This window comes from Tubulanus polymorphus, chromosome 3 (assembly GCF_964204645.1).
Source record: "Tubulanus polymorphus chromosome 3, tnTubPoly1.2, whole genome shotgun sequence".
Lineage (NCBI taxonomy): Eukaryota > Metazoa > Nemertea > Palaeonemertea > Tubulaniformes > Tubulanidae > Tubulanus > Tubulanus polymorphus.
Genome location: NC_134027.1, coordinates 18,154,650 through 18,298,828, shown reverse-complemented (window position 1 = coordinate 18,298,828; position 144,179 = coordinate 18,154,650). Strand labels below are relative to the sequence as shown.

At 34.3% G+C, this 144,179-nt stretch overlaps 4 protein-coding genes across 5 annotated transcripts; 1 reads left to right on the top strand and 3 right to left on the bottom strand.

Moving 5' to 3' along the window:
- The first annotated feature begins 44,821 nt into the window (after window positions 1–44,821).
- LOC141902143 (uncharacterized) lies at window positions 44,822–45,711 on the top strand. The gene is made up of 2 exons (XM_074789782.1): window positions 44,822–45,438; window positions 45,473–45,711. Exons 1-2 carry the CDS (start codon window positions 44,949–44,951, stop codon window positions 45,709–45,711), a joined length of 729 nt encoding a protein of 242 aa, XP_074645883.1. The 5' UTR covers window positions 44,822–44,948.
- A 1,096-nt stretch (window positions 45,712–46,807) lies between these two features.
- On the bottom strand, window positions 46,808–47,984 carry LOC141902141 (uncharacterized). The gene is made up of 4 exons (XM_074789781.1): window positions 47,979–47,984; window positions 47,536–47,631; window positions 47,354–47,449; window positions 46,808–47,270 (listed from the first exon to the last, which is right to left on the bottom strand). The coding sequence occupies exons 1-4, from the start codon at window positions 47,982–47,984 to the stop codon at window positions 46,824–46,826; spliced, it is 645 nt and encodes a 214-aa protein (XP_074645882.1). The 3' UTR covers window positions 46,808–46,823.
- A 15,038-nt stretch (window positions 47,985–63,022) lies between these two features.
- LOC141902140 (uncharacterized) lies at window positions 63,023–64,003 on the bottom strand. The gene is made up of 3 exons (XM_074789779.1): window positions 63,865–64,003; window positions 63,713–63,773; window positions 63,023–63,566 (listed from the first exon to the last, which is right to left on the bottom strand). Exons 1-3 carry the CDS (start codon window positions 64,001–64,003, stop codon window positions 63,074–63,076), a joined length of 693 nt encoding a protein of 230 aa, XP_074645880.1. The 3' UTR covers window positions 63,023–63,073.
- Window positions 64,004–66,109: 2,106 nt separating this feature from the next.
- Window positions 66,110–139,176, bottom strand: LOC141902007 (uncharacterized). 2 transcript variants are annotated; one of them, XM_074789632.1, is made up of 7 exons: window positions 139,099–139,176; window positions 132,293–132,959; window positions 114,861–115,090; window positions 108,543–109,765; window positions 108,303–108,447; window positions 99,299–99,527; window positions 66,110–66,758 (listed from the first exon to the last, which is right to left on the bottom strand). In XM_074789632.1, exons 2-7 carry the CDS (start codon window positions 132,935–132,937, stop codon window positions 66,345–66,347), a joined length of 2,886 nt encoding a protein of 961 aa, XP_074645733.1. In that variant the 5' UTR covers window positions 132,938–132,959; window positions 139,099–139,176; the 3' UTR covers window positions 66,110–66,344. The 2 variants fall into 2 exon arrangements, with proteins under 2 accessions (XP_074645733.1, XP_074645734.1); XM_074789633.1 differs by lacking the exon at window positions 139,099–139,176 and adding an exon at window positions 138,865–138,953.
- Window positions 139,177–144,179: the final 5,003 nt, after the last annotated feature.

Genomic DNA, 144,179 nt, shown 5'->3' with positions numbered 1-144,179 from the left:
AATTCATTATTACGGTTTTATCGCCCGCGACAATTCATTATTTTGGTTTTGTCGCCCCGACAATTCTTTTTTTGGTTTTGTCGCCCGCGACAATTCATTATTTTGGTTTTATCGCCTGCGACAATTCAATATTTTGGTTTTATCGCCCGCGATAATTCATTATTTTGGTTTTATCGCCCGCGACAATTCATTATTTTGGTTTTGTCGCCCCGACAATTCTTTTTTTGGTTTTGTCGCCCGCGACAATTCATTATTTTGGTTTTATCGCCCGCGACAATTCAATATTTTGGTTTTATCGCCCGCGATAATTCATTATTTTGGTTTTATCGCCCGCGACAATTCATTATTTTGGTTTTGTCGCCCGAGACAATTCATTATTTTAGTTTTATCGCCCGCGACAATTCATTATTTTGGTTTTATCGCCCGCGACAATTCATTATTTTGGTTTTGTCGCCCGCGACAATTCACCATTTTGGTTTTGTCGCTCCGACAATTCTTTTTTGGTTTTGTCGCCCGCGACAATTCATTAGTTTGGTTTTGTCGCCCGCGACAATTCAATATTTTGGTTTTATCGCCCGCGACAATTCATTACTTTGGTTTTATCTCCAGCGACAATTCATTATTTTGGTTTTGTCGCTGCGACAATTCTTGTTTTTGGTTTTGACGCCTGCGACAATTCATTATTTTGGTTTTATACTTTGTTTTTGTCGCCCGCGACAATTTTTTTTTGGTTTTGTCGCCCGCGACAATTCAATATTTTGGTTTTCTTGCCCGCGACAATTCATTATTTTGGTTTTATCGCCCGCAACAATTCAATATCTTGGTTTTATCGCCCGAGATAATTCATTATTTTGGTTTTATCGCCCGCGACAATTCAATATTTTGGTTTTATCGCCCGAGACAATTCATTATTTTGGTTTTATCGCCCGCGACAATTCAATATTTTTGTTTTATCGCCCCCGACAATTCATTAGTTTGGTTTTATCGCCCGCGACAATTCATTAGTTTGGTTTTGTCGCCCGCGACAATTCAATATTTTGGTTTTATCACCCGCGACAATTCATTAGTTTGGTTTTATCGCCCGCGACGATTCATTAGTTTGGTTTTGTCGCCCGTGACAATTCAATATTTTGGTTTTATCACCCGCGACAATTCATTAGTTTGGTTTTGTCGCCCGCGACAATTTTTTTTCAGTCCACTTGGGACTTAAGTCCCAGCGGGCTATTGTGTTCACTTTTCGTCCGTTCGTCCGTCCATAGACGGAATCCAGTTATTTTGGGAAGTTTTGAAGACGCTTAAAGGTAATGTCTTGATATTTGGTTTATACATGTATCTACCCTAGACACATCGTCAGCCCAAAAACTGGCCCTGTCAGATTCAAGATGGCCGACTGGCAGCCATTGTTGTTTGCCAAAATCAGCACTTTTTAAACATTTTCGAAGTTTTCATGGGGAAATTTTGAAGATGCTTTGATCAATTACCTTGATCTTTCGTTTACATTTGAATCTACCAAAGGCCCATCAGCATAAGAAAATTGGGTCGATCTGACTCAAGATGGCTGTCCTATGACCTTTTTAGTGCCAAAAATGTCAATTTTGGCCAGAATTCTAGGTCCTGTAGCTTCCTACTGGTTTGCCATTTCTCATTGCAACTGCTGATGGGTATTCTTTAGAGAGGGATGTTTAATACCTGGGACTGGTATTTTTGATCAGCCAATTATGACGCAATGGACGGCCATTTTGGTGTCATCAGTACTCATTCGTAGGTGGGAAAAAGTTTTTCCACATTAAATTGATACCTAAGCATATTGTGTTACTACATTCAATTGGAAAGTTGTAGCCCATAACGTGTTCTATGATTTTGGTGAGTTTCTAGGTCATTGGTTTTAGTATGTGGCCATCAGGGGGCGTTGAATAATACAATAACTTAGTATTGCTATATTATATTTGTACCAAGGCATATTTTGTTACCATGATCAATTGCAAAGTTGTAGTTCATGACATCGTCTATGATTTTGGCGAGTTTTTAAGGACATTAGTTATTCCATATAGTCACCAGGGGGCGTTGAATAGTAGAAAAGCTTAGTTTTTCCTTATTAGATTGGTACCTATGCGTATTTTGTTACTATGATCAATTGCAAAGTTGTATTTCATGACATATACTACGATTGTGGTGAGTTTTAAGGTCATTGGGTTTTGCATATGGTCACCAGGGGCGTTGAATAGTAGAATAACTTAGTATTTCCATATTAAATTGGTAACGAGGCATATTTTGTTATCACAATCAATTACAAAATCATAGCTGCTCACATGTTCTATGATTGTGGTGGGTTGTAAGGTCATTGGTTTTTGTATATGGTCACTAGAGGGCGTTATGTATTGAAATTGTTAGATTGTTGAGCTTTTGAAACCACTTCCCAAGTGAGCATGGTGTCCCTGGACCCCTAGTTTGGTTTTGTCGCCCGCGACAATTCATTATTCTGGTTTTGTCGCACGCAACAATTCAATATTTTGTTTTTGTCGTCCGCGACAATTCATTATTTTGGTTTTATCGCCGCGACAATTCAATATTTTGGTTTTAACGCCGGCGACAATTCATTATTGTGGTTTTATCGCCCGCGACAATTCATTATTTTGGTTTTGTCGCCCGTGACAATTCAATATTTTGGTTTTGTCACCCGCGACAATTCATAATTTGGTTTTGTCCCCGTGGTTTTGTCGGAACATTAAGTTTTTTGGTCGAACAGTGTGTTAAGGTCGTTTTGGAAATTTACTCAGTCTGGTATATTTCGGATTACTGTGTATGTCATTTGTCAGGACATTAAACAGAAGACGACTTAGGATACTACCTTGCGTGACTCCACTAGTTAGACCGTCTCATTCCAAGATGAGGCGTCTCAAGTTTCCGTTCAGAGATAACTGCTAAGCCATTTGGGCGACCTATCATTGATACTGTTTCCTAATAGCCTCTTTAGAAATGGCTGATGTTGAGCCTTATCAAATGCTTTGTTGAAATCCACCATTGAACAGGATTCTAAGACTGTGCAGAAAACCCGTTATCGCTGCTTTGCAGCTATATTTTAATTTGATATTCTTAGTTTTAGTTTCCGTTGATTGAATTTGTTTTTTAATTTTTTCACCTTCCGTTAATTTTGGAGCAGTGATAATCTTTTTATTTATATCATTCAATCCAAACTTATTATTTACTGTTGCAGTCTTAATTAAATTATTATAACCAATTATATTTCCCATCTTTAATATTAAATCATTAGAAATAATTAATAGATTAGGGCCTATACAACAATTTAATCTAATATTGGATTTATCTAAATAATTTTGATATCTTACAATATTTTCTGGAATCGATCTATTTTTATCATTATGAATGGAATCTTCAAATAATACTTTGAATTGTTTCTGCGCATCAAATGAAGTATTATCATTTCCAATTATTTGGGATTGGGGTTTCAACTTGCGCACCTAAAATACATATCAAATAAGTTCTAATAGATTGATTTATTCTTTGTATACCCGATTTTGTAAAACCTTCACTATTTTCTAAAATGAAATTAATCCAACCATTATTATTATCAATTTTATAATTATGATAAGCCCCAATTCTATGCATATAATCAATTCTTTTTATTTCATGCTGTTCACCAATACCTTGCAATTTACCATGCGCTCTAAAATCGGAATTAATATTTATATTAAATTCATTACATATTTTACAAAACTTAGATAGATTAATATTATTATCCAATTCTTTAGAATATTTAGATCCGGGCAAAGGACATTCTAATTCATTTAATATTATTCTGATTTGAAAATACGTGTGAAATCTAAATATTGTGTGAATTGATTTTAAATCAGAATAATTCAAATTTTTATCTAAGTTATTTAAATGATTATTCCAACTTATACCACAACCAGTTGTTGCACTATAAACAGCAAAATTTAATTGATTCTACCAATATTTCATATTAGATTTTACTTTATATATATGATATTCATCTCGAGTAAAAGTAACTTCATATGTATTAAATATATTTTCCATTTTAGAGATAAAAAACTGTGTTCCAGTAACATAAATTTCTAAATTAGTTAATGAATTTAAAACTAAATTTCTATATGTAATATTTGTATTAAAATCTTTTGCAGGAATATTATATTTAATTGATTTATTATATTGGAAAGCTTTTGGAAACCCCATTTATATAATTAAAAAATTGATAATTTATTAATTCTTTTTATAATTTATCCTGTTCTTCAACTCTTATATGACCATTTAAATTTATTATATAATCTAATGTATTTTTTAATTTATTAATTTCTTTTATATTAGATTTAATTTTTTCTTTATTACTTTTTATGTTTAATTTTGAACTTATACCAGTTAAAACACTTGAACTCAACCCTTGCACACCAATTGATATAGCTAAAGGTGTTAATGGACTGAATATTGCTAAAAATGTTATTACAGAACTAATTGTAACTGAACCACTGAAAATAAAATAATACATAATTTTACTTTTTAAATATTTTTTCTTTTTATCTTTAAGTCACTTTCAAATTCTAATATTTGTTTTTCTAAATATGTTTTTAATTTACTTTTATTTATATCATGAGGAATAATATCAATATTATCAACTTTATCATCCATTTATTTAGCAAAAAAATTACTAATTAGTAAATTTATATGCTACAAATATAACAATAACAGTTCCCCGAAAATCCATATTATTTCATATTTCTGTTGTTCTTTACTTGGGGTATAATAATCTGATAATTTAGGTTTGTATAGGATGTAATTTTTCTTTATTTGTTACTGCGTTATATAAACTCATTGCATCATCAACTGATTGAAAATCTCGATGTGAAATCTTCTGATCATATAATTTTTTATTGATGTAATCCATATAGTTTTGTCTTTTTTCTCTATATTCTTCTGCTGCTTTATTATATTTTTCTAATGCTAAGTTATGTCTTTTTTGTTCTGATAATGATCCATTTTTATCAATATGCTTAAATAAATAACCACCACCAGTAAGTGCTAAAGCGTTAACAATTGCCGATCCTATAATAGTTATAATTGCAGATGCCATTTATTTAACAAAAAGATTACGCATTCATATAGGAGGAATATATTTTTGTTTTTCCAAATAATCAATTGTTAAATTAGATAAAGTTACTGCTAACGTTAATTTTAAAATATCATTTATATCAAATCTATCAACATTAACACTTCCCATTTTAAATACTTTTTTTAATACCATTGAATAACCAACAGTTCCCACTGATAGTAAGGCACCATTATATAATCCAGTTATTATCCACTTATTATCACTCATTTATTTATCAAAAAAATTACTTCAAAATATTTAGTTATCTAAGTTATAATTATTTCAACATTTATTTCATCATTAGTTTTATGATTATCATATATTTTAGATAATATGTTTTTAATATCATCGATAATTCCATCTTCATTCTTCGTCGTTCCAAGGACCAATGAACCATTCCCGTCAGCGGTTGAATCTTCCACACCAAACCTCATCTTACACCGGCAAGTCCCTCAGGGCGGCTGTACCATCCACGTGATACACCGGTCACAATCCTCTCCTTAATCGTTGAATATAAAAACGTAAAGATCGGTCCCTGGCGAGAGAACGTGTCCGTGCACAAACCCAAATAATCAAACTAAAATGCCGAAATTCTGATTGCATATAATAATAACAATATAGATTTTATTTACCTTGATGATAGTAATAACTCCAGATAGTACACAGTCCAATTCCTAACTCCAAATTCCTATTGTACACTACTGTTGGTAACCCGTCTTAATTCTGGTATTTCCACCCAAACCTCAAGTATCTTAACGAGCGTCCCTGGGTAAGTCTGCTTTCTCAAGACTGCGGGCCTCTTTTTATAGAAAAGATCGACATTCCTAGAATGCCGACTCTCCCGTTCGACTTTTGGCAAGGAGCAGCAACCTAGCTGTCATGACGGTTTTGGACATGTAGAATTAGCCTTAATGATTTGCTAATCTAAAATTATTTGAGAAACTGATTTGCCAAAGTAACTTTTCTTTCCAACCCTCCTGTCATAACGCGCTTTGATTTACTCACTCCCTACTCATCATCGTTGAGAGAGCAGCTATTCTCTACGAGTTACCAACAGACATGTACACCAACAGAAACCTTAGAGAGCTAGTATTGATATTTGCCACAATTAAACTTCCATAAAACTTAAGCGATTATAAAGGTCTTGTCCTTAATTAACATCCAGGATACTTAATTTAGATATATTTTCAAAACTTAGTTTTCACCTAGATTATGGAACAAACTCATCGTTTCTTTTTCCAATCAACAATAGTAAACTTTTGATTCAGAAATACAATGTAATTAATTATCAAATCTAAAATCATTCTATACTTATTATACCAATTTTCATTTATAATTTTACTAACTCTATAATAATACAGGATAAAGCAAAACAACCATGTCTTCCTATACTTCCGGTTCTTCCTTTTATAGAAAGTAGTCGGGAGTATCAAGAAGTAACAGCGAGATCCCTGCACAACCCACACTATCAAAGCACCTCATCGTTCCGACCCAACCAATTACAGTTCCGTCTATCCTTAAGTTTAAAAATAATTCTGAATGTTTGCCAGATATCGCAGCACAAGAACCGAGGAAGAATTATTTTTACCCCTGGCTGATTTATTGTCAGCGCTGATAGATCAAAGCATCAAACAACAACTTGCACACATCGTTTGCTGTCTGATACCCATAAAGAAACCACCAACGTAAACAAAAACCATCATTACAAACATTTTTTAGTTACTACGGAATCTTGCTGCGGATCACACGCCAGTAGCCATCGTCTTCCATCTAGTACCATCGGCTGAAGGCAAACCGATACTGCGAGGACATCTACCGAACACCAGCCACCGTCGCCGAAATCCACCCACCCGGGACAGTAATTCCACTTAGTTTGAAATTACAAGGTCGTCATTAGGAGCAACCCTTGATAAGTTATTCTAATAATGATAGATTAGGATAAGGAATTTGGATAAAAGAACATGGCGGTAACCGCAAAAACCAGGCAATCAAGGTCGCGGCAAGGCAATAATAATAATATATTAACTATCTTAACTGTAGTAACAAGTGATCATATCCCCTAAGACGGGGGGGGGGGGGTGTCCCTGTCGGGACGTAAGAGGTAGCGTTGAATCCTGAACTAGAGTTCTGCGCGCCTTATATAGGGCTCCCAGTCCCCGACGTTTTGAATGGATGGAAGTTTTTGTCCCCGATGCCCTCCATTGGTCAGAGTTCTTTGTCCCCGACGCGCCTCGTTGGTTAGAGGTCACGAGGGACACGTGACGTCACGATCACGCGTGATTAAGTTTGTCAACAACGACGCTCGATCTAACTTTTCCATCATAAATTAGTTAATAAGAATTCCGGCCTGAACCGAGCATTAAAACTTAAAAAGAAGGGATATATTACCCCTGAAAGGATTTATCGTTCGAATAGTTGAAAAATAACCGCCAGAAGAGGAAGCACCCGAACGGACCGCACCGCGGAGTGCCGAATTGAACCGGCCAGAAAATATGGGCGACTCGGCCTTCAGATCGGAATTCTATTTCACAATATAATTTGACGACTAAAATGGTCTAGTATAAGAAGATTCAAGAAATAAGGATTCTATTCCTCACGCGGTTTAACAACTGCGGAAACGTGATTCCCCGGATAGTTTAAAACTCGGTAAGAACACAGGCACTCGCCGATGGGCTTGGGATACAGTTGCTGGGGTTTTTGATAGTGTATTTGTGTTTTCATTCGTTATTCTGCAATAAATCCGAGAAAAAACGTCTTGGTACTGATACGTTTAGAAAGATAATGGCCGCTGGCTCCACAACACGGCGACCTCACAAAATACTGAACAAACTTCGTTTTTCAATCTAAAATCAAAACTTTCATTTTATATGACACTTACTAGTGATATGACAGTTATATATCCTATTATCCCATCCAATTGTGAGACATTGTCAATTGTGAAACGATTATTTTTTGACGCTATCTATGGCGATTAAAGGAAATTGATTTTGAATTTGGCGCTCTCGGCGCAATCACAAGGGAATTTCCGCTACACCTGTGAAGTGAGGAAGCCAAGAAAGCCTACCGCAGTACCGGTATTTATTTGTCTATAGGCCTATTATATTGTAGCCAATACCATTTAAGTACGTAGTTGTTTGCCCTACGTGACTGTATGGTGATCTCGACAGGTTAACCGTACGTGAGTTCCCTACTAATGCCGTACGTGAGTTCCTAGTAGCCAATACCATTTTTTAAGTCCGAAGTTGTTACCCGTACGTGACTGTACGGTGATATCCACAGGTTAACCGTACGTGAGTTCCCTAAAAACGCCGTAAGTTAGTTCCTATAATCTGCAAACGCGCATGCGTGAAAGAATAGAGTTTGGGTTAGGTGAGGCTAGGCTATTTGTAAATCAAATTTCATCCAGACTGCAGTTACGTTCTGTGGCACAGTGGGTAAATCACTGAACTACAACTCGATTTTTTTTCGTTTGGTTTCAGTAATAGGGATAATGGGCTTTCAGGCCAAATGTCGAAGGGTCGAGCTCGTAAAAAAATGAAAATAACAATAATTTCCAGTTGAATTAGTCGCGCACACTCCTAATTCAACTGGAAATTATTGTTATTTTCATTTTTTACTCACTCGCCCCTTCGACCTTTAACCTGAAAGCCCATTACCCCTATTACTCTTAAAATATTCATGAATAATGAGTGAAATAATATAAAAAGTGACGAGTAATTAACGAGTGAAATAATTCATATTTTAAAACATTGAATATTTATATTTGAATGAGTTTTAATAAAAATTTTGTTATAAAAATGAAGAAAGAAGAAGAAGAACCCAACTTTAAAATCGAAATCAATGAAACCAATAAATCATTTTCACAGTTTAACATTAAAAATTATATTTCAGCAACAAATTTAGTGTCCGCAAGACATTATAAAATTGAAAATATTACTGTAATTAATCAAATATTATCAAATGAAACATATTTAATTACTAAACTAATTGATACTTTTGATAATGGAATCAAAAATCCCTAATGATCAATGCATTTCAATTTTAAGAGCTAAAACGCATTGAATGACTTTTAAAATTTAATAAATATGTATATATCTAGCAAGTGGCCGATTCGAGGTGCTCACTGATGTTCTACTTACGCCACACAAAGAAATACCCCAGTTTCTCAAAAAAGTCAAATGCGCCTGCGTCATGAACAAAGACCCTAATAAAAATCAAAAATACAAATGCGCTCGCCCGCATTGGCAAAGCATCAATCGTCTTTTTTCATAAAAAATTAAAACCCGCTCACCCACAAAGCTTTATAGTGTACGACAGTGGTTTTTTTCATTTGATGGAACAAAATTTAAAAAAATTGATATTTTATAATATTAGATTGTATCACTGTAATATAGGACTCATTGGCGGTAATGCAAGCATACGAGTACACGAAGAATAAGAAGAATCGAGTATTTTATGGTTACTGCTAAAAAGGAGAGAGAATATTGCCGGCTTTACGCAGACTTACCGGACCAATTTTCGAAATACAAAAAGAATTTGAATATGAAAGTGAAATTATTTCGACTCAAAAACGACAAATTATCATTGATAACTTTTCAATGCAAGTTACACGGAGTACTGAAGTGGAATGGTTGCCAGGTGAGTTTATGGAATTGTAATGATAAGTGATATGACTTATAATTAGAGAATGGCAATGTACATAGTTTCTGTGACGTGTATATAAAATAACATTCAATGTAGGTTATTGGAGTTAACGAAGAAATAAAAGTGCTGCATCAACAATTAGATGTATACAAACAAGGAAGTAGCACTGTGAACAGAACTCAATTTATGAACCTAAACGGAGGTTCCGCCTGGGCAAGGAACTATGAAATTTCTGGCTATCAGTTTATTACAAAGACGGCTTTTAACCATACAGGTTGTATGCAACCGAATTCATTGGTTGCTGTTCTCAACAGTGATTATTATGATTTTACGATAGGTAAATGAGGAAAATTAGAATGATTAATAAGTAAAGATTTAAGTGTATAATAATTGTTTGTAACAGGTACCTTGTATCCAGCCCGGGAGAAGTTATCTTCAAATCCTCTGACTATAAGATAGATTTCTATTCAAGGATTCTTGAAAAGATACTACAAAGCGCTATTAGAAATGCACACCAAACAAGTAAAATATAAATTTGGGGAAGATGCTTTAGCGATGTTTGGTGAATTCCACGATGACTATTATGTCAACGAAAAAATAAATTGCCCATGGGCAAAGTGTGGTTTACCTTGAAAGCTAGGGAGGTTGTTTGGGGAAAGGGCATTGCTTGAAAATCTTTTTAATTCGTGACTTCAAAGTTCTTTAAGTTTTATATTGTATTTTATCTTTCTTGAAGAATTATTTTGTAGTCAAATAAGACCAAAGATAAACATTTGTTTATGGTCTACGTCCAAAAATTCGTAGGGGACGGGTAGGCGCGTCAGGGAAACTATTTTGTATTTTCAAAAAAATATTTTTCACAATATGAAAAAAACGTTCAAATATAATTCGTATGATGTCACACATCAGAGGGTGGCTGAATATTGAGTCTTGGGAACGAAACCTCTTCCGATGGGGTGAGTTCAAAACATGGCCTGGCCCGGTTCAAAACATGGACTGGCCTGGCCCTTTGTTTTGGCCTGGCCCTCCCTGGCTGGCAATTTATAAAAGAGATGGCGCCACGTCCCGGTTGTAACACACGTGGTGCTCTGTCGCCAAAAATCTGTGAACCAGTTCGTTTCATGTGTTTCATCGTTTTTTTCAACTTTATAGGTAAGAAGATAGAATTCAATTTAGTTTTAACAATTCAACAAAAATGCCACAATCCACTGTGAACAGTTGAAAACCCCAACAGTTATTTTACCCTATAGAAATTGTAGAATCATGCAATTTTATCAAATTCATGTTCAATTCAATTTCAACTCAATTTTATTGTTCAGAAAGTGGCCAGTTTTTGATGGTGAAGGCATTATTTCCTGTTAAAAAAATAGCTCGAAGTGCGTGTCATTCGATGGCTTGAGCTCGACAATGCCTAGGCAGGCCTACTGTATTTGAGTGTTCGAGACCAAAAAAAATTTGGGTTAATTTGAAAATCAATCCGTTCCTTGCGGCCTTATCTTTTGACGACACACAACGTCTCTATTAGTCACTCTCTGCACAGATGCGGTCGTAAGGGATAAAGAGAGCAGACGGTATATAGCAAGAATGGCGAGTCAATGATTGTAGCCTAATTACAGCCCAAATAACGCCCTTTTACAGCTCAAACTGCTCAAATTACCGCTAAAAATCGCCGACGGCGATAGTCAGTGAGCCGTTCCGGAAGAGCGACATTCTGGCGACTACCTATAAATGGCGACTTTTTAGCGATAATATGGCGACATTTGAACATTTAATTAATGAGGCAAATTAACGTAGCGACATTTGAAAATTTCAGCGATTTTACTTTTAGTTAACCAATGTCACTGACTTATCGTCGCTGAAAGTAGAAGAATTATCGCCATTTTATGATCCCAAAAGTTCCCCCAAAAAATCGCTAATAATCTGCAGTGGCTGTTCGTGAAAGCCTGAAAATTCTAAACTAAAGCCAAAGGTGGCTAATTTCCTATTAGTCCTTGCATTTTTTTTGAAAGGAAACATTCTTAAATTATTGTTTTTTTCCTGATAACCTCGCCTTCCTGAACTGAACATTATTCTAAGCCAACTCAACTCAGTATATATTGATGTAGATTATTATAGTAAATACATCTACCCAGTATAAATAAAGTACCAGGTAGGCCTACATAGACCCTTTCGACACTTCCCATAATACATCGGGTTTGGGAGGTTATAACGGCTGTTGCTGTGATATGTTTCTGTGAAAATCGTCGAAGTCCTGTATGTTTGACAGGCCCCTGTGGACAGTACGGTTGATCATTGATGTTGCTGTCAGTACCGGTACCAGTACATGTAATAAGTTAGGTCCAATAACCACAGTACACCACCACCTGTCCTTCAAACCTGAACCGTATGGCATAGGTGACAATTGTACGTCTGCCTGGCAAATAGACTAAAGAACATTGCAATTAATATGCTTTTTGAATGGTCACAAAGCATTTACCGCCATTCTCATTATACAGTGTAATCTCATTATGACAACGATCCACTATAACAGGATTTTTAGTGTAACACGTTCATGGTATGGCTCCCTAAACTCATGTTTTATAAGAAAATGAACAAAAACAATCCCTTTATAACATGGTTTCACTTGTAACACAATCTGAATAGAATATCTGGCTTCCAATTATAGTGTTATAAAGACTGTACCGCCAAAATTAATCTGGTCCCGATAGTGGCGTTATAACGAGGACTGTATGTATAATATATTCCTTCTTTCTTTCAGCTAGATTTCGATAAAATGAAGAAGACGTGCTTAAAGAGGTGCTTAAAGAGGACGTGCTGGAAGAGGTAGGTGTTTTAAATTATTGTTACTAATGAATATTGACCACTGAAGCTCCATATGCATAGAACAAGTAACCTGTCTATGGCCTATATAATCAAGGCGTATATAATCAGTGATATGAAATGGGTTTGCACTGCTTGCAATTTTAACCGTGGCCACTAATCAACTACAAATTTCCATTTCAAAATATGAAACCAGAAAATCATCTGTAAAAATATTTACACCATACCCCATACATAATTGGTATTTTTAAGCAAAGAATGGTCACGATTCATCATTTGATGAAAGAAACCTAGAGGCTGTCACAACTGCAATGCACCTGTATATTATGACTGGGATCCGAGATCAGGAAAAGATGAAAGTTCAATGAAAATTTTCAGTAAAACCACACTAGTGTTCTGTAGGGGTTGTGATCTTCTGTATTAGGGAGCGTATCACTACTCTGGGGACCAAAATTCTGGGGTTCAATAGTCTCTACCTGAAACAAATTATTTCGCACCCGGGAATTCTTTAAAACAATTTTTATCAATTGGACCCCTGGACTATGGGGATGACAAGTCTGGGGTTCAGGCCAAAGGTCGAAGGGTCGAGCTCATAAAAAATGAAAAATAAATTCTCGCACGCTCGAATTTATTTTTTTATTTTTTACTCACTCACCCCTTCAACCTTTAACCTGAACCCCTATTCTCCCTATTACTCTTAAAATATTCATATATATGAATTGCATATAAATGAATAACTTCTAAAATCAATTTTAATAAAAAATTTGATATTAAAATGGAAGCAAATAAGAAGTACTACTGTCCAACATGTAAAATCAATATAGATAAATCCCAAAAAGCAAGACATAATAAAACTAGAACACATTTAGATAGACATAGTAGTGTGAGATAAGGATTGAGTCATATACATACTACCCATTGTTATCTAGAACACCTGTCGCCAACTTACGCGCGGAATTATTAACGATCCTTTACTGCAAACGGTGACAGATGGTGCTTGTTATTCAAATAACCGGCAGTTTTGTACGCGATAGTACATTCACAAGACGTATTAACATTGAACCAGAGACTGCTTTCTCAAACAGACGTAATACAGAACGCATAGGATATTATCTCTCGAAACACAATTAGGAGTTACAGTTCTAAATCTAAATGTAAGTACTGTTTTTTTTGTTATTGGGGCTACTAAATATGAAACCTTTAAATATATTTAAGTGTATTTAGTATATCTTTTAGATAGCTAGAGTTACCACTAATATCCTTTAGATTAATAAAATGTCATACGCATCAAGAAGCGATAGAGAAACCAAGATACTCTTTCTGAGGAATAGACAGCAATGGATATCGAACCAATAGAAATTGGCGTAGAAGCACAAGAAACACAAAAGATCGACGAAGAAACTATATAAGAATTTCAAAAACATTTAGACTACTCCAATTCAAATGATAAGTTTAACATTTGTTGATGTAGTTAAATATTTACCGGCAATTGAAAAAATGTTTGTAAATATAAATTTTATATATAGAAATCAAATGATGTATTGGATGAAACGACCGAACATACTTGTATATGTATTGTGTAAATCTGTAGGCGAAATGACTTATCAACAGTAGCGAGGAATGAAAAAGGATGATGTTAGTCGAAGATGAACAGACGGAAATTATCAAATAGATTTCAAATAGAATAAACAAATTCATATACTATAAATGGAAAGTAAACAGCCACAAATTATTAATATTACAAATAACGCTGGTGTTATAAATATTTATCAGAAGACATGTTGTAAATGTAAAAAAAGTAAGCCATTTACAGATTATTATAAACGTAAGATTGGCAATGATGGTTTACGTCATAACTACAAAAGCTGCCATAATCAAAATATTAAACAATATTATATAAATAATCTAGAAAAATGTAAAGAATTGAAAAAACAATGGCGAGCAAATAATCTAGAATACATGAGAGATTGGAAAAAAGATAACCGTGATTATATGACAGAATATATGAGAGAACGATACAAAACAGATCTTAATTTTAAATTGAAACAATGTTTAAGAACTAGATTATCACAATTATTCATTAAAGAAAACCATTCAGTTACACTATCTAATTTGTTGGGTTGTACAGATAAATCATGGATTATATATCAGTTCAATTTAAAAATGAATATAGATAATTATGGAGATTATTTTCATATTGATCACGTTTTACCAATATCTAAATTCAACATGAATGATGAACACAATCAGAAATTAATCTGGAGCTGGCAGAATTTAAGACCTTTAGAAAAGAAAGAAAATATAATTAAATCTAATAAACTAGATTTACGGTTATATTTGGATCAACTGGATAAAGCAAAGAAATTTATTGAATTATGGAACAATGATCCAAATAATGAACAATACGTTGAGTCTTTAATAAGTGGTTAATGAATAATAGAATTCAAATAAAATATAATAAAAAAAAACAATAACTATCAACTATCAACTTTAAACTATCCTTATTTCTATTATATTTTTAATATTTCCTTTTGCAATTCTTGTTAACACTAGATTAAATAGATTTTGAATGGGTTTGAATAAAAATTCTTTATTTTTAACTAACCTAGTCAATTAAGTATTAACCTAAAGAGTTATTAGTATCATTTTATAATACTTATAATATTTTTTTTCGCTTTTTTCTCTAATATAAATGTCAAAGAAATCGAGTAAGAATAATACCGATATTGAAAAAAAACATTAGATGATTTGTGCATTAGTGATAATAAGGATATTCCAACCAAAATTAAAAATAATATTGATTGTAATATTGATTATGAATACTACTTATATTGTAAGCACCATCTGGAATTACTAATTGCCGGCGGGAAATCTAAGGATTTCTTGGGGAACATAATAACTTTTCAAGAATTAGACTCTATGAAACCAGATAAAGTAATAAAATATTTTAAGATTTATGAAGAGTCAAGATTAGCTAGAATAAATGACTCTATAAGTGATGGTATTATAAAATGTTACTCTAAGTTATGTAAACGGATTATACCAATTGATGTTGAAAATAAATTATATAGTGATTTAAAAAATGACTACTTAGTTATGACTGAATTACAAAAATGGGTTTGATACGCTTCATTCCAATTAGGATCGGTTATGACATTAATTTCTACTGGTGTCATAACATTTTCGAATATCAAACCTATAGAATACAAATCAGGTAAGAACGAAACAGATGGTGCCGTACGACCCCCACACGGTGAAACAGAAAATGAATCGGAACAAAAATTAACTAAAATAAATGAGTGATGATATTAAGAAGAAGCCTAGATCTGAAATACAAATTAAATGGGCAAGGGAATTAGGTAAAAGATCTGCAGAATTTAAAAAAGCTAAGAAAAAGAAATTAACTGATATAAATGAATCACCTGATATTAATTCAAATAACAATCCATCTGATTCTTCTAATAGTGAAAGAAATAATTACTTATATATTACAATTGGGTTAATCACAATTATTATATTCTCCGGTGTAATATATAAATCAAAATTTAATAACAATAATGATTCTGATGATAAACCTATTATACCAGAAAATAAGTCAAATGAAAAAATCACTGAAACTAAATCTAAATTATTATTAATGGATTAAAATAAGATGAAAAAAGAACATATTTAAGAGATTTATATTATAACCCAGAAAGTGAAGTATCATATTCTGGTGTTTCGGAATTATGGGATAAAATTAAATCTGATAATGAAAATATAAAATATAGTGAATTAAAATTATGGTTACAAAATCAACCAACATATCAAATCCATAAGAAAATGGATAAAACTTATTTAACGAGAAAAGTTATGGTTTCATATATCGATCAACAATGGCAAGCTGATTTAATTGACATGAAGAACTTAGAAGAACACAACAAAGGATATTTCTGGATATTAAATGTTATAGACATATTCAGTAGATACGCATGGTCAATTCCAATCAAAAATAAGACTGGTATAGAAGTTACAAATGCTTTTAAATCAATATTATAATATAATAAAGAAGCTATTCCAGGTAAGATACAATTTGATGAAGGTAAGGAATTTTATAACAAACATTTTAAAAAACTATTATCTGATATCGGTGTAGAATATTTTTCAACACATTCAGATAAAAAAGCATCTATTATAGAAAGATTTAATAAAACATTAAAAACTAGAATGTGGAAATATTTTACTGCTAATGAAACATATGAATATATCGATGTGTTAGATGATTTAGTGAAAGGTTATAATAATTCTAAACATGTCTCCTTAGTCCTCAGAATATAGACGAGTTAGGCTGGTGTTTGATAACAGAACTTTATTTACTCTATGTACAGCATAATTTACTGCTCACAGCGTGCGTGCGTGCAGCTTGACAAGAGAGGTAAGACTGAATCACAAAACGTACAGTAAACGCCCACTGAAAAAGGCGCGAAAACCGATTACCCGTGAAGCGTGTCGGAATACCGACACAAAACATAGTTCTATAAATTTGAAACCTATACAAGCTAGAAAAGAAGATAATTCAGAAATAGTTTGGAATAATTTATATGGAGCATTTGTTACACATGATTTCGGAGAACCTAAATTTAAAATAGGACAACATGTTAGAATATCTAAATATCGAAAAACATTTTATAAAGGTTATACTCCAAATTTTACTGAAGAAATATTCAAGATTAAAGAGATAATATTAACTTAACCTTTTGTTTATAAATTAGAAGATCTAAAAGATGAAGAAATATTAGGTTATTTCTATGAACAAGAATTATCACTTGTACCAAATCCAGATGAAATAGAATACAAAATAGAAAAAGTATTGAAAACAAAAACTCTTAAAGGAAAAAAGTATTCTTTGGTGAAATATAAAGGGTATGATGAATAAATTTAATGAATGGATTTTATCTAGTAAAATCAAAAGAATAAAGATTTATTTATATTTGAACCGCATAATATGTTAGTTACTGGAGTAACCAATTGTGGTAAAACACATATCATATTAGATTTGTTAGAAACTATTTATAAGAATCATTTTGATAATATAATATTATTCTGCCCCATTTATGAAATGAATAAAACAGATAATAGAGATATAGTTAAGTTAAAAAAGTTTATTATATTAGATCCTAAAACAGTAAGAGAAAATTTAGATAATTGTATTAAAATAGCAATTGATATTTATAAAGGTTCAAATACATTATTCATTATAGATGATTGCGCAAATTTACATGATTCAAAAGTTAGAGAGAGTGAGTTATGTTATCTAGCTTTCTCTGGGAGACATTTTGGGATAACGACATGGGTTTTAAATCAAAAATATAATTCAATTGTTAAAGATTTTAGGGAGAATATAAGATTTTTAGTTTTATTTTATAACAAAGATAGAAAATCTATGCAACAATCATTGGAAGAATATCAAATTATACCTACTGAATTACATGATGAATATATGAATAAATTAAAGAATAATAAAGGTTCAAAATTACTTCTGAGGCTTCAATTTCCCTATGAATATAAATTTATAAAATGAAATTTGAAATATTTTAGAAACTATTTCAAATTAATACCTCCTTGTGTCTTTATTGTCTTTAGTACTTTTAGTACATAAAGAATATATATTTATTTCATCAGTACTGAATAAAATTGTTTTTAAAACTACTAAACTACTAAAGACAATAAAGACAACAAACACACATAGATTTATCATTGCTGAATCAAATATAAATAATAAATCTGTGAGGTAAATAAATCTATGATATTTATTTTTCAATCAAATATATATAATACATCTATGTGTGTTTGTTGTGTCTTTATTATCTTTAGTACTTTTAGTACATAAAGAATATATCTTCATTTTATTAGTACTTAGAAAAATACATATATAAATAATTTTTAATTCTTGTGATATTCTATTACCTTCAACTTCACCTAATAGTTTAGTATGATAACCATCAACAGCATTCATATTCTTAGCATACGTTTCATAAGTTAAATAAATAAATTGGTTTAATTTGTCTTCACTTATATTTTTATATTTATTTTTTGCATCATTTATTATTTCATTTATAACATCCTGTGAAAAATCTTCATAACTGTAATAATGAATTATTTTACCAAAGTTATCACTTTTATTATCATAATTATCATTAGCAGCAACTTTTTTCAATTCTGGTAAAAAAATCTGTATTTTTGAATTCTATGAAATAATGTATACCTGAATAATCACTTGGAAATGTTTTTATATGTGTCCAATTAGTTTCTATATCTGATAATACTTGTTTTGGATTATTTCTTACCTAATCGATAAAAATTGATCTATATAATTTCGTATGATTATTATTTTCGACATCAAAAAATACGCTTGGTGCTCTATAAAGACGTTTTGAATCAATAGCTTTTATTGTATGTTCAATAGAATTATCATGTTTGATTTTATCTTCAGATAATACAACAACATTACACTTTTCACATATATTTCTTTCTACATTATCCAAATGTATTTGAGTTAATTTATGCTTTGAAAAATTACTACGACTTATATCACATTCTTCACAATATTTATCTTCTTTAACATTATCATTATCAATTTCACTATCATTATTAAATTCATTCATAGTCTTATTTTTATTTTTCTTATGCTTGAGTGAATTAAGATGAGTTGCCCAATTCTTATAACTTTTATCCTTTTTACATACGTCACAATATTTTTCATTTGTCTTTTTGGTTTTGATATCAGGTTCAATCTTCTCATCATACGATGTAGAAGGTATAATATTATCTTCTATTTTAGATTCAATATTATCTTCTATTTTAGGTTCAATATTATCTTCTATTTTTGTTTCAATATTATTATCTATTTTACTCATTCTATATTTGAATTGATTAAAGTATTCTCCAAAATACTTACTGTATTCATCATAAGGTATTATATTATATATATCTGGTATCATTTCACTTGGATTTTGTATTATATTCCTCCTTCCATTTATTATAAAAAGTTTTATTAAAATTAAATATCTAATACATAACACTATTTAATTGAGAATTTACAATATTTTATTGCGCGTCAGATATGATGTAAATGTGCATTTTAAAATTTAAGCTTCCTTTTTTCTTTTTCATGAATAATTGTATTCCATCTTAAGTATTCTATAATAATCTGATAATTTAGGTTTGTATAGATGTAATTTTTCTTTATTTGTTACTGCGTTATATGAACTCATTGCTTCATCAACTGATTGAAAATCTCGATGTGAAATCTTCTTATCATATAATTCTTTATTGATGTAATCCATGTAATTTCGTCTCTTTTCTCTATATTCTTCTGCTGGTTTATTATATTTTTCTAATGCTAAGTTATGTCTTTTTTGTTCTGATAATGACCCATTTTTATCAATATGCTTAAATAAATTACCAGCAATAATTACCAGTAAATTAACTATTGCCGATCCTACAATAGTTATAATTGCAGAAGCCATTTATTTAACAAAAAAATTATGCATTTATATAGGAGGAATATATTTTTGTTTTTCCAAATTATCAATAGTTAAATTAGATAAAGTAACTGCTAATGTTAATTTTAAAATATCATTTATATCAAATCTATCAACATTAACACTTCCCATTTTAAATACTTTTTTTAAATACCATTGAATAACCAACGGTTCCAACCGATAATAATGCTCCATCTTCAAAATATTTAGTTATCTTAGTTATAATTATTTCAACATTTATTTCATTACTACTTTTATGATTATCATATATTTTAGATAATATATCTTTAATATCATCGATAATTCCATCTTGATTTAATTCATAATATTCTAAAGGTGTTTTAATTAAATCAATTACTTTTTCTATATTATAATTTTCTTTATTAATCATTGATGCATTGTTAAATGATTTACTTTTAATATCAGTAATTACATCATTTAGTTTAATTCTCATTTCTTTACCATGTTTAAAATCAAACCCAATACATATACTCGGTAAGCATTTCAGTAATAAACTCTAAATTAAATGGAATATCAACAATTACCTAGTCCTTCGAAGTATAAACCACGAATTTCTACATACGTTTTTTGACGCAATTCAGTTGACCTTGGACCTGGTAATAGTAGTTATTGTCCTTTCTTAACCTCAGCTGTCCTGATTCCATTTCAAGATACGGTACTGTAGCTGGTGTAAACTTTAATTTACGTGCTCTGAATGGATATTTAATTTCCAATATGGTGCTGCAATCAATAATTCGACCTGGAGATGCTGCAAGAAATGGTCTACTCTCCGAAATGAACAATCCTGCTGGTGAACATTTAATTCTAGTTGTAAGCTGAAACTTGTCAGCAGCCACACTTTCAAATTTTGTGCCATGCTCGGTAGCCAGAGAAGTAAAACTTTTATCACCAGATAAATCTTTTAATAATTTGTCTATATCACGTTTTTCTGTTAGCAAACTGTTCCGAAATTTGACGAAGTAAAACGCATCGACCTTTGTTTTACCCATAATCTACTGGAATTTTGTTGTCTAGTTTCGAGTTCAATTTTTTCGATATCGCTCTGGCAAATTGTATCTGGTTTTATGGTTTCCAGCTGTAAAAGACAGAACGAATGAATATAAGTAGGCTACAAAAGAGCTGCGGGATTACAAACGAGCTTCTGGAGTTCACCTGATTACACCTGATTACCTGCATTTTATCAAGAAAATCATCTTCCATCGATAGGGCCATATAATCATGGTCATTAGCGATACCGTATATATTGGCAGGTCCATAGAGTTGAAGAATTGGTCGTGCCTTGCTTTGGTTGAGTCCTTGATAATTTATGATAGAATTCCGAAGATTTTATTGAACTTCGATCAATGTTTGTCTTTTTAGTGGTCGTGGATCATAGATGATCGGTTTTTCTTTTCCTCTTATCGCTGATCGGCTGGAAGCTTTAACCGGTGAGCCTTTATGAGGCTTAGCGCAATGGAATGTCTGCAATACTGAAAAATAGATAGTATAAAACATAAATATGATGGAAGAGTCGAGTTGCTCAAATTCAAATCACTATCATTAGAATTTAGATCATACCTGAGTGCATGTGAGTGCTGTTAGAATTGTTCCGTCTTTACTAAAGCAGGTAAGCCCAAACAAAACACAGCCGACATGTTTACAATGGGCGGTGGGGCCCTGGCCAACCGCACAATCACACTGCATTTCTAGAATTACCTCTTCAGTTACGCGAGAATTTATTTTAATTTTTTACGAGCTCGACCTCTCGACCTTTGGCCAGAACCCCTATTTATACAATTACTCTAATATTTTTATATATACGAATAACATATAAATGAATAACATATATAGATGAAAATTTTATATATGAATGAATTCTAAAATCAATTTTAATAAAAAATTTGATATTAAAATGGAAGCAAATAAGAAGTACTACTGTCCGACATGTAAAATCGGATAAATAGATAATATAGATAAATCTCAAAAAGCAAGATACAATAAAACTAAATCTCACTTAGAAAAAGAATAAAATTAGAATATAAAGATGCTATATTAGAAACTAAATAAGAAGAATTAAAGAATGGAAAAGAAATATACAAATGTGATACACGTTATCAATCATTCAGTAACAAAAGATATTATAAAGAACATTTAAAATCTAAAAGTCATATTAGAAATATTAATAATGATATCTTAGGTGAAGATTATTTTGATAAAGATAATGATAGGAAACAGAAGACAATTAAGAGAATGATAAATAAATTAAACAATAAAAGACCATACATGGAAGATGTTAGATATTATATTAATTCATTAGATAATAAAAAAAGGAATAGAAATAAACGAAGCATTCAAAAGTGATATTGGACCAGCTGCTATTGAATTTAGATTTTATAAAGGCAAAACATTAGAAGAAAATAAAAAAACATTTAGAAAATATGAAAAATATTATGAAAATAATTAGACGTAGAATATCCCAAAATTAGCATATCTGCTAAAGTTAAATTTATAAAATCTGAAGATAAACCAACATATAATATAAATTCTCATTCACAACATATTATTTCAAAACAACATATAGATGATAAATTAAATAAATGCTATAATGAAATAAAAAGTAAAATAGAAGAGAAATACTTTGAAGGGTCTGGCTTAATATTCGATGAAATAATATTTATGACTTAACATGTTTATAATACAAAATATAATAAATTAACTAAAACAAAACCAATTGATGAAAGCAATTTATTATATTATAAAGATGATAATATAAATGCATCAAGTTATATCAAATTACCATTTAAAACTAATGCTGTTATAAATGTACAATATTCTGATGATAAATGTTTTCTATGGACAATTATAAGTTGTTTTCACCCAGTTGAAGATTATACTCAACATACTTATAGATTAACACATTATAAACCATTTGAAAATAATTACAGGATAGACAATTATCCAGTTAGATTTGAAGATATCTCAAAAATAGAAAGAGATAAAAATGTAAGGATAAATGTATTTGATTTAATCAAATTACCAAATACAAAAGGTCAATATAAAACATTTAACATTAGAACCTTTGTATTTATCAAAAGATTATGATTCAAATGGTGTTATAGATATATTATATTATGAGAATCATTAGGCCTATATTTGGATAAAACAAATCGATTTATTTTTTAGAACAGAAAATAATAACAATAAAATATATCTATGTAGAAAATGTGTAACTAAATTCAGTAATGAAAGTGCATTATCAAATCATAAACAATTATGTGATAATCATGATTATTGTAAAATGATTTTACCAAATGAAAAAGATAAGATATTAGAATTAAGAAAATATGATTACAAGAATAAAGTACCATTTGTAATATATGGAGATTTTGAAACACTAAATAAAGAATTAACTGATCAAGATAGAAAAGAAATATATTATAAAGAAAGAAATTGAATTCTAATGAAAATAATTTTTCAGAAAAACCACCAAAAACAAAAACTATTAAAAAGATTCATCAAAGTGCTGCAGCTTTCGGGTTAAATATTAAATCTGATTATCCAGAACTAATTGAAAGTGAATATTAAAATTATAGATCTGAGAATGTTATCAATCATTTTTGTGACTTATTAATATGAAATGAAATTTAACGAATTGTTAAATAAAAATATAGAAATAATTATGACAGAAGAAGATAAAGAAGAATTTGAGTTTGCAGATAAATGTTATTATTGTGAAAAACTACTTAATTTTAAAGATAAAATAGAGATCATGATCATTTGAATGGTCAATTTAGAGGCGCAGCGCATGAGATTTGTAACTTACAAGCTAAGAAAATTAACTCTGTTCCTTTAATATGTCATAATTTATCAGGGTATGATGCTCATTTATTTATCACACAGCTATGTCATAAAATAGAAGCAAACAATAATGAAATAGAAAGATTCAATTCTAATAGATCAAAAGATGTTGCTAAAATACCAACTCAAGAATTTAGAATGTTAGCTAAAACATCTGAGAATTATATATCTTTCCAATTTGGATGTCTAAGATTTATAGATTCATATAGAATTTTAAGTAGGTCATTAGATAATTTATCAAAATCATTAGTTAATGATGAATTAAAAATATAAAAGCAACACTATCCAAATAATGATGATTTTCAATTAATGAGATATAAAGGCGCGATTCCATATTCATTTTATAAATCGCATAATGATTTTAACATAACTGAATTATTAAAAGAACGTTTCTTTGATGAATTAAGATCCGAATATGTTCAAGACGTAGTTTATGATAGAACATTGAATATTTGGAATCATTTTGGAATGAAAAATCATGGTGAATTCGTACATTTATATTTAAAACCAGATGTATTATAATTAACTGATATATTTGAAAGGTTTAGAGATGTAAATCTAAAATATTTTAATATTGATCCATGTCATTGTTATTCATCACCAGGTTTAACTTGGGATTGTGGTTTAAAATTTACAGATATAAAAATGGATTTATTAACAAATATAGATCAATTATTATTATTTGAAAAATTTATAAGAGGAGGAGTTTCAGGTGAATTAGGTGATAGATATTTCAATGTAAACCCTGGATATAAGTTATTATATATAGATGCAAAGAATCTATATGGTTGGGCAATGATGGAACCTCAACCTTAGTATTTGAAATAACTGAAGTTTTACAGTATGAAAATAATGATACATTTGATTGGAAGCAAAGAATTCTAGATATTGCAGACGATTCAGATACTGGTTACTTCTTCGTTGTAGATTTAGAATATCCTGAACATATTAAATTTAAATCTAGAAAACTAGCATACTGTCCTTAAAATAAAACTGTAACACATGAAGAATTATCAAAAAAGGATTAAACCTGATAATCATATTCATACAGAAAAGTTAATGGTGACTCAGGAAGATAAATATAATTATGTAGCACATTATAGAATTTTAAAATTCTATTTGAATCAAGGAATGGTTCTAAAAAAGTACATAGATATATTTCATTTAGTCATCAATCTAAATGGCTACAAAAATATATAGATTTTAACACCAAACAGAGAACTAAAACTAAAACTGATTTTGAAAAAGATTTTTTCAAACTAATGAATAATGCATTCTATGGTAAGACTTGTGAAAATATTAGAAATAGAAAAAATATTGAGTTAGTTAGTAAAATATAAAAGATATATTTTAGACGATGGAATTCATACAGTCGCGTATGGTTGTAATTAAGATGAATACTTAAAGTTCAAAAGGGAAGATACAAAAGGAAATGAGATTATGAAAAGGATTCTAACGTGTTAATCGGCTTTAATTCAATTTAATAAAAATATGTATAATAAATGGAGAGTAAACAAGTACACAGTGAGAACAACAAATCATTCTTAAATAGAATTAAAGATACTACAAATGTAAAATCAGTAGTAATTAACAATTCATAAGAAATATTTGATTACTAACATTGAAACAGTTACTAATAAATATGAGGATAAATTAGTTACTCACTTAGAATATGAAGGATTAAATGGAAATAAATATAAATTCAGAACATATTTACCAGATAGATTTCATAGATTATCAAGTGAAGATCTTGAAGAATTATATTCAGGTGATTTCTATTTCATATATAAGGGTAAGAATGAAAAAGGGCACAATGATATAGATTTCGAATAAAAAAATATGTAAAGTAAATGGTAGAATTAAAAGAATATAGAATATTTGTTGATTCTAGAAGGCTTACAAATTATAAATCACATAATTTACTAGTACAATTAGATAGGGAATTTAAAAATTGTGTAGATTTAAAATTGATAAATGTAAGTTTATGTAACTCTTTTTATAATATATCGGATAAAAGGTTTGATCATAGATTGTTTAATGATGACGGTACGGCCTTTGAAGTGTTGCCCGCACATCGTTCGCAGCCAGCAGGACTCGAACCCACTTGCCACTCAGCATTGGTAGTGGATTCAACAGCATCACGCCTTATCTCACTGAGCTACCGAGGGCGCTCGATTCAATTCCAAAAAACTACAGCAGCGGCAAATAACCATCGCAATATTGCAATTTACGACAAACAACGCGTAAATACAATCACTGTTGTTTAACGCATGGAAAAGATAATAAAAGGTATTTTTTCCGGCGCGCATTACAAAGCGAGTCTCTGCCGAGTGCGTACGAGGGTGATACCGCCTTATGAGTTGAACTTGAACTTGAGTGTGCAGAAGGCGGGTAGGGCGTCATAAAGTGAAAATGTATATTAGAATATAGGCGAATCGAATTTTACAATGTCAGCCAACTGATTCACCCAGTCCTGGCAGTGTGGCTGTCTCCACAGAGTATCTACGTTGCTCTACGATCCTGTGTAACATCAGACACTAAGGTTCTTGGTGAATCAACTGATTGATGATACAACATGGTTGTTCTCGGCGTACTTAACAACGATATTTTCCTCCAATAAACAACTCTGGTAAAATTGAATAAAATGATCTATCTTTATTGGTGATATCGTATCATGGTGGTAGCCTAACGTTTACCGTTTGATGTTTCGTGTCATCATGAAATGGTTTTAACTTTAGTAAAGGCGTTCCCGCACGATCACATAGTTTAGACCTATTTCCTAGACGTGGGTCCGAGGTGTCATGGCGGCATTGACGTCGCCATACGAATACGTCATCAATGACGTATCTGTTGAAGCGGTGCGATCGGGTTCGAGTCCCTGTCAACCGAAAGAACGTGTTTCCGTTGAGCAAGCGTCAATTGAATGCAATTTGTCAATGTTTTGTTTTGTCAAGATGATTTTGTCAGAATGATTGTTTTGTCTAATGATCCGTTAACAACCTCTCAGCAAGCTCCTACCGCTCTTGGGCTACCACTTGGGGGAGGGGTATAGGGAGGGGGTAATTCCAACAAGAATTTCAGAGGTGGTTCCAGGGGCTTATTTTGAAGAACCCGAAACAAAAACAGTGGCACCAATCAATCAATTACTAATAAAAAATAATTTATCGTACATTTCATATTTAATTTATTTTAATAATCAAATCTCTATACATAACTCCAGAAACTAGCGCCGCGTAGCGGCAGGTGCGCGTGCATGGTGGAGAATCAAAAACCCGGAAGTAATTTTTAATTGTTAGACTACACGTTTTAGAGCCGAAAATTGTCCGTTATATCTCAACGACTATTACACGAATATCGATGAAAGGTAAGTTAAAACAAACAAAGTATATATCTGTTGAGTCTTACTAATATAAGCCTGGTTGAAAAGGAATATTTAGCCATTGAAACTGTCTTTGAAATTGTGCACAATTGACGTTAGTAGTTTGTGTGTGTGAATAATAGAGCGCGTAGAGCTGCTCATTCAGCTGCTATTTGTATATATAACTCCATTGTTTATCTGATGGAATTTAACTCTCTTCTTAAGCTATCCAATGTAATTTTTTTCAGTATCAATCGTTTTCGACTGATTCGTGATTCTGATTGGATGGCTTCATCGGCATTGAGTTCGGACAAGAGTCTTTCTCTTAGTCTTGCTACAAGCTACTGCGATCTGTGTAATGTGAGTATTTCTCCTTGTATATGGTCACCCATTATATTATCCCAATGTTATTACCATATTGCATTTACTATTATCCCTGGAGCTGTGTTAAATAAATCTCCATCTAAATGCAAAAAGACTGAGCTGCAATTCTGGATGAAATGTCGAAAGCTAAAATATAAAAGTACAGACACTAAAGCAGTTCTGGTCGACAGGTAGGCCTATTTTTGGTTTTCTACAATAAATTGGATTTGAGTGAAATGAGGCCAGTACTTTTCTCATTTCTTGTTTATGATTTGTTGTTCGTTTTTGACGGATTTATTGTTGAATATTCAGGTGACATAACCTTAGCTTAATAGTATATTTTTAATTGTTTTCAGATTTAGGCATTTAATGCCCCAGTCACATGAAATTGTCGATCCTGACCCATCGAAGTGCTATACACGTTCAAAAATGCAAAAATGTAAATGATGGTGATCACTCCGACTTCAAGTCATCTGAGTTCAGATTTACTGGCAATGGCACCAACTTCAGGATATGAAAAGGCTATTAAAGTTAACAAGAACTTTTCTTACATAAACTTATGTGATCATGTAAAAAAGTCAGGGCGTAATGTCAAAGGTGGAGAATATATAGAAAAATCGTTGCAGAAAGGATACAAATATTTTTACGAAAATTATGTTCATTCTGTGAATAATGTTTTAAAGGGTGATCTATGTTATGTGAAGTGTAAATGCTACAGGAGTCAAAAGAAAAATGAAACGCCACATTCAGTTATGATAATTTTCAGTGATGACAATGTAGAAGCTGCACAGTGCAGCTGTGCTGCAGGAGCCAGTGGCTACTGTAACCATGTTGTTGCCCTGCTCTATCTGATAGATCACTGTCTTAAGATCCAGTTAAAGCATTTTCCAGAAAAGGGCACGTGCACTGACAATCTACAGCAGTGGCATAGGCCTAGGACTGCAGGGATATCAGCCCAGCCAATTATGGATGCCAAGGTAGTCAGATCTGAATATGGCGCTAATATAAGTGGCATCAAATCTACTTTGTATGATGCTAGGGCAAAGCCACAATCCCAAGAATGTGCTGAAGCCCTATATAATGATCTACATGCTATTAACCCTTCCCTTGGTTTTTGTCAAGTATTACAATAATACGTGCAATTTAGGTCCAACAAAATTAAACTGTATGGTACCAGTTGGTAGCGTACTAAGCTATTACGTTAAGCTACACTGAAGGTGATTTCAGTAATAGGGATAATAGGCTTTCAGATCAAAGGTCGAACGGTCGAGCTCGTAAAAAAATGAAAATAACAATAATTTACAGTTGAATTAGTCGCGCACACTCCTAATTCAACTGTAAATTATTGTTATTTTCATTTTTTACTCACTCGCCCCTTCAACCTTTAACCTGAAAGCCTATTATCCCTATTACTCTTAAAATAATCATATACATGAATAACATTTAAATGTTATTCAATATAAAAGTGTAAGCTCTTATAGAATAGATATATAGATATATTTACAACATTATTTCAATATTCATATTTGTATGAGTTAGATTTTTCAACATTAAAAGTGTAAGTAAAGTGTGATTGAAATAATACATGATATAAATCATTGAACTTCTAAAATCAATTAAAAAAAAAAATTAGTATTAAAATGGAAGCAAATAAGTACTGCCCAACATGTAATATCAATATAGATAAATCCAAAAAAGCAAGACACAATAAAACTAAAACACATTTAGAGAATAAATTGAAACTAGAATATAAAGATGATATATTAGAAACTAAATTAGATGAATTAAAGAATGAAAAAGAAACATACAAATGTGATACATGTAATCAATCATTCAGTGATAAAAGATATTATAAAGAACATTTAAAATCTAAAAGTCATATTAGAAATAAGAATAATGATATTTTAGGTTAAGATTATTTTGATAAAGATAATGATAAGAAACAGAAGACAATTAAAAGCATAAAAAATAAATTAAACAATAAAAGACCATACATGGAATATGTAAGAAAATATATTAATTCATTTGATAATAAAAAAGATATAGAGATAACCGAAGCATTTAAAAGTGATATTGGCCCAGCAGCTATCGAGTTTAAATTTCATAAAGGAAAAACATTAGAAGAAAATAAAAAAACATTTAGAAAATATGAAAGAAATAATAAAAATAATAACTGATGTTGAATATCCTAAAATAAGTATTTCATCAAAAGTTAAATTCACAAAATCTGAAGATATACCAATATATAATATAAATTCTCATTCACAACATATTATATCTAAACAACATATAGATGATAAATTAGATAAATGTTATAATGAAGTAAAAACTAAAATAGAAGAGAAATATTTTGAAGGATCTGGTTAATATTTGATGAAATAATATTTATGACTTTACATGTTTATAACACAAAATATAATAAGTTAACTAAATCAAAACCAATTGATGAAAATAATGTATCATATTATAAAGAACCAGATATTGAATTATTGTTATATTAAACTACCATTTAAAACTAATGCTGTTATAAATGTACAAAATTCTGATGATAAATGTTTTCTATGGGCTATAATAAGTTGTTTACATCCTGCAACTTATAATATTTGTAGATTAACTCATTATAAACCATTTGAAAATAATTATAAGATAGATAAGTATCCTGTTATAATTAAAAACATCCCAAAAATAGAAAGAGATAATAATATAAAGATAAATGTATTTGATTTAATCAAATTACCAAATACAAAAGGTAACAACATAAAACATTATACATTAGAACCTTTATATCTATCAAAAGATTATGATTCAAATGATGTTATAGATATTATATTATGAGAATCATTATATGTGGATTAAACAAATAGATTTATTCTTTAGAACAGAAAGTGATCACCATAATAAAATATATCTATGTAGAAAATGTTTACATAAATTCAGTAATGAAAGTACATTATTAAATCATAAACAATTATGTGAAAATCATGATTATTGTAAATTAGTTTTACCAAATGAAAAGGATAAAATAATAGAATTAAAAAAATATGATTACAAAAATAAAGTACCATTTGTAATATATGGAGATTTTGAATCATTAAATAAAGAATTAACTGATCAAGATAGAAAAGAAATATATTATAAAGGAAAGAAATTAAATTCTAATGAAAATGATTTTTCAGATGAACCGCCAATAACAAATACAATTAAAAAGATTCATCAATCAGCCGCAGCTTTCGGGTTATATATAAAATCTGATTACCCAGAACTAATTGAAAGTGAATATTATGATTATAGAAATGAAAATGTTATCAATCATTTTTGTGACTTATTAATTGAATATGAAATAAGATTTAGTAAATTATTGAATACAAATATAGAAATTATAATGACAGAAGAAGATAAAGAAGCATTTGAGTTTGCAGATAAATGTTATTATTGTGAAAAGATATTTAATTATAACGATAAAAAAGTAAGAGACCATGATCATTTGAATGGAAAGTTTAGAGGCGCCGCGCATGAGAATTGTAACTTACAAGCTAAGAAAATTAATTTTGTTACAAGTTATATTTCATAATCTATCAGGATATGATGCACATTTATTCATCAAACAGTTATGTCATAAAATAGAAGAAATTAATAATGAAATAGAAAGATTAAATTCAAATAGATCAAAAGATAAAATACCAACTTATAAATTTAGAATGTTAGCTAAAACATCTGAGAATTATATTTCATTCCAATTTGGTTGCCTAAGATTTATAGATTCATATAGATTTTTAAATAGTTCATTAGATAACTTATCAAAATCATTAGTGGATGATGAATTAAAAATATTAAAACAACACTATCCAAATAATGATGATTTTCAATTAATGAGATATAAAGGAGCAATTCCATATTCTTTCTGTAAAAATCATAATGATTTTAACATAACTGAATTATTGAAAGAACAATTCTATGATGAATTAAAACATGAATATGTTAGAGATGAAGTATATAATAGAACATTGAATATTTGGAATCATTTCAAAATAGAAAATCATGGGCAATTAGTAGATTTATATTTAAAATCAGATGTATTATTATTATCGGATATATTCGAAAGGTTTAGAGATGTAAACCTAAAATATTTCAATATTGATCCTTGTCATTGTTATTCATCACCAGGTTTAACATGGGATTGTGGATTAAAATTTACAGATATAAAAATGGATTTGTTAACAAATATAGATCAATTATTATTATTTGAAAAATCTATAAGAGGAGGAGTTTCAGGTGTATTAGGTAGATATTTCAATGTAAACGATAACCCTGGATATAAGTTATTATATATAGATGCAAATAATTTGTATGGTTGGGCAATGATGGAACCACAACCTTATGGAGTATCTGAATTAACTGAAGTTTTACAGAATGAAAATAATGATAAATTTTATTGGAAGAAAAGAATTCTAGATATTGCAGATGATTCAGATACTGGTTAGTTCTTTGTTGTAGATTTAGAATATCCTGAACATATTAAATTTAAATCTAGAAATCTAGCATACTGTCCCGAACATAAAACTGTAACTCATGAAGAATTATCAAATTATCAAAAAAGAATTAAACCCGAAAATCATATTCATACAGAAAAGTTAATGGTAACTCAAGAAGATAAATATAATTATGTAGTACATTATAGAATGTTAAAGTTTTATTTGAATCAAGGAATGGTTCTAAAAAAAGTACATAGATATATTTCATTTAGTCAATCTAAGTGGTTAGAAAAATATATAGATTTTAACACCAAACAGAGAACTGAAGCTAAAACTGATTTCGAAAAAGATTTCTTCAAGTTAATGAATAATGCATTCTACGGTAAGACTTGTGAAAATATTAGAAATAGAAATGATATTGAGTTAGTTAGTAATGGTAAAAGAATTATACATTTACAAACATATCCTAAGTTCATTGGTAACAGAATATTTGAAGAAAATTTAGCTGCAGTTAAGATGAGAAGAACATCAATGAAATTTAATAAACCAATCTATGTTGGCGCTTTAGTTTTAGAATTATCAAAATTACTAATGTATGAATTCTATTATAATGTATTACAACCACTTTTTGGAGAAAAACATATAGAAATTCTATACTTTGATACAGATTCTTACATATTAAAGATAAAAACTGATAACATAACTGATGATTTAAAAACATTAAAACATCATTTTGATTTTAGTAATTATCCTAAAGATCATGAATTATTTAGCAATGATAATAAAAAAGTTCCCGGTAAATTCAAAGATGAATTAGGTGGTGAAGAAATGATTGAGTTCATCGGTATTAGATCTCAAATGTATTCATATAAAACTAAAGAACATGAAGCTAAAAAGTTAAAAGGAATAACCAAAAGTGTAGTAGAAAAGAATATCCATTTCAAAGATTACATTACAATTGTATATTCAATGAAGAAGTTAGAAAACATAAGATGAGATGTTTAAGATCTGAAGATCATGAAATGTTTATTGAATTAATTGAAAAGATAAGTCTAAACCCATTTGATGATAAAAGATATATTTTAGATGATGGAATTCATACAGTTGCTTTAGGTTGTAATTTAGATGAATACTTAAAATTTAAAAGAGAAGAAACAAAAGAGAACGAGATAATGAAAAGAATTCTAACGTGTTAATCAAATTTTAATAAAAATATGTATTATAAATGGAGAGTAAACAAGCGCACAGTGAGAACAACAAATCATTTCTAGATAGAATAAAAGATACTTCAAATGTCAAATCAGTAGATTATAAATTTAAGAAGTTAAAAGAATTAATAATCCATAAGAAATATCTAATTACACATATTGACACAGTTACTAACAAATATGGAGATAAATTAGTTATACACTTAGAATATGAAGGATTAAAAGGAAATAAATATAAATTCAGAACATATTTACCGGATAGATTTCATAGATTATCAAGTGAAGACTTAGAAGAATTATGTTCTGGTGATTTCTATTTTTGTATACAAAGGTAAGAATGAAAAAGGGCACCATGAAATAGATTTCGAATAAGAAAATATGTAAAATAAATGGTAGAATTAAAAGAATACAGAATATTTGTAGATTCTAGAAAACTTACAAATTATAAATCTCATAATTTACTAGTTCAATTAGATAGAGAATTAAAGAATTGTGTAGATTTCAAATTAGTTAATATAAGTTTATGTAATTCTTTTTACAATGTATCGGATAAAACTATTGAACATAGTCTTTTTAATTCATGATAGAAATAAAAGTAAATGGTTTCATCTTTATCTTAAACCAGGATTATATAATTTAGATACATTAGCGCAGGAAATTAATAGAAGAGCTCGGTTGAAAATGGGTGCATCTGCTGGATTTGGATTAAGACTGATTAAAAGTGATAGCTCCGATAAAATAAGAATAAAATTAGGTAATGAAGATCAACATCAATTTCTAGCTAAAATTTTAGGAATAACCCCAGATGTAAGGATACGCAATGCTGATGCTACACCAAATATAATGCCTTTTACACACTTTTATATTTATTGCAATTTAATCGATCCTACAAAAACATTCGAAGCAACTAAAGATATAACTTGTAATTCTGGTTTACTAAACATTTTACCATTGAAGAATGTTAAAGAATTTGGAACGCAAATAAATCATAATTTAACAGAATGTGATTTCAAACCATGCATTCCTCGTTTTAATAATTTTAGATTAGAAATTAGAAATCATAATGGATACTTAATTGATTTAAATAATTTCCCTGTAATTTATGAATTAGTTATAAGATGAAGAGAGTAATTTTTTCACTATATAAATGAATATAACTGTTGGGCCGAGTATATGTTTTGGGTTTGATTTTAAACATGGTAAAGAAATGAGAATTAAACGAAATGATGTAATTACTGATATAAAAATTAAATCATTTAACAATGCATCAATGATTAAAAAAGAAAATTATAATATAAAAAAAGTTATTGATTTAATTAAATCACCTTTAGAATATTATGAATTCAATGAAGATGGAATTATTGATGATATTAAAAACAAATTAATCAAAATATATGATAATCATAAAAGTAGTAATGAAATAAATGTTGAAATAATCATAAATAAGTTAACTAAATATTTTGAAGATAGTAATTTTTTTGATAAATAAATGAGTGATAATAAGTGGATAATAACTGGATTATATAATGGAGCATTACTATCAGTTGGAACTGTTGGTTATTCAATGGTATTAAAAAAAGTATTTAAAATGGGAAGTGTAATCTAATTTAACTATTGATTATTTAGAAAAACAAAAATATATTCCCCCCATATAAATGTGTAATTATTTTACTAAATAAATGGCTTCTGCAATTATAACTATTATAGGATCAGCAATTGTTAACGCTTTAGCATTTACTGGTGGTGGTTATTTATTTAAGCATATTGATAAAAATGGATCATTAACAGAACAAAAAAGACATAACTTAGCATTAGAGAAATACAATAAAGCAGCAGAAGAATACAGAGAAAAGAGGCAAAACTATATGGATTATATTAACAAGGAATTATATGATCAGAAGATTTCACATAGAGATTTTCAATCAGTTGATGATGCAATGAGTTTATATAACGCGGTAACCAATAAAGAAAAATTACATCTACATAAACCTACAATATCAGATTATTATACCCCAAGTAATAAACAGAAGAAATATGAAACAATTTGGATTTTAGGCGGAACTGTTATTGTTATATTTGTAGCGTATAAGTTTACTAATTAGTAATTTTTTGCTAAATAAATGGATGATAATATTGATATTATTCCTCATGATATAAATAAAACTAAATCAAAAACATATTTAGAAAAACTAATATTAGAATTTGAAAGTGACTTAAAGATAAAAAAGAAAAAATATTTAAAAAGTAAAATTATGTATATTTTATTTTCAGTGGTTCAGTTACAATTAGTTCTGTAATAACATTTTTAGCAATATTCAGTCCATTAACACCTTTAGCTATATCAATTGGTGTGCAAGGGTTGAGTTCAAGTGTTTTAACTGGTATAAGTTCAAAATTAAACTTTAAAAGTAATAAAGAAAAAATTAAATCTAATATAAAAGAAATTAATGAATTAAAAAATACATCAAATTATATAATAAATTTAAATGGTCATATAAGAGTTGAAGAACAGGATAAATTATAAAAAGAATTAATAAATTATCAATTTTTTAATTATATAAATGGGGTTTCTAAAAGCTTTCCAATATAATAAATCAATTAAATATAATATTCCTGCAATAGATTTTAAAAAAAATATTACATATAAAAATGTAGTTTTAAATTCATTAACTAATTTAGAAATTTATGTTACTGAATCACAGTTTTTTATTTCTAAAATGGAAAATATATTTAATACATATGAAGTTACTTTTACTCGAGATGAATACCATATATATAAAGTAAAATCTAATATGAAATATTGGCAGAATCAATTAAATTTTGCTGTTTATTGTGCAACAACAGGATGTGGAATAAGTTGGAATGATCATTTAAATAACTTAGATAAAAATTTGAAGTATTCTGATTTAAAATTAATTCACACAATATTTAGATTTCACACATATTTTCAAATCAGAATAATATTAAATGAATTAGAATGTCCTTTACCCGGGTCTAAATATTTTAAAGAATTGGATAATAATATTAATCTATCTAAGTTTTATAAAATATGTAATGAATTTAATATAAATATTAATTCCGATTTTAGAGCGCATGGTAAATTGCAAGGTGTTGGTGAAGAGTATGAAATAAAAAGAATTGATTATATGCATAGAATTGGAGCTAATCATAATTATAAAATTGATAATAATAATGGTTGGGTTAATTTCATTTTAGAAAATGGTGAAGGTTTTACAAAATCAGGTATACAAAGAATAAATCAATCTATTAGAACTTATTTGATATGTATTTTAGGTGCGCAAGTTGAAACAAGAGCCCCAATAGTTGGAAATGATAACACTTCATTCGATGCGCAGAAACAATTCAAAGCATTATTTGAAGATTCAATTCATAATGATAAAAATAGATCGATTCCGGAAAACATTGTAAGATATAAAAATTATTTAGATAAATCACATATTAGATTAAATCATTGTATAGGCCCTAATCTATTTATTATTTCTAATGATTTAGTATTAAAGATGGGAAATATAATTGGTTATAATAATCTAATTAAAACTGCAACAATAAATAATTCATTTGGATTGAATGATATAAATAAAAAGATTATTACTGCTCCAAAATTAATGGAAGGTGAAAAAAATAAAAAACATATTCAATCAACAGAAACTAAAACTATGAATATTAAATTAAATAATGATTCTAAACCGGATTATAATACATCAGAAAATATTAAAACTGATATTATTCAACATGAAATAATTAAACTAAATGATGATAATAAATCCCATGAAAATACTAAATTAGCTATAACTTGTATAGGAATTTGTAATAGGAGGAATATTATATTTTAAATTTTAATTTTTTTATTATGTAAATGGCAGAAGGTGGAGAAGATTATGAAATGGAAAACATGGGAAATAATAATGATGCCAATACTAACGATGATGATTATATGACTGCTGATACTAATATTGATAATGATACAACATATAATTCTAATTTAGCAGATAGTGGTTCTAAAGTCCCATCAACAGAGAAATATGATAGAAGAACTAGATCGAGAATACCTACTGAAAATTTAAATCCAGATTTAGAAAGAGAAAATATAGAAAATTATGAATTTATGTATGATTTTCAACGTGTATTTAAAGATTCTGGATATAATATAAATGATAGAGGCGCCAGACTTTTAGTAAAAGAATTAAAGTTTTTAGATGGTGAATATTATTATAAATTGAAAGATGATTATTATATTAACATCTCTTATAAAATTCAAGACAAAATATTAGCAAAATCAACTTCGCTTAGGTTAGACCTATCTAAAATTAATAGAATAAGAAATAGTAGTGAACCAGAAGATGTAACACAAGAATTAATTGGTAAAAATGAAAAAGTAATTAAACAAAGAATTAATAAATTATTTGAAACAATCAAAGATAATCCAGAAACAGAAACAACTTCTGAACAGAATAAAACTTCCAAAACTAGTAAACTTAAATCAAACACTGAAGTTCAAACTGAAAAACTTTTACCGAAGGGATTACTTGATTCAACAGATCAAGAAATAGAAGCTTTAAGTATGTTTTCTAAAAAAACAATTAGAGAAATAATAAGTATACGAGATGAAGCCGATAAAATTGCGCGCGAAAAACATATTAGATATAATAAAATTAAACCTTTAGAAAATAAATTATTTGACACCAGAAAAGAATTAGAACAATTAAAATTAGATAGAGAATTTAAAGTTATTGAAGAAATTGAATTTAAAAAAAGAAATGCATATTTAGAAAAAGAAATTGATGATTTAGAATATAACATAGAATTTCAGAAAGAAAAAATGAAATTATTGTTAAAATCATATGATTATTGTATTAATAGATTAAAAGTTGTTGTTAAAGAGTTAATACTAAAACCAAATTCTGACATATCACTAAAAGATAGAATAAAATTATTATTTAAGTTTGAAGGAATAACAATTCTTTCAATTCTAACAGCTGTAACTATGTTATTTACAACAATTGGTTTAGCAATATCAAATGCTTTGAAATCTACTCCTACTCCCAATAAACCGGATAAACCCCCGAATGATAATAATTCAATACAAGATAGAGTTAAGGATGGTTTAAAGAAATTAGCAAAATATTTATGGGAACTATCTAAAAAATCTGCTGCAGCATTAACAGGAATTATTGCATCAATTGTTGGTTTTATACTGAAATCTGCAGGAAACATTATTAACTTTGCTGCTGAACATATTATTTTATTTTTAATTACAGTTGTAAGTGCAATTATTTTAATTAATTTTTTTGTTAAATAAATGAGTGGGAGTTATATCAATCCTTCTAAGAATCATAGAATATCTAATGTTATTAAAGCAGAAAGATCACATCATATAATTACTCATAACCCTTCTAATATTAATCCCGATGAAACTTTATATGTTAGAATCCCTCGATTAACACAAAATACTTTTTATGTTCCAAATAGTATTTATTTATCAGCCGATATAAAAGTAATTGGTAATAATAATAATTATGTTGTTGATAATGTTGGAAGATATTTCATTAAAAAATTAACTATAAAGATTGGACCAGAAACAGTTTTCTCATTAGATGATTATAATTTATTCATGCATTATAAAGATTTATGGTTAACTAAAGAAAACAGAAATAATATGATATTTCAAGGAATCCAATCAGAAAACCAAAATAAATTAAGATCAGAAGCGCATAATGCAATATTAACTAATGCTATAGAAAAATTGATAAAAGGTATATATGGAAGCAAATATAAAATTCCATTAGACTTTGAATTGATAAATAATAATGCACCTTTATATAAATATGCAATTCAAGAAGACGTTATATTCGAAATTACATTTGCTCCTGTAAATGAAATTGTAATATCTAGCGTTAATAAAGATATGAGTTATAAATTATCGAATATATGTTTAGAATATGATACAGTAACTGATGAAAATATTTCAAGTATAATTCAAACTAAATACAATCAAGGATTTTCATTATTATATGATTATATTGATAAATTTAAAACTGTAACTATTAATGCAAATGATGAAATAATTAATGAGAATATTAACAACATATACTAATGGCGCAATAAATGTTGATAAGTATTATAATCCTGAAATAACAAAAGTAGAAATAATTATCGAAGGAATAGCAAATAAAATATTTTGTCAAGGAATGAGAATGATAGATCAGTGGCCAGAAATTAGAAAACATTTTATGAATGAAAAAGTAAAATCATCTGAAAATTGTAATATTAATCAAATTGATTATTATACCGGCAATAAATATGCATTATGGTTAGATTTTAGAACAACAGAGGATAATTCATTACATGGTTCTGGAAAAAAATTAAAAAACACTAAAGATGGAATACAATTATTCATGACAAAGAAAAAAGGAAGCCTAAATTTCAAAATGCATATTTATATTATATCTGACGCGCAATTAAATATTGTAAATTCTCAATTGAATAGTGTAACGTATTAACATTTTAACTTTAATTAAAATTTATATAATAAATGGGAGGTAAAGTATATAAACATATTCCATACATCGATACACATGAAAATAATGATGGTTTATATTATGTAATACCTTGTAATATAGCTTTGATATTTGATCCTATTTTCAAAATTTATAAAACTAAACTAATAGAAATCGATAATAATAAAAGTGGTGTTGTTGATAATTTAAGTAATGTAATTGATAATAATGTAATACCTTCTACATCTAATAATGTAATACCTTCTACATCTAATAATGTAATACCTACTACATCTAATAATGTAATACCTACTACATCTAATAATGTAATACCTTCTACATCTAATAATGTAATACCCTCTACATCTAATAATGTAATACCTTCTACATCTAATAATGTAATACCTTCTACATCAAATAATGAAATAATATTAAATGTTAGTGAAAATAGAAATTATTGTGGATATTGTAAAGGTGGATATTCAAACGTTCCATCAAATTGGAATAAACATATGAATACAAGGGTACATATAAATAATGTTATAGAACGTGTTGGTTTAAAAGAATTTATAGAACACCCATTTAGATATGTTACAAAGTTTGTTTCAAATCAAAAAGTAAATGGTAAAGAATTACATGAAGATTTATTATTAGCAACACCTAATAAAGATGAATTAGATTTAACCGATGCTATTAAATTAGTATCAAACATTGTAAATGAAATATTAGGAGCAAACACTAATAAAGATAATAATGAAAATGGCGCCGACATGGTGATATAGTTACAGATAAGCATATTGATAATAAAGATTCTATGCATCTTATACATCGATATATTTGTATGTTTCATTAGCAGTAAAATATTTCCACATTCTAGTTTTCAATGTTTTATTAAATCTTTCTATAATAGATGCTTTTTTTATCTGAGTGTGTTGAAAAATAGTCTACATCGTTATCAGATAATAGTTTTTTGAAATGTTTGTTATAAAATTCCTTACCTTCATCAAATTGTATCTTATCTGGAATAGCTTCTTTAAATATAGATTTAAAAGCATTTGTTACTTCTATTCCAGTTTTATTTTTGATTGGAATTGACCATGCGTATCTACTGAATATGTCTATAACATTTAATATACAGAAATATCCTTTGTTGTATTCCTCTAAGTTCTTCATGTCAATTAAATCTGCTTGCCATTGTTGATCGATATATGAAACCATAACTTTTCTTGTTAAATAAGTTTTATCCATTTTCTTGTGGATTTGATATGTTGGTTGATTTTGTAACCATGATTTCAATTCACTATATTTTATATCACCATTTTCATTATCAGATTTAATTTTATTCCATAATTCTGAAACGTTAGAATATGATACTTCACTTTCTGGGTTATAATATAACTCTCTTAAATATTGTTCTTTTTTCATCTCATTTTAATCGATTAATAATAATTTAGATTTAGTTTCAATGACTTTATGATTTGATTTATTTTCTGGTATGATAGGTTTATTGTCATTGGAATCATCTTTATCATCAGATTTGAATTTTGAATTATATATTACACCAGATAATATAATAACTGTTACTAATCCAATTGTAATATATAATTTATAATTACTTCCAGCATTAGAAGAATCAGATGGATTATTATTTGAATTAATATCAGATAAAGTCTGTGATTCATTTATATCAGTTAATTTCTTTTTCTTAGCATTTTTATATTCTGAAGATCTTTTACCTAATTCTCTTGCCCGTTTAATTTGTTTTTCAGATCTAACCTTTTTCTTAACGCTATCACTCATTTATTTTAGTTAATTGTTCTGATTCATTTTCTGTTTCGACGTTTGGTTGTAGTACATCTGTTTCGTTCTTACCTGATTTATATTCCATAGGCTTGATGTTCGAAAATGTTATTACGCCAGTAGAAATTAATTTCATAACCGATCCTAATTGAAATGAAGCATAACCAACCCATTTTTGTAATTCAGTCATAACTAAATAGTCATTTTTCAAATCACTATATAATTCATTTTCATCATTAATTGGTATTAACTGGTTACATAATTTTGAATAACATTTGACAATACCATCTGAAATAGAATCATTTATTCTAGCTAATCTAGCTTCTTCATAAATCTTAAAATATTTTTTTACGGGTTTCATAGCATCTAATTCTTGAAAAGTAATTATCTTAGTTAAAAACTCTTTAGATTTTCCACCAGCAATTAATAATTCAAGATGGTGTTTACAATATAAATAGTATTCATAATCTATATTACAATTAACTTGAGCACAATTAGTTACAACAGTATCTTTATTATCACTTATACCCAAATCATCTAATGTCTTTTCAATATCAATACTATTCTTACTCGATTTCTTTGACATTGATATTAGAGAAATTTAATAAGAAAAATATTATAAGTATTCTTCAAATGATACTAGATAGTTAAAGTTAAAGAATTTTAGTATTGACTACTGATACTAGCTATTTGAATTTAAAAAATTTCTATTTGAATCTATTCAAAATATAAAGTATTCTCTTTTTGAAAAGAAAATATTAAAAATATAATAGAATTCACTAGCAGTTGAAGTTATTGTTTTTTTATTATATTTTATTTAAATTAGGATTTAATATCTCACTACTATTGTCTATCTATTAGGAGCAGTAATTATAACTGTCCAGATAAGTCATTTCGGATCCTCGATAATAAATCCTCAAACTCAAAATAAATTCAAAGAAACGACTGGTGGAATTACTATTTCATAAACACATATATTTATTATACAAATTTTAGCGATCGATAATAAAACAATGGAGAACAATAGAAAAGCGGTTCAATCGGACCGGTTATTGCGCAATACTTAGTTAACAGTAAACAATCAATACAGAACAACCGCCGCCGTTAACAACGATCAATAATAGAACAATGGAGAACAATAGAAAAGCGGTCCAATCGGACCGGTTATTGCGCAATACACAGTTAACAGTAATCAATACAATATTAAAACAGATATATACAATCGAGATTACATTTTTGATATCTATATTACAAAGACCTTCAGTGTTATAATTTATAATTTTGTCAAGAATTCTTTAATTACTGGATTGTTTCCAATCATTTCTTCAATTTCTGGTAAATATCTGACTACTTCACTAAATGCTAATCCTAATATTTTGAATTTTTCATATTTTATTAATCTACCTACTCTTCTCAGTTTTCTTTCAAAACCGGCACTGATATCTCCACTCATTTTCTTAGTTTTCGATTCCCAACAGCAATTTAAGTCGCGTTGCTGGTAATTTTGGTAATTGTAGTTCGCGCGGTAATTGTTTATTATGTATTACATCACTCAGAATTTTCACCATTTCTTGATGATAATCCAAATGTTCTTGTAATTTTTGTGAAGTTTGTTCGTCAATTACGAGAGTTTCATCCTCCATTTCTATTGATTCCTGTATTTCACTATCCATCGTTTCTGGATCCTCTTCCGATGGTTGACTTGGAATTTCTGGTCGATCTCTGTATTCCATTTTAATCTAAAAGATGTCGTGAAAATGAATTACTGTACTTAAATATGTTTAAAGGTTTCCCTACTTCATAATAACTACAAAAAACGGTACTTACATTTAGATTTAGAACTGTAAACTGTGTTTTGAGAGAGAATATCCAATACGTACTATGTATGTGAAATTTGATTTCTAACTGCCGACGTGGCGCACGTTCGACCAAACTAATTATTTCTGCACATATTTGCCTGGATTGTAACAGATGTTCCTTTGTGATGAAGTTAATTAATTCTTTAGAATTGAAAACAAGATATATTTGGCAACATATGTTTCAGTAGTAAGCAACCTAATACAATTAAATATAGGCGGTTTGACATAGATCGAGAGTAACCGGTTTTCTAAGCGTTTAAGCTTCAACGTATTTTTCATTATGTGTTGAATTCCATAATTCAACAAATGTCTTTGCTTTATCCAATTGATCTAAATATAACTGTAAATCTAGTTTGTTAGATTCAATTATATTTTCCTTCTTTTCTAAAGGTCTTAAATTCTTCCAATTCCAAATAAGTTTTTTATTGTATTCATCATTCATGTTAAATTTAGAAATCGGCAACACGTGATCAATATGAAAGTATTCACCATAATTATCTATATTCATTTTATCGTCGAATTGATATATTATCCATGATATGAAAAATTCATCTGAACAACCCAATAAATTAGATAGTGTTTCTGAATGCGTTTCTTTGTTGAATAATTGTGTTAATCTAGATCTTAAACATTGTTTTAATCTAAAATTAAGATCTGTTTGATATCTTTCTCTCATATATTCTGTCATATAATCATTAAAAGCTTCTCTATTATCTTCTCGATATTGTTTGGTATATAGTTTAGTACAAGTTTTACAGCAATATTGAAAACCATCTTTGCTAATCTTACGCTTATTAAATTCTGTTATAGCTAATTTATCTATTTCACATTTAGAACACTTCTTGTAGTATATGTTTATGACACCAGTGTTATTTGTAATATTGATAGTTTGTAGTTGTTCTGATTCTATTTATTATACATATTTTTTTACTAAATTGATTTTAGAAGTTCAATGATTTAAATATGAATTATTTCAATCACACTTTACTAACACTTTTAATGTTTAAAAATCTAACTCATACAAATATGAATATTGAAATAATGTTTAAAATATATCTATATATCTATTCTATAAGAGCTTACACTTTTATATTGAATAATCTGTCAATTTAAATGTTATTCATGTATATGATTATTTTAATAGTAATAGGGATAATAGGCTTTCAGGTTAAAGGTTGAAGGGGCGAGTGAGTAAAAAATGAAAATAATAATAATTTACAGTTGAATTAGGAGAGTGCGCGACTAATTTAACTGTAAATTATTGTTATTTTCATTTTTTTACGAGCTCGACCCTTCGACCTTTGATCTGAAAGCCTATTATCCCTATTACTGATTTCGAAGTATATGTTAGTTTTTCTGAAACCAAAAAGTCGACACCTTTTAACCCGAGAATATTTCCTGATATGCCAATGAAAAGAAGTGATTATAAACCAAGTTGCAATATTTCTAATGACTTACAACCTTTAATCGACATGATTGACCCGTGTCCACAGTATGTTATTAAATTGGAACATGAGACCAGAATGCAGCGAGATAGTTCTCTTTGGTTCAACGAAAGACAGTACAGACTGACTGCGAGTAATTTTGGTTTAGTACTGAATCGAAAAGCAGCTCCAACAGAGAAATTTCTATCATCTCTTATAACGAAAAAAGACTTGAGTTCCATTGCTGCCATACAATATGGCATTGACAATGAACCTTTTGCTCTGTCAAAGTATAGAAACTATATGGCTAATTCTGGGAAACATGTAGATGTTTTACCATGTGGGTTAGCGATGAATCGATCTTTCAGTTGGCTGGGTGCAACTCCGGATGGGAAGATAATAGTTGCTGATACCCAGAGTTACGGTCTTCTCGAAATAAAATGTCCATATTCGTTCAAAGATGTTACCCGCAGGAGAAAAGGAATTTTATTGTAATCTTATAGATGGCAAAATACAATTGAAAACATCACACCATTATTATAGCCAGATTCAAGGACAAATGGGTGTATGCGGCTTGGACTTTCGTGATTTTGTCATATACACCAAGAAGGGTATGTCAATTCAAAGGATTCCATTTCATCAACAATTTTGGGATGAAATGTTGGATAAAATTTCAATCTTTTATTTAACTCATCTAGCTCCATATATTGTGAAAAATAGGTTTGATGCAAATGATGCTTGAATTTTTTGCTACCGCAATAACACAATACACATGTATGATGTATAAATACTAATTTTATTCTATCAATCATTCATCGAATTTATTTTGTAAACATGGAATATCATATAAATGACATATACAATTTGTACAGAAATACACAAAAGTTGAATACAGATTATAAGCCTTAGGTTTTCTTAACTTCTTGGGAAATTATTGGGTTCTGAAACAAAGTGAGAAGCGCACAACTCGACCATAGTTGATTGATCGAACCAGCAAGTGTGAGAGGGACAACACTGTCAAATATATGGAAATTTTTAATCTTATTAATCAGCCGCTCAACATATACGCTCGGCAGCAATTGCTTGTGTATTGTACACATCTTCGGCATTCATTTGACTATTCATACCTAGAAATGGTGGAATGGTTTATCGGATACCAAGTGGGTACCCCTGTCAAATGGCATTTTTAGGAGACCACTCCTGAAATTGACCCCGTGTAAAGTTGCGACACAAAATTCAGACAACCAGCTGGACTTATCCCAATTAAACCTTTCAAAGTATTGCTACTTTTGTAATTAGAATACGACTCGGACTTCAAAACCAGTGACGATTGCATCTCTAATTTAATTTCAGTTGCCTCAATTATTATTCTTGTTTGTGGGTATTTAATTTTAAAAGATTCGGGCATATGCTGATTGATAGACGATTGATAGATTGTTTCGTTGCCCATATATTTAATGAACCAAGCCTCATAAATGTGAAATTAGCCCAAGTGATGATTATATCACTAACTGTAGAAACAGATACATTAAAACGCTCAGAGAGATCTTGTTCAAATAACCCTAATCTGACCCGGCAGAGAAAAAGGAAAAATTCTCTGGAGTAAGTTTTCTGGGGCGACCAAATTTTGATGCAGATACGACGAGAGATTTGCTCATGTGTCCGCAGTATATGATATTTTGGCCTTTTTCACCAGGGTCTAAATACTTAAGTACAGCATAAAACACGTCTCGAGAAGGATATCCAATGAAAAAAGGAATTTCACTATATTTTACATTAGCTATACAAAATTCGACATTCTTAAGCTTTTTGGATAAGTCCTCATTTTCAGCCCTCAGTTCTATATTTTCTCTCTTAATTTTCTCCAGTTGTTATTTCGACAAGTGGATCAGTAACTGGTTCATGCACTGGTGATTGGGTTGCAATTTCTTCAGGCGGGGCGTCCATATTTCTAAAATCCAAGAGTCGTTGAGTTGGTTGCTTTCGGGACTTTTTCTGTGACTGTTGACCTATGTTTTGAAAGTCTTTCCAACATTCAAAAACACTGGGCACAGCACCGCGACGAAGATATCTCCTTTGATTGTAGACGTTAAATTCAATGTCCTCGGGTAGAAAATGTCGTGAACAAACAAATGTATGGTCTTTTATTTTGAAATTATCACCGGGATCCCTTTTTATTTTGATAATCCATTGTCTGCGTAAATTTTCATCCTTCGGGAATCGATGAAATGTTACTTTTTCACCTTTTTCAATCAAATATCCAGCCTTGTGACAAAGGGGAACACAGCAGTTTTTGTTTCCCTGAAATAAAACAAATATGTTTTGAACGATGTTATTAAAAAACAAGGGCTAGCCCTGGGCCTTTTATAGAAAATTTATCTCACCTTTGATTTTGTTTCAATATTAGAGGCTTCTGCTGTAGGCCTACTAGTTTTGCCATCAGTCCCAGTTGACAAATTTCCTCCAGTTTCATTTCGCTCCTGGAATGAAATATTGCTATTAAAAACTTTTATCAACAATTATTAAAAAACAAGGCCCTGGGCCTTTTATAGAAAATTTATCTCACCTTCGATTTCGTTTCAATATAAGAGGCTTCTGCTGTAGGCCTACTAGTTTTGCCATCAGTCCCAGTTGATGACTTTCCTCCAGTTTCATTTCGCTCCTGGAATGAAATATTGCTATTAAAAACTTTTATCAACAATTTTTCCCATATAGGCCTAGGCCGTACTCAATGGTTTATTGTATGGTCTTTAAAAGTATAATTCATTCTCCCATTGTCGTGTGCTAAAAGATCTGCTTTGAGTGTATCTTTAAACTGAGGTCGACTATGTGGTTGACAATCGAGATCAAACCAAAATTCTATTCATCATCATCCATCCATTCAAACATGTCATTGAGTGAAAATTGTATCCCCTATTGTCATCAGCAAACTACGTCATTTTAGGCCATATTGTGCACCACAATATATCATAAAATGTTTGGATAACCCTTGAAGAAGCAATAACTCACCATCATAATAAATTATCGACAGCTGACGTAAACATAAAGCGCATTTTAAACAGGCATTTATACTGATATTCTTCATGCGTTAGCGTAGCACATTTTCACTTTCGGGTTTGTTTATCCACCATGTACGCGCACCTGCCGCTACGCGGCGCTAGTTTCTGGAATCGCGTATAGGAAATCGTTCTGCATAGTAGATTAGTTCTCCCATGAACACTAAATAGTGCATCTCTATAGGTCACAAAGGATCAAGAATACTTGAGATCATTGCATAAAATAGTGAAATAAAATAAATGAACAAGTTAAGGGATCGGGGTCCAGTCCCACTGTTCCCAGCTAAGATTTGACTCTGAGTTAAGTCATCGAAAATGAACTAACTTTAACTCAAGAGTTAACTCTAACACACAACTGTGGAACTGGGTCCAGTTCTACAGTTGCGAATTAGATTTTACTCTAAAATGAGTTAATTTTCAATGAGTTAACTCTGACAACTGTAGGACTGGGTTCTGGAGATTGGTTCATCATTTAAGATCAAGAATACTTGACCACGGCATAAAATGGTGAAATAACAAATCATATATTTCGTGCTATTTGTTGAATACGCATTGCACAGGAGAATATGCATAACTTTAGACAAGAAATCCTTGAGCCGATTTTGGACCTAAAACACACCAGTAGGAAAAAATTTGATCATGTGCATGTAAATGCATATTCTTCTGTCAAAATACTATTATTATTAAAGTGAAGACAAAGTGTGATACCATGTACGTACCAAGCGCAAATATGCCGACCATGTATATTAACGATAAAAATATTTCAAGTTATTTTCTTAGATAGATTAAAATTACAGGTACAATGTGTAGTTTTATAAATAAAATTCATTTCACCAAAGTGCAAATATGCCGACCATGTATATTAACAATAAAAATATTTCAAGTTATTTTTTTAGATAGAATAAAATTACAGGTACAATGTGTAGTTTATAAATACAATTCATTTCACCAAAAAGATACAGTCACCCTCCCCGATATACCGCCCACATCGGTGCAGAACGATTTTGGCGGTACAGAGAGTAAGGCGGTGTTTTACTAGGTATTTGTGTAGAGATGCTCCACACGACCTTGAAAATCATTGATGATGTCATCAGACTCATGACGCCATGACATCTCGGACCCACGTCTAGGAAATAGGTCTAACCGATCACATACGGGTTTCAGTCACGACTAGGCTGTCGTTCCACTGCTCTAGAAATACGTATTCTGACGCTGAGAATTAATCCCAAATAATCCCATGGATACTGATAGTTGGAACAACAGTGATATCCAAACACTGTGATATTTATAAACCGGAGGTACATAATTTTATGTTTTTCTATTCAGAAGAGGCTGTTCCCCATTCTTTACTGCCAATGTCAATGCGGACATATCGCTACGCGATTGTTTAGCCCGCTCTCATCTTCCAGATAATGAACGCGAAAAATGCGATCGAATAATTTTTTGGACCATTAAATCAGAAATCTGGCGACGCTATGTTGTGGGGAATAATTGAAACATTTTTTTAGTCATTTTCAGCTGTTTCTAATGTTTTACGTGAACGGAGTTTTTGAAAGGGTAAAATTATTTTCACCGATAAATTATCATTCTACAATAAACCAAAATGTTCGAGAATGGGGACTAAATTATTTCACGTGGTTGCTAGGTAACCATAAGGCCGCCATTGACATCAAAATATGAACCATAAAAAACGGTAAAATAGCACATCTTCAGGTAGGAACGAGAGGGAGAGAGACGGGAGACATCAAAACAGGTACATACATTATAAACAGGTACATACGGAACTACAATGAACTCTGAAATGCGTTTTTTATTTTCTGGAGGTTTAGAATTGAAGAAAGTACGTTTGGCCTTAGAAATAGCGATTTTCAAAATGTGATCAGGGTAAGCCAATTTTCTAAGAGAGTTGGATATATGGTCAAATTCAGCCGAAAGGAAGGTTTCATCGCAGATCCGTAGTACACGGAGAGCGAGACCAATTTTGATCGATTTAGCAGTAAACAAAAAATAGTGAAGGTATCCCTCGGCGATGATAGGTTTACGGTAGACTGAGAAAATCAAATGAGAATATTTATTGTGAATTAGAACATCTAAAAACGGATTTTGGTCATTTTGTTCCCATTCAAAAATGAATTTCAAAGATGGATATTGGGAGTTGATGAAGTCGATAAAAGAGGTAAGATTAAAATCATCAGAAACTCAGCACAGAATGTCATCAACATATCTAATCCAAAAGTTAGGTTTAGCGTTAGGTTTAGCCAGCGTACTTTGGAAGAATTTCGTATTCAAAGTGTTCAAGGAAAAGATTAGCCAAAATGGGGGATAATGGGTTACCCATAGCGAAACCGAAAATTTGTCCATAGAATTTGTCTTGGAATTGGAAATATAGATTGGTTGTACAGAGTTCCAAAAGTTCAAGTAAGCAATCTACAGGAATTGGGAGATCAAGATTGGAGTCCGGAAGTTTTCTTCTTAAGAAATTGAGAATTGGTTCCAATGGTATATTTGTTAACAAGGAAACAGCGTCGAAAGATATAAATTTTTGGCCATTAGGTTTGAGATTTTTGAGTTTGTCTAAAAGACCCATATTGTGCCGAATGTGAGATTCAGAAAAAATACCCAAAGCCGGGGAGAGTACTTTAGCCAGATATTTGGAGAGCCGATATGAAGGAGAATTGATATTAGAAATAAATTATATTCCGATTTAAAAAATGATTATTTAGTTATGGCTGAATTAAATAAGTGGATTGGGCATTTATCATTTCAATTAGGCGGATTTATGACATTATTATCAACTGGAGTTATAACATTTTTAAATATTGAAAGTAAAAATGTTTCTAAAAATAATCAATGAGCGAAGTGGAAGAATTGAAGGAATTGACTGTGAAGAAAAAACCGAGAACACAGAAACAAATTGAATGGTCTCGGCAATAAGGATTTAAATCAAAAGAATTTAAAAAAGCTAAAAAAGAAAAAATAAATAATGAAAATGTTAATAATAATGGTGAAAATATTGTTATTTCTACTCCTTCTAATAATAGAATATTTGATAAATATTCATATTTTACAACTGGATTTGTAATCGCATTCATTTTGATTGGATGTAGTGGGTATAAAAAATCAAATAAAATTTATGATATTAATAATTTTGAAACTACTAGTATTAAAAATAAAAATACTTCTGAAATTCCAAAATTCAAAATAAAAAAATGGATTAATATTTTAGAAAAAAAGTAAAAAATAATTTTATTTTTAATTATTTGAATATCTCACTTTCTTGTCTATCTACGCGGAGCAATTAAATTGTCCAGATAAGTCATTTCGGATTCTAGATATTCATTATTTTTATAAATATACTTTTTTAGTTAGTCAACAATTTCTAAATCATGATGACCGTCTTCATTTTTTCCATGATAGATTATTTTAATTCCTTCTAAATCTTTTAATTCCTCGACTACCTTTTTTATTTCAAATTGTTTTTTTGCTGGTTTTATTCTGTTATTTATTGTCGCTAAGAATGCTTTTCTATCCCCCATTTATCAGGGGAAAAAATTACTTGTGGTGATGAGTGGTGTGTCGTCCTCTTGTCCTCTGGCCTGAAACCCACATTTTCCAATTACTACTGCGAAACTGATGTGTCTATATTGCTATACCGTGAAACTGTTGCCAGCCTCAAGCGATCCAGCGAACCCAAATTAAATACCAAAACTTGGCACGAATCATTGCGCGGTTAATGCCTTGGGCCTTCGGATATGAGCCAGGGGAGCGTTCATAAATTACGTACCTCCATTGGGGGGAGGGGGGTTACTGAATTTTGGTACAAAGTGGTACATGGGGGGACGGGGGATGGTTAGCAAAAAAGGTACGTACTTTGAGGGAGGGGGTATTAATCAATCTTGGTACGTACTTTATGTACAAAACTCAAATGAAAATAGCCGTTGGTGTTTTATCGGCTTTTAGTACCGGGTATATAAAATCAATAAATAGCAATACTTGCTTAATTCTTTGCATCAATATAATTGGGGGGGGGGTGGTCATGGGTGCGATGGTACGTACCTAAAAGGGGGTCAGTGAATTTGGTACAAAGGTGGTACAAGGGGGGGGGGTCAGAAAAACGGGAGATTTTGAGGTACGTAATTTGTGAACGCTCCCCAGGCCAATGTCAGCTTGCCTCCACCGGCCCTGAATCTCCTCCTAACTTCTGTTGTATTTCATTATTCCTGAAGATGAATATTAGGATATAGAAGTCGAAACGTTGAGTAATCTACTAGCACAAAGTAACATTTTATTATTGTAGGATTCTCTCTACAATGCTTCAACATTATCAATCGTGAACACGCACAGCTTAGATGATGTCATTATCAGCCAATCAGATATCCCTTTATATTTTAGCCCGGATTTTCGCATTTATAGTAAGTTCTTCCGTGAAATTTACCTCAGCCTTTACACAACGAGCAATCTGATTGGTGCCGCAGGTTTTCGTGCGGCAAAGCTGAGCATGTATCTGAGCATCCGGAGTTTTGTGGTAGGGGTTCGTCCCGTGGCTGAGTGAAGCGATGCCATCAGGTTCAAATCCCTGCCTGGGAAGATGAAATACAAAACGCTATGATGACCATAGATAGAATCACGGATACAGGAAAATGACACGTTACGGGCAATTTTCTATCGGATTATCAGTTTTATACGATACAGCGTTATGGCACTACATCCATGGCAGTAGAGATACTACGAGTGTTGTTCGGTGAGCGGCAGGATTTCTACTAGATACGATGCCTGTTCTCCATAAAAAATTACCTTCACATTCCTGACTGCGGTTTGTGAAAATATGCGATCGTGATATTTAACCACAGACAGGTTACTGGCAACAACGATTACTGTTAAGTCGAAAAATCTCACTATATTTAATGAAAAGAATTATTTACACGGACTCGATATTGGCCAGTGAGAAAGTTTAATAAAAGTATTTCTAATCGTAAACTAGGGGTCCAGGGACACTATGCTCACTTGGGAAGTGGTTTCCAATGCTCAACGATCTAACGATTTCAATATTCAACGCCTCCTGTTGACCATAAACAAAAACTAATGACCTTGAAAGTCACCACAATCATACAACATGTCAGCAGCTACGATTTTGTAATTTAATGTGATAACAAAATATGCCTTGTTACCAATTTAATACGGAAAGACTAAGTAATTCTACTATTCAACGCCCCCCTAGTGGTGACAATATGCAAACCCAATGACCTTGAAACTCACCACAATCATAGAGCATGTCATGAACTACAACTTTGCAATCGATCATGGTAACAAAATAGGTACCTAGGTACCAATCTAATTAGAAAATACACAGTATATCTAATGTCCTTAAACCTCACCACATTCATAGACCATGTCATGAGCTACAACTTTGCAATTGATTGTGATAACAAAATATGCTTAGGTATCAATATAACGTGGAAAAACTTTTTCCAACCTCCGAATGAGTACTGATGACACCAAGATGACCGCCAATTGCGTCATAATTGGCCGATCAAAAATACCTGTCTCAGGCATAAAACATCCCTTTCCAAAGAATACCCATAACAAATTGCAATGAGAAATGGCAAACCAGTAGGAAGCTACATGGCTCAGAATTCGGGGCAAAATTGACATTTTTGGGCACTAAAATGGTCATAGGACTGCCGATCTTGAGTCCGATCGACCCAATTTTCTTACGGTAATGGGCCCTTGGGGATTCCAATATATACGAAAAATCAAATTAATTGATTTAAGCGTCTTCAAAATTTCCCTCAAAAAAGTTCAAAAATGTGTAAAAAGTGCTGATTTTGGCGAACAATGGCTGCCAGTCGGCCATCTTGATTCTGACAGGGCCAGTTTTTGGGCTGAAGATGTGTCTAGGGTAGGTGTAACCCAAATATCAAGACATTACAATGAAGCGTCTTCAAAACTTCCCAAAATATTTAACTGGATTCCGTCTACGGATGGACGGACGAAAAGTGAACACAATGGCTCGCTGGGACTAAAGTCCCAAGTAGGCTAAAGAGGTTCTTGAATGACAACTGGAAATGATTTCAACTAGCAGAAACAACTTACGATTTGTAACCCAGTGGTACTTGTTTTGGGCACCACCTGGCCACTTATTATAGGCGAAATCACTTTGGCTGAGTGTTTCTAATAGTTTCATAGTATCAGCAATCTATCGAATTTTAAAACATGAATGTAACACGAAAAAAAGCTTCCTGTTCCAGTTGAAAAAATTTTATTCATAAATAAATGACAACAAAACATTGTAAGAATTAATACTATATCACTTATACTAGAATACTATAATTACAGGGGCGGATGCAGCCTACCGCTGCTACCGCTTGAGAGGCACTCACAATTGTAGAAGTGCCCTTCAATGTTTCTACTTGCAGAAGCAATTTAGAACAGCTAATTTGATAAATCGGAAATTGGTAAACTTTTTATTTTTAAGAATGATTTTTCGTTATGATTTTTCTTTTTCCATGTCAAAATATCATATTTTGTGGACGCACAGAAGGATCTGATGACCTTAAGTGACTCAGATTCCATCTAAAGGACTCGAAACCTAGGCTAGATCCGACCCTGAATTATCAATATCATTTATTAGGGTGTGATTCTATAGTTATTATTATTAGGGTTTCTGCTGCTTTCGCAGAAACCCTATAGTAATTCTGTTGATTATTATTATTATCATAAATTATCCACTTTCCAGCCAAAACTTTTTCATAAATTGTAACTCCACTCATATTCGATTACTAACAGCTTATAAACGTTATTATCAATTCCGTCAGAAATACAACTCAGCGCCTGACCATTTCGAATTTGCGTATAGTAATTTATTATGAATTAATCTCGCGTAATTACCGGGTCTAAACAGCGACAAGAATAACGCAAAGAATCGTTATCCATTGATAAAGTGCACCCCGAAAAGCCTAAAATTTACTGGACGACCTTGATCGTCAACTCAACCGCAAATCACGGATTCGGCCTCCGATTAGTCCGGACACGTCAATTCTAACCATACGTGATTGTACAGTGGTCTCCCGGGTTAGCCATACGTGAGTTCCCTCTGCGCATGCGTCAATAATCTACGTGTACGCGCATGCGTCAAAGGATAGGGATAGGATTAGGATTAGGATAGGATATATGCAAATTAATTTATCAACCCTGCAGTTGATAAATGTGGCTCAGTGGGTAAATCACTGGACTACCGCCAGATTTTTTTTCATTTGGTTTCGAATCCCAATATTACATTCCAGGGGCCGGTTGCTCAAAAGTTGGTCAGAGTTAACCAGTGGATAGCAATTATAACGTTGATGGGATTTGGTCAGGACTAGCCTCAAGTGTAACTCAGTCTATGTACTATTCACTCATTCAAACCTAGATCCAAAACGTTATGTGGTCACGATTTGTATACTACCAGAAATCATCGTAATAGGCAGGTACATTTTGCTGTACATAGGTTTGGTATACCGATTTCTCTAATCTTGATTGATAAGTGTACGGTACAGCTGTGCGCATTACACCCTAAGGGCCCATTGATTGGGCTTATTTGTTTCCTGCTTTAGAATATTGAAATAAGCCTAAAGTTCATTCATATATCCAACATCGGTGAAAGTTTGAATACTATTCACACTGGTCACGTGCCATCAGCGTAGCGGTCAGTCTTCGTTTGGATTTCGCCGCTTTCGGATGTGCATCTGTAGTGTCGAGTGGGTCTTCGCTAGACGTTCGAGTTTGACGATTTAATTTGGAGTCCGGTATTGTAGAAGAAGGACTATAAGGATGATAGAAGTCCGGTATTGTAGAAGAAGGACTATAAAGATAATAGAAGTCCGCTATTGTAGATGAAGGACTATAAAGATGATACAGGTACGGTATTGTAGAAGAAGGACTCTAAAGATGATAGGAGTCCAGTATTGTAGAAGAAGGACTGTATTGATGATAGCAGTCCAGGGATTGTAGTGGAGGGACTGTGAACATGAGAAGGGTCCAGGGTATTGTTGATTTAGGACTAAAGAGGATTTAGGCCGGTGGGGAATGGACTGTTTAGAGCCTGGTATTGTAGAAAGAGGATTGGTTGGGTCTATGGATGAGGCCAGTTGTCAGGAAGGAGCCTTAGGAGTGATCAAAAGAACGATGATAATAATAAAAGAACATGAATTTCGGTATCGGCTCCATTTGTTTTGTTGCATTTTTTGCCTTTGGCCTATGACTTAAAAGATATATTTTGACAATATATTTGTATTTACAACATGTATGTTTACATGTATTCTTCATGTTAAATTGATGTATAGATTTCTCTGATGTCGGAATTCTGAGTTTAAAGGTTTAGTTCTCTGGCAGTCCACGTCTTTCAGAGTCCATAAAGAAAAATCACAGCTTTTCATGGCTTGGGAGTGCGTATATATACTGAATAACGGTCATGCATAACGTATGCGTACTCTGTGCATGGCAGCACGCTGTCTCGTTTGTTTTTAATCGGTGCGCCGCTTACCATTCACAGTTTTCTATGCCTTCATTGTTGAAATATTTCTGGTGGGGATAAGCCTATGGATTAAGCTCGCGGATTTTGCATCCTGGCGTTTCCACGGTTGGCGGTTTTTCCTTGACTGGTATTGTATTTAAACCAACGGTCGAAGTCGTGTTGGGCATTTCCCCGTTTGCTGTAGACAAAACCACTTGCAGTATGGAGAAAATCGTTCTCAAGAAGAGATTTTAAGGTGGACTTGGCTTGGCTGTTGAAACTGAAAACTATTGACAAGACGCCTCCTGTGGTCTTCGCTAGGTTTGAGCCGTTGAAGCCTCTGGAAACAGCACCGTTACAGTATGTGAAGGACAATTTATTCTCAATGTTAGGTAAGTCATTATCATTATATTATTTTTAGGTTGACGTGGAGAAAGGCTGGTTGCCGTAGTACATGTATTAGCAGAGTTCTCCGCCGTTCGCTTTCACAACTTCTATGGGCTTATTTTTATATTGATGTGGTTGATTCGGAGTGATTTGAGGTTGATTTGGTGATGTCTTTTAATCAATTCCCTACTCGGAGACCCTCATTAGTGTATATTGTCAAATTTTTCATTGAGCCGTGTGAATCCTTTGCAGGTCAAAGCGTTGATGGAGTCATAGAATTGCTGGGCTGGAATGGAGAGAATGACCTTCGGCTACTCGGTCACCTTACGATCATAAAAGCGAACGAAGATGCTGCTCGTGAACCTCAGCGCCCCATACCCAGGAAGAACGCTGATTCACGGAATCAAGATGCAACGGATCCTAGAGATCCCGTAAAAGCCCCGGAAAGATGCGAGGGAACTGAGGAACCCGTTGAGGTAGGCTCCTTTTTCTGGTTTGTTTTTTGAGATCTCTTAGTCCCTTGCTGTCCCGGCTCTTGCCGCGCTGGCATGGGGGCTAGGCTGTTTTGGTAATTTCCATTCTGAAATCTCCCGAAAGTCGGATTTCATTCTCAAAGTCGGATTTAGTTTCAATTTTTGCTGGGGTAGCTTTTGTAGGTTTAAACTTGGCTCTACGTGCTTATGCCTAGCCCCTATGCCTAGATCGAGAATTGCCTATTTTCAATTTCATTTTATCTTTTCAGTTGGAAACGGCGTCTCGAACGATTGGAAAGGAAACTGGAGAATCCGGTGAAGTCCGTTGATAACGCTTTGATGCAGGTGAGGGCTGCTATTTCGAGACCAGGGGCATATTTTGACCCTTATTATTTGTTAGGATGTTTGGAATGCGCAAAAAAAACAAAAAAAAACAAAACAAAAAACAAAAACACGCAAAAAAGGCATATTTCGAATCGGTCTTGAAGTGTATTAAGAGAAACCTGAAGCACCATGATCTTCCAGCACTCAGCAGAAGGCTTATCGGGTCACCGGAAGATGAGAGGGTGACTTCCGTTGAGGAGAAATGGGCAAAAATGTCTCGCACAGAATTCCCTCTTCCTCCCTTAGGGAGAGGAAATTATACTCAGCGTAGAGGTAGGGGCTCGATTAAGAGAGCTCCTAATGCCAACACCGCGTGCTTTGTGTGTAAGAAAGAAGGCCACTTGATGCGCGATTGTCCGGACCTTCCTACTACGAGTAAAAAGGAGGTTAAAATCGAGTGAGATTTTTTGCACTTCATTGTGGTGTTCTATAATTCTAGAAAACCTAGATACTACATGGACTGGAACGGGGACATTTGGCTGAATGCTGGTTTTGCCTTATTGCCTTTATAACTGGTTACATTTCGCGTGAAATGAGTGTATACATTATTTTGAATAAAGATAATTATTGGTTTTATATAACGAAAAAAAAATCTTATAGCTCCTTACTTTGGTTTTTTAGGAAGGATGCACACAGCACGAGGAAATTGCTGTGCAGGGGAGCACGTCCGCGGAGCAAGTTTTCGCAACACACTCGACTTTCCAGGCAATCAAGCTTAATGAGGCAAGAATGAGGGATCCAGATGAATTTAAGGCGGGTGAACTTGGCAGGCATCTTGATCAATGGCGTTTCATCTTGGAAAAAAGGGATGACCCCTTGTGCGAAAAGATTTTCTCGTGGTTAAAGGATGGCGTCCATATCCCTGACTTCTTCAGGCGATTTAGGGGAGGTTTAAAGGGAAAACCTACGATAACGACTATCCGCCAGGGGCAATTTTCCCCAACTCTGCATCTTGTGCAACCTTTGATGATGGATAAAGGATTGCCCGTTCCGCCTTGAGACTCTCCCACTGGTACCCCGTATGTTGAGTAGGGGTTCTTTCATGACTTCTCTTGATGACAAGAGTGGTTACGATTATTATATTTTGGTGTCACCGGAAAGCCAGAAATATTTGGGTTTTTTGTGGAAGGGATCATACTACGTTTTTACCTCCATTCCATTCGGGTTTAAAGCATCGGCTTATATTTACCAAAAGACAGGTTTAGTGGCAACTGGACGTATCGGCCCCACTCTGCGCGGTTGTGCCACCGCGCGGTATTTACGCGAAGCAGCAGAACACAAACATGGCCCCTCTCTCAATTTTCAATGATAGAAATCGTGTGTGCATTTCAATTATTTCGGCTGTTAGGGTTTTAAGGCACAATATAAGTAGATGATGTGATATGGCGATGTTAATTAATGACAATTCCGCAGTGAAGCTAGTCACGAACGGTGCCGATTGAGTGTACAGCTGCCAAAAACACTGAAATGTGCGTAGTTGCGTAACTATTTGCAGTGAATTGCAGACGAAACATGAAGCCTTAACGGTCGTTTAAAAAGAAATTATACCAATCGCAATTGTAAAATAAAAATGAGATAGAACCTAAGTTAAAATTCTGGCCAATTCTAAAATGTCATTACTAATTTTCAGCTGCTGGCCACAAATGTGTGCTGGCCACAAATGCACACAGATCACACTACACTACCCATTACACACTCCAGTACCCACAGCTTTCATATATCCATCCAAATACTTAGTGTCTTTCTTCCTGGATACCTACGAGGTTTGGGAGTTCCCGTGACACAGTACATTGACGACCGTTTGTGCGGTGCGCTGAAAGTAAAGTCAGCCGTCAGCCTTAGTCCTAACACTAGGGCGAACTTAGCGTTGTTCATGACTGCCGAGGTTCTGTCACGACTGGGATACTATTTTAACCTACCGAAGTGCAGTACGTCCCCTTCTCAGATTCTGAGACACCTTGGCCTCATCGTTGACTGCGTTGACTGAAAGTGAGTGTTTCCTTATCCCGGAAGAAAAGATTTCGTGTTTCTCATCCTTGAGAGAAAGGATTTTATCTGACCAGAGGGTAAATATAACTAGGGGCCCAGGGACACCATGCCCACTTGGGAAGTGGTTCCAAATGCTCAACAATCTAACAATTTCAATATTCAACGCCCCCTGGTGACCATATACAGATTCCAATGACCTTGAAACTCACCACAATCATAGAACATGTCAGCAGCTACGATTTTGTAATTGATTGTGATAACAAAATATGCCTCGTTACCACTTTAATATGGAAATACTAAGTTATTCTACTATTCAACGCCCCCTGGTGACCATATTCAAAACCCAATGACCTTGAAACTTACCACAATCATAGAACATGTCACGAACTATAACTTTGTAATTGATCATGGTAACAAAATATGCCTAGGTACCAATATAATAAGGAAATACTAAGTTATTCTACTATTCAACGCCCCCTGGTGACCATATAGAAAAACTAATGGCCTTAAAACTTGCCACAATCATAGATGATGTCATGAGCTACAACTTTGCAATTGATTGTGGTTACAAAATATGCATTGATACGAATATAATATAGAAATACTAAGATATTGCATTATTCAACGCCCCCTGGTGGCCATATACAAAAACCAATGACCTTGAAACTCACCACAATCATAGAACACGTTATGAGCTACAACTTTCTAAATGATTGTGGTAACAAAATACGCTTAGGTATCAATATAATGTGGAAAAACTTTTTCCCACTTACGAATGAGTACTGCTGACACCAAAATGGCGGCCAATTGCGTCATAATTGGCTGATGAAAAATACCTGTCTCAGGTATAAAACATCCCTTTCCAAAGAATACCCATCACAAATTGCAATGAGAAATGATAAACCAGTAGGAAGCTACAGGACTCAGAATTTGGGCCAAAATTAACATTTTTGGGCACTAAAAAGGTTATAGGACGGCCATCTTGAGTCCGATCGACCCAATTTTTGTTAAGCTGATGGGCCCTGGGAGAATTCACATATATCCGAAAGATCAAGGTAATTGATCAAAGCGTCTTCAAAATTTCCCTCAAAAAGTTCAAAAATGTGTAAAAAGTGCTGATTTTGGCGAACAACAATGGCTGCCAGTCGGCCATCTTGAATCTGATAGGGCCAGTTTTTGGGCTGAAGATGTGCCTAGGGTAGATACATGTGTAACCCAAATATCAAGACATTACCTTGAAGCGTCTTCAAAACTTCCCAAAATAACTGGATTCCGTCTACGGACGGACGGACGGACGGACGGACGGACGAAAAGTGAACGCAATAGCCCGCTGGGACTAAAGTCCCAAGTGGGCTAAAAACGATGCAAAGATTCGTGGGGAAGGTGGTATCATTCAGCTAAGTGATACCAGGGGCAAAATTTTACATGCGGGAATGCAATTTGGCGCTCTCGAGAGCTGTTAAAAATTGAAGGGACATTCTTGTAGAAGGCAGCCTCCGGGATGAGATAGAGCACTGGCATATCTTAGACAGTGCCCCAAGGTCTATTCATTGGTTCCCTGAGTGCCGCTCTCAGGTGTCGATTTTCTCGGACGCGTCGGGTTTTAGGTGGGGTGGGAAATTGATGTGCGGAGACGTTGTGGAGATTTCGGTCTACTGGCTATTAGAGGTCATGCCAAAGGACATCGTAGTCAAGGAAACTCTCGCTTTGGATAATACGCTCTGTGTGTTAGGCGACAGGGTCAAAGATAGTAGGGTCGATGCCCACGTAGATAACCTACCCTACGTGCGATCGGGCGACAACCCGGGGGATGCCCCGTCTCGAATTATCGAAGGATCTGATGCTATGTTGTCTCCTAAGTCCTGGGATTTCGTCCAGAAACGGTTTGGGGGGATTGCTGGACATTCTATTGATTTCATGTCCTTAGATTCGAATGTTATGTGTGGATTTGAGGGTAAGAAACTCCGCCATTTCACCCCTTTTATGTCTGTAGCTTCTGATGGGGTCGACCTCTTCGCGCAGGATATAAATAAAGAGGATAACCCTTACGTCTTTCCTCCGTTCCGTATGATTTCGGCCGTTTTACGGTTTTTTTTTGTTATTTCGCAAGCCGGTGACAATGGTCCTCCCGCACATCTTTCCTCGGCCAATTTGGTGGCCACTTTCAGATACAGTTTTATTTGAGAGGGATTTACTGGGTCGTAGAGGGAAAAAGGGTGTGATTTTGATGCCGTCTAAGAGAGGTTTTATCCCAGATAATACGGGATTAAAGTATGATTTGTATGTATACAGGTTCTATCGCAGGCTAATTACACGCTTTGTTTCATTTGAATACTAATAAAACTGCTGTCGTGCTTTTATAATTTCAGAAAATCCCGGTTCTATGCACGGAATGTCAGGTTTTCGTCCTCGCTGATAACAATTTCTGTAGCAACTACGGGACAGATCGAAAACACCTTCGACATGGTAACCAAAACACTGATTTTGATTCAATCGTGGCGGCGTCAGTAGAAGATCTGGATAAAAGAATGGCATACATGGAAACGTTTGAAAAAAGCTTGGCTTACGGGAAAATAAAAACGGCTTTATGTCGGGATTTCAAAACCTTTTTGAACTCCCTAAATCCCAGGAGGACCTCGTTTTGCTCTTACCAGGGAAGTGTGATGAGATGGAATACGGACGCTTTTAATTGCCGGATGTAGGCTATTCAATTCAGCCCGTACATCAAAGGTTACCGCAACAGCAGTAAGCTACGCTTATCGAGTGTGTGTTACCAGCTGAACACCAGTCAACATCAACTTTGATTCGGTCGCAGAACAACCCGCAATAGTTTTAGCCCGATAAATGTTCTGCGATCGATACTACGCATGCGCACTGCAGTTCATTGAACCACGTGGAAGTGGCTGTGTATAAACATATTTTTCTTTAGAAAATCGGTTGAAATTCAACAATTTCTCGTAAAATTTGTCCAAAAAGGTATGTATTTTTATTCTTCTATATCTCCGAAACCCGGAATCGGAACATTAAGTGTTTATATTGTGATTAAAGTCTGTTTTTATGTGTTAAACATATGTTTTTGCCAGTTCGTTCCGATTCCGGGTTTAGCGTTATTTGGGCATTGAAGATGTCAAATATTTCGGCCCAGACTCGCGCAGCTTTCGTTTCTGACGTCATGTTGCTATGTTACGACACAGACATATACATGAAGTATGATCTTTAAAATGTGTATTTACTACATAATAATGTTACTTAATAACGCTTACATTAGGCCTACAAATTATTGTCCCCCATATAAACCAAGTTGCCTAAATAGCATCAGCAATCTCATTTAATTAACCTTTTCTTGTTTTTAGTCATGGATCTTTGTCGATTGTGTGGAAAAAATGCGAAACCTCCGGATCGTCGTCCTATCGATAAAAATAATTTCAAAAGCCATGTGAAGGAGTTGTTCAACATTGATTTTGATGATGATACTGAACAGTACCCGATATATATCTGTAATATGTGTCGTGTCAAATTACAAAAATGGCGTAAGAACAAAAACGTTAAAAAAACTGTCCCTGTGACTATCACAACATGAAACTTTGCCCACATTTTATCCAAATCTTTCGCAGTGCTTATGTGAATGGCGGAACATAATGTATCTTGAATTTTTGTAAACCACTGGTTAATTCCAAGTCTGGACGGCGACGTATTTGTAGTCAAAATTTTATCGATCGATTTTCCATTATGTACTGCTGCCATTCCATTTGAACTGAATTTAAATACTCGATGGTTAATCACTTCAGTCATAGCCTTTTCCAAATATATAGTGTTCCTGCGAAAATAATAATAATGATTATTATTTTAACATGTACTTATCTGGATTTTTTATATTATGTTTATATATTATTTTCTGTATTCGTTTATTATTTTATAACCTAAAAGGATTGTATTGATTATAAAAATAAATGTAAAAAATACCTGTATGTGTGTTTTCTCGTGTTCAGATCGCAGTCTCTGGTCAGCTGAGCCTGAGAAGTACCTATATGAAAAAGAAAAGGAAAGAATAAAGTGCCTGCAATTAGGTGGAAACTATTCCGATATTACATTGATTCAAAAGGAATAACACTCACTAGAATCGGCCGAATTAGTTGATCCTGATCCAGAGGATTCCCGTAATATTTCCGTATCGATCTGAACCAATTCGTCACTATCAAAGAATAGTTCGTCAAAATCGTCATCATTTATAATTTCGTTGACAACCGTTGCCATTTTAATACAGCGGAAAGAACCGATATCACGATTGATAAAACACTATATCCGTCTGAAGCGATGTAGAGAGAATCGCACAATGATAACGAAAAAGTCCAAAAATGTTAGTAGTTTATTCAACGTTTCGTCTATGTCCTAATAGTCATCTTCAGAAATAATGAATACTACAGAAATTATGAGAGATATATACAATCCAGAGACAAAGAGACTAATTCAAGTAATCAGAGATGATACAAACTAAAGGAAAATTAACGTAGAAACAGTTACACGCTAAAACAGATTAAAGAGAAGCAGTTAAGAGACAGACTAGGGGGCACTTAAATTTAAGACAATTGTGAATACAAGTTGATCGACTAAAATTGATGAGGGGAAATCAGGTGTTGAGTTTAACCAGTTTACAGAGGAATTTTTATATAAGTTTATTATGGGATGAAAAACCGATATTCGGAAACAACTGAATTATTACGGAGATTCCCGATCTCGCTGGTTATCGCTTATCGGCGCGTTACGTAACAAAGCGCTCGCCGACGAACCGTTATCGGCTTTAGGGCAATTACAACGCACATTCGACAAGAGCTGCACAATAGCGTCCGTATTCCATCTCATCACACTTCCCTGCTCTTACATAGCTGAATCCCTTAAGGATGGGGGTTTGTCCCCACAGTCTCAATTTGTTAGGGCCAGGGACCAGGCATTTTTTAAAGCTGGACTTCGTATCGGGACATAGGGCGGCCGACTTGGGTCGTTTCCTTACGGATGGGGTGGTCATCAGTGCTGATAAATCGACGGTAGTCTTGAATCTTACATTTCGGAAAACACTACGTGACGGTAGCTGTAGAACCACGGTAATATCGCGTTTGCACAACCCGCAATTATGCCCCGTTGTCGGATTGGAACATTATTTTGGTGTTGCCAATGATCTGCAAGTTAACCTTCGGCACGGGTACCTGTCCAGGGCACTGGATAAGAACAGCTGTATCTTGAATAAGCCCCTCGACTCCAATGCTGTCAGTGGTCGACTGAGGTTTTATTTGGGTCCTTGCGGTTTTGACGAACGGGAAATTCCACACAGTTTTCGGGTGGGCTGCTCGGTAACCCTGGCGTCAATGAAGCATTCTCCTGGTGATATCTCGAATTACATTGGGTGGAGATCGGAGAAGATGGCAAAACATTACACAAGAGTGGATAGCGTCATGTCTAGTAGCATTTCCAGTGCAATGGGTGGCATCTTAGAGGACACCCAGGAGTGCTACACGGGACCTTACAAAGAGAACAATGACGTGCGATCGTTCATGCCTTTGGCTAGATGAATGAGAGTTTAGCTGCGCGGTAAGTTGTCGGTGATTTCAAGGCCTCCTTTCAGTCGGCCTTTTGAGTTTTGGGGTGTGGGGTTTGGGTTTTATGTGAGATTGGGGGATTGTTATTGCTTGGGTAGGGGGTTGTAGCGGTGGTTTAGCCGCTGGGGCCGATAACACGTTTGTTTATGTTCTCCCCATCCATCACTCACCGCGGAGCTGAGACCACTGACCATTGTGAATATAATACTATTCACACTGGTCACGTGTGATAAGCGTAGCGGTCAGTCTTCGTTTGGATGTCACGCTGGGCGGTCGCAGTTTGTGTGGCCTACGCAGGGATTCGGGTGAGGAAAAAAAAGAAGAAAATCCTCGACATTGGCCTGATGGTCTCTAATCCCGGTTTGTTTATGTTCTCCCCATCCATCACTCACCGCGGAGCTGTCACCGCGGAGCTGAGACCACTGACCAGTGTGAATATAATACTGTATACATGTACTATATACAATATACAATATAGGTTTTTTCATGTTCTATGAATATTTTGCAGTTCAAATGGGTATGATGCTGATTCCAATGTAACATGAAGTTAAATGGTCAAGGGCAGTCAACACCAAGATAACTCTATTCGACCGATGTTGCATCATACGATAGAAGATATGATTGTTTCAACTCAAGCAAAGCGATTCAACGCAATCGACATAAGACTGGAATAGGTTTGCTGTGACTAATTTGCCAATTTGGATTGTAATTGAAACTCTGGAACTGTTATCGAGCGAGAGACACGTAAGACAAGTGGAAACAACACAAGTTATGCTTGATTCATGATGTTAGTTTATCGTAATTGAACTCAATTACGGGTAGAGATGCCGTATTGACAAAATCGCGTTAACAAGCAAATAACGCAAGAAAGCTAGTCACAAAAATGACTTGTAAAAGTCCATTAAAAGCATTTAATTCACAAGCATTGTAGAAATAAATATTACTAGCTGTTTCCTACGTTGGAAATCAACCGGGGACTTAGCTTCAGTCTTTTAAATGGAAAATTACTGTTCTAAATTCGATATCGTTTGTAAGATATTTTTCAATTCCTGTATTGTAACGGTACACGCTCGGCCACCCACCCAACACTCTTTCAGCATAAGTCGTAATGTTTCAGGGACAATCGATGGGAGTTCCGTAGTATCTGGATATAACCCCTTCTTCATGTTGTCAATGACGCAATCAGAACTGGAACAATTCGCGTAAACCTGAGGTACCATCGGTGAGCCAACTATAAGGTTATATAATAGCATAGCATATGCAAATAGGACATCAGATTCCTGTCCAATTGGTGATGGGAATGTTGTTGATATTTGAAGTTTATCGTATAAATCTGGACTGATATGGAATACAGGTGTAGTAGTGTTCAGAAAATCAGGAAGTTTCATCAAGTTAAGTTTAGCGCGGTTGCCAACAATCTGAAGAAAATAAGAGATAAAAACGTAAATCTTCTCACACCTACCTCTCAACGCCTAAATGGTAGGTAATGAAAGCCGGCCGCGGCCGCTGCCACTAATAAGAAATGCTGGCGGCAATAACACTGCATGGTCTTAATTTTGTAACGTGATGTTACTTATTCTCATTATTGCGTAAATAAACATATCTATAAATTTACTAACTAGTAATTCTTTTTTCTAAATAAATGGATGATAAAGTTGATAATATTGATATTATTCCTCATGATATAAACAAAACTAAATTAAAATTATATTTGGAAAAACAAATATTAGAATTTGAAAATGATTTAAAAGTTAAAAAGAAAAAATATTTAAAAAGCAAAATCATATATTATTTTATTATTAGTGGTTCAGTTACAATAAGTTCTGTAATAACATTTTCAGCAATATTCAGTCCATTAACACCTTTAGCTATATCAATTGGTGTGTTAGGATTAAGTTCAAGTGTTTTAACCGGAATAAGTTCAAAATTAAATACAAAAAGTAATAAAGAAAAATGAAATCTAATATAAAAGAAATTAATAAATTGGAAAATACATTAGATTATATAATAAGTTTAAATGGTAATATAACAGTTGAAGAACAAGATAAATCATTAAAAGAATTAATTAATTATTAATTTTCTTATTATATAAATGGTAGATAGTTTTCCAAAAGCTTTTCAATATAATAAATCAATTAAATATAATATTCCAGCAATAGATTTTAATAAAGATATCACATATAGAAATGAAGTTTTAGATTCATTAATCAATTTAGATATTTATGTTACTGAAACTAATAATTTTAATGCAAAGATGGAAAACATACTTCATGTATATATAATCAATTTTAAAAAATTGAAAGATGAAAAACAATGGTTATTAAAATCTAATATGAAGTATTGGCAGAACCAATTAAATTTTGCAGTTTATTGTGCAACAACAGGATGTGGAATTAGTTGGAATGATCATTTTAATAATTCTAAATATAAATTAATTCAAAGTTTATTTAGATTTAATACAAACTTTCAAATAAGATTAATATTAAACTAATTAGAGACCCCTTTACCAGGATCTAGATATTTTAAGGAATTAGATAATAATATTAATTCATCAAAGTTTTATAAAATTTGAAATGAATTTAATATAAATATAAATAATTCTGATTTTAGAACACAAATTGGAACAATAAGATCACTTCCTTGCCCTTAAAAGATTGCAGAATATTGTGCACTTCCCTTACCATCTAATAGTTTTATAGTATCTATAATAATAAATTATGGTAAAATAGAAAATATATATTTAAAAACATTAAATTTTAATAAATTACCTAAATTCTACGATAATTTAACACAAGAAAATAATAATGGTTGGGTTTATTTTATTTTAAAATAGTGAAGGATTCACAAAATCAGGTATACAAAGAATAAATCAATCAATTAGAACTTATTTGATTATATTCTAGGTGCACGGGTTGAAACCAGATCCCTGATAATTGGAAATTTAAATACATCATTTGATACACAAAATTATTCAAAGTATTATTTGAAGATTCTATTCATAAGAAAATATAGTAAGATATCAAAATTATTTAGATAAATCACATGTAAGATTAAATTATTGTATTGGTCCTAATTTATTAATTATTTCTGATGATTTAATATTAACAAGAGCCCCAAGGGGCACAATGGCCAGCCTGTCAGATTTGCTTTTTATAAATGATGTAATCTGTGGGTTATATTTATCAATATACACTCCCTGCTCAATATCATTTACATAGTAAAATCGTGTGTTAACACAGACAGCAGGAACGAATGTAATATAGAAATACTAAGTTATTGTATTGTTCAACGCCCCCTGGTGGCCATAAAAAAAACCAATGAGCTTGAAACTCACCTCGATCATAGAACATGTCATGAGCTACAACTTTCCAATTGATTATAGTAGCAAAATATGCTTAAGTATCAATTATGATGTGGAAAAACAATTTTTCCACCTACGAATGAGTACTGATGACCCCAAGATGGCTGCCAAGTGCGTCATAATTGCCTGGTCAAAAATACCCTCTCGGATATAAAAGATCCCTTTCCAAAGAATACCCATTACAAATTGCAATGAAACATGGCGCACCATTAGAAAGCTACAGTACTCAGAATTGAGGCCAAAGACATTTTTGGGAACAAAAAAGGTCACAGTACGGCCATCTTGAGTCCGATCGACTCAATTTTTCTCATGCCGATGGGCCCTCGGGGGATACAAATATATACGAATGATCAAGGTTATTGATAAAAGTGTCTTCAAAATTTCCCTCGAAAACTTCAAAAATGTGTAAAAAGTGCTGATTTTGGCGAACAACAATGGCTGCCAGTCGGCCATCTTGAATCTGACAGGGCCAGTTTTTGGCCTGAAGATGTGTCTAGGGTAGATACACGTATAAAACAAATATCAAGACATTACCTTGAAGCGTCTTCAAAACTTTGGAACTCTCACGAACTATCTAGATGGTTATCTCTCGACCTCAATAGCTTCAAGACCCATCTCAAAACAACTTTGTTCCATGCAGCATACCATTAACTCTCGGAAAGCGAATTGTATTTAACATTTTTTGGCAGAATAAAATTTGATTGAATTTGCAATTCGGGCACATGGCTAATTAGCATATCAAGGTCATACACCCGATTTGGTAAAACCTTTTTTTCGCGAACCTTGCGCAATTGTCAAGGATGAATTTTCTGTAGAGCAAATAAAAATTCCTCCCAAACACCAAATCAACTAAAGATTTCATAGAAATCGATCTTGAAATACAATTTTAAATCTTAAAATAAAACCCGGAAGTAAAACAGTAGACGATACCGCGGATTCACGTGAACACCTGATTTCTGTAAACGAAATGTTGGTTGTGACAAAATTGTTCAGACGGTTTTAGGTGGTAATAAGTACGGAAACGTAACGACCATGGTCGACTTATTCGATGAAATCAGGCCTATGTGATATCCAAATTTTGACTTTTTTATTCTCCAGACCTCCCTGATATAGAAATAAAAAAGTTTGGTGGTACGAAAGTGCAATCACAGCGCCGACGGGGACAGAGCCGTGTCAGAGAACGGCGGAGTGAAAATTGAGGTGGACGAACACGAAGAAGTAGGCTATTGCGCTACTTGAATAACGAAAACTCCTGGCGCGGCCCCGACGCTTTTCGTTGATTAAGTAATACAAATATCATGCAATGGGTTTTCACAATCTACCGCTGGTATTTACCGGATTTCAATATCACTCCAAAATTCAAAGAAACCTCGAAATATCGAACCGGAACACTTCCGGTAGATATCCGCGGCTGCCCAACCGGGAAACTTATTTGTTTCAATAGATATTGATAGGATCCATCATCTTCACCCGTCAAGGGATTCGAACCCACTAAGCTTAAGCCATGCCAGAATCGGGTCGGGCCAATCACAGCGCTTGTAACAAACCACATTAGGCTTCTGTGGAATTTCCCAGTAAATGGGCCAATCAGCGAAAACGTAGCGAACGCGGAAGTATTGTCGCGTGTTGATACATGACGTCATGCGCAAAAGCGCCAGTAATGAAATCGCGATAATTCACGTGAACAGCTGCTGATATTTTCAGATAAACCAATCACAGGGAAGACACAACTTCCTGATTGGCTGATAAAAATTGAAATTTTCCCGATTTAACTTTCGTGAAAAATGCAGAAAACATTTTTATGAGACCCTATTTCAAAATTCTGCTCGCTACGATTCCGAGAATGGATTACGCTTAAATACGTGATTTGTTCGAATATGCCCTCACTTGGCAAGCAAAAGAGCCTTTTGTGTGGAAACAATGTCATTTAAATTCGCTCCATTTGTATAGTAACAGGCTCAGTCTACGGCTGGCCTAAAAATGGGAAATATAATTGGTTACAATAATTTGATTAAAACTGCAACAATAAATAATTCATTTGGATTAAATGATATAAATAAAAATATTATTACTGCTCCAAAATTAATGGAAGGTGAAAAAATTAACAAACATATTCAATCAACAGAAACTTAAACTAAGAATATTAAATTGGAAAATGATTCTAAAATAAAAGATTACAATACAACAGAAAATATAAAAACTGATATTATCCAACATGATATAATTAAAACTAATAATGATAATAAATCCCATGAAAATACCAAATTAGCAATAACTTGTATAGGAATTGTAGTAGGAGGAATAATATATTTTAATTTTTATAAGATATAAATGGAAGTAGAAGGTGGAGAAGCTTATGAAATGGGAGAAATGGGAAATAATAATTAAGGATATATTGATGATGATTATAATGATGCTGATACTAATATTGATAATGATAATGAACCATCATATAATTCTAATTTAGTAGATAGTGGTTCTAAAGCCCCTTCAACAGAGGAGTTTGACAAAAAAAACTAGATCGAAAATAAATCCTGAAAATGAAAATCAAGATTTAGCAAAACAAAATTTAGAATATAATGAATATATTTATCATTTCCAACCTGTGTTTGAAGAATCTGGATATAATATAAATAATAAAGGTGCTAGACTTTTAGTACAATAATTAAAGTTTTTAGATGGTGAATATTATTATCATTTGAAAGATGATTATTATATTAATATCACTAATAAACGTGAAAATAAAATACTAGCAAAATCAACTTTGATTAATTTAAAATCATATAGAATTAAAAAATAAGTAATTCTAATGAAATAGAAAATGTTACCGACACAGAAATAAATCAAAATAAAAGAGTATTTAAACAAAGAATTGAAAAATTATTTGAAACAATCGATACTAATTTAGAAACAGAAACAACTTCTGAACAGAATATAACTTCCAAAACTAGTAAACTTAAATCAAATAAAGTTACAATTGAAAAACTTTAACCGAATGGATTAATTGATGCAACAGATCACCAATAAGAAGATTTAAATATATTTTCTGATAAAGCAATTGGAGAAATTATTAGTAAAAAACTTGCATCTGATAAAATTGCGCATGATAAAAGTATAAGTGATTTTAAAATTAGAACTTTAGAAAAATATAGAACTGATGAAATTAAAGAAATAGAACAATTAAAATTAGATAGAGATAATAAATTCATTGAAGGAATTGAATTTAAAAAAAGAAATGTATATTTAGAAAAAGATGATTTAGAATATAACATAGAATTACAGAAAGAATAAATTAAATTATTATTAAAATCATATGATTATTGTATTAATAGATTAAAAGTTGTTGTTAAAGATTTAATAATAAAACCAAATACTGAAATATCATTAAAAGATAGAATAAAATTATTATTTAAATTAGAAGGTATAACAATTCTTTCAATTCTAAAAGCTGTAACTATGTTATTTACAACAATTGGTTTAGCTATTTCAAATTCATTAAAATCTACACCTACACCCAATAAACCGGATAAACCTCCAAGTCATATTAATTCTATACAAGATAAAGTTAAGGATGGTTTAAAAAAATTAGCAAAATATCTATTGGAACTATCTAAAAAATCTGCTGCAGCTTTACCTATTATAGAGTTATTGCATCAATTGTTGGTTTTGTTTTAAAATCTGCTGGAAATATTATTAACTTTGCTGCTGAACATATTATCTTATTTTTAATTAAAGTTGTAAGTGCAATTATTTTTGGGTTAGTTAATATGATAAACAAGAGGCCCATGGGCCTTGAAGCATTGGTAGATTATACTGTGGTATTAAGTGGTTATAATGTTTTACATCTGCCGGCAAATCTTCTATGATGATGTTGATTGGGAGGACCACAGACTTAAAGGTCTATTTGCCTAGTACGATTTTATTCCTGAAAATGAATTTATTTTCTGCCGAACGATTTAGCCTAGACTATGTGTACTGTTTAACCTCATTAATGCGATTCTGTTAAAAAGACGAAACTAGTTTATTCTGATGTTTTCCATCATGTCCCAGCCAAGATATTTATATCAATCAAGATTTGGATACAAAAACCAATTTTTACGCATGAACTGTCAGGCCCCACTGAATAATGAAAACAAAAACAGACCGATTTTTCTGAATGCAATTGCAAGACCCTCTGATCTTAGAGCTCCAAGCTCTGATGCATGTACGCATACAAAACGTCGCAGAGAGCGATGCCGGCGTTGGTGTCACTGAGGCTGGCTGATGATTGTTTGTTTGTCTTTTTGTTTGTTTGGCTTTACGTACGTCGTTCGGATCTTGGTTCCCCAAGACTATTCCTATTAGATTGTCCATTTACCCTCACGAAGGTACGGCCTTTGAAGTGTTGCCCGCACACTTTTCGCAGCCAGCAGGACTCGAACCCACTTGTAACTCAGCATTGATAGTGGATTCAACAGCATCACGCCTTATCTCACTGAGCTACCGAGGGCGCTCGATTCAATTCCAAAAAACTACAGCAGCGGCAAATAACCATCGCAATATTGCAATTTACGACAAACACCGCGTAAATTCAATCACTGTTGTTTAACTCACGGAAAAGATAATAAAAGGTATTTTTTCCCGGCGCGAATTACAAAGCGAATCTCTGCCGAGTGCTTAAGAGGGTGCTACCGCCTTATGAGTGCGCAGCAGGCGGGTAGGGCGTCCTAAAGTGAAAACTTATATTAGAATATAGCCGAATCGAATTTTACAATGTCAGTCAACTGATTGATGATACATCATGGTTGTTCTCGGCGAACTTAACAATGATAATTTCCTCCAATAAACAACTCTGGTAAAATTGAATAAAATGATCTATCTTTATTTTGGTGATATCGTATCATGGTGGTAGCCTACCGTTTACCGTTTCGTGTCATCATGAAATGGTTTTAACTTTAGTAAAGGCGTTCCGGCACGATCACATTACGGGTTTAAGTCACGAGTAGGCTGCCGTTCCACTGCTCTAGAAAGACGTATTCTGACGCTGAGAATTAATCCCAAATAATCCCATGGATACTGATAGTTGGAATAACAGTGATATCCACACACTGTGATATTCATAAACCGGAGGTATACAATTTTATGTTGTTCTATTCAGAAGAGGCTGTTCCCCATTCTTTACTGCCAATGTCAATGCGGACATATCGCTACGCGATTGTTTAACCAGCTCTCATCTACCAGATAATGAACGAGAAAAATGTGATCGAATAACATTTTGGACCATTAAATCAGAAATCTGGCGACGCTATGTTGTGGGGAATAATTGAAACATTTTTGTCATTTTCAGCTGTTTCTAATGTTTTACGTGAACGGAGTGACAATTTGAAGTTACAATGAAAATGAGAAGAGTTGGCGCTATTTTTTTCGTACTACTATTTTCGATCCATTTTACTAGCATTGGCATGACGTCATAGACGTCAACCAATGCTAAAAATACCAAGTAAACATAATAAAAAATAAACATGATCAAAAATAAATAATCAATTTTTTTGTTAAATAAATGAGTGGGAGTTATATAAATCCTTCTAAGAATTCTAGAATGTCAAATGCTATTAAAGCAGAAAAATCTCATCATATAATAACTCATAATCCATCTAATATTAATCCTGATGAAACTTTATATGTCAGAATTCCTCGAATCCATCTAATATTAATCCTGATGAAACTTTATATGTCAGAATTCCTCGATAAACACAAAATACTTTTTATGTTCCAAATAGTATTCATTTATCAGCCGATATTAAAGTAACTGGTGATAAAGATATTGTTGATAATGTTGGAAGATATTTGATTAAAAAATTAACTATATAAAAATTTGACCAGAAACAGTTTTCTCATTAGATGATTATAATTTATTTATGCATTATAAAGATTCATGGTTAACAAAAGAAAATAGAAAAAATATGATAATTCGAGGCATCCAATCCTTAAATCAAAATAAACTAAGATCTGAGGCACATACCGCAATAGTAGCTAATGACATAGATAGTTTAATAAAAAAGGTTTATGGTAGTAAATATAACATTCCATTATACTTTGAATTGATAAATAATAATGCACCTTTATATAAATATGCAATTCAAGAAGATATTATATTTTAGATAACATTTGCTCCTTTTAGTGAAATTGTGCTATCTGGCGTTATTAAAGATATGGGTTATAAATTATCAAATGTATGTTTAGAATATGATACAGTAACTGATGAAAATATTGCTAGCATAACTCAAACTCAATATCATCGAGGATTTTCATTATTATATGATTATATTGAAAAATTTAAAACTGTAACTATTAATGCAAATGACGAAATAATTAATGAAAATATCAACTTCCCAAGAAGATCTATTAAAGGAATATTAATATTTTTACCATTGCCACATATTCTAATGGTGCAATAAATGTTGATAATTATTATAATCCGGAAATATCAAAAGTAGAAATAACAATTGAAGGTATAGCAAATAAATTATTCTGTCAAGGAATGAGAATGATCGATCAATGGCCATAAGACATTTTATTAATGAAAAAGTAAAATCATCTGAAAATTGTAGTATTAATCAAATTGATGATTATACCGGTAATAAATATGCATTATGGTTAGATTTCAGAACAACAGAGGATAACTTATTACATGGTTCTGGTAAAAAGCTACAGAACACTAAAGATGGGATACAATTATTCATGAAAAAGAAGAAAGGAAGCAAAAACTCAAAATGCACATTTATATCATATCTGACGCGCAATTAAATATTGTAAATTCTCAATAAGTTAGTGCCATGTATTAGAATTTTAATTTCAATAAAACTTTTTATAATAAATGGATGCCGGTAAAGTATATAAACATATTCCATACATTGATAAACATGAAAATAATGATGGCTTATATTATGTAATACCTTGTAATATAGCTTTGATATTTGATCCTATTTTTAAAAATTATAAAACTAAACTAATAGAAATCGATAATAATGAAAGTGAAGTTGTTGATAATTTAAGTAATGTTTCACCTTCTACATCTAATAATGTTATGCCTTCTACATCCAATGAAATAATTTTAAACTATAGTGAAAATAGAAATTATTGTGAATATTGTAAAGGTGAATTTTCAAACGCTCCAACAAATTGGAATAACCATATGAACACAGTTGTACATATTACTAATGTTATAAAACGTGTTGGTTTAAGAGAATTTATAGAACACCCATTTAGATATGTAACAAAGTTTGTTTCAAATAAAAAAACAAATGGTAAAGATTTATATAAAGATTTATTAGGTGAATTTTTATCTAAGGAACCTCGTAAAGATGAATTAGATTTATCTGATGCTAAAAAAATATTAGGATCAAACATTGTAAATGAAATGTTGGAGCCAAACACTAAGAAAGATGACAATGAAAATATAGTTACAGGTAAACATATTGTTTATAATGATGAAGGCACTAAGAAATCTAAAATAGAAGATATATTTACAAATAATGGAAAAACTATAATTTATTCTGTAGATAGTTTGAATAAATTGTAAGAGTCTGATGACGAAATAGAGCCTGATAATGAAAGTGATTCAGATAGTAATTATAATCTCACATAATATATTGGTTGAAAATTGTAAAAAATAATAGTGATTAAAAAAGTGGGTTTTAAGTATTTATGTATCTAATATGTATCTAACAAGTATCTAATACATATTATTCGAAATACCTAATAATAGTTAATAAAAATGGGAGGTTTTAGGTATTAATGTATCTAATACGTATCTAATATGTATCTTACACGTACCTTATACATTAATGCTTAAAATGTCTCATTTTATGAATTTATATTCATAGGGAAATTGAAGCCTAAGAAGTAATTTTGAACCTTAATTACTTTTTCATTTATTCATATTTTCATCATGTAATTAAGTAGGTATAATTTGATTTTCTTCCAATGATTGTTGCATAGATTTTCTATCTTTATTGTAGAATAAAACTAAAAATCTTATATTCTCCCTAAAATCTTTAACAATTGAATTATATTTTTGATTTAAAACCCATGTTGTTATCCCAAAATGTCTCCCAGAGAAAGCTAAATAGTTCACTTTCTCTAACTTTTGAATCATGTAAATTAGCACAATCATCTATAATGAATAATGTATTTGAACCTTTATAAATATCAATTGCTATTTTTATACAATTATCTAGATTTTCTTTTACTGCTTTAGGATCTAATATAATAAACTTTTTTATCTTAACTATATCCCTATTATATGTTTTATTCATTTCATAAGTGAATAATATTATATTATCAGAATGATTTTTATTAATGGTTTCTAATAAATCTAATATGAAATGTGTTTTATCACGGTTGGTTACTCCAGTAACTAACATATTATGGGGTTCAAATATAAATAAATCTTTATTCATTTATTCTTTTAATTTTACTAGATAAAATCCATTCATTAAATTTATCATCGTACCCTTTATATTTCACCAAAGAATACTTTTTTCCTTTAAGAGTTTTTGTTAATCTTAATTCACTATATTTTATATTTTCATCATCAGATTTAATTTTATCCCATAATTCTGAAACACTAGAATATGATACTTCACTCTCTGTGTTATAATATAAATCTCTTAAATATTGTTCTTTTTTCATCTTATTTTAAGCCGTTAATAATAATTTAGATTTAGTTTCAATGATTTTATCATTTGATTTATTTTTTGGTATAATAGGTTTATCATCTTCATCATTATTATCATCAGATTCATACTTAGATTTATATATTACACCAGAGAATATAATTACTGTGATTAACCCAATTGTAATATATAAGTAATTATTTCTTCCAGTATTAGAAGAATCAGATGGATTATCATTCGAATTTATATCAGATAATTTCTGTGATTCATTTATATCAGTTAATTTCTTTTTCTTAGCTATTTTTAATTCTGAAGATCTTTTACCTAATTCCCTCACCCATTTAAATTGTTTTTCGGATCTAGGCTTCTTCTTAACATCATCACTCATTTATTTTAGTTAATTTTTGTCCTGATTCAATATCTTCTGATCAATTATCTGATTCGATATTATCTTTATATTCTATAGGTTTGATATTAGAAAATGTTATATCCACAGTAGAAATTACTGTCATTATTTCTCCTAATTGAAATGAAGCGTATCCAACCCATTTTTGTAATTCTGTCATAACTAAATAGTCATTTTTTAAATCACTATATAGTTTATATTCATCATTGATTGGTATTATCTGGTTACATGAATTAGAATAACATTTAACTATACCATCACTAAAAGAGTCATTTATTCTAGCTAATCTAGCTTCTTCATATATTTTGAAATGTTTGATTACTTTAACTGGTTTCATATTATCTAATTCTTGAAAATTTATAATTTTGCCAATAAACTCATTACATTTACCGCTAGCAATCAATAGTTCTAGATGATGCTTACACGTCAAATAGTATTCATAATCAATATTATAATCAATATTATTTTCAATTTTGCTTGGAATATCCTTATCATCACTAATGCCCAAATCATCCAAGGTTTTTTTCAATATCAATACTATTCTTATTAGATTTCTTTGACATTTATATTACAGAAAAAAGCGAAAAAAATATTATAAGTATTATAAAATGATACTAGAATAATACTTTATGTGATACTAGTGTTTGATAATTAATACTAGCTATTTGAAGTTATTTTTTTTATTTGAATCTATTCAAAATATAAAGTATTCCCTTTTGAAAAGAAAATATTAGATTTTGAATAGAAATATAATAGAAATAATGGCTAGTTGAAGATATGTAATTTTAAATACTTTCTATTTGAATTCTATTTAAAATATTCTTTGAAAAGAAATATTAGAATATGATTTTAATATCCCACTACTTTTGTCTATCTATAGGAGCAAATAAATTGTCCAGATAAGTCATTTCGGAATCTCGATAATAAATCATATTCCTTTAATATCATTCCATAATTGTATAAATCTTTCAGCTTTAATTATTTGATTATTATATAATTCATTATCAATTTTATCACGTTTAATTCTATTTTCCATTTTCGATAAAAGTTGAATATTCTTCCAATTACATATTGTTTTTATTTCAGATTCATCTTCTATCGATGATAATGGGATAACATGATCTAACTCCCAATATTCTCCATGATTCTCAAATTTCATGTTATTATCGAACTGATATTCTATCCATAATCTAAAAAATTCTGTAGAACACCCTAAATAACTAATTGAACTATCAGATTTTATATAATCTTTGAAAACTCTGTTCAAACTAGATCTATGAATTTTTTAAAATTTAAATAGTGGATCTGAATTATATTTTACTTTTTGATAATGATTGATATGTTCACGGTTATATTTTTTCCAATCTCTCATATAATCTGGATAATTTTCATGAAATGATTTATTAGTTACTTTAGTACAGCTTTTACAGTAACTTTGCTTACCATCTTTAGAATATTTATCTTTATAATATTCTGAAGATTGTTTATCAAATTCACACTTAGAACATTTCTTATAGGTTATATTTATAACACTATTTGTAATATTGATAGTTTGTGACGGTTCCTCCATTTATACTACATATTTTTATTAAAATTTGATTAACACGTTATAATCCTGTTCAATATTTCCTTTCCTTTTGTCTCTTCCCTTTTAAATTTTAGATATTCATCTAAATTGCAACCATACGCGACTGTGTGTATACCATCACCTAAAATAAATCTTTTATCGTCAAATGGGTTTAGACTTATCTTCTCTATCTCTTCAATAAACATCTCGTGATCTTCAGATCTTAAACATTTCATCTTATGTTTTCTAACTTCTTCATTGAATATACAATTGATGTAATCTTTGAAATGAATTTTATTTTCTACTACGCTTTTTGTAATTCCTTTTAACTTTTTAGCTTCATGAGTTTTTGTTTTATATGAATACATTTTAGATCGAATTCTAATGAATTCGATCATTTCTTCGCCACCTAATTCATCCTTAAATTTACCAGGCACCTTTTTATTATCATTGTTAAACAATTCATGATCTTTAGGATAATTGCTAAAGTCGAAATGATGTTTTAATGTTTTTAAATCATTTGTTAGATTATCAGTTTTAATCTTTAATATGTATCTATCAGTATCAAAATATAAGATTTCTATATGTTTTTCTCCAAAATGAGGTTGTAATACGTTATAATAAAATTCATACTTTAATAACTTTGATATTTCTAAAACTGAAGATCCAACATAAATTGGTTTATTAAATTTCATAGAAGTTCTCCTCATTTTTACAGCAGCTAACTTTTCATCAAATATTTTGTTACCAATTAATTTAGGATATGTTTGTAAATGTCTTATACTTTTACCATGTCTAACTAACTCGATATCATTTCTATTTCTAATATTTTCACAAGTCTTACCATAGAATGCATTATTCATTAACTTGAAGAAATCTTTCTCAAAATCAGTTTTAGCTTTAGTTCTCTGTTTGGTGTTAAAATTTATTTTTCTAACCATTTAGATTGACTAAATGAAATATATCTATGTACTTTTTTTTAGAATCATTCCTTGATTCAAATAGAATATTAAAATTCTATAATGCACTACATAATTATATTCATCTTCTTGAGTTACCATTAACTTTTCTGTATGAATATGATTTTCAAGTTTAATTCTTTTTTGATACTTTGATAATTCTTCATGTGTTACAGTTTTATGTTCTGGACAGTATGCTAGATTTCTAGATTTAAATTTTTTATCTTCAGGATATTCCAAGTCTACAACAAAGAAGTAACCAGTAACTGAATCATCTGCTATATCTAGAATTATTTTCTTCCAATCAAATTTATCAACATTTTCGTGCTGTAAAATTTCAGTTATTTGAAATACTCCATAAGGTTGTGGTTCCATCATTGCCCAACCATATAGATTATTTGCATCTATATATAATAACTTATATTCAGGGTTATCATTTACATTGAAATATCTATCACCTAATACACCCGAAACACCTCCTCTTATAGATTTTTCAAATAAAAATAATTGATCTATATTTGTTAACAAATCCATTTTTATATCTCTAAACCTTTCAAATATATCAGTAAATAATAATACATCTGATTTTAAATATAAATCTACTAATTCTCCATGATTTTCTATTTTGAAATGATTCCAAATATTCAATGGTCTATTATATACTTCATCTTTAACATATTCATTTTTTAATTCATCATAGAATTGTTCTTTTAATAATTCAGTTATATTGAAATCATTATGTGATTTATAAAATGAATATGGAATTGCGCCTTTATATCTATATTATATATTAATTGAAACTCATCATTATTTGGATAGTGTTGCTTTAATATTTTTAATTCATCATCAACTAATGATTTTGATAAATTATCTAATGAACTACTTAACAATCTATATGAATCTATAAATCTTAGACACCCAAATTGGAAAGATATATAATTTTCAGAGGTTTTAGCTAACATTTTAGATCTATAAGTTGGTATTTTATCTTTTGATCTATTTGAATTTAATCTTTCTATTTCATTATAGATTTCTTCTATTTTATGGCATAGCTGTTTGATAAATAAATGAGCATCATACCCTGATAAATTATGAAATATAAATGGAACAAAATTGATTTTCTTAGCTTGTAAGTTACAATTCACATGCGCCGCACCTCTAAACTTTCCATTCAAATGATCATGGTCTCTAACTTTTTTTATCTTTTAGATTAAATGTCTTTTCACAATAAAAACATTTATCTGCAAACTCAAATTCTCCTTATCTTCTTCAGTCATAATTGTTTCTTTATTTTCATTTAATAGTTTACTAAATTTGATTTCATACTCAATTAATAAGTCACAAAAATGATTTATAACATTTTCATTTCTATAATTATAATATTCACTTTTGATTAGTTCTGGATAATCAGATTTTATATATAATCCAAAAGCTGCAGCTGATTGATGAATCTTTTTAATAGTATTTGTTTTTGGTGGTTCTTCTGAAAAATCATTTTCATAGTTTAGTTTCTTTCTTTTATAATATATTTCTTTTCTATCTTGATCAGTTAATTCTTTATTGAGTGACTCGAAGTCACCATATATTACAAATGGTACTTTGTTTTTGTAATCATATTTTTCAAATTCTAATATCTTATCCTTTTCATTTGGTAAAACTGATTTACAATAATCATTATTTTCACATAATTGTTTATGATCTAATAATGCAGTTTCAGTTCTAAATTTATGTAAACATTTTCTACATAGATATATTCTATTATCAAAATCATTTTCTGATTTAAAAAATAAATCGATTTGTTTAATCCACATATAATGATTTTCATAATATAGTATATCTATAACATCATTTGAATCATAATCTTTTGATAGGTATAAAGGTTCTAATGTATAATGTTACCTTTCGTATTTGGTAATTTGATTAAATCGAATACATTTATTTTTAGATTATTATCTCTTTCTATTTTTGGAATATTTTTAATTCTAACTGGATAATTATCTATATTATAATTATTTTCAAATTTTTAAATTATATTTGTTAATCTAAAACCATGTGTAATATCTTCTGTTGGATGTAAGCAACTTATAATTGTCCATAGAAAACATTTATCATCAGAATTTTGTACATTTACTATAGAATTAGTTTTAAGTGGTAATTTGATATAACTTGATCTATTCATATTATCATCTTTATAATATGATAAATTATTTTCATCAATTGGTTTTGATTTAGTTAACTATTATATTTTGTGTTATAAACATGTAAAGTCATAAATATTATTTCATCAAATATAAAACCAGATCCTTCAAAATATTTCTCTTCTATTTTAGTTTTTACTTCATTATAACATTTATCAAATTTTTCATCTATATGTTGTTTTGAAATAATTTGTGAATGGGAATTCATATTATATATTGGTTTATCTTAAGATTTTATAAACTTAACTTTAACTGATATGCTAATTTTAAGGTATTCAACATCAGTAATTATTTTTATAATATTTTTCATATTTTCTAAATGTTTTTTATTTTCTTCTAATGTTTTTCCTTTATTAAATTTAAACTCAATAGCAGCTGGACCAATATCACTTTTAAATGCTTCAGTTATCTCTTCTGTTTCTTATCATTACCTTTATCAGAATAATCTTCACCTATAATATCATTATTAATATTTCTAATATGACTTTTAGATTTTAAAAGTTCTTTATAATATCTTTTATCACTGAATGATTGATAACATGTATCGCATTTATATATTTCTTTTTCATTCTTTAATTCATCGAATTTAGTTTCTAATATATCATCTTTATATTCTAATTTCAATTTATTTTCTAAATGTGTTCTAGTTTTATTATGTCTTGCTTTTTGAGATTTATCTATATTAATTTTACATGTCGGACAGTAGTACTTATTTGCTTCCATTTTAATATCAAATTTTTTATTAAAATTGATTTTAGAAGTTATTCATATTCATATATACGAATATTATAAGAGTAATAGGGAATATGTTGTTTCATATCAAAGGTTGAAGGGGCGAGTGAGTAAAAAATGAAAAATAAATTCGAGTGTGCGAGAATTTATTTTTCATTTTTTATGAGCTCGACCCTTCGACCTTTGGTATGAAACAACATATTCCCTATTACTAATAAACTTTGTACGGATACAATAAAGATAATTCCACCTTGTAATTCCACCATTCAACGATTGACGCGCAGCTAAAATTTCCATCCTGTAATTCCACTATTCAACGATCGACGGGCCGCTTAGATATGGCACCGTCATTCAGTATGCTATTCATAATGTATCTCTATGCACAATCACACTTGAATTACACAAGTGTTGATTTGTGAGAAACGATAGAAATCTAGCAATTTGATTTGGAAAATATCAGCACTACAGTTCAAAAAATCGATAAACTACATCCAACTGTTTAATCATATATAAGCTTCGCCTTCATACGCGGTCTATTCCCTTATCTATTCCCGGTCCATTTCCGCCTTATCACAGATACACTCTACCGTCGTGATTTGCCCATTCAACAATAGAAACTTTCCCACGGTCTTACTATCAACATGTTCTGATAATTCAGGGAAATAAAAAAAGGAAATTTCACACACTGCATCAATTAGATTAAGGTTTTTATTCGTTTGTCAAATCTTCATCAGAACTCCCACCAACAAGTTTTAGTGGTGACACAAAAATGATGTCATCGACTCATTACCATCTTATAACCTTCATGACTATGTCATGAAGGTAAAAAAAATGAAAGACCAAGAATTTATAACTGCATTTAAGTTTTTGGACTTAATAACGAAGTTGAAGCCAACAAAATGACGTAAACATGTTAACAAGTAGTTAAGTAAGACACACACTTACACGCAAAACTTAATATAATAATAAATAACTAAACAACGCATTCCGATAAAATTCAATAGGGTTAGAGATTTTATTACTGCATTTAATGTTTTGAAAGTTCCGTAGAGAAGCTAAGCCTTATTCAGAGGTTATTTTGTACCAAAAGAAGAAAGTTTCATATGCAATAGCAAAATAGATAAGTTTATTTACGCAATAATGAGATAAAAATAATAATGATAATAATAACAAGAGCACCAACGGGAATTAATGGCCAGTCTGTCAACTTTTCGTAAAATGGCAAATGATGCATTCTGTGGGTTGAATTTGTCCAAATACACTCCCAGCTCATAGACTAGTCAATCCCAGGCTAACACAATTCAATTGTGTTTTCATAAGTAGCGCAGACTGCGGAATAGAATTGAATTTTCTGAAATTTGCTCGATAAAACAAAATTGAATTGGATTTGCTGTTTAACCTTGTTCAACAAAGTGAAATTTTACTGAGGCCCTCTTTCAAAATTCACCTTTATAGGGGTTGGAGAATGGATAATGCTCCAATGATTGATTTGTATGACTATATGCTTAGTTGCACAGTCAGAGCCTTTACTCTGGAAACCATGTCATTTAAATTCGCTCCATTTGTATAGTTATAGGCTCAGCCTACGGCTAGCCTAATAATAATATTACTAATAATCAATAATATAATAATAAGTTATTAAGACTGCCTGCACCGCGACTGCATTTCATAGCAGTGGCCACGACATCGGCTGCTGCCGGCTTTCATGCCCATTCGTCTCAAATGACACAAGTAGACCAAGTATAATAGACTGACTTCGTGAGCAGATGAAAATAATTTCCCCAATCAATTATGAAATACTCAACGAGTGTCAGTTCTCATGTTTACGCACTATTCAATCAGATTTGTATTCTAAAGCCGGAGTACTGTGGCTAGTTAATTCCGGGTGAAAGACAGCCAAGAACGGCTGACCCAACTGATACAAGGAAGTGGTTTGAAATGCCCAACAAATAGAAACATTTTAATATCCAATGTCCCTGGAGAATATTCAGAAACAATGACCTTAAAACTCGCAATACTCATAGAACATGGCACTAGCTACAATTTTTCGATTGATTGTGCCCAATATGATTTCGGCAATCCTGCACGCGCAATCATAGAGCGCATTTTTTCACGCGTCCCCTGGTTCCCCAAGTACGCAGAGAATTCTTCGGATATGTATTACCTGCCGTTGTCGGACCTGAGTATACCACTATGCTGACCACTATCGTTATGGGCAACTGCTTCAAATTCCTTGTATTTCCCAAAAGCTTCAACCTTATTTCGAATAAAATGCACAGCAGAACATTGTGTATAATCATCAGTGAACGCAATGCAGAACCGTTTCCCACCAAAGGATTCAGTGTCCATCGAACCGCACACATCGCTGTGTACTATTTCTTGCTTTCATTTGACTCTAATTCCAACAGTTGATTTGAACAGTTTTCGTGCCGTTTTTCCTTTGCCGCATCCTTCACAGAAAGGCAGTGCGTCAGCTTTACACCTAACCCACTTAACAAGGTTATATTTAATATCACGTGTGAGTACTGATATGAGCCAAAGTTCCATTTCATTGACATCTCCGGCAGATGCTAGAGATGCCCTCAGCCGGTTACAGATATACACTGAAGTTCATACAGTTTATTTTTCAGCATACGTATTGCTCTCACACATAGTTCTTCATCTTGGACGTAGCACTGAACTTTTGTGTAGTCAATCTGACCTTACCATGGCCATGGGCTAACATCGCACGGCCATCACCAAAAGGCTGACAGGCCTAGCCTCATTAAATTCTACTTAATCGAACATTTTACATTCTTCAAAGACATTTTACTATCTACAAATGAGGACTGATGCAATAAGAGAGTTACCGAGTTGTGTCACCTTTGAGAATCTGACTGAAATATTTCAAAGTCCCTCTGCAAGTATGACCATCTAGAATTTCAAGGAAAAATGGCAAACCATCCAGAAGCTACTAGTCTCGAATTAAACCTGGGGTCCAGGGACACCATTCCCACTTGGGAAGTGGTTGCAAATGCTCAACAATCTCAATTTCAATATTCAATGCCCCCTGGTGACCATATAAAAAAACCAATGACCTTGAAACTCTATCATGCAACCACAATCATATAATAAGTCAGCAGCTACGATTTTGTAATTGATTGAGATAACAAAATATGCTTTGTTTCCAATTCAATATGGAAATACTAAGTTATTCTACAATTCAACTACTATTCTACTATTCATTAACTATTCTCCACTAGGTGACCATATAGAAAAACTAATATCCTTTAAACTCACCACAATCATATACGATGCCATGAGCTACAACTTTACAATTCATTGTGGTAATAAAATATGTATAGCTTCAAATATAATATAGAAGTACTAAGTTATTGTATTATTCAAAGCCCCCCGGTGGCCATATACAAAAACCAATGACCTTGAAACTAACCAAAATTACAGGATACGTTATGAGTTACAAATTTCCAATTGATTGCGGCAACAAAATATGCTTAGGTTATTCCAATATAATGGTTTGTTTGCCGTAACCCGACCGACCAATCCTCAAAGGTACCAAGTGAAAACGTTTTTCTGGGATTTATTGAAATAAACCAACCGAACGACCATCTACCGATGTATGAACTACGTATGTTTGAACCCAAGTGTTCCAATAAGCTGCCATTCATTATTTGTGACTATATCAAAGCTGGTAACGTGAAAGTGCGCCTATATTCAATCTATTAATTCATTTTGAACACAGAAATGATACTCTGGACGAAGTTATGATTTTAGAATTAGAAAATTTCCCGAGCATTACGCAGATTTGTGATATTTTTTCCATGTAAAAAAGGTGATAATTTTTTTTGTCCTCAAATTCTGAAAAAAAAATTTTTTTCCTACCTATCAACTCATCCTGAAAACTTGCGTTGGTGTTACGGCAAACAGACAATTATTATGATACAAGTAAAGTGGAAAAACTTTTTTCCACCTACGAATGAGTACTGATGACACCAAGATGGCCACAATTGGCTGATAAAAAATACCTGATTCAGATAAAAAGATCCCTTTCCAAAGAATTTCTTTCACGAATAGCAATGAGAAATGGCAAACCAGTAGGAAGCTACAGGACTCAGAAGAAGTCGGACCAGAATTGACAATTTTGGCCACAAAAATGGTCATAAGATGGCCATCTTAAGTCCGATCGACCCAATTTTTCTCGTGGGCCCTTGGGGGATTCAAATATAAACGAAAGATCAAGGTTATGTTTTGAGCGTCTTCAAAATTACCCTCAAAAAGCTTTAAAATGTGTAAAAAGTGCTGACTTTGGCGAACAACAATGGCTGCCAGTCCGCTATCTTCATTCTGACAGGACCACTTGTGGGCTGAAGATGTGTCAAGGGAGGATACATGTGTAACCCAAATATCAAGACATTACATTGAAGCGTCTCCACGCAATTTGTGCATTTTTTTATTAATAGAAGATTTATTTCGTCAAGATAAATTTGACAGGGATAGATAACACATTACTGATGTCCAAGGAGGACATTATTAGTATCGATTATACTTACTCTGGTATACTGAGTATACCAATATAGTGGATGACGATATTTCATTTATGAGAAAACTCCTTTATTTAGTAATAATCATAGTAATAATAATAATAGCAACAATAATGATTATGATAATAACAATAATAGTGATATTCAGAAATAGTTATATCAATTACAATAGTACGGTAACTTTTTAACAAGATAAGTCAGAAATTACATGAACATATTTTATGGAGACATAAAAATAGAAATAAAGCGACTATGGAGACAATAACAAAAACAGTTTGTATGGGGACACTGAACACGAATCTACATATTAAAATGATGAGTAATTTCAAGTAATGAATGCAGCTGTGTTTTTAATTATAGAATTGTTTTCAATATAAGTGAGGTTATCAATTTCACCATACGATAGAAAATGCACTTAAATTAGGACTGAATGTAATCAAGTCAGTGTAGAGGGTGTTTACTTTGTCAGAGTGGGCCGTTCACCGACTTTGTTATCATTGTGGAACCTTCCTCGACACTAAATACTTCTTCCTACAATTTGGGGATAATATCTCAATGAAATTGTGCCGAAATAAAAGGCCTTTTAGTAAGAGATCAACGCGAGTCCTTATTGTGCAGAATTTGTGAATTTGTAACATAACTTTTGACATCACAGAAACAGTGTCTAGTGAAATGTGTTGGACATTTAGGAAGCTGCGTGTAGGTTCTCTTACATCTCGATGCCAGATAGTTTTATAGCTTTGCGAATGACCCGTGAGGTAATACAATCTATGCTATTGAAGAGAATCGACTAATTGCTGAAATCAGCATTCATCGATCAAATTGAATGTACAGACATCAATCAGCGGCTATGAAGGCAGAAATACACTACCATCATTGGAAGATTTCACCGCTTCACATGGAATTTCTTGATTTTCATAGAACGTTTGCCTCATTTAATTTTCAACTCTTTCACGGGAATACCCATAGTCTAAGAGCTAGCTACGTGTCATTTTGACCCACAATACTTAGAAAGTTTGAATGGTCCAGTGGACAGGCTTATAAGTGATTACTTCAAAAATGGTTTTCAGCTGGCTCTAAGCTGGGGTTGGGCCACCAGAATGAATAAGGTTTTACACAAGTAGACATCACAGGACACATTAAAGATCTTTCCTTCTTCCAGCATAGGCCACGATATCTGTTTGCTCGATCAGATGACTAAATTGACCAAACAACCTTCAAAGTTCCACCATTTTGCGAGCTTTAGGAATACCTGCGTATTGCTTATAAAGTTCTGCAATCATATGCCATTATATTAAATGCTTAAATGTATATATTTAAGTACAATTCTTTTATAGAAATCCCAAAAGCGTCAACATAAAAATCTGAAAGCCTTGGATCTGAAAATCTGGAATTTCGAGACAGAACGGGTATGGTATTGCACACATAAACACCCCACCCCCCCCCCCATCTCATAGCAAAAATAACCATTATTTGAATAATTAACCACTTTCTGCAGTACTTTTAGGATAGTCTACCGTAGACCTACTGTGTTTGTAGGGCCCCGGTTATATCATTTTTTATGAAACACGAAGTGTAAACTATATTGAAAATCTTAATTTTCATACTTATTACACACAAATTTGTTATGACTACCACTTTGCAGCATTTCAAAAGTTATTTCTCTTCTGAGAAAATTACTTAGTTACCAGATGTAGACTAGGAAATGCGAGGGAAACTTTTGAGATGATCTTGCCTCATCATACCTTGAAACCTAAATTCTCATGCCTAAAATTTTGAGTGAAAATCAACCTTACTTTTGCAGGGCATGTTTGTTCTCTTCGTGACAAAACAGACACTTTGAAAAATGCAAAGATATTATGGCAACTGAAATTCAGCGCCCTGCCAAAACAAGATCGCATTCAACAAATATAATCAGTTCTGTTCCATTGTCACAATAAAGGAGCAATGGTCCAGTGGCTCGCCAAACTGGTGTAAAGTAAAAAAATCTGTCACGTATAGGCTACCGGTATGCAAAAATTCATTTCATTGAAAATTAAACAAGAAAAAAATATATAAAAAGGACTCGACCTCCATCGTGACATCATAACATTGAATTAGGTGGATCAGCAGGTGCGCGTTATTTCCTTTAACAAAATGTTGGCTCAAATGAATAGGTTGATATTCATCACGAATACTGATACTCCAGGCGTATGATATAACGAGTTATTGTGTGCGTTGTGTTCAATGATTCATCTAGTTTTGATATCCAGTGCATAAGGTAACATTGCATCAAGATATCTGACAAAAATGTGGTTGCAAATTGAGGAAATTTACTTCCTTGTTCGCCACACGGCTGATTCATTGATGATTTACTGATATTATAGAATTATTATCGAGATGAATCTCATATGTACACGACTGGAATACTTGTTTTATCATCACTAATTGAAGTCATTTTATTGACGTCCTCATTAGAAATCCGTTTTGGAGCCTGATTATTTGTATTAGTTTATTAATTGTGGCACAGTGATGAGCGTTCTCGTTGAAAACAGTCGTGTATAGTCGCGTAGGCAATATCGACTTATACTCTCGTGTTTCATGCGTGTATGTATCAGTTCAAGATAACACGCGCTACAGTGTATATCGCGCATAACGTGAAGATGTAAGCTTGCCTGCCTTCTTATAGCAATCCTATCGTGAAATTTTTAAAAACCATGTCAGTCGATAAACTTTCTTTCGTCAGTAACCGGCACTACTTTCTTTCGTCAGTAACCGGCACTGGCCTCAAATTTGAAGAACATGGGAGCTTCTGTCCTGAGTGGTCCGTCCGATGAAACCCAGGCTGTCACCAAGTTTATACCGTATCTTAACGGTTCACTCAAAGTTTTAGTTGTTTTACGTCATTCAAGGGATGTATTAAGATCGTGAACATTTGTTGAGACAAAAGGCCCATACTCAATTTTTCCAAGATTTCATTCTCATTTTAAGTCAGTTATCATTGAAAGTTCACACTGTCCAAAAGTGGGTCGAACCAGGCCAACACAAATTTTATATAAGGGGTTTTGAGGGGTTTCATCTTTGAAAGTCCATGATTACCGAACTAAGCATCGGATCTTGGCGATATTAAGTTCTTCCGACGCTAATAGCATTGAATTTTCACATGTGTTTATTTTGGATGGTTAAAGATGCTGCATAAAAAAACTTGCTCAAATAAATCAAATTTTTGACACTTTTGGTAAATTTCTAAAAAAAATGAAACCCACGGCTTTCAACTGTGCGCACCATAAAGAGAAAAATACGAAATATAAAGTACGAAAGAAATACGAAATATATTTTTGCTTAATCCGTTCAATTCGCCCATTAGCGGTGAAATTACAGGCTACTGAAATTGCGTTTGAGTGTGCTAAAAATAGCTTTGAGTGTAGTGTATTAAGCATACGAATGATTATCTATCGGCCAGACCGTTGACATAGGCTTGCTATTGCGAGCCATAAACCCAAGACACGTTCTAAAGTTTTGACTCCAAACCCTATACAAAATGCTGGTGTTTTTTCAAGCAATGTGTTCATTCTGTGGCTCAGCTTGCAAAAATTAAAACAAATTGACCAACGATAAGTCAGACCTGAGCTATCAAAGCTTTCAGATCAAGAAACAATGATGACAACTTCCGAAAAAGAAAAAAGGGCAGTACATTCAGAAGCTTTCTAAGCCCAGGAAATTTTAAAAGAGGAAAAAAAATGTGATTGTAGGAACTGAGATTCATGTCTAGAGTTATTTGATGTACATTATCAAGCATTGATACATGAAATTAAAGAGGGAAATTTAGAGATGCTGAACCAGTTGCCAGGAAACTCAAAGAAAAGATCTGTAAACATTTAGGAAGCAGAATAAAGATAGAAAAAGGGAAAACAGCAAACGGCTCCATAGTTTTCAGTGGAGAATTGGATGTCAAAGAAACCCTTGAAAAGAGAATCAGTCAGAAACAAAATGATAAGATAAGAGATGTAGCTCTATACCTCCGTGAAGCAATCAATAATGCAAAGAAAAAATGACTACCAGGAAACCTTACATTGGACAATGTGTACCAGGGAGAGATTGAGGTCCCGGTGTGTGTATCCCTATTTTTCAAGTACCTGATTGGGGGTCCAGACTCTCGGAGATGGAATCAGAAATCTAAACACAAAGGAGTAATTATTTAAGCAAAGATGCAATTTTTTGTGCAACGTCTGGAAACAAGAAGCCATCCAAACACCTAACAATAGGTATTTATTGCACTTCAAGAGTTTAACTGGTAGTCGGAAGGTAATAGAAGTCATGAATCAACTTGTTCATTGTGGGAGCTACAATACCATAGAAGAACTCGAGACATTTAAGGCAAGTGGGCATAACAACAAAACACCATATGGCATTATCACCAGTTTATGGTACAGGCACAGCATTGGATAACGCAGGCAAATATACGTTACATGTTATGGTTGGCATCACATACCAGATATGCTGCAATGAATCTTCTCGAATAGTTCCAAGTTCACAAGAAAACAATCTGCCTATATTGCCTATGCGACTGTACACGACTGTTTTCAACGCGAACGCTCCACTGTGCCGCACTTAACAAACTAATACAAATAATCAGGCTCAAAAACGGATCGCTAATGCAAACGTTGATAAAATGACTTCAATTAATGGTGATAAAACAAGTATTCCAGTCATGTAAATATCAGACTCATCTCTAAAAATTCGATGCTATCAGTAAATCAGCGGTGTGGCGAACACGGAAGTAAATTTCCGCACTTTGAAACCACATTTTCGTCAGGTATCTTGATGCATCGTCACCTTATGCACGGGATATCAAAACTAGATGAATCATTGAACACATCGCACACAATAACTGGTTATATCATACACCTTGAATATCAGTATTCACGCTAGAAATGATGAATATCAACCTATTCAATCGTGCCGCCATTTTGTTTGTGAAATAACGCGCACCAGCTGATCCACCTTGTTCAATGTAATGACGTCATGATGGAAGTCAAAACCGGGTCAACAAAAATTTTATAGAACCAAGATTTTGAGGGGTTTCGTCTTTGAATGCCCACAACTGTCGAACCAAGCGTCGGATCTTGGCGATATAAAGTTCTTCCGACGCAAATAGCATTGAATTGTCACATGTGTTATGTTGGACAGTTAAAGATGCTGCATAAATAACGTACTCAAATAAATCGAATTTTTGAAACTTTTTTTGTAAATTTCTCAAAAAATCTGAAACCCACAGCTTTCAACTTTGTGCACCATAAAGGAAAACCAATTACAAAATATATTTTTGCATAATCCGTTCAATTCGCCCATTAGTAGTGAAATTTCAGGCAATTGAAATTGCGTTTGAGTGTGCTAAAAATAGCTTCGAGCGTAGTGTATTAAGCATAAAAATGATTATTGATCGGCCAGACCGTTGACAAACACGACGTAGAACATATGAGGCATCTGGACTTGATACTATTCCATACAGAATAAAGCCAAAGCTTGATGCCGATTTCTTGTCTGATCCAAAGCTTTCCCAGCAAAAAGAAAATGAGAAAAAACTGCAGAGAAGAACTTGGAAATACGATATTACATGGATGTTCAACGTATACCACAGTGATGAAAGTCCAATGTGGGTAGGCTGGAACGCAAAATTTGTTCAGGACCAAAAAGAGGTAATGAAAGTTTGGTATCTTCCTCAAATCAACCAATCACCAACATCTACGAGTGTAGTAGCTGAAACACTAAGAATATCTCTTGAAATAGCCAGTCAGGAAGAGAAAACAGTAGTGACATACGATTAGGCAATTTCCAAAATTGCAGTGCAGATACAGCAAGAAGAGAAGCCTACATTTGATAAAGTGTTTGTGGCTTTGGGGTCTTATCACATTGAATTAGCTTTTGTGGTTTTGTAGAAAGTTGAATTCGTGGTAAGCATTACAGTCGGTGCAAAAGGCTTCATGAATTACTCTGTTGCATTTGAAATCATGCACTTTGAAGCATTCTTAAAACAACAAAACTCTGCTGAACTTCAAGAAGTCATTCAAATAGAAATAAACCCAATAAAGAAGAATTATGATATCTCTTGGCACATATTTAGCAAGGAAATGGAGTCATTTCCAGCTGTATGAGAAATTCTGTAAAGAAACTCAAAACGGAACAACCGACACGGACCCAACGTCGTCATTTCTACCATGGATGTAGTCGTCATGTACGGCTGGGTGATTTAGAAGAGTACATATCATGTTTTAACTGAATTTCTTATTTATTCTTTACGCTGAATCACCCTGGTATATGCGGATGCAGCAAGTGAGAGGACTGGCTTACTGGAGCGGACAAACTCAATATCTGCCAGACAAAGATGGGAAGATTCATATATTCAGAGATCGAGCATCATCGAACTACATGATAAAGAGGATATGACATCTGGCCATAGAAGAAAAACCATAACTCAGGAAAATGCTGATATTAGGTAGATAATTATGATAATATAATAGAAATTCATTTTTATATAGCGCTAAATCTCATGACTCAGAGTGCTTTACAGAAAAATTATTCAACATTACAGATAATACAGTATTCCCTTGAGCTAAATCAGTTGTAAGTTTCATTAAAAGTATGTGTTTTTAGTTTCTTCTTGAAGATTTCAATCAACTCACTCTCCTGAGTATGTTTTGGAAGTAAGTTCCATAATGTTGGTGAGATGACGAATAAAACCATAATTCCATTTGATACAAGTGTTGATTCTCGGTACCTTTTTAACAATGGAACAGGCAAAGCTGTTAGCGCCAAAGCTGAAGAGTTCTTATTAAACGCACCAAATCTTGGAGATCAGGAAAGACAGAAGTTCATCAAAGAATGTCAAGACGACCCAAAGAGATTTGGAAGAAGATTAAATCGACAGAAGGTCTGCACATTTGTGACAAAAGTTAAGACAAATTCAAAAGGACGAGGGGCCCAAGAAGCTCCTGCATGCATGGTCCGTGACCTATTCGGTAGTATCTTGTATCAATCCATACAGCAGAAAGTAGATATGGCAGAGGTTTTAACGTATCCTCTCACACCGGTCCCTCTGTCAATTATAAGTCATGACGATGGTCTCTGCAAAAAACTCCAAAATCTGAACTAATGGCTCATCTTAAAACAAAAGTAACAAGTGCCCCACTAGAGTCAATTGCAGCACAATAATTGATGGTTCCTTCTTTCTCCATCCCTACAGAACAATTCTGTCCAGCCTTCAACCTTGAGTGGAAGTTTCTTCTCCAGTGGATACTCAATATGGATGGCCAGGCAATCCACTTTCTGGCCGATAAGTGGATTTCACCTATTATTAAAGATTGTGAGAGGGACCTTAGATCCTTATTATCAGCCCCATCATATCAGATAACGGGCCCTACACAGAAAATACCAGGAAACTGACTGCAAGCGCTAAGCAATTCAAGTAACAAAGAATCATTTGTGAAATTTTCTAATCAACAGCTTTAAGAAATCAAGAAATTATATGCTAACTTCAATGCCACATGTTATATGTCATCATGGACACCTTGCGAGAACTGTTGAAACTAACCTTTGCTGTGACAACAAGGAGGCAGACAGTAGGATGGTCCTTAATTTGAAGTTCTCAGAAAGTGCTTACTCAACAAATGTAGTCGTTCGAACAAATGACACTGATTGTTTAGTCAATGGCCTGACTTTATCACGAATTCTCAAGTCAAAGTGCGGATTGAGGCAAGACTGGCATCAACAATTCAATGCGACATATTACATTAACACTAGATTAACGGACTCATGGAAGCACCAGGGGCAAAGTGAAACCATTTAAACAATTAGAAACCAGTGATGCAGCACAAAAGGTCCTAGGATAAATTGACATTCATCAGACATTGAGGAAAAAAGCTGCGAAATTGAGAAATTCGTCAAATTTATGTGAGAAAAAAAATTGAATTCTGCTGACGAGGCGCGTCTTCATATATTTCTAAACTGACGATAAGCTTACGATGTCGTCTGATGGCAGTGCATTGCCTCCTTGCTCTAGGGTTCTGAAACAAAAAAAAATTAAAAGAGCATGCCTGGTTTCACACAGATGGATAGGGTGCTTTGTAGCTAATTAGCCAAGCCTACTGCCCGAAAAATTTGGGTGGAAAGAAGATGAAACCCAGTTCAAGATATGATTTGATGGGGAGGTCTGTCCAAGGACACTTGATGAAAAAGCTTCAACTGATGATGCATGTGATCATAGAATGATTTTTGCCTATCAACTGCTTCAAAATATCTTGATGGTAATAGGTTTTTGAGTTATTCCCAATTCAATTTCTATTTTCAGATGACGATAACGTAGCAGATGATGATGAAACTAATGAAATGGAAGATGGGATGACAATGAATCTGAAATGCAGTCCAGTGATGAGCAGTTATGAAATAATACCACATATCATCTGGTGATCTCATAAATAAGTAAACTGATCATAAGTAAAATGGGTAAAATTCACACCCTAAACCACTAAATCTTAAGGGCTGCAGGTGGCCCAACCCCCCAGTTTAGAGCCAGCTGATAACCATTTTTGAAGCAATCACTAATGTGCCTGTCCACTGGACCATTCCAACTTTCTAAGTACTATCGGTCAAAATGACACGTAGCTAGCTCCGGTATAGGACAAATTAAGTGGGGATACGACCGTCTTCGAAGCGAAATCGCACTTTTGTTTAATTGACCCGACATTCCCACATAGTCATCAAGTTATACCCTGCATCCACTGTTGCCACCTCCTGTTGCAATGTCTTCTTATTCAAATCCTCATCCAGATCGTAATCTGGACATCTCTGCTAATGACACCATTGAAACTGATGCACCATGTTAGACATTGGGTCGTTACCATCGATCTTTGCTCCGGCAATAAATCTGTCTCCTATGTGCCTGCATAGGGCGTGGTGTATGTACGAATTCTTTTGCTTTGCTTTAATCTCTATCCACGCTACCGCGGCCCTGCAATAGCTACCAACTTCTGGATAGAATGTCCTTTCATAGGCCCCCATCATTCTATCTACCCTCTCACCTGGACATATAACCTTCGTCACTCCACCCGAACACTTGTCCATCGTGTGCATCTGCAGATCGGAAGACTTTGTAAACCTGGCATAGCATGTTCTGTACATATACTCATTGGTCGGTTTCCTTGACCTGTCCGCTATCAAGAATGCGTGGTCTTCACATCCGATAGTAGTTGGCGGGACTGATAGAACTGTAGCTAATTGCCTGACCCTGAGCATACTTCTATCTACACGCAAACCCAGATGTACTGCTAAACACAGGAAGAAACATAATTTGTCCTGGTATGAAGCCAATGCCTTCATCCCTTTATTCCTACATATACATATACATCTGAGATAGAAAGCGGTGTTCGCCAGTGATTTCACCCGGTGTACTATGATCGCAGTAATCTCTTTCTTCACAATTTTGTCTACAATCTTTGTCCACAACTCCCTCACCCATTTAGACTTCTTGTGGGGATACGTCACATCCTCTCTCGTGATAGCGGGTTATGTTGCCTGTCTGGCAGCCCTAGTTACTCAATTCATGAACTTCTGGGCTTTAGTCTGAAAGATGGCCTCTATCTGGCAGTTCCTTGTGGTCCTTCCAGGTAATTTTACACTGATGTCACTCCCTAAACGTTTTAGGTCTCTGAAGGTCTGCACTTTCTCCTTGTTTTTGTAGTAGTCAGTTTTGCAGAGCCGCCAACCTTGGAAAATCCTTTCAGGTACATTAAAATTTTTTTCAGGGACCAGACACATTTGGCAGGGACATAGTGCCAGGGACTATATACTCGCACATATATACTCGCACTGGGACAAAATTTTACATAAGAAAAAAATCTGGGACAATTTGATGACACTCAGGGACTCAACAAAAAATTTGACAAACAAATGCATTTCTCAACTTTTATCGAAAATTATTACGAGAATTGGCTAAAATAGAATGTTTCTGGTTGTCTGGTTGGTTTTGAAAATCTGGGTTGATAGGACCCCGGGTATGAAAAAAAATTTTTTTACCTTCGACCGGGGCTGCCTGGCATCCCCCGGAAGGTTTATTTCCATCTATTTATCTCCGTAATATCCGCTATGTATAGTAGAGTACATTATATTTCCAGCACAATGAGGCGGATGCCGCTGATAAAAATTTGTTTACATTAGCTGAACCCGATTCACTGGGATGTGCTGGCCTAAATTTAGATTGATTTCTATACGAGCATAGCTGGTAAATATTCACGAAAAAAAAACGTCCAGTGATGCCAAGGCTACCAGGCATCGACGCGTCACCTCATTCGCCTGTAGATGGAAACATACGTAGGCCAAATAGTTAGGGACTATGTATACAGATACACACAGCAGGAAAAAACAGTGGTTTATTGATTGCGCGGTACATTGGGAATGTCAGCCGGGACACTCGAGAAATCTCAATATATTTTTCTCAATATATTAAAAACCGGGACAATTTAATACTGTCAGGGACACCGTGACAAGTGCCGTGTCCACGGGACAAGTCCCGGCAAAAACGGGACGGTTGACAGTTCTGGTTTTGCACCCAGCTATGTTCATGGTCAGAAAATTTGAATCCACCCCTCACCCCGAACAGAGCCCCCACCTACGACACCGTCTCAAAACTTTGTATTCAGTTTACCGAGAACTAGCTTGAAAGCTGTTTTTGCCCTCTTCAATCCCTGTTTAGTGCTATCCTTACACTGCTATCCTTACACCCTCTCGACCGCAATACAATACAGGCAAATCTAATATTTACACCGCATACCCCGTCTACACTTGTGACAGGGTTTTGGCAGCTTGTGCTCTCTGTTTCTTATGAACCACAAATGATGGGCACAATATCCACCCTATTTGGTCAGTTTAACACGCATCGTATGCTTACCGAGCAATAACCAACTGCATGTTTCGATGAGTATATAAGATTAGAGAAAATTTGGTTGAAGAGTCAGTCGAGGGGGAGTGCTGACCTTTGCGTATTGGTGTTGGGGGCTGGGGATCTGGCGCCTATGACTCATCAACAGTAGCTGGGACAGGTGATATTTTTTCTTATCCTTGATTCTGTGTACCCAATTGCCAAAAAATGCTCATATACGAGGGAAGCTGGGAACTTCTGGGAAAATCTAAGCTTACGAGAGCAGGTGGTATTTTTCTGACACCGACTATACTACTCTGGTTTGTGAGTTATGGCAGTAACGTAGCTTCAACACAGGTGCGGTTCATGGGCACAAATATCCCCGAGGTTATAATAATTTGGGGGAGTTTAATTTGCCACAGCAGAAGTGTCAGATATGTTCTTGCGCTTTGGCTAAATTGGCACCACAACCTACCAGTATATATAAGCCTGAGAAATACGCATACAATTCAGAGATCAAACCTTACACACATCTCTATATTCCTATCATCAGAGACAGTATTTCACACATTTTCACACTGGTAACCCAGAAAAACCTTCCATCTATGCTATTCAGTAAATGTTGATCAGTATATTTAATACTTGCCATGATATTTTCTAGTTTTAGATCACTGTAAACATATCCATTCCTTAGTAAATGAAGAAGAACCTCTGCTATTTCAGTTCCCCATTGTATCAGTCTCCGTTCTAATGGTACTTCTATATTTAATACTTTATCCAATCTGTCTCTGCCCCGTTCTTCTATCAAGTAGCACACAGAGCTAGTGGTCTTTATTCCATACAATGAAAGAATATTTCCGTGAGGTGGTATATTACTAAAAGAGAAAACATGATGAAATCTTTGTCAGAGACCCTTGGGGTCTGATATCTTCTGAGACTTTTATACTGTAATAGGGGAAATAACTCCCAGGATAAGATATAACAAGGCTATCAACTACGATCGTCATCCCCGCCTAAACGGTTGTAGGTAATACTTCACAATTCTCTAAAGAAGTAAAAATTCCCTGATTTTTGAAGAACATTTCAAGGCCACATTAATTATCACATTAATGTTTTTTTTCATTACTAAGGCTAAACAAAAATGATACCTTATTTCTCGGCAGAGGCCGGGTCATTTTTGAAAAATATGATAAAATTTGTTAACAGTTCATTTCTATAGCAGCCGGCTCTGTTATGGTCAAATTGATTACGATTTAAAAAAAGTAATGCGTAGGTTGGCAGATAGTTGGCAGGCTGTGTCAACTTTTAAGCTCAGTAGAGCGGAGAAACAAGGTATCAATTTCATTAAGCCTTATATGGATAATAATATATAAAATGCTTTTGTTACTTTGTAAGGATTTAACTGGTTTTGAAAGATTCAACAATATTTCGTTATATAAATTTATCTAAATAAAGTCGATGAATAACAAGAGGTCCAAGGAGACTTAATAAAAAGTTCCAGACAATTTGGGAAAGTGAACATCAGAGCTGCCATCCCCTGAAATATATTTTGAGGGACACAGATTCCTATTTGCTCGGACATCCTAAAATTTCAGCATTTTAGCTTTTTGACCTTATATTAGGCACTTATATTGTGCCCAGGTGTCGTGACGAGCTAGACCATGAAAGAAAATTGAAAAGTTCACAGAAAATTTATTCATAAAATCTAACCCAAAGAACACAAAAAATCAACTAAGAATTACTTAATAGTTATAATATTAAAATATTACACGTATACGTAATACGTATATTATTAATTGTCCAATCATGTCAACATCACATACATCATATCTATCTAAAACCTAAGAACAGAGTGTCACTTGAGCATTTCTAGCAATGGTCATCAAATGGGGATTTTCAAGACCACGTTTAGTAGCAGACTTGCTTCGCTCTAACAAATCTTTGGGAAATTTCCTCTTGTGGCATATTGTACCCGCTTGATTTAATACAAGCAAGTTTTCAAGAGTCTACACATTGATGACCTAAAGTCGGTCTTACGTTTTCTAACTAGGCTGAAAACCCATTCAGAAGTGGCATTGCTGTGTGGTGAATTTTTTCAGGTAAACCTTCAACTAAATACAGAGTGAACTCTTTTTCAATTGCGTCAATATCACAACCAGCAGGTAGAACCTTTGGATATCTCTGAATAAAATACCTAATTCGAGAGGATTTGGCAACACATTGTTTACGCACATCAGCCACTTCAGCATTTTTTTGCAATGGGAGATTCAATGGAAATTTTTTGATTTTATAAGAGCATGCTGCTTGCGAATACTTTACAACATTTTGGAAAAAATTCGTCGTTTCTCACAAGAAATTTTCTTCTTCTCTATGAATTTCCTGACTTCATCTCCAACAACTATATCACTATGCTTTTTGATATTATAACTCAGCATGAATTTTACTTCAACTAGATCTCGGTGTTTGATAGCACACCAACAAACTTTAAAATATTGAAACAGAATGGCTCTCTGTTTGTGAATGAGAGGTTTTTCACTTTGAAAGATCTGGTTGACATGATTGAATTTCTTTAACACATACACAAGAAACATTAAATATAACCTCATTGACTTGACTTTAGACTGTCATGAGCCTCCTTCTTTCTATCGGAACAGGATTTCTCATAATTAACTGCTTAATGAAATTTTTGTCACTTTCAATTTCTTTTTTGAAGAACTTTCCAAGTGCATGCCAATTCTCTAGGAAGAATATAGCAGTTTGCTCTAGGGATAACCATCTAGTGGCCACATGCTTTGGCACCTTATGTAAAGGGAGATCATGTGAAATCTGCTCTTCTTCAAAATTTCGCAATCTATCAGCACTCTTCTCCATATAATAATATATATCATGGAAAAATCCTGATACATCCACTGGTAGTTGTTTGCCACCCCACTCAGCTGACAGGTGAAGTAAATGACAAACACACACAGCAAGGTACAACTTGGGTTGTACTTTGCAGTCTGCCATACACCCCCTTCCTGCAACCAACCATCACATTCGCATTATCTGTACATAGGGTCATGCAGTTATTCATTGATATTCTTGTTATGTCAAGAGCTCCTAAGACCATTTTGGTGATAATCACACCAGTTGAATGCCCTTCGCGGTCTAACATAGATGCAGTTTTTCTTATTGACATCTTTCGTGACCGCCATCAGTTGACAGTGAAAAAGGTCCCTGTATCATCTGCTCTACCAAAGATGCCTGTGTATGTTGCACCAGTTCTCTAAGAATATACCTTGCCTTTGTCCTTCCACAAGAAAATTTCTTGATTACTTGTGGCAGCAACATTGGATTGTCTTGTCGCAACATCGTGCGCAGTAGTTCTCCTGAAAGATAAAAATCTGGAAGAATACATAAAAAGGTAGACACAGCCGAACCCATTCAAGCTTTAATTGCATTGGATTGGATTAGGAAACAAAAAATTATTTTTGGCTTACCATACGCTTACGTAGCAAAAATCCGATTTGTTACATCGATGAAAATAAATTTTAAACGCCACGTATGGATGTCAGCATACACGCCATCGTGGTCGACACAGTATCCGTAGAAGAACAAGAACGAACAAGAAAAAGAACAAGAACATCCCTCTTTTTCATATGTGACTATATCTTTTTAAAGCTGCCTCTGTTCCTTAATCCTTGAAAAATGTGTAAAGTGTGTAAATCAAAACCTACCGAAATGGTCACTTGCAGCCATTGGTATGTTTGGCTAAGTAGCCACAGAAGAGGGCTTCAGCTTTTACAACAAGATCATCTACTGCGTGAAAGCAAGAAATGATGTCATTTTAGCGGAATTTCCAACGATTAATGCCATTGCCTTGTGTTTTACCATCTGGTGATGATGTCTGATCTCATTTATTCCTCCATGGGAAATCGATAACTGAACATCGCAAGCCGTACAATATGCATAGTTTGCTAATTTGTTGGATCTTTTATGAGGGGAAACTCTTTCGAATTTTCAATGTTAAACACGGTGAGCCGACATCTTTTATTTGGAGGTTTATCCCGTTCACCATAGCCACCAGTCGCCATTTTGAATTGGTAAAATTAAGTGCCGACTGCTAGCGCCACAGTGGTCACTTGCCACATTTCATTAATGCTAGAGTACTGACCACTAGCGCCACAGTGTTCACTTGCCGTACTACAATTCATTCCTTCCGACATCTCGCGACAAAAACAACCGCTAGCGAACAATCGCCAACTTTCCATTGAAAATATTTTAAGATATAACAAGAGCCCCAAGGGGCACTATGGCCAGCCTGTCAGCTTTTCATAAAATGGCAAATGATGATGCATACAGTGCGATGTAGTGTCAGCGCACAGGCCATATCTAACTTCCCTAAAAAGTATAGTGTAATCGCCCGGACAATTCTTCCCGCCCTATATTCCATAATGGTATAGTCTGCACGATAGCCAATGAAACTGTGTTCTTTGGGCATGCATGAGGCTTCAATGAATGAATGAAGTTCATGGGACAGGCACTAACTACGACTGAAGTGGTAGTTATAATTACGACAAAGACTGCGTGATGACATTACAATGGCTCCCACAATCCTCAAAAGATCCCCTTAGGGCTTCACGCCTGATGTGTTCGTCTTGGCAATGGATACACGCTAGTAAATTTTCCACAAATAAAAAGTAACGACTAACGGACGTTCTTTTAACAATCACCAAAACCCTGCATTTCTCATATGTTTTTATATATATCTCATATTTGTTTCTACCACCTGTGCGCCGAACAGCTTATTTATTGCGTTAGTCAATCCGAGTCGGCCTCTGTTTTAGGCAGGACGCAGCAGCTTATCTCGCTGTGTATATAGCACTGCTGTCCCTACACACTAAGTCACTAGCCTACTACACGTGCTAACTCAGCGTATTCCTGAGAATACTGCATATTTGAATGACCTAGTTTGCGTAGATGTGATACTGGTAATTTTGATTGCACGAAGAAAATCCCTCACTCGCAGTGCTTTCAAGAAATAAAATGCGGGCTAGCGACTGACGAACACAGCAGAGACCAACCTACCGATACTTTCGCTGTCAGTGTAAACCACGAACTGCGCAGTATCTATGAACTACTTACGAATGTATCAGTGCGCGAGCACCTGTGAAGATAGTGATGGGGATAACACTTCATTACTGGGTAAAAACGATATTGACAATTCACTGATATGGTGAGCCCTTCATGCGCCTCAAAACCTTCCATTATTCATCGCGATTTTGGGACCTTTAGGTACAACAGGCTATGATATTCATAGCTAGGATCATTGATATAGGCAAATGACGTGTTACAGACAACTTTTGATCGGATTATCAGTTCTATATCGATGCAGCATTATGGGACTATAACCATGGCAGTAGAGATACTATGGGTGTTGTTCGGTGAACGGCAGAATTTTTACCAGCGACGATCCCTATATGGTCTTCAACCATGAAAATCTGTGACATTTTAATGCTTGCCGGGATAGCAGAACAAACTATGAAATTCTGTGACTGTCCCGCAAAACGCGGGACAGTTGGCAGCTCTGGAACATGAATACCCAGGCATGGTGAACACTCTTTTTTTAAGTCTCCCTCCATTTTCAGAAATGTTTGCATCGGTTAACCAATGGCATCAAAACCATCGGTTCAACAGTGTTTTTCATTTTGATCATACATTTTGGAATTATACATTTGTTTGGTTTCGTATGGGAAATAAATAATTTATGTCATTGATTAAGGGTAGTGCCATCATAGCAAAATTCATTATGAGATTAGTGAATTCCAACATGATTGATTTTGCCAATCCATTTCAGCCTCATTGGGTATGATAAACATATGAAGTGGATATGTATAGAAGGACATACAAGCCCACATGACTAAATCATTATTTTCACTGGCCAAAATAGAAAATGATGGACCATCTATCTTGGACCGTGAAAATAGTGACCTTGAATATTCGATCAAGGATGCCATACACATTAAATGATGCCATCCTAAACTAAACTAGTGGTGCCTAAAATCCCGCAATTTATTCTAGATGCTTTGCTGTCACACCCATTGATCTTTGTGAACAATGCTAAATAGTTGTTTATTTCTGAATCAGCAAAATCAATGATGTTGGAATATATCAATCTCAAATATGAATTGTTATGTTTTACCGTTGTGATTTTATAATGGCTAAATCGCTCATTTGACACTCTATCTCTATCTAAAGTTCTGACCAGTATGACGCTTCAATCACAGAATTTGGCTTGAATTTAAGAAACCTAAGACGGATGACCTCAATTTTCAATAAGAGGACCAACCCAAATCCATCCACTTTCGATGAAAAAGCATCAAGAATTGCAAGCTGTTTCAAGCCAGCAGGAAATTCAAGATGGCTGCCCTGGCGGCCATATTTGAAGGCTGATGAGGTCTATTTTCAATTAGGTGGTCATCTCACATACTCAGACCTACCAAGATTGAGTTTGACTATGTCTGAACAATTCTGAATTTTGCCAGTAACATATAGGAGTTTCTCAGTAACATCACCAATTTGACAGATTACGTAATGGTACCAAAATGTCTGAATGTACTGTCCAAATTAACCCGTAACGTATAGCAGTTTCCCTGTAACAGCACTGGCATCCTACAATACCACTGCTAGTGGTATATTGTGCTCGACAAGAAATGATGTAAACAGGGTTTCCGCAAGAATCACATCAAAATTCTTGGATTAACGTTTTAAAAATGTCGAAATCTGCGCACCAACCTGGCTGTTACCTATATGACGCATCGTTGTAACACACCGCTTCACATTATCACGACCCCCGTAACCGACAGTGAAATCCAGCTTGTGGAACAATATGCATGATTTAGAGAATATTTCAATTCAATATTGTAATATCGTCCATTTTCCTTACTACGGATTCTAGGAAAAGGTAGAAAGTTTATCATGTCCGATTGACAGTACCGGTGGCGCTGCCACGAGACGCTGAGTACCAGTATAAATGAGTACCAATATAATTAGTACCAATAATAATAAAGTATAAATAAAGGTTCGTATCCCTAATTTCCTTGGGATACTTTGATATAAAAATAGCGATTGTCTTTCTCATTGAGAGTCGGTGACATTTTAATTACTTACACTGCAACTGACCGGGGGGAGGGGGGGAGGGTAAATGGGATGTCCTTTATTAAGAATGAAGCTAAAAATTCAGTGTGAATGTTATGAGGTATCGAATTTAATTCCACTTTCTGAGTGTATTTTATACGCCGAACTCAGTACTAACAATACATCTCGAAATTATTCTTCACCTCTGTCGAAAGACTCCTCATCTATTAATACTTGATAGCAATGAAATAAAACAAGATATCTAAGCTTTTTTTATATCAAATGCAATCTTTTGCTAACATAAACAACGTTATTACAAATGACCATATCTCCATCATATGAATTATATCACCAATGATAAATATTGTGATATAAATTGAAATAGACGTAAAACCAATAAATGAATTTGGTTAACATAAAATCATCTCTAAATCCTTTGGCAAGTACAACGGACAATATCAAAAAATTATTCCACCTGATATATTATAGGACAAATAGCTTAAAGCTACAAGTGTATAACAGGAACAATAATTTATTATCATTTCTACGCAAGTACATTCATTATCATACATTATCCTACATGTCTATTCAGCTTGAATAAGAGCACATCAAAACTGACCTAGCTAGGCCACCTGTTGATATGCTCTAAAGTCAAGTTGAAATTACATTAGTCCAAATAATATCTGATCTGCTGGATCCAGCGACAAGTTGAACTCTTTCCGACAAACCATTTCTTTTTCGAACGCAAATCACGACTTCCAAAAATCTGAATAGCAGTGATTGTAACGAAAAGCTGTGTACGCTAGACAGTGCGTACTGAACTGAACGTGGCGTCTTCTCACTAGGAAAAATTGCTGGTTTGACAGATTAGTTAGATTTTCGACAGCTGTGGCGCTATACGACATTGGACAAAAGAAACTCTCTACCTTTTGCCGGATTCTTCAGAAAAAGAACCGAACACAACCTAATTCCGTTTTCCGAAGAAACTTGCCACAGTTAGCACACCGATAAGTGATAAGCAGGTGGCGTCACATGTCGGCCGGGGATTGTACTTGTAAATATTTTATCATCACTGACAAACTCAAACACGTAATTTATTAGACATCAACAGAACATCGTAACATGTTTACAGTTCAATCGTATCTTATAGAACCAAAACAGAACAACGCAACATTTTATTTTTTCCACTGTATTTTTGTCATTGTGATCGCAACGGCGTATTATCGGCATACCAAACGCAATGTATTACAGCGAAACCGTAACGGTTGGCAGGCAAAATTTAAATTGCAGGCTGTATTGTGCTAAAAAAGAAATCGAAGATGGAATGCCACCCATATTTGAAAGCCAATATTCAATAAGGGTGAACAGCTTACTTACCCTGATTGCCAAACCAAATATTGAGGAAATCCATCAAAAATTGCGGTCTGCATCTTGTAAACAAGAAATTAAAGATGGCCACACTGGCACCCATAATTGACCAACAACCTTTATTTTCAATAGAGATGGACATCTCACCTGACCCAATCTTCAGGCTAAGTTTTTAAACTAAAATGTCGCCGAAGACGACGGATGCCCTCACATCAGGTGAAACGCTTAAGCGTAAAATACACCCCAAGGGAATGTCGACCCGTTTATGAAGGCAGGAGATAAAAAATACTAAACAGCTTCTGGTGACCTTGACCTTTAGATCTAAAGAACCTGAAATCTACTCAGTTACTCACGCTCTCTAGGGTAACCCATCCATAAAGCTTCAGTTAGTTACCATAAACCGTTTGAGTTAGAGCCTAGAAATTGAAAACACAAAACAGCTGTTGACCTTGACCTCTGACCTACAGGACCCAAAATCTAATCAGTCACTCATGGTCTTTAGGGTTACACATCCATAAAATTTCACTAAGTTAATATTAAGCCATTTATGAATAAAGAAACCAGAAATCTTAAATTCATAACAGGCTCCTGGCAACCTTGCCCTTTGACCAACAGGACCAGAAATGTAATTAGTTACTCATGGTCTCTAGAATAAGCACTCCAAAAAATTTCACCTAATTATCTTAACCGGTCTATGAAATAGATCACAGAAATGAAAAAAACATAACAGCTTCTATTAACTTTGACCTTTGATCTACCCGAAATCTAATCACTTACTAACCTCATATAGTACTACATAACTCGAGAATTTCAGGAAAATCTGTCTAAGGGTTAAGGTGTTGGGGCGTAGAAACCATTGCAGGCAGATGAACGGATACCCCCAACAACGCGTAGGGGGGGAGGGCAGAAAAATCCATAGCAAATTGCAAATGGATTGCTGTGTCCAATTCAATTCATTACATCCACACATCCAAGGGCCTGTTGGCTTAGGCCCACAAATTCAACTAATGCCAAAGGAGTCAATTTAGATTCAACTCATAAAAAACATGCACAAGATGCCTTATTACATGAAATTTTAACATTTAGTTTTTTCTTGTTTGCTGTCCCTGTCTTCATTGGGCACATACAATCACAATGGAATAAATTGTTTTTATCAATAGGCTTACCTGATAGAAGTGAGATGTATTTGTAGTTTATTATTGTCATTAAGTGGGATTTCCTTTACCACAAAATGTTTTCCAAGACCATTCTTATAGCAATCATCCACCAAATAGATTCGGTTCAGTTTACCAGTAATAAATGGAGGTGCAACTAGAAATAAATTATGTACTCTTAAGAAAATATCAACAAGAAAATCATGTTATCACAATGAATGATGAGGAACTTGTTAAAAAAGAAAAACAAACCTTCCATAAAATGGTTCTCAATATCAAAGTAGTCCTTACATGTGTAGATATCTTGTGTTTGAAATATCAATTTAGCAATCGTTCCTTCAAATTGATTTATCAATTGTGTGACACTGTCGGTAGTCTGTTGTCTGACATCCTTAGATAAATTGCTCACAGCATCTAGTGTAGTCTGATATGTATTTTTCATTTGTATCAATTGTGTTTGAGTGGTGGTGTTGATAATTTCAGCCAAGTCAGCAGGGACAATAGACTGGATATAAGTCTCTATAAACATTATTTTCCAACATCTACTCATCTTAAACTCGTTAGCCTGTAAAATTTCTTCCATGACAGAATTCGGACAAATTGATTCAATTTTGATGCGAAGTTGTTCATAGATAGAATCAAGGATAACACTAGCTGATTCACAGACTATTGTTTTACATTGCAACACTTTATCTACATCATAAACCCCTCGTTTTACAGATGCTCGATACGAAGAACTTATAACACTAGCGATCAACGGCTCCAATATTTCTAGACTTCCCACAACTGCTAAAGCCATGTTGTTCAGCGATTTCTCAAATTCTTCTTGTATGCTGTATTTCAAGCAATTAAACACATAATTTGTTATTTTAGTCTTAATTGATTTCATGTAGGCACATTTTACCCGCATGTCCTTCACTTTAAGTTCAGATAAGGCACCTTTGGCAATCGCTTTCTCGCTGTCTTTGTGATCTTGATTTAGAGAGCAATTACGATTAATTTCTACTTCACCAACCAGATCAGACTTCATACATGATAGATTATTTTGAATTTGGTCAATGATACTGACTCCAGCAATAACATCTCTAAGGTTTGTGCACCAGTCATCACCAGCTGACATAGCCTGTGCTACCCATAATGAAAGTGCATCATCATCACCATCCTCATTTTCATTTCTACCCAGGTCATTTTTCAAAATCGTCATCATGATTGTTAACTGATTTTCGATCAATCTGACCCCCTCGCATAATCTCTCATTTAAATTTGCAAAAACTACCTCAACCAAAGCTTCCTCAAATGCTTCAAAATTTTCCATATATTTGTCACGATCCTCCGATTTGTATCTTCGTGAAATTTTCTTGGGCAAGGTTTTGACAGCATCTGTATCCGACTTGCGTCTTTTTGGCTTCGATTTTGATTTCATTTTCTTTTGAAATGCCTTCATTGCCCTTAATGATGATATTCCGTGATAATACCTACAATAAATATATCATTCTTATGGTAAACAAAATAACCACGATCACATGAGCAGTTTTGAGCCGGGCAATTGTTCACACTAGTGCCAAAAAGGCCAATTTTATACAGGCCAAACAAAATTCAGACAGGGCCCATGTGAGATTTTAGCACTGGTCAAATAATTGTGTGTGATTGGTTAATGTTTCTGGTAACTTGGTCAAAAATTTAACGAGGTCAAAATTGCTGTAAAAGGAGAAGATAGTATCAGCAGTCAGAATCAGCACACCCCTTATGCGAAGCTACGGGATCGATTCGTTAAATAAAGCTAAAATGAGAATGACACCATGCTCTATATTACACAAAATATAGTAGACAGATGTGAAATATGCCAGAGACATAAGAAAACAGAGTTGTCCAGTAGTTTTTCTACCCATAGCATCTGACTCGAATGGGATTGTATCGATGAATAATCACCAACTCGAACAAACTGTATCGTATTTACACATAATTGACAATATGTATGCTAGGTATAGTACTGGTGTCATCGTTAAAATTATAAGCTCAACGTTATCACGGAAAAGTTTCTCAAACACTAGTTTTGCATCTTTGGTACATTTTCTTTATTACAGAAGTTTTGTTTCATGAAAAATAATGTTAATATATATAAAATACGTTATACAATACTGTAGTCCTAATTGGACATTATTAGTATTGAAAAAATAGCAACAAATACAATATAACTAAGCCAAACCACTGATACAATATGCATATATATATATATATATATATATATATATATATATATATATATATATATATATATATATATATATATATATATATATATATATATATATATATATATATAAAGAAACTTTCCATGATGGGTTTCGATATTGACTTAGAACTTGAAAAGTGAATGAAAATAACTGTGTTGATGCGGTGCAAATTTAATCCATACTATCAAGGTAAAACGTCAGTAAATATACTTACCATAGCCAGCGGATACAGTCTGCTCTCGGCACAATCGCCAAGAACCCATGGCATAGGCCAATGACCATGCAGTCCATTGGGTACATGCTTCACATCCATGATTCAACATCAGTGTCTTGAAGCTGTTCACGGACTGAACCTTAAGGCCAACTGCTAGCTCTACCCTGCTAGCTCTAGGGCCTATAGCTAGTATTACGATTGACCAAGTGGAACAGGAAAACAATATTCACCAGCGGAAGACCGACAGTTACGCAAGTTTAATTATGGACATTTTGGACTTGATAATTTTGATCCCGTGAGGCAATGACATGAAAGAACTAAAACTTGAACATTAACTACTCGGGACAAAAAAAATCAGAATATGCTTTATAAGTTTTTCAAATTTCAGGGCAGTACATATTAAACCAGGACGGCCAGTTACTGTTGAAATCAAGTTCAGCAACTGAGTGAATGTGGTTTTCAATAGTTTCATTCATGATAGCTTTTAATAGTAAAGCAATTTAGGCCCGAGCTTAAAACGTTTTAAAATGTTTTTGCAGGGTTTCTGAACTTCGGGGAATGTCCGGATTCTACGGATTCTCCGGAATTCCCAGATTTTTTCTCCGGAATTCCCGCATTATAGAAGGGATGCCCCAGTTCTATTCCAAAATAGCGCATATACATACGACATAATGAGAGTAAATGCTAAAAACCGGACCAGGAAAATTCAATTATTTTATTCGACATTTATAGAATTAATCGTTGACGGCGTTATTATTATATATCTTATTAGACACTCTATCAGCATGATTCTATAAAATTAATCATTGCCGGAATATATAGTGAATACTGAAAATACAATGGCACTCTCTCCACAGATTTCCATTTGAAATTAGAAAACGCAGTACACTCTATCCTCCACGGTCACGGTTGGCTTATCGGCCGCGAGGACGAACAGTCTGAAGTTTTCTGAAAAAACTAGCTGCGCGAGAAAGGCAAAATTGTTTATTGCCACTGTATACATTTTCCGCCAAATTTGCGTCAATAAAATATTGAATTGTCCACTCGCCATCTGAGACCTTTTCCGGGTTTTACTAAGAATCCGGGAATTATGGATAAATTCCAGGGATTCCGACAAAAATCCGGGAATTCCGTAGAATCCGGACTTTCCGCGAAGTTCAGAAACCCGTCTTTGCATGACCATTCGACAATTAAAATGTGGGTCTGTTGATGCACATCTGTGTGCACGCAGTAAAAACACTGATTTTCTCTGTGGGAAGCGTTATCTATTAATACACGTAAGTGATAGATAAATGGTTAACGGTTAACGCGTTATTGCTGACAATGCAATTGACTCGCGTTGCGCACTAAGTATCAAAAAATATCAAAATCATCAGTGTTGCAAACTAAATATAAGATAGCCGGGCTCCAACGATTGCTAACGTAAGGGCATAAAAATGATGGGTTGAATTTATGACACTTAATGCCATCTTTAATTACTTAAGATTAGTTCTCAGCGTTGATCAAAACAGGGATCTTGGGGGTGTGGTGTTATCACTGCGGAAAATAGTGGATGCACGCTACCTGCCATGGTGCGCTGATAATATTTCGGTGTTTAAATATTTTTTTCAAACAAAATAACTCTATTCATCAAAATGCCTCGTTTGTTTTGTGGAATATGTAGACGGGCACCAAAGACCTAACTATCTGGCACTTCCGTTTAACAGAGATACCATATGGACAAATTTGGTATCATTTGAAAGCTTTGCATCGAGGGTTCGGGGAATCAATATCCATTTCCATGGAAACTGGTGCAATTTCCATGGAAACGGATACCAGGCAACCAATACCTAATTGGATTTCATAGATAGAAATCCTTGAAAATAAAATGTAGCTCCTAAACCAGTCCAAAGTAGCCCGCTATTACACTAATTTTAGGTTTTCGTGTATGGGTTTTCATTTGGTAAAGTGCGTCATTTGGATGTCGAATGTCTAGCATTATGAACTAGAGCAGAATGGCGAATGTCTGTCGATATATTGCGCCATTCAAATGACGATCTGTCTGTGTGATTTTAAAATAGTGTCAATGATATTTTCTCATTTAATTATGAACAGGATTTGAACCGTACATATACGTGATAACTACGGTACTATGGATTTCTGAAAAATACAGTTACGCAAATGAGTGTGAAGTTTGCAATTGTATCAAATTAGGTATTTTACCACCTGCCCTTCATACTATAAATACGAGAAACGTTACATATCTTTCATCATCTTATCACTATGAACAAAGTAAACCTCAGTATAAGTGAGAAAGCTGAAGAGCTCTTCTATGTTTGAAATTACTTCATTTAGATGGACAGAATACAATATGAGGCCAAATGATTGAATCTTAATTGGCCAGATAGACAATGTATGTTTCCTATTGTCCCTTCTGCAAGTACCACAACAATATGTAAACTTGTCAATGTCCATCTCTTATGAATTTTCACAGTAACTTTCCAATTTTTTTTAAATTAAATAATCGTAGGCTTGCGTTTTAATCAAACTTTATTATAGTCTGAATGGTGACGATGTCTCTCCTGGATATTGATGTTAGTGATAGGCTGTCTATGGCTTGTGCCTGAAATCCTAGGCATATTGATGATATCCTGGCGAGTGCATGTGTATTGCAGTATCCTTATAGATTTGATGTTTTATTTGTGCATCATCAGTTAGATCAGAAAGCGCCGCTGAGCGAAAATGTTGTGTACTTTATTTCTCCACTGCTCATGATTCATTTGTGCAATAAAGTAAAATTGATTTGGATTTGATATCTTTTTGCAGAATAAAATTTGATTGAATTTGCAGTTTGAGCACATGGCGAATTAGCATATCAAGGTCATTCATCCGATTTGAGAAAAAGCTATTTTCTCGGACATTGCATAAATGTCAATGATATTTTCTGTAGTGCAAATATTCCTCCAAAAAACCAAGTCAACTAAAGATTTCACAGAAATCGATCTTGTAATACAATTTTAGATCTTGAAATATAACCCGTAAATAAAACGGTAGATGATACCGCGGGTTCACGTGAACACCTGCGGATCTCTGCGGCTAAGCCAATCACAGAGGAGTCTTTGCGATCTGATTGGCTTTCTAAAACAGATATTTTTGTGTTTGGATTTTCGCGGAAAAGCTCATATAAATCTTAACGAGGCCTTTCTTCAAATTTCAGATTCATAGGGGTTTGAGAATGGATAAAGCTCTAATGAATGATTTCTATGAATATATGCTCAGTTGCAGTCAAAAGGCCTTTGCTCTGGAAGACATGTCATTCAAATTAGCTCCATTTCTATGGTAATAGGCTCAGCCTACGGCTAGCCTAATAAAACCACCTGTGTATATTCTTATATTCCATACAATTGTTGTTGTTATTCAGTTCATGAAAAGTTTGAGGAGTGGCTCTAGGACCTGGAGGGGGTAGGGCCTCAAGAGCCAGTCGGGAGGCATTTTGAGAGGAATTTCGGGTTCAGTGGATATCAAGAGGTTCGGACATTATGGGCGCTTCGCTCATGTCCCCATGGAATTAAGGCTGGGAGGCTTTAACAGGTTCAGTAAATTACAAGGTGGAAGAAGCCTGGAGATCTATACTGATAAATATGTATTTTTTCACCCAGTACCCAATTTGCGGGCACTCCATACAGGGTCCTAACATTCTCAATCAGTGAAGAAATCTGCATCATTGGGTGCTAATGTATACAATTATTGGGTCAAAGTCAAACATCCCACACAATGCGGTCAGTATAGTAAGTAGTATAAAGGCAACACAGTTCACACAATTGTCATCTGCTTCACACCTCACGAGTATTCTGGGAATCTAAGGAACTATATTTGGATAAAATGTGATCCAGGACCCAGACAAATTATCTTCTTTACCATCAGAAACTATTCCTTTGTTCCCGTTTACAGTATAGATATTATACATGTGTCAACAGTTAGACATAAAAAGAGTATTCAAGAATAAGCTATAGTGAATTCTAAAAGCATCTAAGGGTGGACGAAAATGTAATAGTAACTTATTGCAAAGAAATGGCACATAATAGGAATGGCTGCAGATACAAGTCTGGTCCTAGGTTGGCAGAAAAGCAATTGACTAGATACCTTTTACAGCTTTCCAAAGTGTCTGATTCGCGAAGAAATTTTCTTTTTTTAAGATCTTTGAAAGTATTTATCTTCTGTTGTTCAGGAGAAGTTCCTTCATTTTCACCACCTTCATCATCTGATGCTTGATCCATTTTTTTAGCTATCCGGTCTGTATCCAGTTTGTTACAAACATATATAATCGGACATGAAGGAACCATTCCCTGAATTTTTTCCAAATTTTTTTCATCCTATAAAAGTAAGACATTCTTGTTTTAAGGTTTACATCTTATGGTTGATAAAGTACAGTAACCGCAATTGAAATTTGCTTATCTGACTGAAGGCATACCAGTTCTACTGTATTTCATTTTCACAAATATAATTATATTTAATGTTCATGTAATAAATTCTTAAACTAGCATCGAGATGATAAAGATATGAGACAATAAGCACAGTTTTCATGGTTTTTCACAAAAACAAAACATTTACGGAACCGAACGTAAAGTTTTTGGATGGAATAATCTAACTTTGTTGGTGGTACTGATTTATCATGGAATATTTCCATGTAAACCTTGTGTTCGCCATAGAAGTAAGAATTTGTCTTTTGTTTTCATACAATGGTTAATGCGCCTTTATTCTTTTCCTAACAACCAACTAGCGATTAACTACAACGCAAAATAGAAATAAGGAAATTGTTATATTTATCGCAATTAATTAATAAAAGCACAAAAATACTCTCAACATATGATAATACTGTAATACAAATGTAAATGAGAATATTATACAAAGCGATTACTCATTTCTTTGATAATCTTTGATCCGCACAAGATCCAATATCGTACTCATTTCTTTGATAATCTTTGATCCACGCAAGATCCAATATCGTTCTTTAGTCAACGTAGTTTAGCCAACATAGAATTCCTTCCGAAGTGTCAAACAGAACAGTGAACATTCATGACAATCAAACGTGTAACAGCAGAATGTTCAGGTATTAAGAGTGGGCGTTTCGTACCATAGTCAATGCCGGCATTCTTTAATCGGCCTCCAACTCAAAAGAAAACATCAACCAAAACAGGGTCTAGTTGCATTAGTGAACTTCCTCTAGGCACGTTACCACCCTGACTCAATATATCAATTTCTTTGTGAAAGTGAATCTGTTGGACATATCTCACAATTGATATTTCACCTTGTTCCAGCTCATCGATTTGTAATGGATTTGTGAAGCTATGAGATTTTTCCCTTTCATCTTTTCTGTAGAGCCTGTTTCTAACACACATAAGCAAAATATTTCTTCTTTTTTAAACGAATCCAGCTAGAAAAATGCGAGAAGATGTGTTCTATTGGGTCATCATTAATTAGCTGGACAGTTGACATTACAGGACGCTTTTTCAATTCAACATCATCATCAGAAAGTCGACAAATCTCAACAGCTTGTTCAGGCCACTCTTCAGTAGTAGGCTTACAGAAAAATTCTAGTCCATTTAACCATGTTTTATGGTTTTCATGGATTTCCTTCAAAGATAAGCCATAAGATGCATGGTCCGCTGGATTTAATTTTCCATCCCTGAACTTCCACTGGTCAACATCAAAACCATCTCATATCGTGTTAACTCTGTTGGCAACAAAAGTTTTGTAACGTGCAGAGTCATTCTTCACATACTTGAGTACTGCAGTGATAACCTGTCCAGTGATAACCTCCATACATTGTATTCTCCTTCAATATAACTTTGTTCAACTTCACCATCAGTATTGCAGTAAATTCCATCCGCATCAGTAAATTCCATCCGCAACTCTACTTCTACCCAATATTAGGCAACAATGAATTATACCATCTTCATCTTCTAATCGTAGATACGAAGCAGTTACAAAACCGATTTCACTTGCATCAGTGAACTGATGTCAGAGTAACTGTTTGATCGGTCCAAAGCCAGATGGTTTGAAGAATCGTTCGATAGGTAGTTTGTCCAAACATGGCAGAACTTCATTCTGCAAAAGATCTTTACCGGCAGTATATACGGTGCTGCTAATCCCAACGGGTCGTAGACACTGCTTACCATGGATAAGATTCCTTGACGTGTGGCTGGCTTATTCTTTATTTCAATTTCAAAGCCAAGCAAAGCCATGAGACTTTATCATCATTTGGGCGAGATCTAAGTACATCGTGAACATAGAAGTTCCTTTTAACGGTCTTCACCAGCTCAGAATCGTAGCGATTTTCATTATTTTCTGCTGTCCTGCGTAAAGCCCAGTTCGAGTAACAAGGGGAAGTGTTACCGAAAAAGTGAACCTGCATTCTGTAGGGTATTGGTTCGCTAGTAAGATCCTCATCTGGCCACCACAGATCTCAGACTGTCTTTACGGTTGGGGTTATTTTCACCTGATAAACATAGTCTCTGTGTCGGCCATGAAGGCCATGTTGGAATAGATACTGGTTCATCAACATTTAACTCTCGAATTTCTATACCACTAAGATTAAATGTGTCTAACTTTGACGATTTGTTCATGGTTTGAAGATTTATCTTCATTCTTTTCCCTTCTCCATCATCTTCAGTATTGGTCAACTCAATTGGTCAGTATTGGTTACTCGTTCACTTTTACCAAAGCGTCAACATAACAGAATTGTACATTAAAATGAAGAATGCGACGAAATTGTTAGCAGCCTCGGCGAAAGTGTGCCATTCTTGATGCCAATCCATGTGTTATCAGGTTGTGACAGCGTTTCTGCAGTTTGAGGGATAGGTTAAGTGAAGCAGTGGAAGTTTGTTCAAGAAAACCTCAATGAATTTGTACAAATAAAAAACCTGGGAGATAGCTTAGTTATCGATACATATGTTTTGTCGTAAAGGGACAATGGAGACACTTCCTCCAACAAGCGATGCATACCGCCTACATATCATACGGGCAAACTACCAGATGTTCGTATGGAAGTCATCCATCAGAGGAACAACAATCCCAAGTCCTATCGGCCAAGGGTGGAAAATGCAAGACAATGAATTAGTATGTGTTTACACCACTAAAGAAGCGATACCATCTGAGATACTGGAACTGACGTTTTGTAATTGTAAGATTTGTGAGTCGGCTCGATGCAATTGTATGAAGCATGGAATGCATGATGCAGATGATGATAACGATGGTGTTGCTGATGAGGACTGAGGAGGACTTCACAACATTATAAGAGAAGGCATCAGTTGTGGCATGCTCCCTGGCAGGGATTCGAAATTACAATTTATTACAAATTCTATCAAACAGAAAACACAACGCTCATCTTCTGCTACGATTATTCTAGTCTGAATACCAGTCGTTGTTACCGGTTCCCTACAACCGTTTGTTGGTTTGTAGTTTCTGAACGACGGCTAGGTACTAGACTACGATTATTCAGCCTTTTTTCATATCTAATGTGCACGGGTTACAGCATCACCTTGACTGGTAGTGTACTCAGTACGAGTTTGTGTGTGTGTGTCGTGTAGCACTCAGCTCCACGGGCACGTGGAGGCCTCGTGTAAGTGAATGTTTGCTTACACTTCAATGTCAATCAAAACAATCACCGGGTATGAAAATGAAACAATACCTATGGCGGATGTGTGAAATAATTACATCCTCACCAGCAATGAGCATTTGAAATTCGCACGTATACGGCAGCTAGTCTAATGAAACGTACGCCATTCTATGGCTTTCCCATAATTATTTTAGTAGCGCCAGAATTCCCCGTATATGCCAACAAACAGCCAATCGACGCCCCCCAATCAAGGTCATTGCAATGTGATGCCGACATAAAAATTGTGTGAGAGTGAATAAAATATGCAAAGAAGGCCGGATTGTACAAGTTCTAGTTGCGGACACTGATGTTTTAGTAATGCTTGTGAAATACTGGAAGATACACTGCAGATATTTACTGGAGGAAAATGGCTCCGCGCTCATTTGATGAAATACTGAGAAATACTGAGAGATGTCCAGTTTGGGCAAATTGACAAACAAATTAAATATCTTATGTTTATACATGCGTGGTCTGGATGTGAAAGTACATCTGCCACCTTTGGCCATCGCAAACATCTACTTGTCAATAGGTTATGTGGAAAAGTTGATGCGGAATTCTGTAGTCTAGCATCTCATTTCATCAAATCTGGACAAAAATAGGAAAAAATTGGTGACCTTGGTTACCAACTATTTTCCATCGTGTATGGGCATTGTGGTAAAGATTTGTCGAAGGAAGATACGAACTGTACCAGAAAATGTTAGTTAACTAGGGGTCCAGGGACACCATACCCACTTGGGAAGTGGTTTCAAATGCTCAACAATCTAACAATTTCAATATTCAATGCCCCTGGTGACCATATACAAAAAGCAATGACCTTGAAACTCACCACAATCATAGAATATGTCAGCAGCTATGATTTTGTAATTGATTGTGATAACAAAATATGCTTCGTTACCAATTTAATAAGGAAATAGTAAGTAATTCTACTATTCAACGCCCCCTGGTGACCATATGCAAAACCCAATGACCTTGGAACTCACCACAATCATAGAACATGTCCTGAACTACAACTTTGCAATTGATCATGGTATCAAATGTCCCTAGGTACCAATCTAATAAGGAAATACCAAGTTCTACTATTCAACGCCCCCTGGTGGACATATAGAATAACTTATGTCCTTGAAACTCACCACAATCGTAGAAGATGTCATGAGCTACAACTTTGCAATTGATTGTGGTAACAAAATATGCGTAAAAATATAATATAGAAATACTAAGTTATTGTATTATTCAATGCCCCCTGGTGGCCATGTACAAAAAGCAATGACCTTGAAACTCACCAAAATCATAGAAAACGTTATGAGCTACAACTTTCCAATACATTATGGTAACACAATATGCTTAGGTATCAATATAATGTGGAAAAACTTTTTCCCACCTACGAATGAGTACTGATGACACCAAGATGGCTGCTAATTGCGCCATAATTGGCTGATCAAAAATGCATGTCTCAGGTAGAAAACATCCCTTTCCAAAGAATACCCATCAGAAATTGCAATGAGAAATGGCAAACCAGTAGGAAGCTACAGGACTCAGAATTTGGGCCAAAATTTACATTTTGGCCACTAAAAAGGTCATGGGACGACCATCTTGAGTCCGATCGACCCAATTTTTCTTATGTTGTTGGACCTTGGTAGATTCAAATATAAACGAAAGATCAAGGTAATTGAACAAAGCGTCTTCAAAATTTCCCTAAAATAATTCAAAAATGTGTAAAAAGTGCTGATTTTGGCGAACAACAATGGCTGCCAATCGGCCATCTTGATTCTGACAGGGCCAGTTTTTGGGCTGAAGATGTGTCTAGGGTAGATACATGTGTAACCCAAATATCAAGACATTACATTGAAGCATCTTCAAAACTTCCCAAAATAACTGCATTCCGTCTACGAACGGACGGACGAAAAAGTGAAGACAATAGCCCGCTGGTACTTAATTCCCAAGTGGGCTAAAAATGCAACAATCAAGCCATGTAAACTTCCACACATGACGAGGGCAGCATATTATCACAGTCTCTGCACTTATTTGGAGACAATCAGATGGGAGACAATGGACGATAGTTATTTGAACTGTTTAGAATGGGGTTGGTCTGAAACCTCTTTGGGACTGACACCAGTTTATACGGATTTGTCAGTGGCACCAGAGAACATTCTTGCATTCATTCGCTGTAAATGTAAATCTAAGAACAACAGATGCGGAACTAGGAAGTGTTCCTGTGTGAAACATGGACTTAAGTGTAAACAAGCCTGTGGGGGCTGTCATGGGGAAAATTGCAACAATGTTGAACTTCCTGATGTTGACCTTACTTGAACTCTGATACCATAGATAACCATCTGTTTCTAGATCTGGTTAACAAAGCACAATAAATTTGATGGATAATGTTTTGGATTAATTTATCAATTTTAAATCTTCTATGTTTGAAAATGGCAGCCATATTGGACTATGACGTCACAGTGACATCATACGTCAATTCTGACATCATATTTCAACTTCTTGGGTATCATTTCCTATTGATTGATAGTACATTTGAAAGGCTGAATCCAAGAACATGTCTATCGAACTTTTGAGCCCAAACATCTACTTTTACTTAGTAGCCACTTGAGAACAATAAGCAATTAACGATATCGGCTACTTTTCCAGTAGTATACATTTCAAAACAGTCACTCTGAAATTGTATTCCTTTCAATTCGGTTGGTTTTATATAGTGGCTGTTACGAAGAGTCTACTATAGAAAAGTGACCATTTTAAAACATCTGGTTTCGATAGTGCACACTAGCAGTAGAGGTGACTGTAAAACCACCCGTCTGTAAACATGGATTCAGCGTAAATCCAAATCAGCGAAATTAATATAATAATCAACGATTCAGTGATTCAGTGAAGTTCGAACACCCCCAAAACAATGCACATCTGACTCCAATTCTATATAAATTGTCATCCGATTCTAGAAACCTTTTTCGTATCAATCATGGCAATTGCGCAATTATAAGGCTTTCACTTAAACTTCTTTTAAACCCTTAATTTGGAATGTGTACGATGTACATTCCTAACTGTTCAAGTCATTCCTCAATGATAGGAGACGTTTGACTGAAACACTTTTGGATTCCTCGTTAGTCAAAACTACAAATCAACCGACTGATATCGGACCAGCAATAACTTCAAAAACTGATCAAGTTAACTGACTGATCTTAATCTTGGATTAGTGAATACTGCAAATATAATGCAGTAAACCGACCTAGGTTACAATATTGTAGCCTCGGTCAGTGTATGCAGATAAATCTGCGCAAGTCAACCGACCTAGGTTACAATATTGTAGCCTCGGTCAGTGTATGCAGATAAATCCGCGCGAGTCAACCGACCTAGGTTACAATATTGTAGCCTTGGTCAGTGTTCCACTGATGAATCATACATTTGCCTCAACCTAGTCTGCCAGGTTACTTATTGCTTTGTCTTTATCCTGGCCCAATCATAACCGTATTTCTTTTTTCAGCTTAACAACTGATTCCACGAATTTAATAATTCCATTTTCGAATAATAATGTGTTTTTGCAATTGATCATAGTAACAAAATATGCCTAGGTACCAATCTAATAAGGAAATACTAAGCCATTCTACCAAAGAGCCCCCTGGTGACTATATGGAATAACTAATGTCCTTAAAAACTCACCACTATCATAGACGATGTCATGAACTACAACTTTGCAATGGATCATGGTAACAAACTATGCCTAGGTACCAATCTAATAAGGAAAAACTAAGCTTTTCTACTATTCAACGCCCCCTGGTGACTATATGGAATAACTAATGTCCTTAAAAACTCACCACAATCATAGACGATGTCACGAACTACAACTTTGCCATTGATCATGGTAACAAAATATGCCTTGGTACAAATATAATATAGCGATACTAAGTTATTGTATTATTCAACGCCCCCTGATGGTCACATACAAAAACCAATGACCTTGAAACTCACCAAAATCATAGAACACGTTATGGGCTACAACTTTCCAATTGAATATAGTAACACAATATGCTTAGGTATCAATTAATTGTGGAAAAACTTTTTCCCACCTACGAATGAGTACTGATGACACCAAGATGGCTGCCAATTGCTTCATAATTGGCTGATCAAAAATACCTATCCCAGGTATAAAACATCCCTCTCTAAAGAATATCCATCAGCAGTTGCAATGAGAAATGGCAAACCAGTAGGAAGCTACAGGACCTAGAATTCTGGCCAAAATTGACATTTTTGGACACTAAAAAGGTCATAGGACGGCCATCTTGAGTCAGATCGACCCAATTTTCTTATGCTGATGGGCCTTTGGTAGATTCAAATATAAACGAAAGATCAAGGTAATTGATCAAAGCGTCTTCAAAATTTCCCACGAAAACTTCGAAAATGTTTAAAAAGTGCTGATTTTGGCAAACAGCAATGGCTGCCAGTCGGCCATCTTGAATCTGACAGGGCCAGTTTTTGGGCTGACGATGTGTCTAGGGTAGATACATGTATAAACCAAATATCAAGACATTACCTTGAAGCGTGTTCAAAACTTTAATATGGAAATACTATAAGTTATTCAACTATTCAACGCCCCCTGGTGACCATATGCAAAACCCAGTGACCTTAAAACTCACCACAATCGTAGTACATGTCATGAAATAAAACTTTGCAATTGATCATAGTAACAAAATATGCCTAGGTACCAATCTAATAAGGAAATACTAAGCCATTCTACTATTCAGCGCCCCCTGGTGACTATATGGAATAACTAATGTCCTTAAAAACTCACCACAATCATCGACGATGTCATGAACTACAACTTTGCAATGGATCATGGTAACAAACTATGCCTAGGTACCAATCTAATAAGGAAAAACTAAGCTTTTCTACTATTCAACGCCCCCTGGTGACTATATGGAATAACTAATGTCCTTAAAAACTCACCACAATCATAGACGATGTCATGAACTACAACTTTGCCATCGATCATGGTAACAAAATATGCCTTGGTACAAATATAATATAGCGATACTAAGTTATTGTATTATTCAACGCCCCCTGATGGCCACATACAAAAACCAATGACCTTGAAACTCACCAAAATCATACAACACGTTATGGGCTACAACTTTCCAATTGAATATAGTAACACAATATGCTAAGGTATCAATTAATTGTGGAAAAACTTTTTCCCACCAAGATGGCCGCCAATTGCGTCATAATTGGCTGATCAAAAATACCTGTCCCAGGTATAAAACATCCCTCTCTAAAGAATATCCATCAGCAATTGCAATGAGAAATGGCAAACCAGTAGGAAGCTACAGGACCTAGAATTCTGGCCAAAATTGACATTTTTGGGCACTAAAAAGGTCATAGGACGGCCATCTTGAGTCAGATCGACCCAATTTTCTTATGCTGATGGGCCTTTGGTAGATTCAAATATAAACGAAAGATCAAGGTAATTGATCAAAGCGTCTTCAAAATTTTCTTCGGCCGACAAAACCAAAATAATGAATTGTCGCGGGCGATAAAACCAAAATAATGAATTGTCTCGTGCGACAAAACCAAAATAATGAATTGTCGCAGGCAATAAAACCAAAATAATGAATTATCGCGAGCGATAAAACCAAAATAATGAATTGTCTCGTGCGACAAAACCAAAATAATGAATTGTCGCAGGCAATAAAACCAAAATAATGAATTATCGCGGACGATAAAACCAAAATAATGAATTGTCGCGGGCGACAAAACCAAAAAAAAAAAATTGTCGCGGGCGACAAAAACAAAATATAAAACCAAAAAAATGAATTGTCGTGGGCGTCAAAACCAAAAGAAGAATTGTCGCGGGCGACAAAACCAAAATAATGAATTGTCGCTGGAGATAAAACCAAAGTAATGAATTGTCGTGGGTGATAAAACCAAAATATTGAATTGTCGCAGGCGACAAAACCAAACTAACGAATTGTCGCGGGCGAAAAAAACAAAAAAACTATTGTGGGGGCAACAAAACCAAAATAATGAATTGTCGCGGGTGATAAAACCAAAATAATGAATTATCGCGGGCGATAAAACCAAAATATTGAATTGTCGTGGGAGATTAAACCAAAATAATGAATTGTCGCGGGGGACAAAACCAAAATATTGAATTGTCGCGGGCGACAAAACCAAAAAAAATTGTCGCGGGCGACTCAAACAAAATATAAAACCAAAATAATGAATTGTCGCGGGCGACAAAACCAAAAAGAAGAATTGTCGCGGGCGAAAAAACCAAAATAATGAATTGTCGCTGGAGATAAAACCAAAGTAATGAATTGTCGCAGGCGACAAAACCAAAATATTGAATTGTCGCGGGCGACTAAACCAAAATATTGAATTGTCGCGGGCGACAAAACCAAAATATTGAATTGTCGCGGGCGACAAAACCAAAATAATGAATTGTCGCGGGTGACAAAACCAGAAAAAGAATTGTGGGGGCGCGAATGGTGAATTGTCCAGGCGACAAAACCAAAATGGTGAATTGTCGCGGGCGACAAAACCAAAATAATGAATTGTCGCGGGCGATAGAACCAAAATGATGAATTGTCTCGGGCGACAAAACTAAAATAATGAATTGTCGCAGGCGAAAAAACCAAAATATTGAATTGTCGCAGGCGATTAAACCAAAATAATGAAATGTCGCAAAACGAAAAAAAAAAATTGTCGCGGGCGACTAAAACAAAATATAAAACCAAAATAATGAATTGTCGCGAGCGACAAAACCAAAAAGAAGAATTGTCGCGGGCGACAAAACCAAAATAATGAATTGTCGCTGGAGACAAAACCAAAGTAATGAATTGTCGTGGGCGATAAAACCAAAATATTGAATTGTCGCGGGCGACAAAACCAAACTAATGAATTGTCGCGGGCCACAAAAGCGAAAAAAAGAATTGTCGGGACGACAAAACCAAAATAATGAATTGTCGCGGGTGACAAAACCAAAAAGAAGAAATGTCGCGGGCAATTAAACCAAAATAATGAATTGTCGCTGGAGACAAAACCAAAGTAGTGAATTGTCGTGGGCGATAAAACGAAAATATTGAATTTTCGCGGGCGACAAAACCAAAATATTGAATTGTCGCGGGCGACAAAACCAAAATAATGAATTGTCGCGGGCGACAAAACCAAAAAAAGAATTGTCGCTGGCGATAAAACCAAGATATTGAATTGTCGTGGGCGATAAAACCAAAATATTGAATTGTCGCGGGTGATTAAACCAAAATAATGAATTGTCGCGGGCGACAAAACCAAAATATTGAATTGTCGCGGGCGACAAAACCAAAAAAAGAATTGTGGGGGCGACAAAACCAAAATAATGAATTGTCGCGGGCGACAAAACCAAAATGGTGAATTGTCCAGGGGACAAAACCAAAATGGTGAATTGTCGCGGGCTACAAAACCAAAATAATGAATTGTCGCGGGCGATAAAACCAAAATGATGAATTGTCTCGGGCGACAAAACCAAAATAATGAATTGTCGCCGGCGATAAAACCAAAAAAATGAATTATCGCGGGCGATTAAACCAAAATATTGAATTGTCGCGGGCGAAAAAACCAAAAAAAGAATTGTGGGGGCGATAAAACCAAAATAATGAATTGTCCGGGCGACAAAACCAAAATGGTGAATTGTCGCAGGCGACAAAACCAAAAGAATGAATTGTCGCGGGCGATAAAACCAAAATGATGAATTGTCTCGGGCGACAAAACCAAAATAATGAATTGTCGCGGGCGATAAAACCAAAATAATGAATTATCGCGGGCGATAATACCAAAATATTGAATTGTCGCGGGCGATTAAACCAAAATAATGAATTGTCGCGGGCGACAAAACCAAAATATTGAATTGTCGCGGGCGACAAAACCAAAAAAAATGGTCGCGGGAGACTCAAACAAAATATAAAACCAAAATAATGAATTGTCGCTGGAGATAAAACCAAAGTAATGAATTGTCGCAGGCGACAAAACCAAAATATTGAATTGTCGCGGGCGACAAAACCAAAATATTGAATTGTCGCGGGCGACAAAACCAAACTTATGAATTGTCGCAGGCAACAAAACCAAAAAAAGAATTGTCGGGGCGACAAAACCAAAATAATGAATTGTCGCGGGCGATAAAACGTAAATAATGAATTGTCGCGGGCGATAAAACCAAAATAATGAATCGTCGCGGGCGATAAAACCAAAAAGAATTGTCGCGGGCGACAAAACCAAAATAATGAATTTTCGCTGGCGATAAAACCAAAATATTGAATTGTCGCGGGCGACAAAACCAAAAAAAGAATTGTGGGGGCGACAAAACCAAAATGGTGAATTGTCCAGGCGACAAAACCAAAATGGTGAATTGTCCAGGCGACAAAACCAAAATGGTGAATTGTCGCGGGCGACAAAACCAAAATAATGAATTGTCTTGGGCGATAGAACCAAAATGATGAATTGTCTCGGGCGACAAAACTAAAATAATGAATTGTCGCAGGCGATAAAACCAAAATAATGAATTATCGCGGGCGACAAAACCAAAATGATGAATTGTCTCGGGCGACAAAACTAAAATAATGAATTTTCGCGGGCGATAAAACCAAAATAATGAATTATCGCGGGCGATAAAACCAAAATATTGAATTGTCGCGGGCGATTAAACCAAAATAATGAATTGTCGCTGGAGATAAAACCAAAGTAATGAATTGTCGCGGGCGACAAAACCAAACTAATGAATTGTCGCTGGCGACAAAACCAAAAAAAGAATTGTCGGGGCGACAAAACCAAAATAATGAATTGTCACGGGTGATAAAACCAAACTTATGAATTGTCGCAGGCGACAAAACCAAAAAAAGAATTGTCGGGGCGACAAAACCAAAATAATGAATTATCGCGGGCGACAAAAGCAAAATAATGAATTGTCGCTGGAGATGAAACCAAAGTAATGAATTGTCGCGGGTGATAAAAACCAAAATATTGAATTGTCGCGGGCGACAAAACCAAAAAAAGAATTGTGGGGGCGACAAAACCAAAATGGTGAATTGTGGGGGCGACAAAACCAAAATGGTGAATTGTCCAGGCGACAAAACCAAAATGGTGAATTGTCGCGGGCGACAAAACCAAAATAATGAATTGTCGCGGGCGATAGAACCAAAATGATGAATTGTCTCGGGCGACAAAACCAAAATAATGAATTGTCGCGGGCGATAAAACCAAAATTTTGAATTGTCATGAGCGACAAAACCAAAATATTGATTTGTCGCGGGTGACAAAACCAAATTAATGAATTGTCGCGGGCGATAAACCAAAATAATGAATTGTCGCGGGCGATAAAACCAAAATAATGAATTGTCGCGGGCGACAAAACCAAAATTATTGTTTTGTCGCGTTATTTTAGTTTTGTCGTTTTGTCATAATGTCGCCCTCATTTGCATATACATATTTTTTTTACGCATGGCCCTTATCAGACACCATACTAAAGCCTTAAGGTCGCGTAAAACTCGATAAACACTTCAAGCGACACAGCGAACGATCTCCTTTCCCCCACAGCGAACGCTTAACCTAGTAGATGCTACTAGCCTATGTATATGCGTAGGCCTAACATCCGGACAGATTGGTCGTAGGCCTATTGAATTCAACAACCCACCTAAATATCGTAAATTTTGTTTTCAAGTTCAATCCAATGAGTCCGTTAATAAACGCAACAATTGTACTGTGTTTGTTTGAGACAGTAAAGCTCAGTACCGGTAGGCCTAAAGCCGCGTCAAACTCGATAAACACTTCAAGCGACACAGCGAACGATCCCTTTCCCCCACAGCGAACGCTTACTCCGAATGTCAAGTGTGAGTCCAGCATACGGAAAGGATTATGTGTTATATACTTGTATTTTGTAAATACCTTGTGCATTTGACAATGATCGGTATGTACTGTAGGAAATATAGAGTATTGATGGTATTGATATAGAGGTTGAAGCCCGCGGCCGAATAAAGTAATATATTCTTTTATTTTGATACCTCGTCGACATAACAGCTTTTCTCCGCTATATCTCTTCGGCGTGTTTAGTTTAGGCCTACGATTCCTCGGTACACTAAAGATTCATCTTAGTAAATACTCGGTTAATTCGGTAAAGAAAAATAGGTATTGTTATACTAACTCCTTGAAACCCGCAGCCAAATTACTGGTAGTAATAAATTAATTTGTACTCGATTTGATTCTCATGATGAGGAGAAACTCGCAGCTGATCCCCGGAACGACGATGTAGTAACACACGTCGATGTTTACGGCTCGACAGTGCTTTTAAAATCTAAAGTAGTAAATTTCCAGTGTATCGGTAATATGATTTGATGAAGAAAATGGGCTATTGTTAAAATCACTGTTTGAAGACCGCGACTGAATTTGAAGTCTGCGGCAATAAATTAGTTCATTTATACTTGAATTGATAATCGAAGTGACAGTCGGCCTGCGGGTTGATTTCGGGATGACGACTCGAAAAACATGTCGCCCCATTGAATGGGGCTAAATTTTCGATGTTTACGGCCCGACAGCGCTTTTGTAACGATGATTCATGAAAAAACACGCGGGCTATTTGTAGATCTCAGTGAGCTGAACGATATTATATGGATTGTATATGAAACAGCGGTAAGGTAACAAAGCCTATGTTCTTTTGGTAAAAATAGTGTGGAAGAAAATAATAATAATAATAATCACGCGGATATCAATAGGGTTTTCTGTGAAATAACAGAAAACCCTAATAATAATAATCACGCGGATATCATTAGGGTTTTCTGTGAAATAACAGAAAACCCTAAATATTCAGGTTTGTTTTTACGTTAATCCCTGCTTAGTGAAAACATTTTTATATACACTAGTCTCATGTACAACAGATTCTTTTGTTGATTCAGGATGGGACTAGGAGGCCTATAGTGCAACTTTTTCCACCAGCTGATATCGAATCTATAGCGATGGATCACGACTACTCCAAATTATCAATGGAAGAAGACTTTCTTGTTAAATCCAAGGTGATATTTCATTCAATTACAGCTTTTCATTGTTAAAACATTGAACATGCACATGTAACATAATTTTTTTTTTTCAGGTTTCATCCATCACGGACTGTGAAATTGCAGAAATCGAAACGAATACAAGGGCTCAGAGTGATTCTAAATTATGGAAAGCCGAGCGCCAAAAGAGGATCACTGCGTCGAATTTCGGAATTATTTGTAAGATTACTGAGCGGAGAGACGTGGAGGCATTATTGAAAAATATGATGTCTTCAACTGATATAAATAGCAATGCTTTACAGCATGGAAAGAAATTTGAAAAAATAGCTATTCGAAAATTCGAAAAAATGACTGGCTAATTGTGGCTTGTTTGTATCGAAACAGAAACTGATGCTTGCGGCTAGTCCGGATGGCTTAATTGATGGGGACACTCTAATCGAGGAGAAATGTCCATATTCAGCACGCAATTTTCACATCAATGAAACAACAGTGCCGTATCTTTCGAAGTCAGGAACTTTTTTCAACCTGAGTAAAACTCATCCGTATTACTATCAGGTACAAGGACAAATGTATTGCTCCGACAAAACGCTGACGAAATTTGTTGTACCGTATTTTCCGGCCAATAAGCCGACTCGGCCAATAAGCCGAGGGCAGTTTTTTAGCCTAAAATACATGGATTTCATAAAGCTTCGCCCAATAAGCCGAGGCCCTTCATCAGAGATTTTAATTCACTGATTTGTCAATTAGTTCGTCTTAATTGACGATTTAAGAGGCTGACAGTAGCGCCCGCCGATGTGTGAGAGTGCTGTGTATACTATCATCGCCGAGTGACTGTGCTATATATAGACTCACTCAGCTGATTACTATACACACAGCCATACACGCAGTACGCGGCTCACTGCTGATTTGCATATATACTAATGTATGAACTGACACGTGGTAGTACGATGAACTCGCGCGTCATATAAATGTATACCATTGCCGCTGTGCGGTGATGGAACAATCAAAGTAAAAATAAAATAGTTCAAAATAGATTATAATTGGTAGTAAATAATGACCTCAAATAAATATCGACCACTTTTCTTGATTTTGACGATCATTGAGAGCATTAGAGTGGCATAGATCAGGAAGTGATTTTTTATGTCAGATCGTATCCGCCCAATAAGCCGATCACGATATTTTGGGTAAAAATCTGTGTGTATTCTATCGCCTGTTGATGGTTCCGGTTTCGTTTGCTGTTATTAGAGATTGATTTTATGGTATAGTTGGTAAGGTTCATCCTGATTGCTGTTAGAGATTTTATGGTATTGTGAAAGTAAATTTTAATGTTGAAGTTCCAATATTAAATATAGCTGCAAAGCAGCGATAACGGGTTTTCTGGATGCATGTGATCGAAAGGAAAAATTAATTACCGGGTATTCGATGGAAAAAATAAAATGAGATGATTTGGATATTATCGGAGCAATCCTCTTTTTGGTTGAATGGTCTAACCCCAGTATAGTCCCCGTGATTTGGAAATTCTCGGAGCCCTCCTTTATTTACTTACTAAATGACGTCACAAACTGTTATTTCGCCGGTGCTCGTTGTCTAACAATTCAATTCAATTCTTTTTTTACAGTAACCTAATAAGTAATTTTAAGTTTCAAATAGGATGGAAAGTACATTCAGACAATCTGTTGGTTCAGAGAGACCGTTATTACAGTATCAATTTATACATTTCGTTTCGAAGCTGTCAGTTGCCGAATCTGAATGAAGATGAATTTTATTTGACGAAATCGGCGGAAAATAAATAATAATAACAATCAACAGAATTTCAAGAGGGTTTTCGACGAAAGTCAGAAAACCCTAATAAAGGTTGTGTGCAATTCTTCATATGTTTTTAATGTTAGTAATTAGGAAATTCTCTATAAAACAGTAGACAGTAGCACCTTGCTCAATGGCAGGCACCAAAATCATTTATGTCAGGCACCATACAGTTGGTGCCTGCCATGTAAATGGCAGGCACCAACTCATTAATGTCAGGCAGCATTATAGTTGGGGGGTTTGGGGGCCCTCCACCAAGAAAATTTTAGAAATTAAATGCGTTTTCCGAGCTCTTAGAGCGATCTTGAACCCATGAACGACTATTATATTTTGGAAGGTAATGGCTAGTTCCAATGTGGTACATCCTCATTCGATGACATTCAGCATTCATGCATTACAGGTCGAGCCCTGAATTATTGTTGCACGCGCGTGTCGGCAACCGGTTTATGAAATACATACACACTCATCGTAGTACAAATGTAGATACAAAATCACTGTGTTTCCGAGCACTTAGAGCGATCTTGAACCCATGAACGACTTTTATATTTTGGAAGGTAATGGCTAGTTCCAATGTGGTACATCCTCATTCGATGACATTCAGCATTCATGCATTACAGGTCGAGCCCTGAATTATTGCAGTAAAAATGCGCCGATGAATGCTCACTAAAAATCATCATCCAGTAGTGTATAATATCCGAAGACGTTCGCCACACACGCGCGGCAACAGTAAGTAGGCCTATATACATTACTACTGTTGCCGCACGAGCGTGTCTGCAACCGATCGATGAAATACATACACACTCATCGTAGTAAAAATGTAGATACAAAATCACTGTGTTGCAATGAATATGCAATGAAATTCGATACTTTTACGTGACGATAAGTAAAACAGGCACTGAACGCTTTTATGGTTCACCTGATTACCGATCGCGCCGGACCAATTGAGTGAGATCATAACCATATTCTCATCCATATATCCATCCAAATATTTAGTGTCTTTCTTCCTGGATTCCGTCTACCGATGGACGGACGACGGACGAAAAGTGAACGCAATAGCCCGCTGGGACTCAAGTCCCAAGTGGGCTAAAAAGGAAGATGCTCACCGATTCTCTAAATCCTTCATTCCCATTGATGACATATATCACAGTTGTAATGTGGCCTTCTTTCAACAGTGATTCAACGCGACTGTCTAATGTATTATTCTCATCGAGTCCTGGGCAGTCTAACAGCGTTAAACCTGCAGCCAACAGACTGTGATGCAAGCCAACTTCAACAACTTGTAAAACTTCATTGTCTTGGTTTCTTTCTTCTTCTGTTAATGCTATTTTCTTACTCTCAGAAATAGTTTGTCTGTTTTCTACATACTCAATATCTTTTTTAAAACCTTGTTGGTCAATAAAACATAAATATTCTCTCTCTTCCTTGCTAACCTGAACAACCCTCACAACTCGCGCTGTACAAGGTATATCTTTAACTGGTAATATAATATCTCTGAAAAGTGTATTTAACAGAGAACTTTTCCCACAGTTAACTCGCCCTGCTACCAATATTATTGGTTTCATCATAAAACAATCGTTGATTTTAGTACTGTCAACAAATATAGCCTCACATACATTCTCAGCACTGAGTAACCTGGCACCCAACTCCTCCAAACATTTTTCACTGTCTCTATATATGGATTTAGCATTTCGTAGGCTTTTTTCATAATGAGTCAATCGATCTGCAAGTACTGACTGCATAGACATCATTTCGTGTTAGGCCTATATGAATCTGAAAATACAGTGAAGCAGGAGATCAGCTGATATATACCAATTAATTTGGATAAATTCTAATATATAAAGCGACTTTTTTGCACTACACTCAAATCTCAAATTTACTTCAGAAATACATGTCCATTTCTAGATACGTATATTTCGCTCCCAACAACGGATGATGGTACCTTCACTTCTCGTGTATTTAGAAAATCAACAAGCTTGATTATAAACTTATCAGCTGTGTCCTCAAAAATGGAAATTTGGCTTAATCCAATGTTTGCTCCATAGAGCATATACCAATTAGCAGTAGTTTGTTTTCTCACAAGAAATTGATTGCCTCAAGAACGTTTTCCACAAAAATGGCTACCCACAAGATTTTTTACTGCGTTTCTAAGAAGATTTTAGAATAACAAATGTAGTGATGATGCTCCCGCTAGTATGGTCAGGGAAGATAAGGTCAAAACACTTTTTTCCTTTCCTTACATAGGCCTTCCTTCAATCATAGTTAGCAGAAAACTTAAGGGTTTATTCAAACAATATTATAATGTGGATATTCGAATTGTCTTTACTTCTTTCAAAATAAGGAACTACTTTTCGCTTAAGTCCCATACTCCTTCACCCTTGTTGGCCAGAGTAATTTATAAATTCAAATGTTTGTGTGATGCAAATAACACATACATTGGTAAAACTATGCGACATTTGACCACAAGGGTAAACGAGCATGGAACTTCACCTTTAGCGATAAAGGAACATTTAACATCATGTGAAAATTGTGCATCAAACTTTTCTTTAAAAAAACAACTTTTCAATCATTGATTCTGGCAGAAATGACATAGAAATCGCCATCAGAGGCTTTACATATAAAATCCAAATAAAGGACCAATGGTCCAGCTGCTAGCTTAACTGGTGTGAAGAAAAAAATCTGCCACGTAGGCTACCAGTATGCACAAATTCATTTCATTGACAATTAAACAAGAAAAAAATATATAAACTAGGGGTCCAGGGACACCATGCCCACTTGGAAAGTGGTTTCAAATGCTCGACAATCTAACAATTTCAATATTCAACTACCCCTGGTGACCATATAAAAAAACCAATGACCTTGAAAAACACCACAATCATAGAACATGTCAGCAGCTACGATTTCGTAATTGATTCTGAAAACAAAATATGTCTCGTTACCAATTTAACAAGGAAACTAAGTTATTCTACTATTCAACGCCCCCTGGTGACCACATTAAAAACCCAATAACCTTGTAACTCACCACAATCATAGAACATGTCACGAACCAGGAAGAAAGCCACAAAATATTTGGATGGATATATGAAAGCTGTGGGTACTGGAGTGTTTAATGTGTAGTGTGATCTGTGTGCATTTGTGGCCAGCACACAGATCACATTGTTCATTGGGGTTTAGTCCAGGACTCGCGAGATTTTCAACAACACGGAAGTAACGTGTAATAAATGATGACTTGAATTGCATGACTACCTACCACCCCTCATTATTGTTGGAAAACTAAACGTTCCGCACTGACTAAAAATTAGTAATAATAATTAATAACATTTTAGTAATGGCCAGAATTTTAACTTAGGTTCTATCTCATTTTTATTTTACAATTGCGATTGGTATAAATTTTTTTTAAACGGCCGTTAAGGTTTCATGTTTCCTCTGCAATTCACTGCAAATAGTTACGCAACTACGCACATTTCAGTGTTTTTGGCAGCTGTACACTCAATCGGCACCGTTCGTGACTAGCTTCACTGCGGAATTATCATTAATTAACATCGCCATATCACATCATCAACTTATATTGTGCCTTAAAACCCTAACAGCCGAAATAATTGAAATGCACACACGATTTCTACCATTGAAAATTTAGAGAGTGGCCGTGTTTGTGTTCTGCTGCTTCGCGTAAATCCCGCGGGGTGGCGCCACCACGCGGAGTGGGGCCGATACGTCTAGGCCTACAACTTTGCAATCGATTGTGGCAACAAAATATGTGTTGGTACAAATCTAATAGGCCTATAGAAATACTAAGATATTGTATTATTCAACGCCCCTTGGTGGCCATATACAAAAACCAATGAACTTGAACTCACCACAATCATAGAACACGTTTTAAGCTACAACTTTCTAATTCATTGTTGTAACAAAATATGCTTAGGTATCAATATAATGTCGAAAAACTTTTTCCCACCTACGAATGAGTACTGATGACACCAAGATGGCCGCCAATTGCGCCATAATTGGCTGATCAAAAATACCTGTGTCAGGTATAAAACATCCCTTTCCAAAGAATACCCATCAGCAATTGCAATGAGAAATGGCAAACCAGTAGGAAGCTACAGGACTCAGAATTCGGGCCAAAATTGACATTTTTGGGCATTTAAAAGGTCATAGGACGACCATCTTCAGTCCGATCGACCCAATTTTTGTTATGCTGATGGGCCCTGGGGAGTTCAAGTATATACAAAAGATCAAGGTAAATGAACAAGGCGTCTTCAAAATTTCAAAACGTGTAAAAAGTGCTGATTTCGGCGAACAACAATGGCTGCCAGTCGGCCATCTTGATTCTGACAGGGCCAGTTTTTTGGTTGAAGATGTGTCTAGGGTAGATACATGCATAAACCAAATATCAAGACATTACCTTGAAGCGTCTTCAAAACTTCCCAAAATAACTGGATTCCGTCTATGGACGGACTGACAGACGAAAAGTGAAGGCAATAGCCCGCTGGGACTTAAGTCCCAAGTGGGCTTAAAAGGACTCAATTTTGGTCAGTGTGAACTTTTAACTGACTTTTAACGAGAATGAAATCCTAGAAAAATTGATTATGGGCCTTTTGTCTGAACAAATGTTCATAATTTTAATACATCCCTTAAAAGACGTAAAACAACTAAAACTATGAGTGACCGATAAGATACAGTACAAACTTGGTGAGAGCTTGGGTTTCATCGGCGAATTTTCATTATAATACGGACCAATCAGGACAGAAGCTCCCAAGTTCTTCAAATTTGAGGCGAGTGCCAGTTACTGACAAAACAAAATTTACCGACTGACATGGTTTTTAATAATTTCACGATAGGATTACTTTAAGTAGCTTACATCTTCACTCAGACAAATCGTCATTACGTGTGATATACACTGTAGCGCGCATAAACTTTAACTGATACATAGGCCTACACGCAGTGAACACGAGAGTATAAGGCGATATTGCCTATGCGACTGTACATGGCTGTTTACGACATGAGCCCTCATCGTTGTGGCGCAATTAACAAACTCATACAATATATAGCTGCAAAGCAGCGACAACGGGTTTCTGCCTTGCTGGTTTAAATGTCGCACTCGGAAGCGCACAAAGATTTCACCAAATAATTCTTATCAGTTTATTCTTCTATGACATCACCAACGCCGCTGCATCATGATGTGATGTACAAGGGACCTCCAATTATCACAGTCTCCAGGAAAGTTAATGTTTCGCTAATGTTCGTTAATGTTTATCAATTTATAACATACAACTATTTTGAAGGAGCGCGACACATATCTGGGATATGTGGATACACACTGCCCAGGCGCGTTGGAAGCAAATTTTGATTGCTGCGACCAAATGCCGATTTTGGACAGGTTCTAAATATTGCCGTGGCAAATTTACTTAATTTCTTCACAAACATTGTATTCAAAGAAAAAAAAAAGTCATTCAGTAAATGATTGCCTAGATGTGTCTAGGGCAGATACATTTATAAACCAAATATCATGACATTACCTTTAAGCGTCTTCAAAACTTCCCAAAATAATTGGACGGACGGACGGACGATGGATGAAAAATGAACAATAGCCCGCTGGGACTTAAGTCCCAACTGGGCTAAAAACTCATTGTACAATTCTACGCCCCCTGGTGAACATATACAAAAATACCAATAACATTGAAACTCACCAAAATTATAGAAAATGCCATGAACTACAAGTTTGCAATTGATTTTAGTTATAACATATCCATAGGTACCATTATAAGAGGACAAATTGCATATTATTCAATATCTAACTCCCCCTGGTGGCAAGAACAAAGAATTGGGTGATCCCAAATTCCATATGAGGAGATTTATCCTATGACTGTGGTAATAATGATTGAATATGAAGGCTATAAGTTCAAACCTGCTGTTATTTACCTCAAAAATCCTTTTTCCACCTACTGATGACACTAAGATGGCCGACAATTGTGTGATAATTGGCTAGGCCTAATCGAAAATACCTGTCACATGTATTAAAGGTCCTTTTTCATAGAATACCCACCACAAATTGCGATGAAAAATGCCAAACCATTAGGAAAATACAGGACTCAGAGTTCAGGCCAAAATTGAACTTTTTGCATAAATTACCGTGATCGATCGATATCGTCATCTCGAACTGATCTCGTTCAGTTCTCGCTTTTGCAAATAAATTGCCCATGGGCAAAGTGTGGTTTACCTTGAAAGCTAGAGGTTGTTTGGAGTAAGGGCATTGCTTGAAAAATCTTTTTAATTCAGGACTTCAAAGTTCTAGAAGTTTATAGGCCTATTGTAGGCCTATTTTATCTTTCTTAGAGAATTATTTTGTAGTCAAATAAGACCAAAGATAAACATTTGTTTATGGTCTATGTCCAAAATTTCGTAGGGTATAGGTGAGCGCAGCATTGGAAACTATTTTATATTTTCAAAAAAATATTTTTCACAATATGAAAAAATATTCAAGTAAAATTCATATGATGTCACATATCAGAGGGTGGCTGAATATCGAGTCTTGGAAACGAAACCTCTTCCAATGTAGGCTATGGCCGCGGAAGCTAAAACACCGAGGCGTAGTATTAGATCGTTTTAAATCCTGGAATTTACCACTAGGCCCTACAATATTCAGACCTCGACTTAAACCTATAGTTTGCTACTTAGTATTTTCAGGTCACAAGAAATTACAATTTAGGCCTATTACAAATTCTATCAAACAGAAAACACAGCGCTCATCTTCTGCTATGACGATTATTCAGCCTGTTATCATACCAAATGTGCACGCGCCAAGCAGGGTTAGAGCATCACCATATAGGACTAGTAGGCCCTAGTGTATGAGCGTGTGTTTCATCTTTACCCGTCAAGGGATTCGAACCCACTACGCTAAAGCTGTTCCCCGAACCCCTTGACCTCACGAGTCGTTGGAGTCGTTACTAGCCGACCAGAATCCGGTCGTACCAATCACAGCGCTTGTAACAAACCGTCAGTAGACTTCTGTTGGTTTTCCCGTTAAGCTGACCAATCAGCGAACGTTTTACCGAACAAGGAAGTATTTCGAAAATAGATATATTACGTCATGCGCAACAGCGCCAGTAATGAAATCACGCTTCGTGAGGCCAGGGGGCTGGTGGAAGCGAGTTCGGGAGTGATACCGGACCCCTGGCAAGCGAGGATGCGTGTGTGTGTGTGTGCAACAATCTAATGTTAGCGCTCCCGCGCACACGTGGAGGCCTTGTGTAGTGAACGGTTATGTGGTTTGTGAAAATATCCGATCGTGAAACTAAACCACAGACAGGTTACTGACTACCAACGCCCCTGCTTGGGGAATACGCCTATAGGACCCGGGGAACATAGAACCCGGGGATTGTAGGGATGAACCCGGCTACAATTTCCTTCCAATACTGTCTAACTTAACCTGAACCCCTGGATCCGCCCCTAGAGGATTCAACCCCCCTCCCTCCCGCCAACCCGAGGGCTAGTTAGTTAGGCCTACCTAATCGTTGGTGGTAGGCCTAAGCTTTTTATAATCGGATGGGCTTTTGTGTGTGGTTTGTGAAAATATCCGATCGTGAAACGAAACCAGACAGGTTACTGACTACTCACCCAAGGGCCTGCTAAAGTATAGCCTAATTAAGCATTCAACAAGATTAAGAACAGCGCATACTAAAAGTGTCTGACATACCACCGTACCAGCAATTGCACTACTAAAGATACTCGTCACTCGAGATGCGATATGTGGTGAATGCCTCGCTCGGGTCGGGGAAATCCCAAACTAAAAACGGCGTTTACGTCGAGCAATGTACTACACTGATACGGTACTACTAAAACAGTCAGCCAATGTGGGCCTACGCTGGGTACTGAATTCTAGTCGAGGCTGTTTATTTCGCACGGTACATACATAGGATCATGTAAGTTTTCCGAAAACTTTTGACTCAAATTAGCTGTTAGTGTTAAGGCTTGACAGCTCCAAGACATTTGACTCGAAGTTAGAAGCTAACTAGCGGATTTGGACTCAAAGTTAACTTTCGCATGAACACGGATACCGGACATCTAAATAGGCCTACCGGACATTCGAGATTGCAGAGCCGATGATATATCCAGTACATTAGGTACTGCCGCTTCTACATACAATTTATTCATAACGTAAGCCTAATGTCTATTTATTAATTGATGAGACCTGTTTTTCTAGGATATTTTGCTTACTTTTTGGGGTACATACCTCATTTACGTCTTAACAGAATGCCAAAAATCGCGGACAACAACTGAATATCCGATATATTTCCAGTTCTGTACCAATTAGATGCATTGGCAAAAAGACTCCTTAAGTCCAGTTGAATGAGAGAGAAAATCCTCCATTTTGTCAAATTTCTTGAATTTTTACATTGTCACCATGCCTACGAAATGAAGTTATTTTTCTTGTGGGGTCTCAACAACTAAAGCAGGGTGGCGTAGGCATGGTAACAATGTAAAAATTCAAGAAATTTGACAAAATGGAGGATTTTCTCTCTCATTCAACTGGACTTAAGGAGTCTTTTTGCCAATGCATCTAATTGGTACAGAACTGGGAATATATCGGATATTCAGATGTTGTCCGCGATTTTTGGCATTCTGTTAAGACGTAAATGAGGTATGTACCCCAAAAAGTAAGCAAAATATCCTAGAAAAACAGGTCTCATCAATTAATAAATAGACATTAGTCTAGTACCTAGCCGTTGTTCCTGAAACGGAACCGTAACAACGACTGGTATTCAGACTAAACGTAAGCCCTAATGTCTATTTCGACCTGACTTGAGTCGAGAACATTCCGGGTGGCCTAGCTCGCTCATTTTTGGTAGTGCATACCTGATAAAGGTCTTAGTAGGACCAGAAAGGACAGGCAGTCGACCTAAATCATCATTTTTAAATCCATTAAGAAACTGTATTGAAGGATATCCAAAAAGTCTTCACTGAAAGGGGTTAAATTGAAGAGAAGTGACTCCATGATTTGAAAGTTTAACAATATGTTTCCATGCCTACGTACCAAACTTCAGTTGGTAGGCATAGGTAAATAAATTGGTCCCATTTTTCAGTAACGTTATTCCCTTTTAAAATTCTGTGTCTAATTCGTACTCCATAATCCGCATTTTCACTTAATATTCCGTAGACAAATGCATGGTCCCGTTGTCCAATTTGCCCTATGTAAATCCTTATGTGTAATCCGTATCAGCTGTATCAGCTGTTGGAACATACACTTGAAGTAAAAAACGTATAGACATCTGTAATCTAATGAGGTTAATGTGGTCAGTAGGAAATATGAGAAACTCCAGAAAACGCTGAAGTTAATTCATCAATCTTATAGGCCTAGTTTCAAGCTTCACTAAATATTCAGTAGCCTACAGATGCTATTATCATCTGTCAATCAGCAAAAGTCCTTTGATGAATCGCCCTCAAGTACATGGCCTGTGGGTGGCCTATCTGTACTTGACACACGATGGCTTTATTGGAGTAATAAATTACCTATTTAGACAGTGGGAAATAAGCCGGAGTTCAAGGCAGTAGTTGCGGTTAGCAGGCGACCTACGTGAATACTTACGTCACACATAAGAGAGAAGCATAGAAGATAGGTGAGAGTGACGTGGGTGTCTACGTGGGAAAGCTTGTTATAGCAGCAGCCTTGAGCTCTGGAAAGTTGAGTTATAAATTTAGCGCTCGTGACGTATAACACACGTAGAAATGATTTACATGGCCAGTAGGACTGTAGTAATAGAATAAGACGTCTCTGGCGATGAGGCCAAGCGGTGTGGAAATATACGTCACGAGCGAAGGAAGAATAAGTATAAAAAGGGAGGGTTTTAATGCAGTGGGGTCGAAAGCTTGGTCGGTAGAGCTGGGTCGGTTGAGCTAGTGGTTAGAACTAGAGGGGACGTGCTAGGAAGATTGTAAGAAGAGAGTATAAGAATAAAGATCTGGATCGATAGAAGAAGCTAGTTGTAGTTAATTTATGAGAAGAACCCCAAGGAACTACGCTGGTGAAACGCAAACAACGCAGGTGGTCAACACACGTCACCCGGACACTGGGAAAGAGGACCCCCACCACACTGGTGGAGAATAGCGGCAGAATTCCGGTCTCGCAGCCAAGCTAGTGGTGAGTGACATTATACAAAACTTTGAATCGATTTATAAAAACTCTGGTTTATGTTTTATAACCAACCCGTTAAACGAAAAGCACAACTGTTGGGGATGGCAAACGCGGGACAGCAACCGGCCGTGGGACCAGCCAATCCGGCTGTAGGACAAGACGACGACAATGATAGCGACGATGAAATAATCATTGTCCCGAAAGGCGTAAGCGGGCTGAAACCAGAACATTTTGACGGAACAAATGATCCGGAACCATGGTTAGACGCATTTTTACAATACGTAAAACTCATGGCATGGAGTGACCGTCAGATACTGAGGGGCTTTCCCTTGTTTTTGAGGGGAGAAGCTCGCTCTTGGTATTTAGGTGTCGATAAAGATAAGAAACGCGTGTGGAATGATTTATTACAAGCGTTTAATCAGCGATATAATAACCCGGATCGAAAAATGCTAAAAACTCACCAGCTGAAACACATGCGCATGGTTTCAGGCCAAACAGTAGACAATTTCGCAGACGATGTTAAACGGAGAGCGAATGAATTGGAATTACCCGCGCATGTGACGTTGAGTACGTTTATTGACGGTCTCTCCGCGGACATTCGCAAAATCGTTTGGACGCAAATGCCAGAGGATCTGGACAAAGCCATCAAAATGGCTAGTAACGTAGTCCAGATGTTGAAAATAGATGGCCCTGGTGTTCATCAAGTCGAGACAGCCAACGCGGAGTGGGACGAACTGAAAACAAGAATAAATCAGCTAGAAATTAAACAACGAAAGGAGGAGACGATGGCACAGGAAAGTCGGGCTCTTGCGGGAATTCAACGACCGTTTGAAGCGATTACGTACGCGCGAAATGGAGCTACGAACAATAGACTTCGTTACCCTACGTTTAGAGGTCGATGTTACAGGTGTAACATAATTGGACATATGGCTAGAAATTGCAGGGGGCCAGCAAAATCTACCTTTGCAACGGAAAATAGAAACATCATTTGTTATCAATGTGGTTTACCTGGACATATTAGCAGATATTGCCGTCGGAATACGAATCGACAACAGCGGACTAATTAGGGCTGTAGCAAGGATGGCTTAGGGCAGCTGTCCAGAGCTATACAAACAGAGAATGCCCATGTATTGTATGAGGTAGGATCGGGGATAACGGGGGATAGTGGGCGCTCACAGACAAAATTGAAATCTCACAAACAAAACTTGACAAAGAAGAAAATTTTGAAAGAAAAACCAAAAGTATTATGCTCTGAGCGCCCACTGTCCTTAAATTGTGTTATTTTTGATGAACGGATGGATGTTTTGATTGATACAGGAGCAACTCGAAGTGTCATATCATATGAATACTTTTTAAAATTAAGATCCACGGTATTAGTAACGCCGTTAGAATATGACGGTTATAAATATGCTACGGTAGCTGATGGGGGTACATTAGAAATATTCGGTATTGTTAAATTAAATCTTAAAATGGAATCAAGGGTTGTTAAGCAAGAATTTCTGATATTAAGGAAATTGGCTCACCCATGTATTCTAGGCATGGATTTCATTAACAGTCAGGGTGTGGTGATTGACACTCCGAGAAAGCTCCTACATCTGTCATCCGGTCACTCAATACCTCTTCACGAGGGGGCAAAGGTACAATTACAAATTTGTATAGTAGCTAACGATACGGTCACAATTCCGCCTGGTACACAGGTGCAGATAAAAGCAAAAATGAAGGGGACGGGAAGAAAGGACGGTGTAGGTTTTGTTCAACAGTCCGCTAGATTATGGGATAAATATGGTATTATGGGTGCGGCTAGTATATCTAATATTAAATGTGGGGTATTACCTGTGCAAGTTTGTAATCCATCAAATTATTCAAAACGGTTAAAAAAGGGTGCCATTTTAGGAGATGTTACTCTCATCGATTTAGATGCTCCTATCGCAGACGGGTCATATATGACAATTGATAGTGAAGGTATTTCCACGCCTCAACCTGAAAATCAAAACGATATATTAGATAGTGTGGAAACGGGAGACATATCGGTACAGCAAAAAGCTGATTTAAAATCATTATTGGAGGAATACAGAGATAGGTTTGCAGAAGGGATATTGGAGTTGGGAACCGCAAAGGGGGTTGAATGCAATATTGAGACTGAAAATGAGGTGCCTATTCGGTCACGACCATATCGGGCTCCATTAGCGTTGAGGGATATTATAGATAAGCAGATTGATGAACTTAAAAAGCAAGGCGTTATTGAAGATTCAAATTCAAATTATAGTTCTCCCGCACTTGGTACCAAAACCAGATGGGTCATATCGATTGTGTATTGATTTTAGGCGATTAAATAAGGTATTAAAATTGCAAACATTACATCCAATACCTCATATCTTCGACACCTTAACTATGTGTGGCACCGCTAGGCCAAAAATATTTTCTTCTCTAGATTTAAGAAGTGGTTATTTTCAGATCCCGATTTCACAAGAGTCTCGTCACAAAACGGCGTTCGTAACGCCTACTGGTCATTACCAATTTACTAGATTACCCATGGGCATAGCATCGGCCCCTAGTATTTTTCAATCCATTATGGCTCGCCTCTTACATTCATTAGGGGACTCTGTTTTGGTTTATTTAGATGATCTTTTAGTATTTTCTACGTGTTGGGAGGATCACTTACAACATTTACGCCAACTTTTTGAAAGGTTACGGGTGGCGGGGTTGACACTTAAACCCAGCAAATGTTTTATTGCTCGACCAAACTGTAAGTTTTTGGGTTTATATTTAGACGGGGATGGCATTAGAACTAATCCCGAGAAAGTAAATGTGATTCGAAACTGCCCTGTGCCTACAAATCAAACTCAAGTTCGGTCTTTCCT

Coding starts and splice junctions, on each gene's coding strand:
- LOC141902143 (XM_074789782.1), top strand. CDS start 44,949: ATGCCAATGAAAAGAAGTGATTATAAACCAAGTTGCAATATTTCTAAT. Junction 45,439..45,472: donor TTCGTTCAAAGATGTTACCC/GCAGGAGAAAAG, acceptor GTAATCTTATAG/ATGGCAAAATACAATTGAAA.
- LOC141902141 (XM_074789781.1), bottom strand. Junction 47,450..47,535: donor ATATTGAAACGAAATCGAAG/GTGAGATAAATT, acceptor ATTTCATTCCAG/GAGCGAAATGAAACTGGAGG. Junction 47,271..47,353: donor ATATTGAAACAAAATCAAAG/GTGAGATAAATT, acceptor GTTTTATTTCAG/GGAAACAAAAACTGCTGTGT.
- LOC141902140 (XM_074789779.1), bottom strand. CDS start 64,003: ATGGCAACGGTTGTCAACGAAATTATAAATGATGACGATTTTGACGAA. Junction 63,774..63,864: donor AACTAATTCGGCCGATTCTA/GTGAGTGTTATT, acceptor TTTTTCATATAG/GTACTTCTCAGGCTCAGCTG. Junction 63,567..63,712: donor ACGAGAAAACACACATACAG/GTATTTTTTACA, acceptor TTATTTTCGCAG/GAACACTATATATTTGGAAA.
- LOC141902007 (XM_074789632.1), bottom strand. CDS start 132,937: ATGATGTCTATGCAGTCAGTACTTGCAGATCGATTGACTCATTATGAA. Junction 108,448..108,542: donor TGAGAACCATTTTATGGAAG/GTTTGTTTTTCT, acceptor ATTTATTTCTAG/TTGCACCTCCATTTATTACT. Junction 99,528..108,302: donor ATACATCTCACTTCTATCAG/GTAAGCCTATTG, acceptor TTTCTCTTTTAG/TAATATACCACCTCACGGAA.